This window comes from Orcinus orca, chromosome 12 (assembly GCF_937001465.1).
Source record: "Orcinus orca chromosome 12, mOrcOrc1.1, whole genome shotgun sequence".
Taxonomy (NCBI): domain Eukaryota; kingdom Metazoa; phylum Chordata; class Mammalia; order Artiodactyla; family Delphinidae; genus Orcinus; species Orcinus orca.
Genome location: NC_064570.1, coordinates 41,293,349 through 41,414,493, shown reverse-complemented (window position 1 = coordinate 41,414,493; position 121,145 = coordinate 41,293,349). Strand labels below are relative to the sequence as shown.

Here is a 121,145-nt window from a genome sequence, read left to right as displayed (position 1 = left end):
GCAACTAGAGAGAAGCCTGCACACAGCAACGGAGACACAAAGCAGCCAAAAAAATAAAATAAAATAAAATAATAAGGGGGGAGGATAGATAAATAAACCTAAAATTTTAAAATTAATTAATTAAAAAAAAAAAAGAAGCTACAAGGGGGGACTTATCTGGCAATCCAGCGGTTAAGACTCCGTACTTCCACGGCAGGGGGTGTAGGTTCAATCCCTGGGCTGGGAACTGAGATCCCACGTGCCGGGCAGTGTGGCCAAAAAAAAAAGAAGCTACAAGGGAATTCAAGTTTATTGAAAAAGAAAAGACATGGGAGAAAGCACTGTTTGTACTAGGCAGTCTTCATTCTACATTGAAGGACACATAAATATCCGATATAATTAATATTTCACTCTTTCTGGAAGATTTTTCCAAGTGTCTTAAGAGTAATATTTCTTGCATAGATTTTAAAGTGAAAATTTGCAAAACCTTTTTAGACCTCTGTGCTGAAAGAATTATGCAGAAATGAGTTGTGCCAGAAGGGGACAAAGAAATTCCGAAGTCCCATGTTAGGTAAACCAGAAGGGGTCAGGGGATTTTGGATAAATGAGAACTGATCGATCTGTGACTACCCCGACTGTGAGTTCAGGACGTAGAGGATCAAAGAAAGAAAGTGCTCTTCGCAACCTAGCGGGCAGGAACTGCTGGGCAAGTGACCTTGGCCACCTGCAGAGGTCCCAGAAATGAGTGGCCCTACTCTGCCTCCTCAGGGCGAGTGACTACAAGGTCTAGCAATTCCCTGGCAGACAGGATCCCTTAAGAGTAGTGCTGACTCCAATATAGTGATTGTATTCTGGGTTAAAAGGACCATGAGCCTCCAGAACATGGACCAGAAAAAACCCATCCCTTGAATCCAAAGGTTGGGAGGAGAGTGTTCTAGTTCAGTCCAACTGTGGCACTCCTGTTAGAAGTTTCTGCTGTGAGAGCTGACTGTCCAGGATGAGCCCATAAAGTGACAGTGGGATATCCACAGGCAAGGTCTGGGAGGCTGTTCAAGCCAGAGAATTGGAATGTAGACACCCCAGAACACGGGGTGAACAAGGAAGTGAACAAGGAAGGTGGGGATGCTGAAGGAAGAGAGGATCTACAGAGAAAAAAAGATGAAGTTAGGATGAAGAGAGATGATGAAGATAAAGAAGGCCAAAGGTCAAAGGGGTAGGATGAGACAATAATGAATATAATGTACAGAATCTAAAAGGTAAGTTCTGGTGGGCAGGATTAGGCAGTAGAACTGAACCCCTGTGTCCTGCTCAGCAGGGCTTCCATCATCCTATGAACAAGAGTGATGGACCCAGAGCCTCGGCCTCTACCTCCAAAGCCCTTTGGCCCTACGGGCTAGAGTTATGGGCCTTTTTGTAGGAGTCTCATTTACAGCTCCACTCTGCCTGCATCCCCACCGCACTATGCACAACAGCTGACATAAGACTCCCTCTTGCTCCTAGTTACTCCACTTCGGGCGCTGACTTATCCCAGTGGTCTCCAGTGAGTCTGAGCTCTGTTATTTCCAACTTTCCACTTGTCCTTCCCACTTTCTCAATTCCAACAATCTGAATTCCTGGCCTTGACCTTGACCACACTGACCTCTGGTATTCTGTCTAAAGGCCAACTTTTGGCCCCTTCTCATTTAGGAAGGAGCTTCCTGGCAGATGCTTTGGGGTTCTACCTGCACTGCAGAATAAAACAGTGATCGGCACAGTCAAATAGAGCAGAATGTCAAAGAGAAAGAATGAGATGGAGACAACATCATGGGTGATGCCTGAGTGTGCAGTTTCAAGAGCACAAACACGGATGGACCTGGAGGTAATTATGCTTGTGAAATAAATCAGAGAAAAACACTGTATGTTAGCTCTTATATGTGGAATCTAAAAAAGAAAACAAATGAACGAATATAACAAAACAAACATGCTCACAGGTATAGAGAACAAACGAGTGGTTACCACTGAGGAGAGAGAAGTGAGGAGGAGTAAAATAGAGGTATGGGATTAAGAAGTACAGACTACTACGTCTAAAATAAATAAGCTACAAGGATGTAATGTACAGAATGGGGAATAAAGCCAATATTTTATAATAACTTTAAATGAAGTATAATCTATAAAAATATTGAATCACTATGTTGTACACCTGAAACTAATATAGTATTGTAAATCAACTATAGTTCAATTAAAAATAAACAAATAGCTCAGTGGTTCTCAAAAAAATAAACAAAAAAACCCTCCACAAACTTGAGAGTCTAAAAGAAAGGGAGGGGCAGGAAAAGATGAAGATAAACCAGAAAACAAAAGAATGGCCACACGTAGCAAGTAGGCTGAGGCAGTTTTCTGACCCACTTCTAGGTGTCTTTATTTCCCTCTTACCCCAGAGGGAATGGCTTTCTGAATAAGACCAGCGGAAACTTTCAGGGGAAAGGCAATTGGAAACGCCTGGCTTAGGTGACATGCGTAATGAGAAGGCATTTCCTTACAGCAGTTTCTGATAAGGACATACTTTCACCTGCTGTCTGTTTACTGCTCCTTCAAAGGAAAGCTCTGGTTGCCCTACTGAGTTCTAAGCTTCAGGTATCCTAGCTGTCTTTTCTTGTCCCTGCTAACCAGAGAAAGAGAGAAGCTCTTCATGTCCCTGTTCTGGAATTATTTTTTCTAATCTAGTTTGGGCAGTCAACTTACTCTCTCAACATCCTGTTCTTGGCCTTTAAATCTCAGTCTGAAACAAGAGCTACTGTATTGTGTATTTGAAAGTTGCAAAGAGAGTAATTCTTAAAAGTTCTCATTCAAAGAAAAAAATTTTTGTAACTATGTGTAGTGATGTGGATGTTAAATAGACTTAGTGTGCAGATCATTTCACAGTATATACATATATCAAATCATTATGTTGTACACCTGAAACTAATATAATATTATATGTCAATTATATCTCAATTAAAAAATTAAAGAAAAGAAAAATATTTTTTTTTTTTGGCCGCTCCGCGTGGCTTGCAGGATCTTAGTTCTCCAACCAGGGCAGTGAAAGCACCAAGTCCTAACTACTGGACCGCCAGGGAATTCCCAAGAAAATTAATTTTTAAAAAACAGACAAATAAGCATAAATTGTTCATGTTTGCCAAAGTAGTTGCTCATTTTAAATGGTATCACCATAGACTATCTTTAAAATGTACTGAACATAGGTTTTCCATAATTATTAATTGACTGGCTCCCTGAGAGTAATGTTCATTTCAATGATTATAACCATTCTTTTCTCCTAACAGTCACATAGATAAAAATCAACATCCTGGGATATATATATATATATATATATATATATATATATATATATATATATAAAATATATATATATGTATACATATTTGTAGATTTTTTTCTCAGTCAAAATTCGACATCACAGTTTGGTTTGGAAAGTAAGTTTGCAAGAATTTCATGGAGTGTAAAGAGACCCTCCTGTCCTAAATTACAGTGTAGGTCTTTGGATGGAGTTGCTTTGCCTGAGAGAAATAAACAAGTGCTTAAGGGTAATAGCACTTAAAACATTCCATACAACACTTGTAAATTTATTCTCACATGTCCTCTGTTCTTTCAGGTGGACGGGGAACACCTGTTGGTTGGCGGTTCCTATCAGAGCCAGAAAGCGTGTAAACAAACGTTACAATTTGTATTATTTTCATCCCCTTCAGTAACTGAACCTTGATCACCTAATTTGTGTCAAGTGGCTTCAGGAGGCTGCAGGCAGGCCGGGAATTTGTGCAAAGATCTATCAGACCCTGGAGACTTCCTAGAAGTACAAGGTCAGTGGGAGGGATAAGCTGCCACTCAACTACTCTTGTTGTACATCAGTTCAGTTTCCCTTCTGTTTTTAAAGTGGCCTCGGGGAATGGGACATGCGTCTTTACTGGAAAGAACAAGGGCTTGAAGGCCCAAAACACCAGGCCTGATTCTCTGTTCAATCACATAATAGCAGCAACCTTGGGCCGATCAATTAACTGCTCTAATCTCCAGTTTTCTCACCTGTACAGTATAAGTTAACATCTCCTAGAGATTTTGCATGAGTTGGATCAGTGTCATCGGGGGGCTCCTGGAGTCAGATTAGTTAGGGTTCAAATTCTGGCTCAACCACGGATTTGCTGTGTGAATCTGGTCAAGTTGCTTAAAGTCTTTAAAGCCTCAGTTTCCTCAATATATGCAATATTCATACAAATGATTCCTAACTTATTGGGTAGTTGTGCCGAGCAAATGAGATTATCCTTAGAATGTAGCATAGTGCCTGGCACATAGCAAGTGTTCAAATGAATGTTAGCTGTTATTATAGGAAGCACCACTCACAGTAAATTATTTCTGGTTCTCTTAACCAGGTTGCAGATGAATAGGACAGGAGGCAGTTGTGCTAGATGTGCCCAAAGGCAGACTCTTTTCTACACAAAGCACTTCATTCTCTTTTTCCTTTTTTCTCCTTTCAAGATTGTTCTGGTACACATTAGCAAAATGCCTTGGGGGAAGGGAGCCTAGAAAGGCTTTAAGTGTAAGTATTTCCTTCACAAGGAAATCCATGTGCTTTCAGAAGAAGCTGGGTCTTGGAAAGAGGCCAGTTAGATTAAGTGCCTAAGACTGTAAATAAAGCACAAAAGAGGAGACTATGTGAGTCCAGATTTAAGACAGATCATTAATATCTTCATTAACGTTTTTCTTTATGTGCTTTTTAAAAAGTATGAATTGTGGTTGGTTTAGAGGTTGAATTTTATTTAAGAGGTAATTGTGTAAGTGTTTCAAACTATAGAATAATGTCCCTTTTGGTAGTAATTAAATTTTTAGCTTTGGAAAAAATGTTCAGAGTTCAGATAATTAGCGTGAAGGTTTAGGTTGAGACCATGGCCTTGCCCCGCTGCTGACCCCAGGCAGACGCCCACACCTACCAGCCTTGCCTGAGCCCTCTCTGGGTTCTCAGGAGATTCTGCAACTTCCTTACTTTGTGGGAGCGTCCTCAGTGCTCAGCAACCACATCTAGGACTGGGTGTCATCTTTACTGTCTGTGTGCAGCAGCATTCCCCATCACAGGCCGATTCTGATGTTCATTCTGTGTTAGGAAAAGATGGACAGATTTATGATTTTCACTACAATGACTTCTGCAGAGTTTTGCCATTTTTTAACTCCCCCACTTTTCCTCTTTGTAAAATGACTTTCTCATCCCCAGACATACTAAATGAATATAAAAGTGATATATCGTGGTTACCAGGGACTGGTGGAGAATAGGGAGTTATTGCTTAATGGTGAAGAGTCTGTTTGGGATGACAAAAAAGTCCTGTAAATGGCTAATGGTGATGTTTACACAACCCTGAACGTACTTAATGCCAATGAATCATACACTTAAAAATGGTAAATTTTATGTTGTGTGTGTTTTAGCATGATAAAAAAAAAAGTGCTATTTCAACATCACAGTTTCATCAATTTATATAGACAATATTTTCTAGTCGGAGAGCATCAGGTGGCCCAGGTTTTAACGGGCTGCCATTTGGAGATAGAAACCAATAAAATGCTCCCTTCCTTAGGTAGCAGGGACCCTACTAAGGTGACCAGAATGCTGTGCTCCCTTATTAGCATATTAATTCATTGCATAGAATTAGATGCTTTGAAAGTACTTGAAGGTTTGCCATTTTTTGGAATTCTAAGCACCCTCCTTTCAATGTCATCACTTAAAGGCAGGGTTTTCACAAATGGCTTAGTTGTCAAGAGAAGGATAGGTGTAAAAGACACATCTTCTCACTTGTGAGTCTGTTCTCAACATCTCATTCCAGTTAATGAAGGTTTTGATTGGCTGTGTCCCATACCAGGATTTAATTGGGACATTTATATTTTAAAAGCAAATTAATTCTCCTGGAAAAACATTAAAATGTTTTTGAACTTCTGGTGCTTGAAAAATATTGGTAAAATCATCTCCTAACACAGGAATGGATTATTTTCTATTTTTCAGAGGAGGGTGACTAGACTAAAGCTAGGGAAAGGTGTCTTCATGTGACTGTAGGAAGAGCTGTGCCTATGGAACTGTGGTTTCTTCTCTCCCTCTCCTAGTTTCCTTCTTCTCTCTCTCTGTCCTCGACCTTTGCTTCAGCATCTATTTCTCTTTCTCACACAGGCACAGTGTTATAATAATCATACTTCACATTTGTCCAGCATTCTTTTCTTGCCATTCGTTCCTTGAAACCACCCTGTAAGGTAGAGGGTGATTAAGGCCAATAGTATTGCCATTTTACAGACTTTTTAAAATGAGATACAGAAAGGATAAGTGACACAGCTAGGTATGGGAAGATGCAGTCCTAAAACCTGTCCTGTGGCTCCAGTCTAATCCTGGTTCCATAGCTGTAGCCTGGATTCTGGGGAGCATGCAGTTCATGGTGGGGACAGGGACATAGCACCACCAGACATACGGCTCCAGTGACTTTGACAACAGGCAGGTGTGGTGCTCAGCACAGTCATCATTAAGCGCCCCTGAAGATCCTCCCAGGAGCTCCCATCCTGGCTGTTGATCAGCTCCCATCCATCCATCCATCCATCCTTCTGTCCAGGATGAAGGGGAGTATAGGAGGTATTCAGCTGGGGGAGGCCCAGAGGCACATGTGCCCTCTGGATTCTGGAGACTCCTCTTAGAGGCTAAATTGACAACTGAGTTCAGCCATTTCTGTCCAGATAGCTGGTGATATGTCACAATAAAATTATTTCTCAAAGATAAATTCAATTGTCATATTGAATGATTATCCAGTTAATTCTAGCTACACAGATACTGCATTTATATATTTATTTTATTTTTTTATTTTTTTGGCTGCATTGGGTCTTCATTGCTGCGCGGGCTTTCTCTAGTTGCAGAGAGCAGGGGCTACTATTCACTGCAGTGCGCCGGCTTCTCGTTGCAGTGGCTTCTCTTGTTGTGGAGCACAGGCTCTAGAGCGCACGCTCAGTAGTTGTGGCGCACGGGCTTAGTTGCTCCCTGGCATGTGGGATCTTCCCGGACCAGGGCTCGAACGCGTGTCCCCTGTATTGGCAGGCGGATTCTTAACCACTGTGCCACCAGGAAAGCCCAGGGTAACAATTTAAAAACATGTTTCCAGTTCCCTTCCCTCAAAGAATCAATTTAGTTATGTAAAAATGCAAAAGATTAACAAAATCACCTTAATATTATGATTAACTGATACCTGTCATGCTGGATTGTTATAACTTAAGAACACTTCACCAGCTTCCCAAATCAAATCTGTAGTTTCCCTTTTTATTGTATTTAAAAAAGAAATCTTGGTATGAGAAGCCTGAAAGAAAATTTTCAATGTGCACCAAACACATTTCTAGCTTTTATTCTCCATTGCTATTTGCAGTTACCCAGAGAGGGAAAGTACTGTAAGAAAAATACCACCCAGAAAGATCTCACTCAGGTCACAATTCACATAATTTTTCCTAAGATGCTCAACTGTGACAAGCAAGAGCCAATTCAAAGATAGATCTTTGGGGCACCCTCTGGTGGCTGAGAAGAGTCAGGAGCTGTGTCCAGACTCAGAAGGCCAGTGAGCTTTGAGGCTTTTTAAAGTGGCCATTACTAAATTTTTCCATTCACCATTGAAAGTGTATCCAGATCAGGAAAGCAGGAGGGAGTGGAAAGAATTTGGCATCACAAGACTTGGATCTGAGTCAGAGCTCTGTCACTTACCAGTTTTGTGAACCTATGTCTAGCTGGTCAGTTTCCACAGAGCTGAAGTTCAATCTGGCATTTCTCATTGGAGATAAGAGGCAATGTCAAAACTAGAGGGGTATATGATTCCATTGTCCAGGAAAGGCCACTCTATAGAGACAGAGAGTAGATTAGTGGTTGCCTGGGGTTGGGGATGGGAGTGGGCATTAATTGTAAATGGACAGAAAAGGTCTTAGTGGGGTGATGGAATGTCCTAAAACTGGATTGTGGTGATAGTGGCACACACGGTACATTTACTAAAAACCATTGCAATGTATATTAAAAATGAGTGAATTTTGTGGCCTGTAAATTATACCTCAATAAAGGTGTTTTTAAAAAAACAACAGGAGGGAAAAGCAGAGTGGATAACTCGTAAATGTAGGTACAGAGCTAGGAAGCCTGGGAAACTGGGTAGAAGGAAAGGTGAATGTGGAGCTCGGATGGGGGTGAGCAGGAAAAATGCCTAGGACAGCTGCTGCAGTTTGGAACTTATTTTGTCCACTTTCCGTTGTCCATAGCTCGTGCCTAGGTGGGTGGCCTGAGGTCCGCAGTCTAGAGGCAGAAAGGACACTGCTTCCCGGCTCAGATTCCTATTGCAGGTAGAGGCAGGGCTTCCATGAACTCCAAACGGAAAGTCTGACCATTCAGGGGCATTTCTGATGGAGGGAAGACCATTAAAGCAGACAACTTGATGCAGTTCCGTCAAAACGACCATTTGGAAATATAAAGACTGTGTTTTCTTCCTAGCTTTTCTCCATCACAGGTAATTCAGTACGGTTGGGGAATAAGATGAGATTAAGGAATGGGCTGGGGAGAGAATGTCTAGTTTTTACATTACTTACTAATAGAAAACTTGAAAGTGTAAGGATTTACAAAATTACCAGAAGAAAGTTCAGGAGAATATTTATGTAGAGTTGGGTAGAGAGAAATTTGTTAGGAATAATGCCCAAACCAGAACTCTGAAAGAGGTGATAAATGGATTTGGTTAGTTTAATAAAATAAAATAAGAAGAGAAAGAAAAAGGAAAAGAAAAAATAAGACACAGATGACATACTAGCAAATAACGTTATATTATATGTACCAAACAGGTACATATCCTCAATGTAACAGACACAAACCAGAGAGAAACAGGCAAAGGATGGGTACAGATAATTCACGAGAGGAAAAATAAATGAAGAGATACAATCTGTCAACATCTGAAACAGCATTTAACCTGGCTACTTACTAATAAATGTTATTAAGAAAACAATGAGCTATTTATCACCTATGAGATTAGCAAAGATTAAGAAGATCGATGTTGATTATCTTCAGTGCTCTGGTAAATTGGTACAGCGTTCTGGGGAGTAATTTGGCACTACACTTCAAATGCAAATATGGATACCTTTTGGCCCATTCCATTTTTGGGAATTACTTTATGTTAATTAGACATGTGTGAAAAGATATATACATTAGGATGTTCATGACTGAGGTACTCATAACAGCAAAAAAATAGAAAGGTTCTCAAACGCCCTTCAACAGGGATTTCGTTAGTATTGTACATCTATTCAATGCAATATATGCAGTAATTAAAAATGAATGTGATCTATATTTGGGGTCATGGAGGAAATGTTTACATTGTGTTGCTAAATAAAAAATATCAGGGTCATAATAGCATAGATGATATGATTACATTTTTGTTTAAAATAATAGTGTGTGTGCCTGGGTGATGGATGTGAAGCGGCACCACCCAGATGTCCCTTCAAAAGAGGACTTGTTGCTGTCAGCGCGGTCAGGAACTAAGCCAGCTGCAGGGCTACCTCTCCCAATGTCCTGCCCTCCCGAGCAGGGAGGGTGGGTACTTCCTGATGGAGGTAAGGGTATAAGGCCAGTCATTTTAGCTCAACAGAGAGCAATTCTGCTGGGCCATTTTCACCCCAGAGCTTCCTGTCTGGTGAGCCAAGTTTGCAACACATCTCAAGTTCTCTCTCTACCTGTTTCTGCTTTCATCCCCTTCTTTCCACAGGTGTTGACGCCAAGGACAGTTCTTAAGAAATGTCCTGCACAATAAACTCCATCTCAGAATCTGCTTCCCAGAAAACCCAAACCAGTGATTTTTATACCTAACCAGTGAACAAATTCTGGAAAAAATATTCAAGTATTTTGTGCTGGATGGTTTGTAATGTCATTATTTTGGCATTGTCTGATTCTTTTAAAATGGGTATTTGTTATTTTTGTCATTAGATGAAGATAATACAGCAGTTTTTCATTCTGGAAAATAAAAAGAAATATTAGTAGCTTGGTGTTGTTCTGGTTAAGATGACCAAATCTAAGTATGCATATCGAAATGGCAGCATCTCAGCCACCTGGTGTGCAGCCTTCTGAATGGGGAGGCGAGCTGTTCTGAACACCCTTCTGGCCCACACCCTTCCTACTGCTCTAGGTCTTGGTTCTGGTAGGAGTTTTGGCATGTCTTCCACCAGGTTGTCGGAACATTGTTGAGGTTGCCTATGAAGTATAAGATGCAATTTGGGAGGGACTGTGGGGATCCACTGAAGGTGATGTGCACCCACATGGATAGGAGTAGATGTACACAGAACGCCCCATGCTGATAAACTCTCAAGCCTCCAGGGAGTGTCTCCTTTTTCATCATGAGCAGGTGGAACATGTGTGCTGGGAAGGGAGCCAAATGGTATCTGCCACCCAGATTCCTTAGCTTAGAGCCTTGAACTCTTTGGCAAATACCTCATACTGCCTATACCAGAAGAATCTGTCTCCTAGTTTCCCTCTGAGTGTCTTGTGGCCTTTCCAGATTTTGGCCATATCTTGTGGCCATGTTGAAGAATGTAGGGAAACTACAGGGTTAAAAGCCATTGCTGCTGAGAACAAAGTATTTTGCTTGGCTCACACAGTCTTAGGAAATAGTGAATTAGCTATCAATTGTAGCAGACATCATGAGTTGTTCCCGCAAATCCATTCTCCCCTAAATACAAAACCCAAGTTTTGCTGGCACATGGCTATCCAGCAAAAGACTACATTGCACAGGCTCCCTTGCAGCGAGATGTGATTAAATGAGTAAACTGTTGCCCATAGGATGTGAGCAGAATAAAAGTTCCAGGTCACCTCCTTAAAGGAAGCACTTCCTCGTCTCCCGCTTCCTGCTAGCCAGGATGCAGGTCCAGCAGATACAGTGGTGAACCATATCCCATATGGACCAGGGCAAGACCTGGATGAATAGGCCACAAGAGAGAAACAGCTTTGGTCCCTGCTACAATGAAACTCCAGAACCTCATAGCATCCCTTGACCACTTACTCTTGTACTGATACATAAGAGAGAAATACACTTTTTATTTAGGCCTCTGAATTTTTGGAAGGGGGAAATGCAAAAACCAGTCATTGTTTTTATATTATACTTTTATAACCCCATTATAGTGTTTATTATACTAATGTAATTACTTGTTTACTTCTCTGTCTCCTTCTCTAGATTCTTTCTTTCTGAGCTACTAGCATAGAAGTGGCATTCCCTAAATGTTTTCTAAATGCATGAGCAATTGAATGCTGAGGAAAATCTGTGGAAAAGCAAAGCTGGAGAACTAAGTACAAACTTTAATTTCACAATTTCATGTAACCAAAGTTTCTCCAGGCCTCTCTAGCCTGGGGGGACAACTAGAATCCCATCAACACATGGGGACAAAAATTATGAATGCATAAGTACTCACAGCTGTCCCTTCCTTACCCCTGGAGGAACATTCTAGTGTTTCCTGCTTAGCATTCTACCACATCATCCCGATCCTGATAAAAATTCACACCCGTCTTTCAGATCAGATTAATCCGTGCGAGGAGCACCACTGAGAGGGAAGTTTTATCTCAGAAAAGGCTGAGAAAGGGAAGAGGGGAGCAGGAGGCCTGAGTGAGAGAGTGGGAGCTGGGGAGGAAGGGGAAAGGAGATTCAGTGAGTGAGGCTGCAGACTGTAAACTGCATTTCCATTTTTTTTTTTTTTTTTTTTTGCGGTACGCGGGCCTCTCACTGTTGTGGCCTCTCCCGCTGCGGAGCACAGGCTCCGGACGCGCAGGCTCAGCGGCCATGGCTCACAGGCCCAGCCGCTCCACGGCATGTGGGATCTTCCTGGACCGGGGCACGAACCCGTGTCCCCTGCATCGGCAGGCGGACTCTCAACCACTGCGCCACCAGGGAAGCCCTGCATTTCCTTTTGAATGTCACTTGAGAGATACCAGTAAAGACCAGAATTAATGTGCTTTTGATGGCTGGTCTCTGCTCTCTGACAACAGCACCATAGAAGACAGGGCAGGACACTGGGATTTTTTCCCCAACAACATTAACAGCTCCAGTTTCACTGGCTTTTAGCCCATCTCTTCATGAAGGGCCTCAGCCTGTTCCCTAGTTCACAATTTTTTTCTGAGAGTCCTAGATGTTGTCTCTCTTGTAGCCAAGAATTCCAACTGTCATTGTGATGCTGGCCGCTCATGAAGTCACAGGAAGGCAACCCGTATCCTCCGTGACTGCCACAGCTATCCCCGGGAAAGCCCACGGCATGGTCTTCACATGCTCCAAACACCTTCTGTCCTGGTCCCCTGGTCTTTGAGATTAACCAAGGAACTGGTGTCTGAGTTACAAGTCCTTCTCATCTTAATTTTTCTCCCAGATGCATACGAAAAAATGAAAAGTTCCTGGAATTCCCTTGTGGTCCACTGGTTAGGGCTCCACACTTCCAACTGCAGGGGGCACAGGTTCGATCCTTGGTCCAGGAGCTAAGATCCCATATGCTGTGTGGTGCAGCCAAAAAAAAAAAAATTTTTTTTTAAAGTTCTTCCTTTCTTCTTCAGCCAGAAAAACCATCATGCAATTCAAACTCTTGTGGTCCTAGGCCCCAGTGCAAAACACATGTCAGAATCAAGCTGCCTCAGGCTTGGACCTGGCATTAATCAAACTAACCTGCGGCACAATGCAACGAGTTTGAGGCCCTCGCCAGCTCTTCAGTCATGGACTGAACACCTGGAAGGTAACATACTGGAGCTGTGGTGCAGGGCAGGCGGGCAAACCGCAGCTGCCAATACTGGGACTCCTGGGGTCCACGTGCATCGGGAGGAGGGTTGACATAACTACTAGTGTAATTCCTCAGTCGGCTGGACTCATAGTACAAAGATATAGCTGAAAGTGGTTTCTGAGCTTTATTAAGCAGTATTATGTAAATAAGCCAGAAACCTACCGCCAGATGACTGAATTTCAAATATTCAGGAAACTGAGTTGATTATAAACAAGACTACTGACTTACAAAAATGCACTTTGTTCTTGATGTTTGACAAATATAATTTTGCTCCAGTTGTTTAAGACACAGCTTCTCACGGTTGGTGAGGAAACAAATCTGCTGTGAATGTGCAAAGCAGTGACAATGCATAACATGGGGCCTTCGGGCAGCGAGCACATGGTTCACTTCTGCTGACAAGTGAGATCCCTGCCAGACAAAGGAGTGAAGAGGCGCAGGAGTTATGGGAATTTGTTTTACCAAGGGAGAATTAAGGAATGTTTACCAAACGGGTTTTCTGTGTATCCATATTTACTAGCAAAATCCCAGTGTGAATAAGGCCATAAAATCAGTCATTTATTCAGTAGTCCACGTGAGGCACTGTGCTGAGTCCTGATACTAAACCAGAATATTTAAAATAACTGTCGGGACTTCCCTGGTGGCACAGAGATTAAGAATCCGCCTGCCAGTGCAGCGGACATGGGTTCGAACCTTGGTCCAGGAAGATCCCACATGCCATGGAGCAACTAAGCCTGTGCACCACAACTACTGAGCCTGCGCTCTAGAGCCCATGAGCCACAACTACTGAAGCCCGCGCGCCTAGAGCCCGTGCTCCGCAACAAGAGAAGCCACCGCAATGAGAAGCCCGCGCACTGCAATGAAGAGTAGCCCCGGCTCGCTGCAACTAGAGAAAGCCCATGTGCAGCAACGAAGATCCAACACAGCCAAAAATAAATTAAAAAAAAAAAAAAAAAACCTGTCGTAATGTGTGGCCACCTTATGTAGAGTACAGAAAGCCTGTAGCTATTTGCAGCTCCCAGCATTGCAAAAGTCGTGCAAAAAATACAAAGTAAAAAGAATGTCTAGGGCTTCCCTGGTGGTGCAGTGGTTGGGGGTCCACCTGCCGGTGCAGGGGACACGGGTTCGTGCCCCGGTCCGGGAAGATCCCACATGCCGTGGAGCGGCTGCGCCCGTGAACCATGGCCGCTGGGCCTGCGCGTCCAGAGCCTGTGCTCCGCGACGGCAGAGGCCACAGCAGTGAGAGGCCCGCGTACCGCAAAAAAAAAAAGAATATATGTGCATAACTGAGTCACTTTGCTGTACAGCAGAGAGTGGCACAACACTGTAAATCAACTATACTTCAATTTAAAAGAATTAAAAAAAATGCAAAGGAAAACACACATACAGGCACGCGAGCGTGCACACACACACACACACCAGTGCTTTATGGGGATGGAGAAGGAAGCTAAGTTTCCCTTTAATTAAATGATATATTCTCTAACCTTTTAGATAGTTGAAAGCTAATTTAAGCTCTGAAGAAAAGGTACGTCTCATCTATTGGGTCATCTTTGGGATGCTCCCGGGTGACTGCGGATACCAGATGTAATCATTGAAGTGTCAGCATTTTTGTTCTCCTTTTCTGCAGTGACACAGAGAGCTCCATTGTCTAGTCTCTCAGGCGGCTCTTGCTGGCAGATTCCACGTAAAATCACAGAGGGCAATTCTCCTTCGTTGGGGATAGGGACGCTGGGGGTGGAGCTCCCCTCTGCCGAGAGGGCCCGGCCCCAGGTGCTGGGAGGAGACAGAGCTGGGGGCCCGGCACTGGGGCAGAGCTCAGGCTCGGCACCGGCGGCGGGGCAGGACCGCCAAGCATCCCAGTTTCCCTAGGCCAGCCAAACCTCTGTGTCTGTGCTGAAAATCCAGCCTGCAGAGGCTCCTCTCGGATGACACCTAGAGATGACTGAAGGAAACAGAATTCTGGGCAACTGGAAAGAACTTGAGTAGAATGAAAGTAAGGGTTGTCTCCCCTCTGGGTGCATTTCTGGGGTGTCTTGGGTGTGCTCTAGGTGGAGTGGGCAGGTGTTAGGGATAGGAAGGAAGCACTGACAACTCTTCTTGGGAACCTGAGAAAAATCCAGTTAGATTTCTACCTCACAGGATGAAACAACAAAAACGAAATATTTCAGATGGATTTTTTTGTATGTAAACAAATAAGACCACAAAGGAATAAAATAAGAGAATTTCTCAGTAAAAAAAAAATAAAAAAGACTGTGGGCAGAGCTGCAAAAACATTTAGGAGCCCCAACAATACCTTTTGACTGATTAGAGGTGGAAAGCAAGGGAGAAGGAAGTGTTAGGGCTGAGAACCAGATCTCTGGCCTCGCAGATCTGGGGCTCCTGCATCCTTCTCTCTGAAGTGAAAGAAAGGAGGACATTGCCTGAATCACCCATCTCTCACTCCCCACCTGCCCTGGCTGCTCTGTCATCAAACTCTCAAACAAGGCAGCCCCTGAATTCCTTACTATGACAATTACTTCATTTTGCGGCAATTTTTTTTTTTTTTTTGCCTGTGTTGGGTCTTCGTTTCTGTGCGAGGACTTTCTCCAGTTGCGGCGAGCGGGGGCCACTCTTCATCGCGGTGCGCGGGCCTCTCACTGTCACGGCCTCTCCCGCTGCGGAGTACAGGCTCCAGACGCGCAGGCTCAGTTGTGGCTCGCGGGCTTAGCCGCTCCGCGGCGTGTGGGATCTTCCCGGACCGGGACACGAACCCGCGTCCCCTATATTGGCAGGCGGATTCTTAACCACTGCGCCACCAGGGAAGCCCCGCGGCAAATATTGAAAATACTTTTGAACCAAAACATAGGACACCAGATCCCTGGGTGGTCTAAAAGTGGAGGCAGGGCTGTGCCTCCAAATAAGGGTGTAAGGTCCTCGAGATGGTTCCGTTTTTAGGACTCCAAAGGGTGTGCTCCGAGATAGGACCTGAAATACTGGAAGCTCTTTGGTGGGGTGTGTTCCAGGTCCTCAAGTCATTACGAGAACCATGTCTGACCTCACAAACGCACGCTGATAAGACGATTTATCTTATAAATCTCAGGATTCCACAATCTCCACATGTGGCCTCTGAAGGAATTCTTTTTCCAAAACCATTTTTAATCTCATAAAGTCCAAAGAAACTCAGAAAGGACTACCTTATTTCTTTCCTTTGCATTAACTAGGGGAAAAAAAAGTCCCTAATGCATTTCTTTTCAATAGGCTAAAATCCCATTTCCAACCTAATTGGAAATTGCATCAGTCCAGGCCCTTTAGCCAAGATGGGATCGGTAGGAGCCAAGTCCCCACAGCTGAGGTGCTGTGACTGGTGCAGGCGGCGGCTTCCAAACTAGCATGTAAGGGAGCAGTAATCATCTCTCCCTATATTCTCAGGCAATTGAGAGCTATGTTATTTAAGGTTCCACGGGAAGTTATCAATTGTATTGCTTAAATTAATAAATTTTTAAACACCTCCCATCTAATCACACTGTCTTCTTTTGAGTTCTGCCTCTGGCCGTGTCTTATTTGTTGTGGGATGGAGGGTAATTCTCTGTGTCGTTTCTACGTGCGTTGTAACAACTCTTGTCCCAGACCGTCTTTCCAAGGATATTGTACACAAAAAAGCCTTGGAGGATAGAGATGGAGTCTCTTTCAGGGGCTGGGGGCAGATTTGTTTTCTGGCAAGGATAATAAAGGTAATGTCTGTCTCTGGAACAAAGGTTAGGCAGGTTTGCCAAGAGCCCACTATAAGATCGGAGGTTCTCTAAGCTCACAGTTCCTCAGCTTTGACATAAATCCACTGTGTGCATAGCACCCGCCTGTGCCCACCTCGGCATCACCCCCATGGGACTCGGGGCTCAAGAGGAAGCCATGAGAATGTGAAGCTCACGCTGCCTGCTGTGCTGCGAGTAATAACGCCCTTTGTCTCTGACCAGGGGATGTCAATGCCAGCATCAGTGAAGCTGTGACTGGCTCACTTGTTAGCCTGCAAAGAGGGTAAAAATTTCAGACTCCTCACGATATTGACATTATTTTGTCTTGTCATCTCTTTGGGTCATCATTTGACTTGAGGTTGGGGGAAATGCTGGTGAGGACGTGATAAGGACAACAAAAGCAAATTAAGTAGCTAATGTGAGTTTAACGTTGCTCTCGTCAGGGTCCTGCTAGCCTCCTGGCTGTCTTTCCTCTCTCCTTGCCCCCATCAAAGTGAGCATCAGGCCAGTGCACTGCGGGGCACACCATGAGTTCTACAGTGTAGTGAGTGCCTCTGTATACCAACCACTCGGCAATCCATGATCTGTTTCTTACAACAGTTTTGGAAGTTAGGAAGTATCCCTGACCTGAGGCTGAGAAGGGTTAAGAAACTTGTCCAATACCACAGAACCTAGGGATAGAGGCAGGATTCCTACCTGTATTTATCCGGTAGCAAAGCTCACACTCCTCTCACCACAAGCTCCTGCCGGCCCAGTTATGCAAATGAAGTTTCCAGGGAAAACGGAAAATGTTGCAGTGGTTGTGTTGGCCAGTTTGCTTAACTTCCTCTCCTCAAGCGACTGCCACTACCCCATTTCCTGATTTGCTGCCCTATTTTATTTGACCCCTATTACTGCCAATCCACAGCAGTTCCTCTGCCCCTTTCCCATTAGCATCTCTTCTTGAATGTAGAGATATTAATGGTATTTTTTCACAACTGATTTAGAAATCTGTGTGTGTGGAAATGGGCTGAGAAAGACTGAGTTATGCGTGGTCTAAGACAACAATGACAGGAAGTATAAGTTGAACTGACCCTTGAGACCAATGAGAAAGTAATCCATGACCTCAGCTTCCAGTCTGAGGGGTTCAATACGCATCTGCCGGAAGCCTGAGTTGGGAGCTCACGTCTCCACGTCTTCTCCGTGGGGGCCCGTTTGAGGGATGGCTGCCGTCCAGCTCTGTATCTCCAGGAAATGAGGCTTCGATTCCTTACAGTGTTAACTTTAAAGGAAAGGCACATCAATGTTTCTTGAAAGGGGAAGAATGTTTGAAAAAAAGCTGAATGAAAAGACAGAAAAATCCACAGCCCGCTTTCATTTTCAGTCCCCCTGGCACCAGCCTCCGCAAATGTACTGGCTGCAAAATTCCCTGTGGTCTGGGAGCAGGTGGTGGAACATCCAGGTTTCCAGGTTCCTCTGTTTTCCTCGAATTCACCAAACTTCTCAGCCCTGGGAATGCCTTGGGGCGCAGAAAACTTGAAAACAAACACGTGTTTACAAATTCACCCTCACCACCAGTTGTAATATTACTGTATTTTTCCCAGTAGAATTTTTATTCACTGCTGCCTTCAGAATAGTGCCAAGGGCAAACACACTCTAAAATGTATCGAGGGGACTTCCCTGGTGGCACAGTGGTTGGGAATCTGCCTGTTAATGCAGGGGACACGGGTTCGAGCCCTAGCCTGGGAAGATCCCACATGCTGCAGAGCAACTAAGCCCGTGAGCCACAACTACTGAAGGCGCATGCCACAACTACTGAAGCCCGCTCGCCTAGAGCCTGTGCTCCTCAACAGAAGAAGCCACTGCAATGAGAAGCCCGCGCACCACAACAAAGAGTAGCCCTGGCTTGCCACAACTAGAGAAAGCCCATGCGCAGCAACGTAGACCCAACACAGCCAAAAATAAATAAATAAATAAATTAATTAAAAAAAATAAGCCATTTGGGGGGCTTCCCTCGTGGTGCAGTGGTTGGGAATCCGTCTGCTAATGAAGGGGACACAGGTTCGAGCCCTGGTCCTGGAAGATCCCACATGCCACAGAGCAACTCAGCCCGTGCGCCACAACTACTGAGCCTGTGCTCTAGAGCCCGCAAGCCACAACTACTGAAGCCCGCTCACCTAGAGCCCATGCTCCACAACAAGAGAAGCCACCGCAATGAGAAGTCTGCACACCGCAATGAGAAGTCTGCGCACCGCAATGAAGAGTAGCCTTGCTCATGGCAACTAGAGAAAGCCTGCACGCAGCAACGAAGACCCAACGCAGCCAAAAATAAAGAAAATAAATAAATAAATTTATTTATTTTTTTTAAAAAAGAAGCTATCTGGAGAGACAGAGATGCAAAAGACCAGAGACTATAAGAGGAATACAGAGATGGTTTCTAAATGCTGGGGAATGAAAAATATTGCTACATGGGAATAACTGGATTGATCCCAATTGCTGAGGCTAATCAAGAAGGCCCAGTGTCGGACAAGAAATTTGAAAATTCTTTTCTTTCTACTTGGATGTTTCTTCTTACTCAACAGTTCTCATTCCGTTCAGGCCATATAGCCTGGGTTTTCTGACTGGTGAGGGGGTAAAATAAAGAGAGCAATGATGAGAAGAAAGATGGGGAACAGGCCTAGCCTGGGAGGGGACATCCAAGGCCAGCTCCCAAAACAAAAGAAAAGTCAAGAATGAGGGCAGCTTTGAGTCTGTTTACCAATAGCCTATGGCCACTTCTACACACAGTCAAACCCACCACAGGCCACTGCTCTGGTTGATATAAATCACCATCACTGTATGTCTCCTCACTATGAATGACGCTGCCAAGCCATATGACGGCAGAGCAGTAGCTTCTCTCATCGTCCAAAACTATTAGGGGGGGTGTGTGTGTGTGCGCGCGCACCTGTACATGCTTCCATGTGGCCAAAACGTAGAAGTGAGAAATCCCTAGCCCAGTCAGATTTGGCCTTCAGTGTTATTTTATTTTGGCTTGTGGAACAAAGTTTATTTCTTGTTTATGTTTTAAATTTGGGGTTTTTGCTTTCGTTTTGGTGTGAAGAATGTGACACAGCTTTTAAAGTAATAGTATCTTAAGACGAGATATGAGATGTCATGAAAGTTGGGTACGACGTTAATATGACTCTGTGTATTTCTTTCTAATACATATATTTCTGCCTGTGTCTCTGGGCCTGGGCACATCTTGCTATGCTTTTGTTCCTGCATCACTTCTTTTTTTTTTGCGGTAGGCGGGCCTCTCACTGCTGTGGCCTCTCCCGTTGCAGAGCACAGGCTCCGGATGCGCAGCCCCAGCGGCCATGGCCCACGGGCCCAGCTGCTCCGCAGCATGTGGGATCTTCCTGGACCGGGGCACGAACCCGTGTCCCCTGCATCGGCAGGCGGACTCTCAACCACTGAGCCACCAGGGAAACTCCTGCATCACTTATTTTATACTGTCTCTATTTGTCTATTTCCATCTGTCTCTTCTGTGTTTGCCTCTTTTTCCCACACTTTCCTTTTTTCCCATTCATTTATTCAAAGTTACATTAAATGGCAACCACTGTATATTGTTTCTAAGAATTATCAAATTCCTCTTCCCTCCAACTCTGAATCAAGTAGCTTTTTCATGCAGGTACTTCAGTTGATCTTTGAAAGTTCAGTGCCCTTGAGAAAAAAAATGTTCTTGACTATTTCCCTGACCCGGGATGGAGTTTTCCAGAAACGTCCATCATGTCAACCCTATATTGATATACACAGAATGCTGATGCCTTTCAAGGCTAGTGAGAAATAAGTCGGTAAAAGGAGAACCCAGACTCTCAGGTGCAGAGAGGAACAAGACAATGTAAAAATGAAAATACATGTAAAAATGAGACATTTAATTTTACTCTCTGATTTTAAACTTTGAAACATGAAACGCATAGCTCTATAAAGCATGGAGCAGGAACTGAAAATGTGACAACCTGGTCAAAGTTTGAATTTTTCCAAATCTACAAACAAGGCTTTTTGATTTTAAAACGATTCAGACCTGTGACTGGGACGTTCCCTAATTTATTTCTCAGAAAACAGACCTCCGAAGGGCCTCAGGCTACAAAGCTTCCAGAATCCTGACACCAGCGAGATCTGCAGAGCCAGCCGGCACCACCTCGCAGGCAGTCAGTACTGAATACACGCGGGTTGAAATTCATTAGAGAAAAAATAAGTATGCTGGAAATTAGTTTTACCCTGGAATATACTATTGCACTTTCTAAGAATCTCTCGATTGCCTATAATTGCTGGAAGGCCTCATGTTTCACACCAATGATTCCAGTATTAGTGGGAAACTCAGAAGACATGAGGAAAGACTGAATTCATTATTAATGAAGGACTGCCGCCCTCTGAGGAAACACAGTGCACTTAACGCCCAGCTTACCTCATCTTCCTCAATAAACCCATGCTCTCTAATTGTAAACGGCATCCCTTGGGAGGCTCCCTGGAGAGGATGACAGCCAATTAACAAGCACACTTTGGCCTTAATTAAGCTGCCTTTTCCTGTCTGTGATACTACCTCAATATCAATGGAGACGGTTGATGGTTGATGCTTTATTTTACTCCCATTACAGAACTGAATTCCAAGTTAATTCTTTTAAAACACGATCCAATTAAAGCTTTTATTATCTAATGAAATGCATATATTTTTTATTTTAAATGAGAAGGGGAATTCACTTGCAAGATTAATTTCTTTTTGGCCTCCCCCTTTTCCCTCTCCTTCTTAACTCATGGTCTATGAGGGTATTAGTTTGCTAGGGCTGCTGTAACAAAGTGCCACAGGCTGGGTGGCTGAAACCCCAGAAATTTATTTTCTCAGAGTTCTGGAGGCTAGAAGTTTGAGATCAAAGTGTTGGCAGGATTGGTTTCTTCTGAGACCTCTCTCCTTGGCTTTTTCATGGCCATCTTCTCCCTGTGTCTTCACATCATCTGACCTTTGTCTGTGTCCAAATTTCCCCTTCTTATGAGGACACCAGTCAGATTGGATTAGGGCCCATCCTAATGGACTCATTTTAGCAAAATCACCTCTTTAAAGGCCATTTCTCCAAATATAGTCACATTCTGAGGTACTAGGGGTTAGGACTTCAAAATATAAAATTTGAGGGGACACAATTCAGCCTCTGTGAGGATGTGGTGACATTTCGAGGGAGAGGCAGTAGAGTATATGGTTAGGGGCACTGCTTCCAGAGCCAGACCGTCTGGGTTCAGATCTCAGCTTTCCCACTTCCCCCTGTGTGACTTTGGGCAAGTCACTTAAGTTTTCTGCCCTTTATTTCCTCCATCTGTAAAATGGGTTAATAATGATGCCCCCCTCAGGGGGTTTTTATGAAGAGTAAATAAGTGCTTTATACATAGAAAGCCCTCTATAAATGTTTGCTACAATTATTTCAAGCTTTTTCCTTAAAATGCTTAAAGAGGGCTTGTAGATTTTCCTCATAAGGGAAATGAATGCTGTGTAAATGTACTATAAAAATGTGAAGAACATCTTGATCCCCAGTGTCATGAATTGAGACGATTATTTTAAAATTTTCTTTTACATTCGTAATTTTATACTCAAAATATATAATGACTCTTGTGTTAGGGCATGAAATGGATTTGGGCCATATGTGGCAGATTTTAGTCAAGACTATACCCTCCCACCGTCTTCACCCCAGTCCTATATCTTCTCCTCCATCCAAACTGAAGGCAGGTTTCAAGTGTGTGGCTTGTTCTACCTGAGCAGACCTGGTCCAAGATCAGGCTCTCCAAATTCGGATGCCTTCATTTTTACAGCAAAACCCTAATTCTGGACCAATATCCTTCTTTACTGCTATACACTGGTAGCTAAGTCTTTCTGGAGAAAATCTCTGACCACATGGCTAAGTTCTACTAAAATATCATGATCTCCATCCTCTCCTGGGCCTTCTGCACCACGGCATCTTTTCCTTATCCTTGGTCCTCATCATCTCCCATTCCCCTAGGGAGCTATTCCCCACTCTTACCTCTGCATCTAAGTCTTGTACTCAAAGCACACCTCTCTCTTGGCCCCTGATAACTTTTTTACTCTTCACCAGGAACACAGTGGTTCTAGCAACACCAAACTGCTTAATTCCACACACACCACGTTGACTCTCCTCTGGGCCTTTGCTCTTGCACAGAAAATGCCTTCTTTTCCCAGGCTCCTCTGCCTTTGTCTGACTTGCTTTTACTCTTAAGACTTGCCTCAGAGCTTCCCTGGTGGCGCAGTGGTTGAGAGTCCGCCTGCCGATGCAGGGGACACGGGTTCGTGCCCTGGTACGGGAAGATCCCACATGCCGCAGAGTGGCTGGGCCCGTGAGCCATGGCCGCTGAGCCTGCGCATCCAGAGCCTGTGCTCCGCAACGGGAGAGGCCACAGCAGTGAGAGGCCTGCGTACCGCAAAAAAAAAAAAAAGACTTGCCTCAAACATCGTGTCCTCCTCGCTTAAGCCTTCGTCCGTCAGCAGTCCTGCCTCGCCTGAGCTGGTGCTTCCATCACTCCCTGCATACGTCTCCAGCACTGTTCTTACGACACTGGTATACGATTTATCTGTTGATGGCTCCATCTCTCCCAACAGACTGAGCTCCTTGCCGCCAGAAGTCCTGTGTGTTCATTACTGAATTTCACTGTCCAGCACAGTAGATGTTCCAAACGAGTCCTGTCTTTCCTCCAGGACACAGGCTGTATTGAAATCACTTGTGTGCTAAGCTCTTGAGGGACAGGGGTCAGACTTAACTGTTTTTCTTCTTTTGTCAATCAGGGTTCTTAGCTGTGAAGAACAAAACCCATCTGTGTTGCTTTAAGTATGCAAGGATTTTGCTAAAAGGAATTGGGTAGCTCACTGAACCAGTGGGAAAATCAGAAAGTAGGTATGAAAAAAGGAAACTAAAAGCAACCAGGACCACACTCAGAATCACACCACCAAACCAGGCCACCTGATGTCCAGAATGCACTGTGGTCCCGCTGGCACTGCCGACTGTTCCTGGAAACAACGGGCTGCTGCAGCATCTGCCGCAGGCCTCCCCCTTGCTGGATTACCCACCTCGCCCTACTTCCTGGCCTCTCTGGCTCCCAGGTGCACCAGGGTGCACGCACCTGATTGGCTAAGCCTCAGTCAAAGCGCCCATGCTCAGAATGAAGGTGAGTAGCTGATGTTTCCAGCCTGGTCAGAGATGGTGAGGTAATTCCTCAAATAAGGAGGGTGGCTCAGATAATGGTGGCCAGACAATAACAAATATCTACTACAGATCCCTCAGGCTTAGCACAGTCTGACAAACAGTAAGTGCTAAGTAAAGGCAGATTAAAAAGTAAAGTATGAATGAATCGCCTCTAACTGTGTTTCCAGAAACCCTCTTTTTTTACTGAATAAATTTGACATATAACATTGTGTACATTTAAGGTATACAGTGTTACTTTGATACATTTATATATTGCAATATGATTCCCATTGTAGAGATATTCATCACACTACATAATTACAGTACAACACTGTTGTCTACATTCATTATACCGTGCATTAGATCTCTATGGCTTATTCGCTACTTGTTGCAAGTTTATACCCTTAAACAACATCAAACTTGTCCCTGCCCAGTCCCATCTCCTGGTAACAATTTTACTCTGTTTTTTACAAGGTTACCTTTTTTAGATTCCACATTTTAGTGAGATACAGTATTTGTCTTTCTCTGTCTGACTTGTCTCACTTAGCATAATATGCTTAAGTAAATACAATGAAATATTATTCAGCCATGAGAAAGGAGCCTATCCTGCCATTTGCTCCAGAAACCCACTTTGCCAAAGGGGAGTCTCGACCTGGCCCTACAATCCATATTTTTGAGGAGAAGGAGACGGGAGGGAAAGGATGGGAGAAAAAAACACTAATATGTGTTAAGTGTCTGGGATGTGCCAGGCACTGTGCAGACACTTTAGACACATCCCTACTAGTGATACAGTCCTTGCTAGATTGTGATGTGCAAGAGTGGTACCAACCACGTCTGTCTTACCATTTATCGTATCCCCAGTGCCTAGCACGGTGCTGGCACACAGTAAGTAGGCCCTTGATAAATACTTGTTGGTGTTGAACAGTCCTACAAAGGTGAAACTGTGCCGTTTTGTTGATGTTCAGATCAAGTACCTCTGGCAGTCACAAAGCTAGTGAGTAGCAGCTCTGTCTGGCACCCAACTCCACGCTCTTTCTATTGTCACACCTGCATGGATGCTAAAATCTGGATTGCCAAAATGCAGGCTATTGGGAGGAGTGATGTTAGCATCATGGCAGAATAAGATGTCCCTTATTTTTATCCCCCTTTAACATCTAAGATTTGGCCTCTATCCATGGACAAAAGTGCCTCTGGGAGCTATGGGATCCAGCACCATATGCCAAGGGAGCCAGAGGCATCTCACCCACCCGTGCATTGGGTAACAGGCAGAAGACACTGGTATGGGCTGTGCAGCCAGCAGGAGTCTGTGAACCAGCTCCAACCCCTCTGGGCCACAGTCTGAGAGCACCTGGAAGATGCTGACTGTGGCAGATACCCATGGATGAGACAGCCTTAGTAGAAGTTCAAGTTTCTAGAGGAGAAGTTCCAGCACTCTGTTGGTGCAAAAAAATAAAAAATAAAAAAATACAAGTTTGGATGTGTTGGAGTGGGTAAGAGGAACTTTGCCAAGTTCCTGCCCTCCCAGGCAGCCCAGCTTAGAGAAGGAAGAGCCCAGGGATCCCTCTGGTGGGGGACTGGGGGAGTGGTGAGTGAGCGTCTGGCTGTCCCAGCTGTGCAGGACGCTGCTAAAGAAACCATCTCTCCAGAGCTGCACCCAGAGTACTGAAGCAAGAGTTCCATGATTAGGGGGAGGGAGGAGGTTGGGAAAGAGGCAGATAAGCATATCAGAGGGCATTAAAGGGACACGGTTCCTGCTGACTGTGTTCTAAACTCCAGCAGAAAGCCTGCTTATGAACTGCTGGGGAAACCTCACCAGAGGATCCCCCAACTGGCTTGTGGGTACCCCTAACACCTTGAGGGCCAAACCCACACCTACTGTAAAGCTCCTACAAGAAAACAGTGGTTTCTGTAATGACCTATATGGGAAAAGAATCTAAAAAAAGAGTGGACATATGTATAACTGATTCACTTTGCTGTACAGCAGAAACTAACACAACATTGTAAATCAACTATACTCCAATAAAAAAAATTTTTTTAAATAGGAAAAAAGAAAAGAAAAAACAGTGGGTAAGTTTCTTGACATAGGCCTTTGCAATTTTTTTGGATTTGACACCAAAAGCAAAAGCAACAAAAGCAAAACTAAGCAAGTGGGACCACATCAAACTAAAGAGCTTCTGCATGGCAAAAGGAACCACCAACAAAGTGAAAAGGCAACCTACCAAATGGGTAAAGATATTTGCAAATCATACTCCTGGTAAGGGGTTAATATCCAAAATACATTTAAAAAATCATACAACTCAATAGAAAAAAACTTCAACGATTTAAAAATGGAGAAGCTGAATAAACATTTCTCCAAAGAGATACAAATGGCCAACAGGTACATGAAAAGATGCTCAATGTCACTAATCATCAGGAAAATGCAAATCAAAATCACAATGAGCTATCACTTCACATCTATTAGAATGGCTATCATCAAAAAAAAAAAAAAGAGAGAGAGAGATAACAAGTGTTGATAAGGATTTGGAGAAAAGGGAACCCTTGTGCACTGTTGGTGGGAATGTAAATTGGTGCAGTCACTATGGAAAACGGTATGGCAGTTCCTCAAAAAATTAAAAGTAGAATTACCACATGATCCAGCAATTCCATTACTGGGTATATACACAAAGGAAATGAAAACAGGATCTGCACCACCATGTCTGATGCAGCATTATTCACAGTAGCTAAGATATGGAAACCACTGAAGAGTTTATCAATAGAGGAATAAAGAAGATGTACACATAAACAATGGAATATTATTCATCCATGAGAAAGGACATCCTGCCCTTTGCAACAACATGGATAAACCTCGAGGGCATTATACTAAATGAAATAAGCCAGACCAAGAAAGACAAATATTGTAATGATATCACTTATATGTGGAATCTAAAATAGCTGAACTCATAAAAACAAAGAGTAGAAAGGTAGTTACTAGGGGCTGGGGAGTGGAAGAAATGGGGAGATGTTGGTCAAAGGCTACAAACTTACAGTTATAAGGCAAATAAGTTCTGGAAATCTAATGCACAGCACGGTGATTACAGTTAATAATACTGCATTAGATTCTTGAAAGTTGCTAAGAGATTAGATCTTAATTGTTCTCACCACAAAAAAGAAATGATAATTATGTGATATGATGGAGGTACTGGCTAGCTCCACAGCAGTAATCACACACTATATAAATGTACCAAAACAACTGTTGTACACCTTAAACTTACCCTATGTAATATGTCAATTATACCTCAATGACAAAAAAATAATGCAGGCTATTGCTTGTGGGAGATTCTGGGCACTTTTTTAAAGCTTCTGATTAACAAAAATCTATCTGAGGGCCTTGTGGATTGGAGTCTGACTCTCTGTCCCCATCTCCCAAAGGAATCGCGTGATGGAATGTATATTCTTTCAGAGTACAGCTTCTATGAAACGGACTCTGACCTCATGTCTCAGAGGGTTTCAAAACCCTGCTGCTGCCGGCTCTTCAGGCACACATTATCAAAGTCTTCAGAAGATGGAACCTGTCCCACAACGACCGAATGGGGTGCCCGCTGAGGTGCTCCCACCTGCTCTGGTCCACCCCTCAGGTGGCCTGTGTGTCTGCTGCTGGAAGTGCCCGAGGAGGCTGATTGCGGAAGAAGTGTTTTCATGATGAGAGTTGAATGCAGGCAGGTCTTCAGCTTCTGCTGGTGAGTTTAGGCGTTCCAGCCTTTTCAGTTCCCCTACCAGAGATCCTTCATGCCCCCTAGCGGTGTGAGCAGAACAGGCTGGCCTACATTCCCTTTCAGGGGGACTTGGCTTGTCAGAGCCACGTTTGTTCAAGCAAGTAAGCACAGGAAACGGACAGACAAAAACCCCTTCTGGAGGGTTATCTAGGGTCCCATGCCTGAAAGCTTTTTAATGAGGAAAAGTCCTCCAGGAAAAAAGTATTTGCACACATTTGATGGAAAATAAAAAGGGCCCTTTGGTTGGGCCACACCTCGCCGTCCTCCACGGCAGCCTTCTCAGTGTGTTCTACGTGGACGGTGCCCAGAGCCCAGCACGGGTGATGGCCCTCCTGGCGTGGCGGAGTACAACTGCCCTGGAGTGTTACTGCATCTTCTTAGGTGCTGAACCAGGGCTGAGGTGTGGAGGAGTCCCCTGCTTCGGATATGGAGCAGCTGCCCAAGTCTGCTTGTAGAGGAAAGGGACCTGTGCTCAGCCCAGCACTGTTGCCCTGGCTTAGTGACCCTAGGAGAGGGCTGCCCACACGTTTCCTTCTGAAAGCACATGATGACTAAATGGGAGATGAGCCAACGCCCTTATGACTTTGGCCTTGCCCTGACATAGTCACATTTCCTTTGGGAGCTGTCATGATATAGCTGACGGGGCACTGGTTTTGAAATCAAACAGTGCCTCCTCCAGAAGCCATTTGTTAGCTGTGTGACCTTGAAAAATTAACACAGTCCCTCTGATCATGTTTCCATCTGTAAACAGGGTTAATGATACCTTTCTTACAGAATTGCTGCGAGAACTAAATATCTATCATCTAACCATCTATCTGTATCTCATACATATGGACTCACACACATACATGAAGTGTCTAATAGGATGCCTAGCACATAGCAGGTGTTCAATACCAGTCAGCTCCTTCACCTTCCCATATCGTCACAATCGTCCACTCTCAGATCCCTCTGTGCCTGGGAGAAGAGCGGTCCACACATGTCATGAGGCAGGACGCCATCACCACCCTGGCATCTGCACATATGGCTCTTGCTCCAGAGAGGAGTGAACAACCAGACTCAGTTCATCTGCTTCTGAAACTTCTCAGGTCTAAATTTGTATTTGGCAGGCTTGTTTCTGTTTGTCTGTTTTGGCTTGTTTGGAAATGACACTGGAGATCTGGTGCTTGGGATTTCTTCTGTACTCCAGCCTTAGAAGGACACAAACAATCTCATTTTTCTATAGTGAGTGGGAGTTGCCTTTAACCCCCTGAGATTCTCATCTGACCCAGAGACTACCAAGTTCCCTTCACTGACTAAAAAAGAACTTAGAGTTGGTCGTGGGTGCTAAGAGGGCAGGGTGTGGTGACAACAGGCCCTCCAGTAAGGAGGGGACTCACTAGCGTCAGCGCCCAGCAGCTCTGATCACATCCTCTTCCAGCATCACGTGCAAAAACGCTCTCATCTCAGCCACACCTGGAGGGTGTTCCCTCCACGTGCTAACACCAACCTTAGTGCGGATAATCGTAAGTCTCAAGGAGATAAAAAGCAGGGAAGGAGAGCAGCCTGCTGACCTTTACACTCTCCACTTGGCATCAAGATTTGCTCTTCTGCTTTTGGTCCTGGAATCCTAAATCCCTCTATTCTTGGGGGCAGGGCAACTTTTTAGGAGCAGTTCTGTTTCTCATAATTATCCAAGCCTGACAACAGATTAGCTGTGGTTAGTTAGCACGATGACATGCACTACATCTATCCCTTAAATCCGATGATGAAATCAATGAAGAAAAGGCTTTCAAACACACACATCTCAAAACTGACCTTAATAAGATACGTCCTATTTTTGTCAGGTGCTTTCCCTACATGGCACAAAGCTCCCTTCGAGTCTCCTGGCTCCAAGGAGAAGCAGCCTCTTGTGTCTAGTCAACACTAACCGAGAAACACTGGGAAAAGAAGAGAGAGAAATGGGGAAGTGTAGACAAATGGTCATTCTTCCCTCAAATGTCTTAAATGTCTCATTCAACAAATATTTATCGAGCAACAACTATGTGCCAGGAACTCTTCTAAGAATTGGTCCATCAGTGAGTAAAACAAACAGAAACCCCTGCCCTCAAGGAGCTTACACTCTAATGAGGGTAGACAGACGGTGCCATGCATGCTGTGGCAAAAAGACAGATCAGTAACGTTGATCCCGCCATTATTTAAAAATTTGATATTTTGCTCCTCGTGGATTTTTTTTTTTTTTTTGTGCTTTGACTTTTAAAAGTATTGCATCAGGGCTTCCCTGGTGGCGCAGTGGTTGACAGTCTGCCTGCCGATGCAGGGGACACAGGTTCGTGCCCCGGTCCGGGAAGATCCCACGTGCCGCGGAGCGGCTGGGCCCGTGAGCCATGGCCGCTGAGCCTGCGCGTCCGGAGCCTGAGCTCCGCAGCGGGAGAGGCCACAACAGTGAGAGGCCCGCGTACCGCAATGACAGCTCACAGCTGAGTCCCCGCCCCCGGAGATTACCCTCAGCGCAGAGCCCTAGCCCAAGGACAGGCCCTCTCCCCAGGGGCAGCCTACATCCGATGATTGATCCACGTGGAGAAAGAAGATCCAGAACCCTAGAGGCCAGATGACAATGCTTAACTGTCAGAAGCAAGGTGGGAGTAAACGCCCCACTGAGGAGCAGGGTCAGAACAGCAGGGAGACACTCACACAGAGCTGTGGAAATGGCTGGAGCCCGGAGATGAGTCCCGAGATCAAACTATACACAGTGTTTTCAAAGTGTAGTCTCTGACCAGTAGCATCAGCATTGCCTGGAAAATTGTCAGAAACCAATTCTCAGGCCCCAGCCCAGACCTCCTCAGTTAGAAACTCTGGGGGGTGGGGACCAGCAATCTGTAGTTTAACACGGCCTCCAGGCACTCCAGATGCACTGGTCAAGAGAAAGGTTCTGGAAGAGGCTGAGGGCAGCTGTGCCAATAAAGTCAGAATTCTCTGACCAGCTTCTGGACCTGGATTAAGTTTTGGACTTGGAGCCCATTGACTGAAGCAAAGGTCAGGTCCTTAGGTAGAAGTACCCTGCAACACCTTGGCAAGACTATATGACACTGATTACCCCAGTCCTTCTACAAAGGGACTGGCAGGTATTTACCTGGGTAACTATACCCTGGGGAAAGGAAATAGCCCAATACTTAATACTTTGAGAACCACTGGACACAAGGTCTGAGTTGAAAAATGATACCCAGTATGATACAAACACGTTCCCCCGGTAGAAAAAATGTGTGTGTGGGCCAGGTAATAGATGGACCCAGGTCTACTTCAGAGTAGGCTGACATAGATAATACTGGGAAGTCGCCAGAACACTCACATATCCACACTGGTTCCTTAGCCTGTGAATGAACGTGGGAAAGGACAAGTGGGAGCCTCTGAAGCTCCCCCTCTACTCCCCCTCTGAGCAAGGCTGCAAAGTACACACATCCCAAGGCAAAGAGCAGAGAGTAGCGCCACCCTTAAAGACCTAAAGGAAGCAGAGTGGTGATCCCCATCGATTTCCATTTAATTCATCAGTCTGGCCTCTACAAGAATTAGATCGGGGAAAACGTCAGCAGAGTACCCCAAGCTCCATTAACCTGTAGCGCCAACGGCAGCTGTTGTGCCAGATGTGGTATAAGCCCCGGCCGCGCGCCTACCCCTCAGCCCCCCACCCCCTGCCCACAGCAGCTGATCTGGAGGCAGCAACTGATACTCAGGGTCTCTCTCCTCTACCATCCATTCTAGATTTCCCTCACCCTTGGTTAGCACCTGTGACAGACAATAAACTAAATGAGTAAATGTTATAGTATGTCAGAGCATAAGAATGCTACAGAAAAATTAAGGAAGGGGAAGAACGTTTTGCAATTTTGAAGGTAGGTAGTCTTCATTGAAGTGACATTTGAGCAAAATCCTGAAGGAAGTGAGGAGTGATTACCTTCAGAGAAAAAGCCCTCCACAGACAGAAGAGCAAGTGAAAAAGCCCTGGGGCTGCTTCATGTCTGGAGAATTATAGGAACCAGCATGGTTAGTGTTTGATGTCAAAAAGGTAGCACGTGGCCAGATGTGCAGGGCCTTAGAGATCAATATTATATGGACTTTGGCTTTTACCCAGGATGAGATGAGAGCTGCTGGACGGTTTGAAGTAAGAAGTAGTATTACCTGACAGGTTCACTCTGATTACTGTGCTGAGAATAGCCTGTAGGGAAGCACAGTGAGAGAGTATAGTGGCTTGGACTGGTGTGAGGGCAGCAAATGTGGTGAGAAGTGTACAGATTCTGGATATATATATTTTTTTCTTTTTAAAGATTTTTTTTTGATGTGGACCATTAAAAAAAAATAATTATTATTTATTTATTTTTGGCTGCGTTGGGTCTTTGTTGCCGCACGTGGGCTTTCTCTAGTTGCAGTGAGCGGGGGCTGCTCTTCCTTGCGGTGCGCGGGCTTCTCATTGTGGTGGCTTCTCTTGTTGTGGAGCACCGGCTCTAGGTGTGAGGGCTTCAGCAGTTGTTGCACACAGGCTCAGGAGTTGTGGCTTGTGGGCTCTAGAGCGCAGGCTCAGTAGTTGTGATGCATGGGCTTAGGTGCTCCACGGCATGTGAGATGTTCCCGGACCAGAGCTCGAACCCGTGTCCCCTGTTAACCACTGCGCCACCAGGGAAGTCCCTAGATATATTTTCAATAGAGATTGCACAGGATTTGCTAACAGATGGGGTGTGAGGTACAAGAGAAAGTAAATGGTCAAGGATGACTCAAGTTTTTGGCCTAAGCAATTGGAAGGATGGAGTCTCTAATTTCCCAAGATGGATAAATCTGGGAAATGAACACATTTGATGGGGACAAGATCAGGAGTATTATTTGAAATATGTTGAGGTGGAGGTATATTGACTAGGAGTTGGATAGAGGAGTCTGGAGTTCAGGAAAGGAATCATCAGCTGACCAATAGGTTTGGGGAGTCCTAAGACTCAATGAGAACATTAAAGGTCTGGGAGAGAAGGAGAAACTAGGTAAGGAGAAGAAAAGCTGAGACCAGAAGAGGTTAGTAAAGAAAACCACAGGCATGTGATGTCCTGGAGGCCAAGTGACAAAGGATTCCAGGGAGGGGACAGGAGTCAGCCACACCAAATCAAGTAAGATAACTGCTGCTCAGTGATCATTCAGCCCTGGAACCCAATTCCCCCGATTCCCAATTTTGCTGTGCTACCAGTCTCCTTGATGTATCAGTAGGCACTGAAAAAGTTAGATCTGAAATATTAAGCAGTCTTTCAACACTGGTTTATTACGGAAGCCCTAAATTAAACCAACTTTGTCCCCACATCGAAGTGTGCCCGATGCAAATACTTGCTTTCTGGTGGTTCGATTCAGCCAAGGCTTAAGGTTCCAACGAAACCTAAAGAAGAGCGGCCTAAAAACCATTTACACTCACAAGATAAATAACTTACACCCTACTCCTTAGTGAGATCAGGCCCAGCGTGCATATCCTATTTCCCTTGTTGTTCTATATCTTGCATCAGAGTATTTACGTAGACACAGGAACAGTTTACTTGAGTTTAAGTTAACATTTCTGTCAAGTTCATGTTTACAAGTATTACCTTCAGATGCATTTTTAAGTCTTTAAGAGGGAAGACGGTGGAGCTGATATAAGAACAACAGAAGAGTTACCACAGTTTCCTGTGTGTGTCCTCTGAGTGGCAGTGAAGGGAATGAGTGTGGTTAATGCTCCCCCATATACCTGGGGTGGAGGGCTGCTTCGCCACTTGCAAGATGGGTCATAGACAGCAAAACCTCTACTGGAGAGAGTACTAATGTGAGCCAGGAGCCTTCTTTTACCTTTCCTGAATGTTAACAATATGGAAAGCAGACATGGAAAATGTTATTCTGAACACTGAGGAATACACACTGGCCTCGCCTTCCACATTTTGAGCTTGTCAGATTTGGAACTAGGGTGTCTGATAAGCTGCATCTGAAAGATGGTCCCAGGTAGTCCCTAGACTTAGACATTCATCAGGGTAGGTAGGTTCTGAACACCCAAGTGTTGTGGATTGGCTGAAAGTGAGCTCTAGGGATCTTCCTTGTGGCTGACCTAAGATTTTCTCTAGAACTGTTCTTCCAGTAATTCCACCAGCTAGGCAGATTTAGCACTAGGGGAAGGCATAGAAATCAAATACAATACACACATAAAGAATACGTAGGTTTGCAAGAATTAAAACCTGTCAATCAAGAATAGATCTCTATTATTATAGTTTTGGTATACCTTCAAAAAACAGTTTACAGTTTGGCTGAGTTAAGCCAAAGGGTTAAAGATATCAGAATAACATGCTTGTTTTGTCTGTATTTCTAAGAAACACTAAAAATTAAAATAATAAAATCCCTATTATAAATTTTAGAATACCACATATACACTGAAAAGTATATCTTTAACAATGTCAGAAAACTCAACTCTTTTATGTAGTTATGATAGAATTAAGATCCTGGTTTGGTCCTCTCGAAAAGAAAATTAGGTACAGCTTTTATTGTGTTTATATAATTTTACATTATTAAAATGTTTTCAAGGAGTCCACTGGCCTGAAAAAATTATATCCTGACATGTTGATTCAGAATTAAAGGTTATTTTTATACTTTCCTTTATTGACTAAAAATATGATTTTTGAGACTGTATATATTTCCCCTGAGACATGTGTTTTTCCTTGGTACACACATTAAATACCATATAAGAGAAAGTCTTAGTGGTTGTGAAATCACACAGTATATAAAAAAGTAGGACACAGCAGGATAAAATGTGACCTCAGGACATTAAACATTTTCGGCTCTGAAACTAAGGGACCCCACAGTAGTGGCAGTACTGACTTCCCCATGCATCCCCAAAGCCCTGTGTTCGGCCTTTAATACTGTTTGTCACTAAAGGAATAAAGTGCCTTGGGGTAGTGGATTCTATGACTTGAGTTGGGAAAAAAAATAAAATGAGTCTGGAACATGCTGTTGTTTTCCGATAGCTTGGGTGCTTTTGGGAAAGTCAGAGTCTTAAAAGGACATTGGTGTGAACATAAAGGGACTTCCCATTGACTGAGTTGTAAGAATTTGCACATCAAAAACAAGTACAGAGGTGGTTATAACACGAAACTAAGCTGTGACAGAAGTTTATTTTTTTTAATAAGTAGGGGAGCAGTCATATTGAGTAGTTTATTTCTTCTAATAATTATGTCTGTTTATAATATTTACATATATAGTCATTGCTCTCTGGGTAAGCACTGAAGAATAAACACATGGAACTTGTAACTTGACCAAATGATCCTGGCAGAAGAAGGTACTAAAAAAAGTAGGGTGGATTTATTAGCACAAATAATAGGACATATGGTGAGATAATACCAGGTAGAAGATGGCATAGACGGTCATATACAGTAACTAAGGAAGACAGACAATTCAACACTGTATTTTAAAATGTGAATTACTCAGTGTCCTGAAGAGACAAGTTAACTACATGAAACTAAGTGCTCTACAATCAAGATTGAAATGAAAGCTCTAGAATACAACCATATTAAATGATAAAAAACAGAACAGATCAAAATACCCTAACAGCAAATCAATAGGTTAGGAATTATCAGCCATGCCCAGCTTCATACATCACTACTGCAAAAGATACCAAGTTTCAAAGACAATAATTTATAAGAAAGGAACTTAAAAGTTTACCATAAAAAAAGTCAGCTCGACACTGTGGCTCAAGTTTGAAATACCCTAGTCTTCACAATCAGACCATATCCAGGCCAAGAGTCACCAGTCAACAACCCAGATGCTTTGCTTTTCCTTTAGTTCTCGTAAGAATGCTAAAACTCAGGGAAGTACTAATACTTAAAAATTAGGACTATATCACATTAAGAATCATACTACACTGGGAAGTTAGTAAAGTACAGAAATAATGAAGAAATTACCTAAACCATAGCCTTGATGTTTTAGGATAGGTTTATGTGAATGTGCAATAATAACTTATAATCACTGCTTACGTATGTTGTTCATCAGCTGCTTAAGGTGTTTGAGGATTTCAAGACTCATCCATACTAAATTTGTACTCATAGTTTAAAATTTTTCAGAAAATTTAATTAGTCAATTTTGGAATTAATGTTTAAACGCTCAAGAAAAATTAGGTTCCTAATTTTTTTTCTGTATGAATTTAATGAAGTGATCATTAGACAAAGTACATATAGTTTTCAGTATTCCTCATGTCTAAAGTCCCTCAGACAATGAAAGATTCTATTATCATTTTCCAAGTTCAAACTTCAGAAGAGAACGTCTATAATTATGAAATCCTAACAAGCCTTGCTAGAATCTAAAAGAAAAAGTTACTCTAAAAGCATTTAAGAAAGACAAAGCTTGAGTGGTCTTTTCCTACCAAACACAGTTATTGCTTGGTTTTAAAGACAAATGAATCATAACTTAGTAGGAATCATGTTTCCATGTTAACCACTTGGATGGATGCCATGATATATGACTGAGACTACTGGACACTCTCTTCGTCCAACTGTAGGATTTAAATTGTATTGAAGGTAAGTCCCCAAGACATAAAAAAGAATCTGAAGCACAAACTGTTGGCTCAAGAAAGAAAGGAAGACGCAAAAGGTCAAAGGGACCCCAAGAAAGCTACTATTTGACCAGTGGCCAGATCTCTATGACTATCATGGAACTGTGAGAAGACCTCTCAAAGAAACAAAAGCTTCAGTCATATTTAATCTGACACATGAGAATAAGTACAAAAAATTATTAAAAAATCACATGATTTTGGCAAATCATAATAAATATTTACCACACTCAGCACATCTTGGGTGAAAAAAAAAACAACAAAGGAAAAAAACGAACAAACAGAAAAAGAGTTCATCTGACTTGTCAGCGTTGTGAGTGTTACCTTCCTGGCATTTGCTCCTGAGTGAATGAAGGGATCGCAGGAAAACCTACCCCCTAAAAAAATAAAACCAAACCCAAACAAAACAAACAGAAACATCTTTGGGAATATAAGTACTCTGTTTGCAAAATCAAGCACAATTGTTAATTAATTAGATTCAATTAGATTCAAGCACTGGTATCACACTGACCTTCATTGATTATACAGCTTTTCAAATCATGAAGATAAACCTGAATTTATAAAACCCGATGGGGGGGCTGGTGTTCAGAATGGCGCCCAATATGGTCAATACTTCTATATATCCATAAACACCATGTTGATATCCTGAAGGTGTGGGCTTGAGTGGATGAGGGTGAAACCTGACCAGAAAGCTTTTCATGATTATGGCTTTTTTCTTATTTCTTCATCCCAATCAAAGTCTAATGGTTCATCATCTAGTTCCGGTAAAGTGAAGAGAGATGTTTTGGAAAGACTCAGTCTCTCGGTGGATCCCCCCAGCTGAAAAGTTTTCCTTTTCCTGCCAAGCACTGTAGCTGCGGTCACAAGAAGAGGGCTGGGGCCTCCCTCACCCAGGTTCTTACTTTCAGGAGGAGGAGGGGATTCTGATTTGGATTCAGAGGGGGAAGCAAAGGAGAAGTTTGCCAATCTCGCTAACGTGCAAGCACGAACCTTGCCACTTTTACTATGGCACGAAACCCCTTCCTTTCTGTCTCTTTCAGAAGCAAGATGCAAACGCCCAGTGTTGCTCCCAAGCTCTAAGTCAGGCTGGACAGCTCCCTTTGCAGGGCCACATTCCCTCTTCTCTCTCGGGCCGTCTCTGTCCGGTGGCTGCCGTGACACCTCCTTTGTCTTATCTTGCAGCTGAGCTGGGCTTCTGACTTCTGAGGTAGAGGCCAGCTTGTCTGGACCCTTCCCAGGCAGAGCTGCTTTTCCTCTTGCTCTACGTTGGGGAATTTCAGGACTCTGAACTGCTGTTTCACTTGTGCCAGGAGACACAGGGCTGCAATCTTCAGGAGAGTGGATCAGTTTTGACTTCTTTCTGAAAGTAAACTTTGCTAGTTTGGCCACAGGGGGACCCGGACTCTCAACACTTTCAAGGTGCGGCTCTTGCACCCGAGCAAGGGATTTCTGTCTCTTTCTTTTGGGAGTTCCAAGCACTCTCTCTGGGCTCTGTACAGGAGTGGGCCGAGGATGAGGAGAGCTTGTGGGCTGCGAGGGTGGCCTGGCGGGATTCCTGCACCACTCCTGGGCTCTCTCCTTGCGCAGCTTGTGCAGTTTCCTGGGGACGTGATGAGTCAGTACTGGGTCTGGCTCATCAGCAGATACTGCTGCTTCAGAAACCACTGCTGCCTTTTTTGCCTTTTCACCCTCAAGGCTGTCTGGCCTCAATGGAGCTTCTGTCTCTTCTGGTGTTGGAAGCGGTCCAGTTTCCAATTTGCTCCTTTGGCCTGGCTCCCTTTTTTCCTTACCCTGAGATTTGTTGTTGGAGATTTTCAAAGCCATCTCCCCCCGACTTGTTTTGGGTCTAGGAGACACAGGAACGGTGTTTTTAGGTTCCATCGGATGAGTTGCTATGGAGTCAAACTGGTCCAAACTGTCATCTTGGCTATTTTTGTGCTCAGCTGAATGCCTTCTACTTGTCAGTCTATCGGGCCCCAGATGGGATGGGGGACTGAGAAGTGGGCTTCCCCCAGGCCTGCCTCCGGTAGAGGACAGATGTGTGCTGCAGTTCACTTCCTGCTGAGCTGATGGGCTGAGCTTTGATTCTTCCCCTGGAACATCTCTCAGGGACCCTGAAGTCGTCTCTGCTTCCATTGCCCGTGGCCGGCGTTGACACACACTCTGATTCTGTAACCTGTAGAAGATAAGGAAAACGTGTACTGCTTTAATCTTTTCATTTCTTTATTCTCTGAGATGCCATCTGAGGGTTTAAGTCCAATATAATTCCGGGTTAATACCACATACAGTCCCTTAGAGCAGCAGTAGGAAATTATACTTTCATCAGGACAGAATTCAAGTGTTCTGATAATCATTCTAATTTGACCTAAAACGGTAGTAAAATAAAGAAAATGAGGTAGCAGGTTTGTGTACATATTTTCAGATCTCTCTGAAAGTCCATTTCATTCATTTTAGAATGCTCAGTCTTCTCTCTCGTGTTAAATGTTCTCCTACAAGACAGACTGGTGGCTATGTGCAGAGTCGCTGATTATGGACCAAGAGAAGTGGCTCAAGTTGTTTGGTAGCCAGTCCTCAGATCTGAACCAAAGTGAAAGACTATAGTTTACGAGCTCCTCACATCTCTTGACTTAACTGAGGTACTGAATTTTCGTGCATCTGAAAAATCACCTTCCTCAGGAGTAAACAGACTGTGACTCCTCCACGCTGTGGCCCCCGGCCCTCTGGCAGCCACCTGCATGGTAGACCTCCTCCAGGCAGCTGTGACCTCTTCCCTGCCTAGCCCAGCCACGTTTCAGCATGTGTTCTGGGCAGCCACTCTCCATTAGACTGATACAGAGTTGAAACCTACTGACCTGCCCAGAAGGCGGAGCTCATCTTGTGATATTCGTTTTAAACTGGAATAATGCCAGAGGACCAATTTCTAACAGGGATTGTAGCTTCTCAAAAGCATGTCCCTTAGAAAGCCCCTCCTAACAACCTAGAAATGCCTCCTCAGTATAAGGGGCAATATGACTGCTTCCATGCACTAAATCCAAACAGAAACTACACCAAAAAGCAGATGAGTAAATTATTCTAAAGGTCATGGGTAATCATAGAAAAAGAAACAGAAGAAAATATGTTAAAATTAAATGGATTTTAAACTTAAATATATTTAAATACATTAACATGTTAATAATGATAGCTCTCTCTGGGAAATAAGATTATGTCTGATTTTTTCATTATTAATTTATTATTGATACTTTCAAAATACTCTGTGAAGAATGTGCATTATTGCTTACAATTGGGGAAAAAAATACCCGAAAATTATTTTGGACTATAGTCACTGGTAGAGTTGGGAATATCAATACAGGAAAACCTAGGTTCACTGTAGTCACAGCCAGACAAAGGCAAAACAAAAAAAAACCCAAATAGCTTTCAAAATTACTACTATCTAGTATACTTTCAGTATCAAATTGAGGTCAGGGATACTCGTAATTGTTAACGCTCCATAACTTTAAAAATTTATGGGAATTTTAAGGGTAGAATAATTTAGCCCTACTATCTTAGTCTGATTCTGATGTGTGAAATTAATTTCTCCACTGTTTAAATTCTGCATTTTACTATACCTCCTAAGACATCTTTACACACTTTTTGTTTTTGAAACATCTTTATTGGAGTATAATTGCTTTACAATGGTGTTAGTTTCTGCTTTATAACAAAGTGAATCAGCTATACATATACATATACCCCCATATCCCCTCCCTCTTGCATCTCCCTCCCACCCTCCCTATCCCACCCCTCTAGGTGGTCACAAAGCACCGAGCTGATCTCCCTGTGCTATGCGGCTGCTTCCCACTAGCTATCTATTTTACACTTGGTAGTGTATGTATGTCCATGCCACTCTCTCACTTCTTCCCAGCTTACCCTTCCCCTTCCCCGTGTCCTCAAGCCCATTCTCTACGTCTGTGTCTTTATTCCTGTCCTGGCCCTAGGTTCTTCATAACCATTTTTTTTTTTTAAGATTCCATATATATGTGTTAGCATACTGTATTTGTTTTTCTCTTTCTGACTTAATTCACTCTGTACGACAGACTCTAGGTCCATCCACCTCACTACAGATAACTTAATTTCGTTTCTCTTTATGGCTGAGTAATATTCCATTGTATACATGTGCCACACCTTCTTTATCCATTCATCTGTCGATGGACACTTAGGTTGCTTCCATGTCCTGGCTATTGTAAATAGAGCTTCAATGAACATTGTGGTACATGACTCTTTGAATTATGGTTTTCTCAGGGTATATGCCCAGGAGTGGGATTGCTGGGTCGTTTTGAGATGGGTAGAACAGCCACCATTTGAGGCTGGCTGTCACTAGTAAAGCATTTTCCCAAAGAAAAGTGATAAAAATACAAACAGCTTTATTATTAACATGTGCTCTCCTTAAGAAATAGAAAACTCTTTCCCAAAGGGATAAACCCATGTGCTACTGGGGGTTTTCCCTCTTGCTAAGCTTGGCTTTAGAGTGTGTCTTGGAGGCTCCTTTGCGGAGCACCTGGCTTTGCTGCTGTGAGGATCAGCTCCAGAACATGCCCTTGCATTACAGAGAAATACCAGAAGAAAAAAAACATTTTAAAGGCCACTTTAAGGTCTGTTTTTTAGACCATCACCTACTCTTTTTTTGTTTCCCTTCTTTCCCTCCAGGAGGGTCATCTTGAATTTGGTAAGTCCAATTGCTATTTTTCTATCACACAACACAGGTTCTGAGCCTCACATTCCTTCTTTCCTGAATCCAGCATGTCAGCTTAGGGTAGTCAAAATGACCAGGTTCTGGCCACTCAAAATGAGCAGCCTTTCCAAAAGCAAAGCCAAACCCAGGACAGGCCTGAAAAGGATCAGCTACATCAAACTATAAAAGAACCAGAGGAAGAGCTTTTATCGTGAAAAAGCCAGGAGACCAAAAAAAAAAAAAGAGTCTGATTTTAGACAAAGTGCAAGTTTACTGCAGGCTGGCACCTGGGTATTAGTGGGACAAAACCAGTCCCCACACTTCCCCAAAAGGCTGTGCTGAGGTTTTATAAACAGAACAAGAACACTGCTGGATGAAGAGAGTGAGCAAATAGGAGAGAAATGCCAGGAAAAGAATTCTCAAGGTTTTACTTAAACAGTCAATAATCTCAGTGTGCTCCCCAAATTCTTGCTGTGCAGCTGCTCTGCTCCCACATGCCCTCCATTCACCAGCCCCCAGCTTTGAGATCAACACCCGTAACCAGATTCAGGTCAGTCATTAACCCACTCACACGAACAAGGAAGAGGCCCGATGGACACACTTGCCATTCCTCACTCTTGCTTCACAGGCACAGACTCAAAGTCAGGCTTTTTAGAAGCTCATGTATTTAGGGAGCATGCAAACGTGAAAGTTCAGGCAAAAATTTTTTAGGTAATGTGTGTGACACATTCCTTCCCACATGTCCACATTTTAACAAGTCACTAGAAAGGGGAGTTTTGAAACATTGCTGTTGTCATTCCTGAGTTGTTCCCCTGTAGGATGAAAAACAGTTCCTTCATGGTCTTCCCTGGTGGCAAAATCCCAGTGTGAATAAGGCCATAAAATCAGTCATTTATTCAGTATTCCATGTGAGGCACTATGCTGAGTCCTGATACTAAAACAGAATATTTAAAATAAATGTCGGGACTTCCCTGGTGGCATGGTGGTTAAGAATCCGCCTGCCAGTGCAGGGGACACGGGTTCGAGCCCTGGTCTGGGAACATCTCACATGCCGTGGAGCAACTATGCCCGTGCACCACAACTACTGAGCCTGCGCTCTAGAGCCCGAGAGCCACAACTACTGAGCCCGCGTGCCACAACTACTGAAGCCCATGTGCCTAGAGCCCATGCTCCGCAACCAGAGAAGCCACCGTGATGAGAAGCCTGAGCACCGCAACGAAGAGTAGCCCCTGCGCGCCGCAACCAGAGAAAAGCCTGCACGCAGCAACGAAGACCCAATGCAGCCAAAAAATAAATTTATAAAAAAAAAAGAATAACAGTTCCTTCTTTAACATAAAATACCTCATTCTCACTGGGGAGTTTTTTTTAGTCTGACTGTTAAATTGTAAATTTTTAAAAGTCATGGATTGGGGCATGTAGGGAAGGAAATCGTGATGCTGAAGGGAAAGTCAGTGCTGCTGCTAATGGACCAGGAAGGCCTTTCCTGGGTGAGAGTCAGTACTTCCACTTCTACTTCTGTAACCTTCCCAGTGTGCCAGCACAGGCTGGCCTGAAAGCAGTCTGGGTCTCTACCTGCGATTTTCTTCTACCAGAGATACATAATGACTAATGATCAAATATTTATTATGCTTTGAAGAAAGCTTTACAAACAGTAAGAAAAGAATTAAAATATTAATAAGCACTAAGATTCTTTATGTAAAGGCCATTGCACATGTCCTCTCCCGGTGATGAAAAACGATACAGCCAAGTTATAAAATATTTTGTGTCTGGGTCTGGCCCAGGATGGGATAGGTCACTCCCTTAGAGGCCAACTTCCTCTTCCTCAACAGCAGTCCCAGCCACCTCTCCGAATAGCACTGCTCTACTTCTTATACTGAGCCAAAGAAAGAGAAGAAGACAAAGTGGCAGTAAACAGGATACAGCCCATTCACCAAGGTTTCTTGATGGAAACTGTGTGTCATATCGGGTGTAAACTGTAGGTGGCACCCCTTGGTGCTTCTCATATAATCAGGACCCAGTTTATTACATATAGTAAAGGACCAGTCAGTGTTCTCCACGAGGCTCACCAAACCAGTAAGCCGAGGAAATGCAGCTGTGGAAGGTGGTCTCCAAAGAGGCGGCCATCAATTCCCTCTTTCCTATATGTCTATGCCACTTCTCCCATCGAGAGGTGGTGTCCATTTCCCTTTACCTTGCATGTGGGTTGACCCTGTGACTTGCTCTGAACTACAAAATGTGGTAGAAGTGATGCTGAGTCAGCTCCGGCCCAGCCCATAAGAGGCCTGCAGCTTCCACTTTTGCTAAGCTACTTGAGTCCTAAGCTACCACCTCAGAATTCTTACTACCTTACCGTAGACAGAGCCCAGCTAGCCCCCGGCCATTTAAGCCACCCCTGCGAAGGCACCACACATCATGGAAGATATCTTGGATGTTCCAATTCCAATTGAGCTCCCAGCTAAATAAATGCAGGTGTATGAGTGACCCCAGCTGGCACTATGTGGAATGGAGATAAGCCATCCCCATTGAGCGCTCCTGAATTTCTGACTCCCAGAAAAGTGAGCACTAAAAAGTTGTGGTGTTTTTTTTGTTTTGTTTTGTTTTGTTTTTAAGCTTCTGAGCTTTGAGGTAGTAGATTATACAGTACTAGATAACTGAAATCCCCTACTGAGAGTACAGACAGATTTTCCACTTACTTGATACTTCTTCCATTTCACTAAATGCCAAACAAGCATTTTCCATCACATGCTTTTCTTGGTTTTCTTTTCTCACCTTTCAAGTCTTCTTAGCTCTTCCCTTAAGAGGCTGTGCAGCTCCAGCTTTTCCAGAATAAGTTCACACTGCTTCTGGTACTGCTCCAGAGGGTTATCAGGAAAGGATGTGTGGAGTGCATTCACACCTCCCAGCAGAGCACCTCCCTGAAAGGGTGAGAAAATGGGAAATGCCAGGGAGAGTCACCAGGCTAGCCTGCAGACAGGAAGTACACACTAGAGGCCACTGATCCCAGATGGCTGAGACCAGCCCTCTACACCCCCATCACAGTATCAGAATTACCTGGGAGCCTTTTTCAAATTTCAGTGGTCCTGTCCCTCAATTCCTGGTGGCATGCATTGCTCTGAGAAGCCACACTGTCTCTAGTGGGACCATAAGCATCTCCCAGGCGTGTTGAGGAGAAAAAGGATTGAGACCCACTGCTTTATACCAGTGGGTAAAGCAATGCTACTGATGCAGAGACTGTTTCTATGACCATTTTTACCCCTTCTTTTAAATAGTTTCCTTTGGATATATTTGCAGGAATTACTAGGTCTAGAATATGATCATTTTTATAACTCCTGATAGGCTATAAACTGTCTCTTTTAAACAATGCTTGTAACTAGGGTTCAAACATTAGGTACAGGGCTTCCCTGGTGGCGCAGTGGTTGAGAGTCCACCTGCCGATGCAGGGGACACGGGTTCGTGCCCTGGTCTGGGAAGATCCCACATGCCGCGGAGCGGCTGGGCCTGAGCCATGGCCGCTGAGCCTGCGTGTCCGGAGCCTGTGCTCCGCAACGGGAGAGGCCACAACAGTGAGAGGCCCGGGTACCGGAAAAACAAAACAAAACATTAGGTACAAAATATCCTTACCTGCATGGAGGACTCCATTACCGACACCACTGTAATAGCATCTTCCAGAGTCACTGTGTCACGGAACATCAGGCGAGCATGAGCTAATAAGGTGCATTTGAAATTATGGAGAATTATTTTTATGAATTTTTGAGGTGATAAATGTAATACTCTCCTGGATCCCCCCTATTCCGACACTGTATTTTACAAATGAGCTACTAATAACAAATACATTTTACTAGAGCAAGCACATAAGTCTAACTTCAACTAGCTTTAAGGTTGTTTCTCTAATAATGGGCCTAATCCTTCTGCACAGCCCATGGCAGTTCTGTGTATTTACATGAAAAGGTACTCTGGGCTCCAGCAAAGAAAGGTGCTATGCGGCATATATTTAATATTCAGTGACTTTTAATCCTTACTTTCTAATCTATTATAAATCATACAAAATTAAAATTAATATTCATTTCTCATCTCTGGTACATCTCTTTATCTGTGAGCTTTTCAAAACTGCCAAATTTGCAAGCCTGAATCTTGGGTATTTCTTGCCTTAATATTCGTTATAAATCCTTGAAAAAGTGAGGGAGGCACTTTTGTTTTATAGAACTTTTTGGTAAGCATATATTATATCATCATATGATACAGTCAGCTCATGTGAAAAAAAATTAGGATTGTTTAATAAGGGCTAAATGTAAAAGCCAGTATTAGAAAAAAAAGAAAACATCTGGAGACGCATATTAGCTGCACATATGCATGTAAGTCTCATACCTTAGGGATGGGATAGAGCATGGTACTGTTAATTCAGCATTATTGTGCTAGTGGTGGGCTGTGAGTGGCAACTGTTGAGAAATAACCCAGGGTGCTATATAGGAAATATTTCCCAGTAAGGGAGTATTCCACCCCAAATGCTAATAGAAGCCATTGAGAAACAAAACATCCATAAATGAGACTTTCTAAATGAATGATGTCTTAAGTTATGGGAGGTTCTGAGATGTCACAGAGATTCCTCTTTCTGAACGACGCTTCGTTCCACTCAACATCTATAATCCGCCCCCAGAAGAGTGGTTTCATAGCTCCGAGTTTTTACTTTTTAAGCAACCATGACCAAGCACCTCAGAGGTCATCCTCACTCATCTCTGAATTCACGGTGCCAAGCCCCATGCCTTGCTCACACTGGACACCCAATAAAAGTATTATCTGCTGAAGGAAATAAACCTTCTGCTAATCGTATCAAGCTTTCCAGCAGGCGGATGGTTGTCCGGGCAGCGTTCCGGGAATCGCTCTGCCTCTGCATCTGGTAGTACCGGAGGAGAACTTGATTACCCTCATCAGACAGTGTGGGCTGCAGATTCCTAATGAGGCAGAAATAGGTTTTCATCTTTTCCATGCTCCAGAGCTTCTCTGATTTGCTTGGATAACCTGTATATATCAGGTATTGGATCAGTAATTTCTAACAACAGGCAAACATCTCATATTAAGGGTTTTGCTAAAGTTCTTGTACTCATTTTTAAAAAGATAACCTTCAGGTTTTGTGGCCATTGAAATCTAGATGTGTCTCTGCATATAGTTCTATAATAAACAGTCTTAGGCACTAAGCTTAATAAAGGTAAGCTTCCTACAGAGGTTTAAATTATTCAGAATAATTCTGTTCTGCCATATACAGAAATAAATAGTACTTGGTAAATCTAAGTTTTTGACAGAAGTCCCACATTTAGAATTCTGTTTCATAAACTCAGTCCATTTTTTTTGTGTGCAAGAGGTGAACCACGTGGTAATTATATATCATAAGGTTGCCCCCTTTCACCACAAAGGACACATTTACCAACTTTAATCTCATCAATGGCAAGCAGAGAAAGACCCTTTTCCTTCCGTTTGTTATTCTGGGCTCACTAACTGACTCGTTTCACTGCTTTCTATCTAAGCCTCTCTCTACTGCCCATTAGTTACAGTACCTTGGGTATTTATTTAATTTTCTTCAAGGAAAATTTCATTTGTTACGTCTACTTTTTGTCAATTTGAATGATTTGTTCGTCTCCACGTACCTTTGTTTTCTAAGATAAAGGCAGAAATTATACGATCCCAGTCTTCATTCTTGGTATCAAGCAAAACCAGGATCAGGTCGAATCGACTTAAGAGTGGGCTGCCAAGGGCAATGTTCACTGATACAGACTCATGGGGGTCGTATTGGCCTTTGGGGTTGGTTGCTGCGAGGATGGTGGTCCTTGTGTTCAGCTTGCACACGAGGCTACCAAAAGAGAAGGTACAATTCACTGCCTGTTGGGATTCAAATGAAAAGCAAGATTAAACCTGTTAATAGGAAGGGACTGCTCTTGCACCTTGAAAATCTACACTCATGTGAAAGAGAATGTGAATGATACAAACACCAAGTTCAAATGAAGGACATTTACACTAGCCTATCTTGAAGAGAAGTCAGTATTTAACAAACACTTCTTATGCCCTGAGTATGAGCAGACCCCTCTGCTAAGGGGTGTTAAGAGGTGTACAAAGTTAAACCACACATGCATACTGCTCTTAGGGAGCTTGCAGTCCACTAGCTATAATGGTAAGACAAGGCAGAATATGGTAAGTTCTAGAAACATAAATTTCCCAGGGGAAATAAAGATGATGTGTATTCATCTATGTGGATGGAAGAGACACTCAGAGAAACATTACGAAGTAGTTTTTGAACTGGGCCTTTCCTGACATCTGGACTTGTTCTGTGCGTTTACCTACTTTGTTTCGGTTTTCTAAAAGTGAAAGAAACAGGATGAAGGGAAAGGGAGGGAGGGAGGGAGGGATAAAAGAAGAAGAAATCAGGAAAAAGAAAGGTTGATCAGCATAGTGTTTTTGAGGAGCAACAGTGAAGGGAAGGCTGCGGAGGAGGGCTGGTCAGATGGGGAAGGACCACGGACGGGACACATGGGAGAGACAAGGGCAGTGGCCCAGGAAGAGGCACTCAAGTCTTCAACAGAGCAGTGACAGGATAGACACGGAGGTGACATAACTTAGATGTTGTTTTTAAACTTGTTTATGATGGGCAAGCCCTCAAAATAATACGGCACATTCACTGACAACAACGAGTACAGCATTCTTTCTCTGTAAAGTTGTATGCTCTCTGGTGATGACTGTTTTCAGTTACAGCGGCATGTCTGCCTCTCAGCAGTCAAAACCCTGGGACATCGGCAAACATGTGCTATGTCTGTTAATCCCTGATCTATTTCCAGTTGGCTCTAGCAATTACCTCATGCCTGAAGACTGAAAAAGTTTGAGAATTTTTATTTTTGGTAAATGGCACAAGAAGACACAGAAGAGAAAGACAAACGAGGCACTTTCACTGAAAACTAAATCCTCTTTTTAAAAAAATTATTGATAGGGAAAAATTTTGAACAGAGAGTCCACATCTTAACATTTATGCACCAAAATGACTTTGTAAAGGCAGCTGTTTAGAACTCAGATTCAAGTTTGCCATAAAAACAATGTAATAAATGGTCCTTAACTAATCCCACAAAAAGCACATTTAATCCAATACTGAAGCGAGGCTGTTTGCATTTATCATAAAAAAGGAATATTGCTGCAATACTGGCAATGAAACAAAATACAACTGTATATGAATTAATTTCTCAAAAATTATTTTCTGACAGGTAAAACTGATTGTTCTTCCTTTCTCTGATCAAGAGCTATTTACAAGCCATTTCCTGTGTGCAGAGGACTGTACTGAGAAATGAGAAGGGTGTATAGCTGGTCCCGGCCTTCAGTTAGTTTACAATAGGACTGCTGGAGGATAAGGAGGCTCAACACAGCGCTTGCCAGACAGTACGTGTGCAACGGAAGCTGGCGTCAGCGTCAGTGTCCACAAAGAGAGACTTCTGTGGAGAGGCCTGGATACGTGTAAGACATAGACTCTTAACGATATCCATGACGTGAGAAGGAAAATGAGCAAGCCAAGACAGAAAAAAGGTGGTGAGTTATTCCTGAGGTAACTGGGAAAAAATGAAAGGAGAAGCTTAGGGAAGGGGGCTAAGGAAGATTTATATGTGAAGAAAACAGGTTTCCTGAGGGGCAGCTTGTGGAAATTCAAGCAATGAAGGTAGAGCGGTGGGCAGGAGAAGAGAAGACTGTGTGGGGTAGTAAGTCAGGCAGCTGCCAATAGCAAAGAGGAGGATGGGGACGGCGTCAGAAGGGACAGAGTGGTCTCGATCACTTGAAAGAGGGGAAGAGAGCATATAAACCTGGTGGCTGCAGACCTGTGTACGAACATGACTGCATTACAAACTGAATGGGGCTGTAGCGAACAAAGATACACAGTCTAAGTACTGTGTGCACAGTAAAGCTTCGCTAAATACTACTGAATGAGGAACTCATGAATTAGCGGAAGGTAAGGGTCATTTTTCCAATCCAATACGAGCTCTACCTTCCTCAGTAATAAGAAGATAACTACCATATTTGTAATACCAAGCACTGTGTTAGGCTTTGTGTATACATATTACCCCTAATCTTCACAACAACCTGAAAGGTAGATATTATTATCACCAACTTGGAAATAAGGAAACTAGAAGTCCCAAGTTGTTAATAACTTCCCCAAGGTTACGTGGAGAGCTACAGAGCTGTGATTCAAACCCAGATCTGCTTAACTCCAAAACCAATGCTCTTTCATCTCCAGACTGCCACCCTGGTGGTGTCACATTTTAAACACTTCCTGTGGTCTTGAAGATTCTGCCTCATGTTTTAGGTATTCATTACTTGCCTTATTTTTTTATTTTTTTGCGTTACACGGGCCTCTCACTGTTGTGGCCTCTCCCGTTGCGGAGCACAGGCTCCGGACGCGCAGGCTCAGCAGCCATGGCTCACGGGCCCAGCCGCTCCGCGGCCTGTGAGATCCTCCCGGACCGGGGCACGAACCCGTGTCCCCTGCATCGGCAGGCGGACTCTCAACCACTGTGCCACCAGGGAAGCCCTCCTTGCCATATTTTTTTTCCTACTTAATTTGATCCCCCTTGAGGGCCTGTGACTTACTGTTATAATGCTCACACTGTCTGTCACATATTAGATGCTCAATAAACATGTACTGAATAAGTGATAAACAAAAATTAATCTTTACTTTACTTAGTACAGTATTTCTAAAATTCAGAGTCATTTTATACTCACAGGCTTCATCAGTCATAAAATAATCACGCTAATATATTTTGTTTTCTGCATTAACTTCAAGGAATGAAAACATTCCAGTTTCTGAAAAAGCTATTTTTCCATTTTTAATCCACATGTTTAAAACTTCCTATATACATGGGAGTACTTTTTCTAAACATCGTAAAGTTAAGTTACATAAATTATTTTTACCATGACAGGCCCTCTGGATAGTGCCCTTATTTTTGTGATGGTCCCCATTACTCTCATTACATCTTTACCGGTGATCCCCATCTTTGCTCATGGGTTTAATCACTACCTATAGGCTGGCACCTCCAAATTTAGCTCTAGCCTGTGGCAGTGGCTGCTCTGTGCTCACCAAACCTTGTTTTCCTTTCTCCCTGGGGACAGAGCAAGATTTAATTTCCCATCCTCCTTTCCAGTTAAGGAGAGCTGTAATAACAAGTCTTGCCAATGGAATGGGGGTAGGAGAACATATGCTACTTCCAGGTCAGGCTCCTAAAAGCCTTCCTGTGCAACCCTCCCCGCTTCTCTCTCTCTTTGCTGGTACAGGTGAGGATAAGGCCCTGGAGTCAGACAGCCACCTGAGGGACTATGGAGCACAGCGCCTCACCCACCACCCACATCAGACTGTGACTCAAGCAAGAAAAACTCCCTCTGGCAAAACACTGCAGGAAGAGATGAGCACAGGAGAGAAGTGACCACTTCTCAAGGGGTAACGAAAGAGAATAGACAGCTCAGGAATTTGAGGCTTTGAAGGGCTGGAAAAGACAGTTGCCTCTAGACCCCAGAAAGTAAGGGAAAAGACTGAAACAGGCTTTGAACAACAAAGGCCCAGTCAATTTTCTCAGTAGTATAAAGTGACCGAGATTAAGAGTGAAGCCTTGGGCTTCCCTGGTGGTGCAGTGGTTGAGAGTCCACCTGCCGATGCAGGGGACATGGGTTCGTGCCCCGGTCCAGGAAGATCCCACATGCCGCGGAGCGGCTGGGCCCGTGAGCCATGGCCGCTGAGCCTGCGCGTCCAGAGCTTGTGCTCTGCAACGGGAGAGGCCAAAACAGTGAGAGGCCCAAAAAAAAAAAAAAAAAAAAAAAGAGTGAAGCCTTCAGCTTAGATGGGCTTAGGGTAGCCACCATTAAGTTGAAGAAAAATGGAACGAAGGCCCACCCACGTTCACAGCAGCTATATAATAGCCAAGAGGAGGAAGCAATACAAGTGTCCACGGATGAATAAATGGATAAACAATACACTCACACAATGAAATGTTATTCAGCCTGAAAGAAAGGAAATCCTGCCACAAAATACAACATCGATGAACTTTGGGAACATCATGGTACGTGAATTAAGTCAGTCACAAAAGACAAATACTATATGATACCATTTATACGGGGTTTCTACAGTAGTCACATTCATAGAAACAGAAAGTAAAATGGTGGTTGCCAGGGACTGGGGAGAGGGGAAAATGGGGAGTTGTTGTTTAATGGGTGTAGAGTTTCAGTTTTGCAAGATGAAGAGTTCTGAAGATCGGTTACATAACAATGTGAATGTACTTAACACTACTGAACTGTATACTTAGAAATAATTAGGATGGTAAATTTTACATGTTTTTTGTTTTTAACCACAATTTAAAAAAATGAAATGGAGAGAGTTATGGACTGAATGTTTGTGTCCCCCGAAAATTCCTATTTTGAAGCCCTGACACCCAAAGTGCTGATATTATGAGTTGGGGAGCTTAGGAAGGTAACCAGGTTTAGATGGGGTTATGAGTGTACAGCCCTCATAATGGGATTCACATCCTGAAAGCAGAGGATGAGAGACAAGAGCTCTCTCTTCCGGCTCGCACGTGGAGGGGAGGCCATGCGGGCAACAGCAAGAATGCAGCTGTTTCAGAGCAAGGAAGTGGGTCCTCACTAGGAATCGAATCTGCTAGCACCTTGACCTTGGACTCCCCAGCCTCTGGAACTATGAGATATAAATGTCTGTTGTTTAAGCCAATCAGTCTACAGTATTTTGTTATAGCAGCCCAAGGCAAAGAAGGAAAAACCCCCAAAACCCAACAAACTGAGCTTGAGAAATATGTCAAGAAAGGAATTCTGGATACTGGCATATGCAACTGACTAGAAGCAAAGGGATCAGAGACCTAAATTACTACGGGATCTGCACTGCCAAAGAAACCACAAACTCAGTCTGAAGAAGCCTTTGCTGTGATGGAATAAAATTCATACTTTATGGCAAGACAAGAAAATTTAAACATAAAATTCTTCTCTGCCTATTTGGGCCTCCTCCCTCCCCTTTAGTGTGTATTGTGTATCTGCATTAACCAGACCTCCTTAGGAGATAACCTTCCTTCTTAATCTTGTAAGGGGCCACGATGACCCATGACCCACAGCTCACTTTGTATGTGTAGATCTGGATTGTGTAAACTGTCAATAATACATCCTTTGACATATAACCCATCATGTCAAAAACTTACATAACTGTGCTTTGACCTCAGAACAGTCCTCAGAGCTTCCTGAAAGACTGTCACCCGGGTTATAATCTCAGGTTGGCTCAAATAAAATTTTCCATTTCTTTCTTAGATCAACGATTGATTTTTTTTCATTGACAATTGCTTTCAAGTTGTAAAAACAACCTTTTGCACATATGACACCAAAAGCACAAGTTAAAAAAAAAGACAAAATAGGTAAAATGAACTGCATCAAAATTTGAAACTTTTATGCTTCAAAGGATGCCATCAAGGAGGTGAAAAAACCCACAAACAGAATGGAAGAAATTATTATTTGCACATCATATATCTGATAAAGGACTTATATTCAGAACATACAAAGAACTCTTAGAACTCAACAATAAAATGATAAATAACCCAGTTAAAAATGGGCAAAGGATTGGAATAGACATTTCTCCAAAGAAGATATACAAATGGCTAATAAACATATGAAAAGATGCTCAATGTCTTTAGTCATTAGGAAAATGCAAATCAAAACCTCAGTGAGGAAACCATAAACAAAATAGAAAAGACAACCTGCAGAATCAGAGGAAATATTTGCAAACAATGCTACTGACAAGGGATTAATTTCCAAAACACACTAACAGTTCATATAGCTCAATATCAAAAAAACCAAACAACCCAATCAAAAAATGGGCAGAAGACCTAAACAGACACGTCTCCAAAGAAGACATACAGATGGCCAACAGGCACATGAAAAAATGCTCAACACTGCTAATTATGAGAGAAATGCAAATCAAAACTACAAGGAGGTATCACCTCACTCTGGTCAGACTGGCCATCTTCAAAAAGTCTACAAATAATAAATGCTAGAGAGGTTGTGGAGAAAAAGGAACCCTCCTACACTGTTGGTAGGAATGTAAAATGGTACAGCCACTACAGTGTGGAGGTTTTTTAAAAAACTAAAAATAGAGTTACCATATGATCCAGCAATTCCACTCCTGGGCATATATCCGGAGAAAACTATAATTTGAAAAGATACATGCATCCCAATGTTCATGGCAGCACTATTTACAATAGCCAAGACACAGAAACAACCTAAATGTCCATCAAGAGATGAATGGAAAAAGAAGATGTGGTATATTTATACAATGGAACATTAGTCAGCTGTATAAAGAATGACATAATGCCATCTGCAGCAATATGGATAGACCTAGAGATTATCATACTAAGTGAAGTAAGCCAGACAGAGAAAGACAAACATATAATATTGCTTATATGTGGAACCTGAAAAATAATAAAATACAAATGAACTTATTTAAACAACAGAAATAGACCCACAGACATAGAAAACAAACTTATGGTTACCAAAGGGGAAAGGGGGGTAGGAGGAATAAATTAGGAGTTTGGGATTAACACATCCACACTACTGTATATAAAATAGATAACCAACAAGGACCTACTGTATATAGCACAGGGAACTATACTCAATATTCTATAGTAACCTATAAGGGAAAAGAATCTGAAAAAGAATATATATATATATATAAAACTGTATATATATCTGGATCACTGTTAATCAACTACACTTTAGTTAAAAAAAAAACACAGTGAGATACGACTTTAGATACACTAGTACTGTTATAATCACAAAGACAATAACAAGTGTTAGCAAGAATGTAGAGAAATTGGACCCTTCATACATTGCTCGAGAGATTGTAAAATGGTATAGTGGCTTTGGAAAACAGTTCCTCAAGAAGTTAAATATGGAGTTACCATTTGACCCAGCAATCTGCTCCTATGTATATACTCAAGAGTAATGAAAACATATGTCCCCACAAAAACTTGTACTTGAATCCTCTTAGTAGCATTATTCATAATAGCCCCAAATTGGAAACAGCCTAAATTTTTATAAACTGATGAATGGATAAACAAAATGTGGTATATTCATATAAAGAAAGACTATTCAGCCATATAAAGAAACAAACTATTGATACACGCAACAACCCGGATGAACCTTAAAAACAAGTGAAAGTTGCCAGACACAAAAAGTCACATCTTATATGATTCGATTTATATGAAATGTCCAGAACAGGCAAATCCACAGAGATAGAAAGTAGATTAGTAGTTGCCAAGGACTTGGGAGAGACGGAAAATGGGGAGTGAGAGCTACAGGATATGGGATTTCTCTTTGGGGTGACTAAAATGCTCAGGAACCAGTGGTAATAGCTGCACAACTCTATGAATATACTAAAAACTACAGAATTGTATACTTCAGAAGGGTGGACTTTATGTAGTATGTGAATTATACCTCAAAGCTGTTAAGAGAAAAAGTCAGAGGAAAGAACCAAAATAAAATGGTACGTTTGTAAAAAACAAACAAACAAAAATAACAATCTTGGTCCCCTAAGCTTGCTCTAGGAGGATGCAGGCTGGGAAGCTCAGGTGCCGCCTTCAGATGTGGCCAAAGGAGGATAACGGACAAGAAGAACCCTTTGTGTGCTGAGCTGAGCCAGGGGCCAGAGAACAGTGCAAAAGGAGTTATCTTAGAATTAGAACCAGGGTTTAATCACAAAACCTCCCTTAATAATGCCCGCTCAGCAGGACCCCAGAATTTCTACAGTCCAGTGCCTGCCATGTATTTTCCGTTTTCCCCCTTTCTAAGTAGAGGCTGTTACTGTGATCAACCAGTCTGGTCCACCATGGTATATACTGCGTAGGGTGGGAACATACTTGTCTTTCTCAGCTCGACCGTGCATTGCTGGGTTCCCTCAAAAGCTGACTTCTGAGATAAGGATTTAGGAACAGGGAGTTTATTTGGGAGGCAACCCTAGGAGTGGGGAGAGTCAGACCAGAAAAAGAGAAAAGCCAATAAAGAGGACAATGATGAGCAAGTTACTATGGCAGGAAATTGGGGCTCAGTCCTGCCAGGGAACCTCGAGGAACATACATTAGAATTGTGCCACCCAGGGATGGGAAAGCAAAGATTACTGACTGACGATCCCTCAGTAGTTGAGGATTAATTCTTAGGTTGTGTTAAGCCACGGTTTGCTATAGTGGTTAGCGTAGCCTGACCTGACTAATATACAGCACATCTCTCTACTGAGCTCCAGATCCGCTGGCTATGACGATAACCATCCCAGTGTTTAAGTGATCTCCTCCTAACCTAAAGAATCAGGCCAGAAAACAGCCTGGATGCAGCATTCACATATCAGTTTCCGGATTATCCAACTTTTCTAGATTAATAGGCCCTCGATTTAAAAATAAAAATGTTTAGCACCCCCAAAAATGGGATGAAAACACCCACAAAACTATACAAAGCAAAAACATAATAATGATATTCTCACAATCCATTACATTCTTTTTGGCAATCTTAAACGCTGAGGTACACACACCCTCCCCTGCTTTCTAACAAGGTCGATAAAGTTGACAAGTTACCTTTCGCATCTAGATTGACCCAATGAGTGGTAACAAGAGATGCACAGGCAATGGGAATAGGAAAGAGGAAAGGGGTGAAAGTACTACTCGTACGTATCGTCTAGAAAGAACAGGACACTCTCCGAGTACCTGATTTGCACTTAGATTTTCACATCTTGGTGGCATGCTTGGATGCCTCTAAGGAACACTTCTCAATCTGTTCCCTCCTCTCCCTGTTTCCCCCCTTAACCTGCGGCTAGTCTGTGAAGGATGCTACCAGAGAAGCAGCTTCTCAAGATCCTGGAAGGAGGAGGCAAGCTGGGTGCCAGGGGTGGAGGCATCTTACCCTGGAGCCATGGTTCCCAAGCCTGGCTTGTCGATGAGAACCCAGGTGGGTTTTAACAATACACATTCCCAGGTCCCACCTCCGAGATTCTGACTGGTAGGCCTGGTGTGGGCTAGAAAACTGAAGATCAGCCCAGTGGGGACTGGTGCTGTGGCTCTTCCATGGCTACTGGAATCGAGGTGTACAATAAATGTTTACTTGTCTGTCTCGCTACAAGGTTGTCAGCATCTTGAGAACAAAGGCCTTGTCTTTTCACCTTTGTGGTGTCAGTAGCTAGCAGAGACCATGATGTTGCTGAGTGTTCAAGACATGTTTACTGAGCAAAACAAGAATCTGCCATCTTGCTGTTTTTAAATTTTAGACCGTACTTCCACCTAGGCATATGAGTGTAATTGGGTAGCAGCAAATATATAATTGCAATGTCAGATTTTCTCCTAAAATGTGTCCTCAGCAAATAGTGAGGGTATCCTCTATTATTTAAGAATCTGATACCCTGCCTTTGATGAGAAGCTATCCTATTAGGATTGAAAACAACCTGGAAAATACATGAAACATTATCTTTCCCAAATCATTGTTTAGTTTAGCATTCTACAGCCTTAAAGATCATCACCACGTAAAGCTCTCTCAAATGACTTCACACAGTGGCACTGTGCTGCCATTTGCCAGTTGCAGGGACTGATTTGCACAGCTTAAACAGGTACTTTCAAACACTGATACCCCCTTTTAAGCTTACACTGCATCCTTTCCTTCTTGGTTTCTTCTTCTCTTTCATTAAGCAGCCAGGACAAATGTAAAGTTTTAAACTCCCAAACTTTAAAAATGTTTTCAGATTTAAGTAACATAAGCAGAGAACAATAAAACTACTGGTCTTTTCAAACAAATATGGATTCAATAAGACCTATATTTTGGTACTAACACTGTAAGTTACATTTTAGTAGACCGTAGACATCTGTAGTAGACATCCTGAGTGTTTTAGCATTTTTTTCTATTCTGACTGCCCATAACAAGCTTTTACACCACAGAAATCATATTGACTGATTCTCTCCCAGCCCCTTGTGCATTTGAATGGTGGGTATATGGCTTATGATATGCCCTCACAGGTATACGCTCACCACATGGATAAACTTTAACCTCAACTTAAAAAACAGTTTGTGGAACTGGCACAGTTACATGGAACAATTAAGTGTGTGGGTCTTATTTTTTAAAAGAATTCTCTACTTCTATGTAATGTATATAAAGTCTCACACACACACACACACACACACACACACACACACACACACCTCTCTGCAAGATTCCCTGCAGCCTTGGTGGCCAGCCATTCTGATCCAGCAGTTCACATTGATACCCTTAAGGGAGATTATAAATCAAACAAAAATTCCTTCACAAGTCAATCAGACTTTAGTCACTTGAGACATGAGAGAGAGAGAGAAAACAAAAGCATACGTATCAAAGAGTTCCTAAAAATGATGCTGCAAGGTATCAAACGTCTCAAAGACAATCCTGACATGGTCCTAGAGAATGGGCCCAGAACATCTGGATGATGACGGCTCATTGAAGGACTCCTATTCTAGGGGACAAAAGCCAAAGGAAGAAAAGTCTGAACTGGGGAGTGAGGAGTAGGTAAGGTGTTTCAAGAGGAAAATTCAGAGTATCCTTATTTTATTTTAGTTGAATACATGATTAAGTATTATTCCCTTTTCATACTTAACCCTTCTTACCTGCTTACTAATGAACAACCTGACATGCTTTATGTAACTAGAGACATTTTCTGAAAGAGTTCTGCATTTAGCAATTAACTGTATACTTTCCATCAGGAAGATTAACAGGCTTCTAACTAGGGAGAGTGAACTTAAGATTCTGAACACTGTTGGCCACAAAATTAGATGAGCAACTGCTTGAAGCAGGTCCAACTTTTTCTTAAATTGTAGAGTGGCCCAGAGTAAGTGCTATGAAAAATGAACACATGAGCTAAGTGGAACCTGAAGAGTGTTTTCTTTGGTTCCCACCACCAAGGAGATGACAGATGGACAGTGGTAACTGAGGGCACACTTAACTGCCAGCCCAAGAGCAAAACCAACATGTACCATATTCTTGCACTTTTCTGTAAGTGGTATTACAGCTATTACAGTGACGTCAAAATAGAAGTTAAAAAAGAACCCAAATGTAAAAGGACAACTCGAATGGAGGAATGAAGATCACATAATTGCATAATTGGTGGGAGCTATGATCTGGGGAGAAACTGTAAGAACTTCTACAAACTACACAGCTTGACCAAGAGTTTACAACTCACTAGGTACATGTGACTAAGTACTGTCTTTTAAAACCCTGCCATCCTTTTTGTCCATCTCTTTGAAATCCACTGAGCTCGAGACTTTTCTCATGAAGAGCTACCTCCTATTTAGATTGATTCACCAGGGTACTCTGTGTAAACAAACTGTTTCCAGCACCCACAAATCTACTAATACTTACAACTGACATATGACTTGTTCTTTGGTATATTTCTTAAGTGATCCTTTGTCCTCATTATAGTCCTGGACAGGCCAACCACTGGAATGCCCACCAAGCACATAACTCCACAATCCCTTGTACGTAAACTGCCTTACATGGACGACTGGCTGGGCCTGATATTGGAACCTGACCCAAGAGCAGTCAGCCCATAAACTGGCCAGAGGTCTCTGGGCTGCTCTTGCATAAATCTAGATGACAATATCTAACTGGGCCTCTCTTGAGGGTATCTGAAATGGACACAAGAGGGAGAGCTGAGCTACTAAAGAGAGGTGAACAAGCCTAAAAGACAAACACACAGATAAATCAAAGACAGAGAAAATATCTGAGTCACAACAATGGGAGAGCAGGTCTGAAAATGAATATACTTCTGATGCTAAGGTGGCAATGAGATAATATAGCTGCTATTTTATATCTACAAACTCCCATCCCCCAAGTTATGTTCTAGTCACACCCAAAGGCAGCTTTTACTCTCCCACATACCCTAGCAGGCCTGGCTTAAGGTCTACTTCAGGTAAGTTGAGCTAGTCTCATTATAACTTTAAAAAACCTTTACAGTTATCATCCACCTTGTAGGTTCACTATTTCATCCTGGAGCAGAACCATGTTGCTGACAGCTCAAGGATCCTAGACAAATGCAGGGACCTGATGATGATGGTGACAATGGCCCATATTCACTTATAACAATTTCAAAATCCAAAAAGCTCTTAAAAAAGGCAAGGTTTTCATAGGTAATCTGGCAGCAAACTCTGACCTAAATTGATGTGAGTCTTTATCCCATTTAGTGTGAAGTTTTATAAGTTTCACAAAATAATTAAATAATTAAGGCATTTGAATACAGAGTGCTGTCTCAGACACTGCTAGTGGGTTTCATAATATATGACACATGCATTGTAGTGCTTTCTTAAAATTGAAACAAAAAATCTGAATTAGAACATGCATTTGGGCCCCACGAGTTTCTGAAAGGAATTAGAGACCTATAATAGTTAACACTTAAAAGGCACTTATTATGTGCCAGGTTCTATCCTAAGCACTTCACTGGATTAACTCACTTAATTTTCACAACAGCCGTATGAAACAGATAGAACAATTCTCACCATCGTACCATGAGGAAACCAAGGCACAGAGGAGTCGGGTGATATGCCTGGCTAGCAGGAAGTGGAGATGGAACCTCAACCCAGCCAGACTAGCTCGGGGACTCTTGCTCTTCATCATTATGATAATTCTTTCAATACCCAATACATTCTTGTGGTCATTTTAAAAAGGTAGAGCTCTTGATGCAGTTTCCTGAACTTGTTCCATGTCTAGCACAGATCATGTTCCATATTTCATGATATAATGTGAAACCGTATTGTACATATTCTGCAATAAACCAGCCAGCAGCTGAATTCGTTCATCATGGCTGAGTCTGTGGGCCAGCCCATAATTTGCAGCATCTCATAGGTGGCACCTTAAAGGTTATCCATTTACTCATTAGATGCTTGAATTCCTTATATAACTTTTTTCTAGATGAACTTGAAGACCTCTAAACCCTATAGGCAGCCTACTTATCTCTAGGCAGCTCTAGCCACTGAGAAGTCTTGCTTGTACTGATTCTAAATATGCTTCCCTGAACCTTCAATCCATTGATTCTAAAGAATATGGAACAAGTCTAATTCCATATCTATATTTGAGCCCTTCAAAATGATTGCAGATAACAATCTAATTACTTTTTCTGGAAATGGTTCAAGGAAAACACAGGCAATGTTTTAAAAATATACAGCAAAAAGTTGGTGTTATTTAAACAACAAGAAAGAATAGCTTAAAAGACAAAATGTTGACTTCCAGGCTTCCATAGGATAATGGCAGCTGCTTATATCCAAATCTCTCAACACATGCTCCAGAGACCTTAGGGATAAACAAGAAGAGCAAATAAAGCTGTAAAACAAAACTGAAAGCTAGCTAAGAGAGAGACAGAATACTACAAACTTCAATTTCCATGTAAACAGACATTAGAAACCAGCAAAGCTAATCTAGAGCCCATGTTGGAACAGGAAGATGGGTGGAGACTGAGTGAAAAGGAGGAGAGGGCAATGGGTTCCTCATGATGGAGGAACACAGATAAAACCACCCTTACAAGGAGGGAATCCCACAAGGAGCGGGGAAATATTGAGAACAGCCTTGAGACCTCATCAAAGCAGTGACTACTGGGCAATAGAAAGAGGAACGTGAAAGTTCCTGGGACCAGAGGTGGCAGGCTTGGGAAGGGTCCTGGAGTGGATGGAGATGACTTACAAGGGGCAAGGGTCCCTTGGAGTGTTGGCAATCAGGAGAAGGAGGCAAGCAGTATATTAAAGATCCTACAGCACAAATGAGAAACACAAAATCAGAACACATCACCTGCCCCCCTTAAACCTTAGGAAAAAACTCTATTAAGTAAAATGCACTGAGCTGAGATTACCCTGAACTAAAAACTAGTACACCATCCAAACCTCTGACCACCAACTTAACAGAATAACTACTACTGATTCAGGAAAAGATAAGACATTTCAGAATGAATGGAAATAATATGCATTATTAGTACAAAACTACCACAAGAATCAAAATACCTTAGTTGGTAAAACCCCCACCCCACCTCCCCCTAAAAAAGCCCACAAAGCAGAAGCAATCTGTATTTAATACACTCACTTAAATTAAATATTCTTAAACAAACATTTGTACGTATGAAGAACCATTCCAAATCAGAATTCAAAAACTCAGAACAGAAACATATAAAAAAGAGGAAGATGAACATCCAGAGATGACTCAGGGAAGAAAATGGGGGAAGGGAGGGAGACAAAATAATTTCAGAAATGAACATTTAAATCTGGGCATCCAAAGAGAGGATAGACAGGAATGAAAATATAATAAAGGGTGCTAAGGGGAGGAATAAAAATGCCAAGATAATAAAAACAAAACAGCTAAAAAGTCTCAGAAAAAAATTGGTTGCTATAGAATCTAGGCAAAGAAGACCTAACATACACGTAATTGGAATTTCTGAAAAATAAAAACAAAACAAAGAACAGAATATGTGAAACTATAATTCAAGAAACATTTCCAGAGAGAAATGAAGTCTTCTATTGATACATTTCAAAGAGCTCACTAACATCTAGAAAAAATGACCAAGGATAATCAACTAAGATATAGCCTAGTAAAAGTATTACACTTAAACCACAAAGAGAAAAATCCTTCTGGGCCTTCAGGCAAGAAAATCAAATCACCTACAAAGCAAAGGATATCAGGATGGCATTAGATTTGTCAACAGCAACATGCAAAGCAAGATGACAGGAAAGAAAGTATAAGGCTAGGTCTTTATATACAGTCATGCTGTTCTTCAAGTATCAAAGCTATGAAAAATATTAACAGCTTTAAACCTGCACAAACTCAGTACAGTACTCAGGAACCCCTCCCAAGGAATCTGTTAGAGGAGACCTTCATTCAACCAAGAGATGACAGTGATACTCTGGCAAAAGGATTGATGGTGAGCCCTGAATATATTTAATTTTAGGTCTAAGACCAAAACAAAGGAAGGTATAAAAGTAGAACAGTATATACATATAAGTGTTATTTGTCCTGACAAAGTATAAATAATATAACAATTTTTTAATAGTAAAGAGAAGGGAGAAAAGGGAAAGTAGCATATGCTCATTGGTTACCAAATGGGTAATGAAGTACAGTCAAAGGATATTATTTAAAGCTCCCAAGGGAAGATAAAGGGGGCTGCAGGCATTATAAAAGGTATTTATAGGTAAGCCCTAGAACAGGCGTCGTCAAACTACAGCCAGCAGATCAAATCCAGCTCACTACCTATTTTTTAAGTAAAGCTTCACTGTAAAACAGCTACACCTATTGTTTTACATATTGTCTATGGCTTCTTTATTCTGTCCACATCATAGACATATTGATGCAGTCATATTGCCTACATTAGCAGAGGTGAGTAGTTGCAACAGAGACTATATAGCCCACAAAACCCTAAAATATTTACTATCTGGACCTTTATACAAAAAATTTGCCAACCCCTAATGTATAACAAGAATGCAAACCTTCCTAAATGCCAAAAAAATAGAAAAAGAAACAAAGTTTTTTAAAAAATGAAACACTTGACACCAAGCATATTGGTAATACCAATAAATGTAAATGTGCTTAACTCACATTAAAAGAAAAAGATTTTCAGGTTACTTGTAAGACAAAGCAAAGTAAAATAAAACCAACTTTATGCTGTATACAAGAGAACAAATTGCAATCAAAAGGCTGAACATAAAGGAAGAGGCAGATATATTAGGCAAATGTAAATAATATGAAATCAGGAGTTGTGATCTTGATACCAGGCAAGGTAAAATTCAGGCCACACAGCATTAACACAAACTGCAAATGCTAAAGCCACAGCAACTACCTTGATAAAGCAGAAACTTTATGCAAAGTTTCTGATGTGAGACATGCAAAGAGAAAACAACAGACACACAGTAATAATACTTTAACAAACCACTTTCAGCCTAAGACACATCAAACAGACAAAAGGTAAATAAAGATACAGAAGACCTTATAAGGTATAGTTTATAGGTGTGTGTGTGTGTGTATCTGTGTGTGTGTGTATCACATCTTGATTATAAAGAATATAACTTCTCAAGCAAAGATGGGCCAGTCATGAAATTGTTCTAACATGAGGCCACAAAGAAAAAACACTCATGAAGCTCCTTAAAGTAGAAATAATACAAACAACATTCTCTGACCACAATGCAATAAAACCAGAAATGAATAGCACCATTGAAAAACAAATAATTTTCAAAAGGTCCTTCTACCTGGAGGTTAAAAAACTCTTTAAAACAAACCTTGAGGGACTTCCCTGGTGGCACAGTGGTTGAGAGTCTGCCTGCCAATGCAGGGAACACGGGTTCGTGCCCCGGTCTGGGAAGATCCCATATGCCGCGGAGCGGCTGGGCCCATGAGCCATGGCCTCTGAGCCTGCGCGTCCGGAGCCTGTGCTCCGCAACGGGAGAGGCCACAATAGTGAGAGGCCCACGTACCGCAAAAAAAAAAAAAAAAAAAAAAAAAAAACCTTGAGAGAAAGGGAATGTACAAACCAAAACTGCAGAATTTATAAAAAACATATAAAAAATGATAATGAGAACACTACACATAATAATTACAGGATACCATTAAAACAGTGACAAAGAGCATATATATTATGCTATCTTTTGCATAAGAAAGAGGGGAGGTGCGCATGCGAGTGTGCGCAAATACCCACACGTGTGTTTTTGACTATTTTTGCTAAAACAAGGAATATAGGAAGGATAAATCAGAAACCAAGGTTTATGAAAGGGATAGGAGAAAACAGAATGGAAGGTGAAGGGATATGAGTGTAACTTCTTTGGTATAATAGTTTTGACTTTTGAAATATGTTTTACAAATTCAGAAAACAAAATTAATCAAAAGGCAAACTCTAAAAGTGTACACAAACATAGGTTTAAAGACCTGTTTCCTAACTGTATACCAAATCAGTAATATGACCATACAAAGAAAAGAATTAATTCAAATAACTTTTGAACATGCACTCTGACCATATATAACCTTAGTGGAATATACTCTAAACCCAAAAAGAACTGCAAAGAAGGCTTAAATATTACTTAGTTTCTTTGTGGTGGTTGTTATTGGCAATGGTGTTGGGGTAATAATTCTGAAACTATTTTGGAGAATCAACTGAGTTCATAAACACAAGGAGTCCCTGTGAACACCTTCATATACAAATGAAGTAAGTTTGGAGAGTCATAAGTATCTTCTCACCCTCACTTTCCTATTGGCTAGAAAACTCTTTTGAAAAGTACATAAATGGTTGTACAACAATGTGAATGGGTTATATTTTTTCAAATTTGTAGATTATTTTTTATTATGGTAAAAATGCATATCATAAAATTCACCATCTCAACCATTTCTAAGTGTACATGCAATAGTGTTAAATGTGTTTAAATGGCTGTGTGACCAGTCTCCAGCACTTCATCTTGCAAAACTGAAACTGAACTGCAAAACTGTTTTCCATAGTGGCTGCATCATTTTATATTTTATATTTCCAATAATCCACAAGGATTCCGGGTGCTCCAATTGCTCCCCACCCTCACAAACACTTGTTCTTTCCTTTTTGTTTGTTTGTTTGTTTATGGTAGCCTCCTAACATTTGTGTGGTGATATCGTGTTTGATTTGCATTTTCCTAGTGATTAGTGATGCTGAGCATCTTTTCATGTGCTTGCTGGCCATTTGTGTATCATCTTTGGATGAATGTGTATTCAAGTTCTTTGCCCAGTTTTTAACTTGATTATTTTGTGTTGCTGAGCTGTAGGAGTTCTTTATATATTCTAGCTATTAACTCCTTTTCAGATACATTATTTGCAAATATTTTCTCTGATTCCACATGTTAATTTTTCACTCCATTGCATCCTTTGATGCTCCGAAGTTTTAAATGTTGATGTAGTCCAAATAAATAAATACATAAATAAATAAATCTATCATCTTGCTAATTATATTCTCTTTGTCTCATCTATTCTTTGTTCCCTTTTTCTTCTCTTCCTGCCTTCTTTTGGATTATTTACAATAGCATTTTACCTCCACAACTTACATATTAGTTTTAGTTTTGTCTCTTATTTTCTAGTGGTTGTTCTAGCATTTATATCTTTAATTGGTTACAGTCTACCTTCAAATAATACCATACCACTTCAGGTAGAGTGCAAGACCATCACAGTTAGTCTGGGGATTGGCACTACTGTTGTGATCTTTACCCTTAGTGCAGCACAGACTTCAAATTCTCTCTATGCTGAGCTGTCATTACCCTGTGCTTCGTGTGGCGGTGTGGGGCAGAGTTTGCTCCTCATTGGTCATGTGCAGCCAGAGACTCACATACCTGAACCTCTGAGTCTCCTTGAGTCACAGTAGGTACTTCATCTTATGCTAATATATATTATTTAGGTTTCTATATGCAGTGATAAACCTTCCATTAGGATATATAAGGAGAATGCCATCAAAAGCAGAAATTACATTTTTTTTCTTTTCGAATCTTTCAAAATTCCTAACATAGTACTATGCCCAGAGTAGACACACAATTACTAAATGAGAGGATGAGTTGAATGCTGCATTGAAAGCTCTTCATAAGTTCCCTGCAAGAATTAAGTCAACTTACATTTATACTTTAGCCTTACCTTACTTTTTCTCAACACCTCAATTTACTTCTTCACGTATCTCCACGGGAAGAGTAATGTGTGAACGGTGACAGTTGATAATCTCTTAGAGGACCAAACATACCTTGCAGTTCAATATGGTTCACATTTTCCCATAGTCATATATTAACTAATCTCACTATTCCCATACATTTTAAAGAAAATAAATTCTTACCCAGCCTTAGCAACACTTATGGTTTGTTGCTCCATTGCTTCGTGGATACTGGTTCTGTCATGCTCTTTGAGGCTATTAAACTCATCAATACAGCAAAGGCCTGCATCTGCAAGGACTAACGCCCCAGCCTCCAAATTCCATTCTCCTGAGTCTTTTACAGCAGTTACCGTCAGACCTAAGGAAACAAGCAAGCTATGTTAGTTTTTATTTTCGAAAGCATATCTTATAACTAAGAAGGTAAATAAATTCCTATATTTTAAAGGGAAGGGGATAGAGTCAAGGCTTTAATTTCTACCAACAACAGATGGCATCAGGACAGCTACTTCAGGTATCCATTCACTGGAAGATCTCGGGAGATTCTATGTTCTGAAAATCTAATATGTGTTATTGAGTATTTTGTGGCAGACAGAAGTCCCCAAATTTTCTGTCTCTCCTTGGTAGGTACGCTCACTGGGCAGTCTAAACTTTTAGATGGAGCAAACAGATCTCCAGAGATCTTATGACAATAAGTGCTGAACTATATGCTGTTTACAGAGAAGAGTCCAAAGACCGAGAACAGTAGGTACTACAATCCAGTGATGAAAATGAAACGTTTGCTGCCAGTCACAGTGTGAAGGAGAGGATTCCCTTCATAAGTATTATCGGATTTTGAGTCATCCTTTATACCAGTCAATAAAGCAGAGCTGGTCAAAAGCAAAGGCTCTGGAGCTACCTAGACTTGGATTTGAACCTTGGATCTGTCATTCTGGCTGTCATATTATAGACAAGTTTCCTAATACAGGCATACCTTGTTTTATGGAGCTGTGCTTCACTGCACTTCACAGATACTGTGCTTTTTACAAATTGAAGGTGTGTGGTAACCCTGAGTACAGCAAGTCTACTGGTGCCATTTTTCCAACAGCATTTGCTTACTTCATGTCTCTGTGTCACATTTTGGTAATTCTCGCAATACGTCAAACTTCTTCATGATTATTGCATTTCTTGTGGTGATCTGTGATCGGTGATCTTTCCTGTTACTACTGTAACTGAAGGTGTGGTGGGAATAGTCAGAGAACTAGAATTAGAGGTGGAGCCTGAGGATGTGACTGAATTGCTACAATCTCACGATAAAACTTTTTGAGGAGTTGCTTCTTATGAATGGGCAAAGAAAGTGGTTTCTCGAGATGGAATCTACTGCTACTGAAGATGCTATGCAGATTATTGAAATGATAGCAAAGGATTTAGAATATTACAGAAACTTAGCTGATAAAGCAGCCACAGGATTTGAGAGAATTGACTCCAATTTTGAAAGAAGTTCTACTGTGGGCAAAATGCTACCAAATATTGTCGCACGCTACAGAGAAATCCTGAGAGGAAGAGCCACTGATGTGGCAAACTTCCCTGGTGTCTTATTTTAAGAAACTGCCATGGCCACCCCAACCTTCAGCAACCACCACCCTCATCAGTCAGCAGCATCAGCATCGAGACAAGACCCTCCAACAGCAAAAAGATTATGACTTACTGAAGGCTCAGATGATAGTTTGCATTTTTTAGCAATAAACTATTTTTTAATTAAGGTATGTACTATTTTTTAGATACAATGCTATTGCAGACCTAATGGACTACAGCATAGTGTAAACATAACTTTTATATCATTGGGAAACCAAAAAATTCATGACTTGCTTTACTGCAGTGGTCTGTAACTGAACCTGCAGTATCTCTGAGGTATGCCCGTATATCCAGGCCTCAGTTTATTTATCTATAAAAAAAGGATAACAATAGAAAATACTTAACAGATTCTTAGATTTTCAAATAGAATATAAATAAAGCTCTTTGAAAGGAGCACAACGAGTAATTATAATAACTACTGTTGATAAAAATTGATAAACCTCTGGCTAGACTGATCAAGGAAAAAAAAAAGGAGGAGACACAAGTTATAAATATCAGGAATGAAAGAGGGGACATCACTATAGGCCCTAAGGAAATACAATGAATGACTCTATGTCCTAGCTTAGATGAAATGGTCAAATTCTTCGAAATATATAAACTGCCAAAGTTTACCTAAAAAGGAATAGATAACTTGCAAAATCCTGCATCTACTTTGAAAATTGATTCTATAGTTAAAGACGATGCAAAACAGAAACCTACAGGCTGAGATGACTTCATGGTTAAACCTACCAAACATTTATGGAAGAAATAATACCGATTATACCAAAGATTTCAAAAATATAGAGAAACAAGGAACACTTCCTAACTCATTTAATGAAGTCAGCATTATCATGATACCCAAAACAGATAAAGATATACTAAAACTACACACCAGTACCCCTCATTAATATAGATGCAAAAAACCCTGAAAAAATAAAAATCAAACAATACATAAAATGATAACAGATCATAACTAAATGAAGTTTACCTTGAGAATGCAAGGCTAATTCAACATTCAACTATTAATCACTGTAATTCATCATATCAACAAACTAAGGAAGAAAAAGCAAATCTCAACAGATACAGAAAAAACACTTGATAAAACTCAACAATCATTCACGATTAAAAAGAAAAGAATAAATCTCTCAGAAAGCTAGGGAACAGAGGGAACTTCTTCAATCTGAAAAAGGGTATTTACAAAAATCCTGCAGCTAACATACTTAATGATGAAAGACTGAATGCTTACCCCCAAGATCAGAACATGGCATGGAGATCAGCTCTCATCACTTATTCAAAATCATACTGGAGGTTCTAGCCAGCGAAATAAAACAAGGAAAAGAAATAAACAATGTACAGATTGAAAAGGAAAAATTAAAATTGTTCATATTTGCAGAAAATGATTACGTAGAAAATTCCAGATAATCTACAAAAAAAATACTAAAACTAATAAGTAAGTGTAGTAATGTTGCAGGGTGCAAGTCAATATACAAAAATCAACTATCTTTCTATATATTAGGAAAAAACAATTAGAAATTGCAATTTTAAAATAATATATTTATAATATTACCCCCAAATATGAATACTTGGTTATAAATCTTAAAAAAGATGTGCAAGATCTGTGTGCAAAAACTACAAAACATTGATAAAGGAAATCAAAGATGATGTAATCAAATCAAGAGATTCTCCATGTTCATGGAATGAACTGAAAACTCAATACTTTTAAGATGTTTCCCCAAACTGCTCTATAGATTCAATGCAAGTCCAAACAAAATCCTAGTGGGATTTTTCTTGTTATAGAAATTGACAAGGTGGTTCTAAAATTTAAATGGAGAAGCAAAGGAAATAGAAGAATCAAACCAAAAAAGAAACTAGGAGGTCTCACACGACCCAATTTCCAGATTTACTACAAAGCTGAAGTAATCAATTTTGTGTGGTATTGGAGAAAAGATATAGACAGACAGAATAATGAAATAGAATAAGAGTCCAAAATTAGGCCCACAAATATATGGTCAAGTAATTTTTGATAAAAATGAAAAAGCAATTCGATGGAGGAAGGATAATCTGTTCCACAAATGGTGCTGTAATAATTGGATATCCTTATGCAAACAGAAAAAAATCATTATTTCTCCATACCTCACATTTAATACAAAAATTAACTCATAATGAATTAAAGACCTAAATGAAAAATGTAAAACTTATAGAAGAAAACATAGGAAAAAAGCTATGTGAGCTCCTCTGGTTTCTGGTGCAGCACTTAAAGAGCTTAGAAGTTGCTAATCCATCCTAAAAAGTGAAAACCTAAACAAACTGAAAAATCAACAATTGTTCTAAGATCCATCAAAAAAAATGAGCTCACAGGGCAAACTGCTGCCCCAAAATTGGAAAGACAGAGAATTATAACTTACCAGAACAGAATCCTCTACGGGCACCAGCACTGGGACAGGAAACCCTGAACTGTAACTGACAAATTGCTGGAGCCTCCTTGTGGACAACTCTGAGAATTAAAAATTCCTTAGGAACCCAGTCATGGAGGGGGTGGGTACACACACTTCTGTGAGTTTCACCTCCAACAGCTCTACCAGGTTCTCACATTGAATATCAACAATTTGTCTCTGACATTGTAAACAGAGAGATTAAAAGTCTAAGAAAAATCAAAAAGAAATTCTAGAGATCAAAATCACTAGAGATGAAGAATGCCTTTGATGGGCTCACTTGTAGAGGGGACATGGCTACGGAAAGAATCTCTGAGAATAAGGATACTCAGTAGAAATTTCCAAAACTGAAAAGTAAAGAGAAAAACATGGAAAATAACAGAACAGAATATCCAAGAACTATGGAACAACTACAAAAGGTGTAACATATGTGCAGTGTATGTAATGGGAATACCAGAAGAAGAAAGAGAGAAGGAACAGAAGCAGTATTTGAAGCAATAATGAGAAATTCTCAAAATTAATGTCAGACACCAAACCATGGATCCAGAAAACTCAGAGACTATAAAGCAGGAAAAACACTAAAGAAACCATACCTATGCATATGATTTAAACTTTAGAAAATCAAAGGTAAAGAAAAAAGTCTTGAAAAAAGCCAGAGCGGGGGAAAAAACCACCTTACCTATAGAGGAGCATAAATGAGAATTATATCCAACTTCCCCTCAGAATATTTCAATACAATCTAAAAAATACATTAAGGCAAGACTAGCATTCAGAAGTGAAGATAAAATCACACTAAGTTCTGCACTGGTTAGATAACATCCAGAGCAGGAGTCAGCAAACTATGATCTGTGGGCCAAATCTGGCCCAACCACCTGTTTTTGTAAAAATCGTTTTCTGGAACACAGTCATGCTCATCATTTACATATTGTCTATGGCTGTTTTCACACTACAACGGCAGAGTCAAGTAGTTGTGACAGACATTGAATGGCCCTCAAAAATCTAAAATATTTATATCTGGCCCTTCACAGAAAAAAGTTGCTGACTCCTGATGTACAGTATTAATATCTACATTGAGACATCAAATTTTAAAAGAAATACTAATAAAAAAGAAAGTAAACAAATAATGAAGGACATGGAAATAATGCCACTTAAAAAATAGTTTACTGCATAGGCTATGATTAGCCTGAAACAAAGATTTAGAGAAGAGAAAGTAATAATTATTACATATTTAGAGAACTATCCTATGGAAGAGCAATTAGGCTAATTTGGGGTGGCTTCAAAAGAAATTACTGAGACCAATGTGCAGAATTTTACAGGGAACTACTGGAAACCTTGAGGTGTTTAAAAAGGAATGAGCTACTTTGCAAAGGAATAAACTTTTTGTCAAAGTAACCTTTAAGTAAAAGTGGAAAGTCCAGTTATCAGAGATAGTGTAGAAACGTATTTATGCAGTGAATAGGTGGCTGAACAACGTGAAATTAGAAAACACCAAGATGAAAGAAAATGAAGATACAACATACCACAACTAATGGGATGCAGCTAAAGCAGTGCTCAGAGAGTAACTTATAGCTATAAACGTCTACATTAAAAAAGAAGATAGATCGCAAATCAACAATCTATGCTGCCACCTTAAGATACTGGAAATAAAGCAGAGCAAACTAAACCCAAAGAAAGCGGAAGGAAGGAAATAATATATAACAGAAACTACTGAAACAGAGATATAAAAACAATAGAGAAAATTAATGAATCCAAAAATTGACAAATTTTAGCTAGACTGACCAAACCAAAAAGAGAGAGAAGAATAAAATTACTAAAATCAGGAATTAAAAAGATGGGACATTATTAATGACTTTACAGAAATAAAAAGTATTACAAAGGGACACAACAATAACTGTATATCAACTAATTAGATAATGTAGATGAAATTGACAAAACTCTAAAAAGACACTACCAAAACTGACTCAAGAAAAAAAAGAAAATCTGAACAGACCTATAATGAGTAGGGATTGAATTAGTAATTTAAAAACTACCCACAAAGAGAAAACCATACACAGATGGCCTCACTGGTGAATTCTACCAAACATTAAAAGAATCAAATATGAATCCTTCACAAACTCATCTTTAGAAGTAGAAAAGGAGGAAATACTTCCTAACTCATTCTCTATGAGAACAGTATTACCCATACACCAAAAATCAAAGTAAAGACCAATATCTCTTATGACTACATATACGAAAATCCTCAACAAAATACTAGCAAACCAAATCCAGCAATATATAAAAAGGACTATATAACCATAACCCAGTGAGATTTATCTCAGGAATCCAAGATTGGTGGTATGACATCTGGAAATCAATTAATATAATATCCTCATATTAATAGAATTAGGGACAAAAGGCATATGATCATCTCAATAGAGGCAGGAAAAGCACTTGACAAAATTCAACCACCCTTCATAAAAAAACACTCAAACCAGGAACAGAAGAGAACTTCTTCAACCTGATAAAGGACATCTTCTTCAACCTGATAAACCCAGAACTAACATCATTCTTGATGTAAGACTGAATGCTTCCCTGTTAAGATCAGAAACAAGACAGGGATGTTCACTCTCACTACTCCTATTCAACACTGTACTGGAGGTTCTAGGAAGGGCAATTAGGCAAAAAATGAAATAACAGACATCCAGAAGGGAAAGGGAGAAGGAAAACTATCCCTGTTTGCAGATGACACGATCTTACATATAGAAAATCCTAAGGAAATCACTAAAAACTACAACTAACAAATGAGTTCATCAAGGTTGAAGGATACAAAATCAATTTTAAAAAATCCATTGTATCTCTATATACTTGCAATGAAGAATACGAAAATATAATTAAGAAAGTAATTCCATTTACAAAGCATCAAAAAGAATAAAATACTTAGGAATGAATTTAACAAAAGAAGTATATAAAACTTATACTGTGAAAAGTACAGAACGTTGTTGAAAGAAATTTAAAATGACGTAAATGAAAAACACTCCATATTCAGACTTTTTTTGCTTGTGCTTTTTATCATCTCTCAAAAATACTGCCTAATCAAGGGCCAGAAGATTGATGCCTGTGTTTTCTTCTAAGAGTTTTATACTTTTAGCACCTTACGTTGATGTCTTTGAGCCAATTTGAATTATTTTTTGCATATGGTGTGAAGAGGGATCCAAATTTATATTTTTGCATGTGGATGTCCAATTTCCCAGCAGTAACTTTTGAAAAGACGATTCTTTCCCTAATGAATTGTCTTGGAACCCTTATCAAAAATGAACTGACCATAAATGTATGGGTTTATTTCTGGACAATCAACTCTGTCCTGTTGGTCTATATCGTTATGCCATTACACATTGGACTTCATCAAAATTAAAAGCTTTTGTGATGCAAAAGACACCCCCAAGAAAATGAAAAGATAAGCTACACTACAGGAGAAAAATTTTGCAAACCTGGTAAATACAAGTCTCTTATCAATAGAGACTATATATTCTATATATATTTAGAATATATAAATAACTCACAATCTAACCATAAAAAAGACAAATAACCCAATTTTTTAGATGGCTAAAGGAGCTGAAGAGACATTTCTCTACAGAAGACATACAAATGGCTGATAAGCAAATGGAAAATGCTCAACACCTTTAGCCACCAGGGAAATGTAAATCAAAACCACAGTGAGAACGACTTCTCACAGCACCCAAAGGTATAATCAGAAAGACACAGTAACAAGTGTTGGTGAGGATGTGGAGAAATTGGAAAGCTTATACACTGTTGGTGGGAACGTGAAATGGTGCAGCCACTCTGGAAAACAGTCTAGTAGCTTCTTGTTACCATATGATCCAACAACTTCACTCTTAAGCATATACCCAGAAAAATGAAAACATATGTCCCCCACAAAAATCTGTATACAAATGTTGATAGCAATATATCTGTTATTAAAAAAAAAATCACTGTGTAATCATACCGGGGGTATTTAGAGATAGATTCTTTGCATGCTGGATTCAAGGTCTTAACGGGCACAAATTCTACCAACAAGATCCACCAATTAATTAGCTATCAGTTCATTGTGAAACCTTTCCACTTCCTATCCTTGCTAGTTTTCTACCTTTTCTAAAATACCCTGCATATAAGGCCTCCAATCTCAGGAAGCTGACTTGCCTAGCTTCCGTCAAGCGTGACTCCATCTAACGTCATTTGTCTCTATAGTAACCGACCAAAAAAGCTGCTGTGCTTAGCAGAGGTTTTGTGCAAGCAGTGGTCCAGCCTAGAGATGTTTTAAAGACTTGAGTCCCCTCTCTACTTACCACTGAATTCTTCCTGGTACTAGGGAAAGGACAGAGCCTCTGACAAACAGGAGAGGTGGAGGGTGAAAGAGAAAAGGACAGAATGTAAAACATGAAGGACAGTGGACTACAAGTAGAGACTGATTTCAAAAGGAAACGAGTTTAGAAGGAGCTTCATTTATAAGAGGACTAAGAACACATGGTTAAAAACTAGATACAAGAAACAGAATATAGGGCTTTCCTGGTGGCGCAGTGGTTGAGAGTCCGCCTGCCGATGCAGGGAACGCGGGTTCGTGCCCCGGTCCGGGAAGATCCCACATGCCGCGGAGCGGCTGGGCCCGTGAGCCATGGCCGCTGAGCCTGCGCGTCCGGAGCCTGTGCTCCGCAACGGAAGAGGCCACAACAGTGAGAGGCCCGCGTACCGCAAAAAAAAAAAAAAAAAAAAAGAAAGAAACAATATAATTATCAAGCATGTCCATCCATATTCTTCTGGTCAGAAACAATACCATGATATTGACATCAGCAGACTGTCCACAAGAAACATGATTATGGTGCTTCAGAAAGCTGACTAGTATTGACAGTGATCCAAAAGATGTTTAACAGTATAGTCCATCCAAAAGTTGTTTAACGGTATAGTCCAGCTATGGATAAGGGGCCAAACACAGCTTCTCTTCAACAAATTTGTAACCTAATGGTGGGTAGCAATGAACACAAAACAGTGAAACTGTTACAGAGAATGGAGGAGGGGGACACACTTTATGTAACAAACATAAAAACCTTATTAAGAGTGTAATGATGCATTCCAGGATCTATCCTCCCCACCTCCCAATCACTCCTCCCGCAACAGGAGACTTGGCATCTGCAGCCTCAATGGGGAGGCTCCCACAGCTCTGCCTTGGCTGCAGCCTCCTCTCACTCCCAGTATATACCGGGGCAAACCTCATTCATGGAGCTTTGTTCCTCAAGAGTTCATTCATCAAGTCATTACTACAGTGTCTGCCAGCCTGTGGGTTCTTCCAGGAAATTATACCAATTGCTTTTCTGCACCACGTAAAGTCCACTTTAAATATTATCCGACACAGTGGACAGAAAACAGAGAAGCACTAAGTCAGCACTTAAAGGAGCAGGTTTCTGAGCACCAGTGTCCTCATTTGTTATCTGGAGATGATAATATTTTACCTTCCTACCATACCAGTGTGCTACAAGGCTCAAAAACAGGTTATTTAAAAATTTTTTACAAATAGTAAAGAAAACATCATAGGTATATACATATATGCCATATATCTGTATGTATACCGTATATATATATACACACACACACAGCCTTTATTGTGATACCGTATTTTGCCTCCCATAGAACTTTAACCATTACTGTTAAAGTTGCATCTAACACTTTCTATTCTGTACCATACTGACTTGATTACGTAGTTATCTTTCCTACTGGACCATAAGGTCTTTGAGGATAATGTCCACATACGTTTTTGTCTTTGAATATTCCGCAGAGCCTAGCACAATAATTCACATAATAAATACTCTCTCTCTACATATATAATGAGTTATTATTATTAAAATCATTACTCTAGGAGTTATTCCTTCTAGAAATGTCTGTAAACTGCAGCAAACCTCTACGTTCTACATTCATACAGAAATTTTAATTTAAAACTGTCGTGAAATTTTGACATCCTATAATAAGAATAGGGAGCCCTTTAAACTAACTAAAGATCATATTACAACAAGCCTTACATGAGAATTTTTTTAAGAGATGGGGACGATAACGCAAATGTCTTCTCAAAGAGAATTCAAGACAGTGATAATATAATTACCCCAGGTGAAATTTAGGATTTGAACAAAGGCAAGAGGTCAGCATTTCCATACCTATGATAACTTCTGCAGCAGGTAGGGTCTGAGACTTTGATTTAATTCTTAGTTCTAATACATTTTAATCCAGTATATTTTAATTTATTTATTTTTAATTTTTGGTTGCACTGGGTCTCTGTTGCTGCACCCAGCCTTTTCTCTAGTTGAGGCGAGGGGGGGCTACTCTTTGCTGCGGTGCACTGGCTTCTCATTGCGGTGGCCTGCCTTGTTGCGGAGCGCTGGCTCTAGAGTGCAGGCTCAGCAGTTGTGGCGCACGAACTTAGTTGTTCCGCGGCATGTGGGATCTTCCCGGACCAGGGCTCGAACCCGTGTCCCCTGTATTGGCAGGTGGATTCTTAACTACTGCGCCACGAGGAAAGTCCCTAATCCAGTATATTTTAACTTAATCCAATTTAATTCTAGTACATTTTAACTCACTCCTTCATCTAGTTTTGTGTGTGACTTCAATTTAACTTCAAGTTTAAGATACTTAGGAGCCCTCTGTAGATGAGCTTTGGAACACAGACGCGAGTTGCATCTGGTCTGCTCAGAATTTAAGGTGTGCACACCCTACAGCAGGCACTTCCTCTGAGGAACAGCTACAGCACCCCACCCCACCCCACCCCACGGCCTGCTGGCATGGCTAAATGGCCCCTTGATAGATGGACAGTACGTGGATTAAACACACTTAGAGTACCAAATAAACTTAATTCTGGGAGGAAAAATTACACCTGCATTAGTTGGCTAGGGCTGCCATAACAAAACACCAGACTGGGTGGCTTAAACAACAGTAATCTATTTTCTCACAGTTCTGGAGGTTAGACATAAAAGATCAGGTGTCAGCAAGGTTGGTTTCATTTGACTTACAAATGGCCGCCTTCTTGCTGTGTCCTCACCTGGTCTTTCTCCTGTGCATGAGTGCCCTTGGTGTCTCTTTTTATGTCCAAATTTCCTCCTTGTATATAGATGCCAGTTAGAATGGATTAGGGCCCAACCTAAAGGACTCACTTTAACTTAACCACCTCTTTAAAGGCCCTGTCACCAAATACAGTCACAGTCTGAGGGACTGAGGGCATAGTAGTGCTTCAACATATGAATTTGGGGGTGGAGGGCACAATTCGGCCCATAACGATAGCTAACTAGGTTCATTTATCTCTGTCCTAGGCATTAATTTAGGCTTTGTTCATTTAAGAGCCAAAGCATCCTTTTTCAGCCATCCTTCCCCCAGTCAGTCTGTACAGAGAGAAGTGATTTGGGGATTACATTCCGTGTAGACCTCCAAGCATCATGTGGGTCCCCTTCGGTACCTAAGACATGACAGCATTCATGGTGACCCATCTGTTGCAATATCGTTAACTGTTTGAGGGTCACCAAAAAGTTGTTCAGCAACAGATCTTATAGACTGCCTCTGAAACCAGAATAATGCTTTTACAATCTTTACCCCTATGGCATGCCAGTTAATTTAGAGATATGCGAAGGTACGTCTGAGAATCCCTTTGGCCTTTCCTAGAAAGCACTGTCAGCAGTGAGGAAACTATTGGAGAGCATACCCAAAGGCTCTTTAATACTTCTGAGGGGCAGTAACAAAGAGAGTTAAGATGGCGAAAGGCAATATGAAAGGCCTGGAGCCAATTCTGTGGCTTCCAGTGAACTAATAGGGAGGGTTTTTTTCTCCCTTAAATACTGTTATATACGACATGTTAAACAAAAGATTTCAAAGAAAATAAGCCAAACAAGTAGTATCCAGTAAATCTTCTCATTCTTCATGCTGCATACCACCAGAAGCGAATCTTATGATAAGACGCACCTTATTATGACACACCTATGGTCAGATTCAAAATGCACTTGATTTTACCAAGCTTATAAGGTCATTTTTATAAAGCAAGTGGATTAGAATCTCCTCTTAAGTGTGCCTGCAGTAATCAGGAAACTCCATACACCATTCTCAAGGGAGTCATGTTTTATACTTCAAATGGTTATTTATCTTATATGTCCAGTGTGTCTTACAGCATACAGCAATTTATACTTTATCTGAGGCGGTGTTAGGCCCAGCATTAATAACAGCGAACAGAAAATACAGTTTATCACTCAACGCAATCTGCATCTGTCGCCACAGTATCACTCTTATAGTCTAATGCACACAAGCAACTGGGCTTGAGGCAACCTTTTCTAGTAGGTCATATATGACTGCTAATCCACTGACGATAAAATGGGATCCCCACTCTAAGTACTTTCCCTAAATGCGGGGAGGCCTGGTATTAGCTGTCCCATATTAATTTTCAAAAGACCATCAGATGAAGAAGTCATCAAAAGTCATCAAAAGCAAACTACTTAGGTATGAACAATGACCAAAGAATGATAACTGAAAAATTCTCTGCAAAAATTCTCTAAGAGAAAACTTCCAGCATAGAGGATACTTAAGAAATAATTTTCTCTCAAACTTCCAGCATAGATGATACTTAAATACTTTTCTCTCTGAATTTAATTAGCCAAGTTTAATTGTTTCATTTCAAAATACTTAAGGAAAAAAATGGTTTATGCAGCAGCAGCAAAAAAAAATCCCTTTATACCCCTCTCACTTAGTAAATAGAAGCAGTTCAACAACCTTAAAAATGTGTTACAAGCTCTCCCTTTCCCTACAGAGGTAGTCAAGCAGCATAAATACACTGACACTGAATGGAGAATAATCAAGCAAAGGTTCCTCTGAACTTGTGGTGTCTGCCACAAATTTTTACTTACTAACGGTTTAGGTCATGAATTTTTTGAAAATTGCATGTCTTGGTATGCTTTTGTGGTTTCTCCTCTGCTTTTCCCTTCTCTGTTTTATGTGTTGCCCTTTGGTTTCCTGACACTTCCATTTTCTCCTTTTATGTTCCTGCTGTGCCCACCGCACGGGAGAAACCTGGGCGTAACTGATCCCACCTTTAATCATCTTTTTCTTATTCCAGACTTTCCGGTTGGAATGGGAGGAGGAAGACCCAGGTGCAGCCCAAATATTACCTATTCCACAAAGTGTGGGTGGAAAAGCGTCTCCTCGCCCTTCATTTTGTATCTATTTAACTAACGGCGCTGTCGTGCCCAAACGCATACTGGCCAAGAACTAGATTTCCAAAATGGCTTTGCTCCTTTCGAGCTGGCATCAGTCTATAAAATGCAATTTACTTCCACTGCAACCACCCCTTCCCTGTACCTCAAATACTACCCAATATACAGACAACTGAACCTAACCTAGTGTAGACAGCGAATTCACATCTGCTAAATTCAGTAGAAAGCCGGCACAGCCGTTGGACTTATGTAAAGAAAGCGTTAAAAGAAAAAAAAAACCAAAAAACCACACTAAGCAAACCCGAGGGGCGGGCTTCGCCGGAGATCGCGCTCTCCCGCCGCCGTGCGGACAACGAGCAACCCTCCCCGCCGTGGCCACGCCTCCCTCCGCCTAGCCGTGGCCACGCCTCCTCCTCCGACCCCGCCCCACCGAGGCCACGCCCGACGTGAGGCGCGGGAGCCGCCGGGCCGGAGGCGGGGCTTGAGCCGCCCCTCCCACCGCCGCCGCCGGCGGCCTCCGCGCGGGCCTCACAGCCCGTATTCCACTCACTTTGTTCTCCGCCTTTGTCCTAATCCACACCAGCAGGTGGAGCCGCAGTTAAAGTTTCCGAGTCCATTCCGAGAGCGGGAGCCCATCTTGCTCGCCGCGGAGGCCCTCGCTGGAGGAGGAGGGTCAGAGCTCGGGTGCAGCCAATCGTGGACAACGCTGCTAGTTATCAGAGCAGAATGGGCTGTAGTTTAGTGAAATAGGAAAGCTGCAAAACACTGTGGAGTGTTCCCGTGTAAATAAAAAGAGGAAAAAAAAGTTTCTCAAGTCTCCGCTGCACGACGTCGGGCCGGCGCCGGGGCGGGGGTCTGCGCTCTCCCGAGCGGCCACGCGCTGGACTTTATTGTGCCGCAACAAGCCCCCGTTCCCATTGTTTGTGTTTTTTTCAAAATATGGCAAAGGTTCAGGTGAACAATGTAGTGGTGCTGGATAACCCTTCTCCTTTCTACAACCCATTCCAGTTCGAGATCACCTTCGAGTGCATCGAGGACCTGTCTGAAGGTGAGTCGGGCGCCCGCCCGCCGCCGGGCTGTCAGTTGCGGGCTGCAGACGTTGAAAGTTTCCCGGGCCCGGCCTCGCGCGGGCGGCCGGTGCTTAGCGCCGGGCGGGCTGCGGGCTCGGCTCTGCGGAGGGAAACTTGAAGTTGATGGACGACGGCCGGCGAGGCGCGCGCGGCGTTCGGCCGCAGCCCGGGCGCCTGCCGCGGCTCAACTTGCGAGGAACTTGTTCGAGCGGAGGTAGCCATGTTGTCAGCTTTGTCTGGCGGGCGGACGGTTCGCGAGACCCGCACTCGCGCCCGTGGCGCCGGCCGGGGGTCGCGCTGGGCTGGCCCCCGGCCGCCAACGGCCTCCGCGGCCCCCACGGCCCCAGTGAGGAGGTGGGAAGGAGAGGCATATGTGTGTGGTCGCGCCGGCGAGTTCGCAGCGGAGCCATCTTACCGAGAGTAGAGAACTGGGCCACCGACCCCGGCGTCACGACGCCTCCTCTCCGCGGGTGACGAACGCGGCGCCCCGCCTGCCCACCTTCCTGCCCCCGAGCAAGAGGCAGATCCATTTTTAGGGCTTACGCTGGAGTTGCCGTACTCTCCCGGGTGGCCATGCCCGGCCGCCTCGGGGAGGAGAGCGAGGCTGTCCTTGCGCTGATTTCTGGCTCCCTGGACCAACCAGCAGGGGAGGCGGGCGCAGGCTCGGCCCCTCGGCGCCGCGGGCCGGTGCTCCCGGGGGCCGCCGGTGCTCGCGGGCCGGCGCTCCCCGGCCGGCGCCCGGGATGCTCGGGGCGCCTGGGGATGCTGGCACTCAGGCTCGCCCAGACCAGCGTGGACTCCTCATCCTTAATGACCGAAATCTTCTCTCCTCTCAGGAAGAAAAATATTGCTAAGCTAGGAAGTTACATTTAACCCGAGAACAGAAATAAGTAAAATACTTAAATAATTTCCAGGACTTAATCACTGGCTTCTAAGTAGTCTGAAAGAAGACTTTCTTCAAGAACGTGTTGAAATCTAAATACAGTAACTCCACATCCAAATACCCTGAACATAAAACACTAAAGTGGGCTAGGAAATAAAAGGTAAAGTCCTGATGGCAATGCAGAATTTTTTACTATTTTTTTCTAAGTACGTTTTAAGGTCTTCAAAAAGATAAATATTTAATATATGCAGTAATAAATTTAAAAAGCTAAAATCTGCCAAGGTCTTTGCGATTTTATTAAAACAATCCAGTGCTCCATTTTCAAAATTTGAGGGGGAAAAAGTTTAACTTCATCAATGGTAATTCAACAATTAAATAGGGGACATACTTCTTTGAACTTACAAGTATGTTTAGCAAAATGCACTTTAAATTATATGCTAATCAAGGCATGTAAAGCACTTTCACTTTAAAAATTAGTTCTTAATCTCTGTATAATGTATTTTATGTAGGGTGTTAACTTGTTAACTTTTTAAATTGCAAAAACAATATATGCTCATTGTAATAGACTTTTTAAAAAGTTGTACATACATATATAAAGTTAACAGTCCTCTGTACTCAATACCTTCCCCCATCTCACTCTAAGTAACCATAATTAACACTTTAGTCTGTGCTCTTCCATATAGTTTTACTACATATATATAGCACAAATGCACATATATAAGTAGGGCACATTTTCAAAGACGATTCATTTATTAAACTAATTCCTAAATAGGCCATTGGTAATAACATTAAAGGGGATTTTTCTTATTACGGTACTTTGAAACTATTTGGTTACTTTCCCATAGTACTACCATAAGCACTTCAGCCACCAGGCCCATTTTCATGCCCTTTAAACTAATTTTCCCTTTTTATTACCAATTGCATATAAAAATGGGCAAATGCATGAAAAACTATTGAGTCCTTTCCAACTTATACTACAGTGTTTTAGGCATTAGAACTTCTTGAAATTACGGGTATTTCTAAGTGATACCTTCCATTTTAGGAGCCAGTTCTGAACAAGGAAGTTAGATGATTCAGGATGTTGTTACAGGGCTTTGACATTGGATGGTTGAAACCTGCCATTGATGTGTTCTGTTTGTTAACTAGGATCTGTTCAGAACCCAGCTGAATCACATCAAAGTTTTTACTAATGTCAGGAATATACCTACTTCTGCTTGTATACCTCTCTTCCCAGGGCATCTATACTGGGCGTTTATTTAGTATTGTTTAAGAGTTTAAGCTGAGTCATACCAAAGCTGCAAAGGAATCTTTCAAAAAGGTGCCATGCTTACATACTCCACCTAGAGGCTGTGTGGATTAAGGAAATTGAGTTTACTTAGCAAAGGTTTCTTATAGGTCCCATCTTTTATACTGCAGTTCTTTAAAAAAATTTGTTCTTGAAATTGAACTAAAGAATATTCTGAAGAGAAATTTTCACTTTATAATTTTGTCTCAAGTCCCAAGTCAGAGGTTGGCCGCCATTTTCCATACTTTAAGTTGTCAATAGCCCCCAAATGTTTTCACTTTCCTTTAAAAGCTGCCCTGTAGCTTTGCTTCAGAGAAAGCCTTAAGGAGTACTTACTCTTAAGAGAATATACTTGTTTCTACTGTAAGACCTATACAGGGGTAGGACAGCAATCCACAGATTTAAGCAGAGGCTTTCCTGTAAATCTGGGAGATAGGAGACCTTGGATGTGTTTGATCTGATGGTCACCAAGCCTGTACAAGTTTTGATTGACTTTATTTCTCTCTTTGTTATGCCTTGTGGATTGCTGACTCTCTGCTTCTTTACTGAATGGAGCCTTTTCTTTTTTTTTTAAGTTGATCAATATCAATAATTATAGCTACTGTCAGTTGAATACTTATAATGTACCAGAACTGAATGGTGCTTCCTACTTTAAAACCTCAGGCTTGTACTAATTCACAAAGACTACATACTTCCCCCTAGATCACAGGTCTTCCCAAGTAGTGTAATTAGTTTGAAATTCCCTTGGTGACTTCCCTCACTCCTACCACAAATGGAGATAATTTGCAGGCTGGGATTACCATGATTAAATGAAACAGTTAACTTTTTAAATAAATGAGTAAACTCCTTCAAGTGATAATCTGTGCAAAGCATCTGACCATATCCCTTCTTGTTTCAAATATAGGAGACAAGGGAATGAAAGCTGGGTTCCAAAAAAAAAAAAGGACAAAACAACTGATGCTGATTTATAAATAAGTACTGAGCATTTTAAACTCAGTAGCTACAGCAAGCATCCATAAGCATAAAAATTAAGCTACAGGTGTTCCCTGAGTTACAGCCTATACTCCTTAAGGCTAGATTATCTCCTCATGGCCTCTGCCCTCACCCATTCCTTCCCACCTCCCACAATTAAGTTCCTTTATTTCACTATTCATTTGAGAACTAAAAGGAATAATTTATCTTCCTTAGATTTTTGGAAAGAGCCCAGGCTTTGGAGTTGGGTCCAAGTTGGGTCCAGGCTTTGGAGTTTATGTCCAAGCAGAGACATAGCTTGGATTCTGATTCTTCGATTTACTAGCTGTATGAATTTGGGTATGTTACTTAGCCTCTCTGAGTCTTAACTTTCCTATTTGTATAATAGGTGTAATTAAATCCATATGATACAAAGCTGTTGAGGTTTTAAACAACAGGTGTGAAGTGGCAAGGCCAATGCCCAGCACATAGTAGGTATTTTATGAAAGTAAGTTTTTAAGTCATAACCATGTTCCTATGCCAGACCACAAATGCCAATTTATACCAATTGAGCTAAGAGCACGATACAGAGTGGTACAGATACACATGAAATGAACAAAGCATTATGAAAACCTGTATGTGACAATTCCCAGTCTTATCTCTACTCAGCTAGTTTAGTAGCTTCCACACCCCTTTCTTCTTAAAACCGTTTCTCCAACTGACTTTTGGGTTACCTACCTCACTAGCCACTAGTTTTGTGACTTTATTGATCTTATCTCCCCAACCTCTTAACTTTGGAGAGTGCCCAGGCTCACTCCCTAGGGATCCCACCTATTTTCAACTAAATTTTTACCAGACCTATTCATTATCTCCACTTATTCATTATCTCTAGAACTCCTGATTGTTTCCCTCCCCTGCCCCCTGTAAAAATAAGTGGCTCTTGCTGGCTCTATCTTCGGGATTTATCCAGAATATTACTCCTTCTCGCCCCCAGGGCTACATGTGGTCCAAGCCACCATAATTTCTTGCCTCAGCTGAACTATTCTCCTGTTTTTTCCCTTGCCCTCTTACAGTCTACACTGAACACAGCAGCCAAAATGATCCTCCTAAAATGAAAGTCAGATCATGTCACTCCTCTACCCAAAACCCTCCAGTGGCTTCCCATGCCACTCAGTGTAAAAGCCTAAAATCTTTATGATGGCCTTCAAGATCTTGCATCATCTGGCCACGCCTCTTGCCCCCAATTTCATGGTTGGCTGTTTTCCCCTTTGCTCATTCTGCTCCTGCGCTGGCAACTTTGCTTTTTCTTGAGCATGTCAAGCATGTGCCTACTGCCTGGACTTTGTACTTGCTGTTCCTTCTGACTAGATATTCATACTGCTTGTTCCCTCTCTTAATCTTCATCAACAAACAGATGATCTCATGAGATGTCAGATGTAGGACCCTGCATCTGGAAATGTGCTAGAAACTGGAGATAAGGTGGTCTAGGTCTGGGACAGAACCATGACATAATAAAAGAAATATAAACCTAAGGGATCTTTTAGTTCAATAACTTGCAGTTTGTAATACAGTATGAATAAGTATCACCTATACTACTACTGTTATCTATTTAGGGAACAAAAATATCTACAAAGTTACAGAAAAATGACAATACATGGTGACATTAACTGGATTCTCCACAGGTGGCCCAGAAACACCCTCTGGGATTGCTGGTGTAGACTCTGTGGAGTGAATCCAAGAGGCAGGCCACACAGTGCCAAACACCCTAAGAGGACCAGGAGGTCTCAGAGAATTTGTAGAGTGGTCTTTCTCCCCCTACTAAAGAGGAGGCCTCTTCCAAAGAACAATCATTTGACTCATCTCTGGGTTCTTCTCACAGAGCACACTGTAAAGGGTGCTCAGTAAAGTCTGAATTACACAGAACGTCTTAGGTTGCACTTTATTCTGTCTTGTTACTTGTGCCTGTTCCCACTGTAAATATTCTGATGTATTAAGTGGTATAAGGATTCTTGGTTTTCCTCTTCCCAGTGTAAAGAATGTATGCCATGAAGGGGTGCCATGAGGGAAAAACCCTGCTGTGAACCCTTAACAGTTGATGAGTTGAAGCCCTAAGGGGCTTCTGATCCACAAGAGCAGTTTGCAAGTAATGATTTTTCCACTTTGGAGCTCTTCGATGATTTGGATCTGTGCAACATAGCATGGGGGAGCCCTTCAAAAGTGTGCTTAGCAGGTTGTTAAAAGATGACATACAGAAAAGGGGGGGGAGGGATTCCTTAGCCAAATCAGTTTGGGAAACACTGGATTAATGGTACTGGTGTTCCTTACTGAAGGATTTTTCAGACCCCTTGCTCTGCCAGTGTGCTTTATGAATCCTCAAGAGAAGGTTGTAGTATTTCCCAAGTTTTTGGCCATGTTGTTTTGTTTGTGAGGAGCCCTGCCCAGGGACCAGTATTTCACAAAACAGCATTTTGAGAAACTCCGCTATGAAATGTAAGAATTTCACACTCAAATTTATAAGGAGCACTTCAGTGCCTTTCTGGGTTTTCTGCTATGAAAAGCCAATTTTAGCAGCCAATAAATGGTGTAAGTGGACATTCAAAGGGTCTTTGATGTCATCTCATAATGTAATTAATGAATATGAAATAATGTTTTGGTTTTTAACCCTAGACCTGGAATGGAAAATTATCTATGTGGGCTCTGCAGAAAGTGAAGAATACGATCAAGTTTTAGACTCTGTTTTAGTGGGCCCTGTTCCTGCAGGAAGGCATATGTTTGTATTTCAGGTAAGATTATTCTTGGTAAATATGTATGCCAAATACATTTCTAAATGGTCCTTAACCCTTTCCCTTTGGGTTAAATCACTCTGGTTCTGCTGCATTCACTTTTTGTCTGCTTCTATCATGTTTTAAGAAGTCTCTGTGTCATGAAGGAATGCCACTTCCTGATTTTGTGTGCTGAGAGATGTTACTGTGATGTTTATACTTCAGGGTTTGCACAGCATGCAGTAAACCTTATACTCTGTCAGGGCCACGTGGTGGTTAATTTGGGGCTCTTCCTGTGAATAGTCCCTTAGTATGAGACCTTCAGGGTGGCTGTCCAGCAGCCCCAAACAGGGATTCAAAATGCTTACTACTAACTGGGGATAGTTAGTAATATGCATTTTCAGATTATAGTTTCAGCCACTAGGAATGATGATGATATAACAAAACAACTTTATTTCAGCATAATCAATAACTCAGCTAGGTTATCAGGTATCTTAGAAGATAGAGATCTACGAGATCTTGGGTCACTGGAACTAAATGAAGTCCAGTGGTCTACTAAAGCATCTACTCTACAGTTCTTATAGAGGATTACTGTTACAAATCCACAACTCTATTTATCATTTGTGAGGAGAAATTCTACTAACATAATTATGTTCTCAGATACCACTGACAGTATTTAGGTCTGTGCCAAGTCTTCAGACATTGTCTTCTGCATTCAAAAATATTACTTCTTTTAATCCATGTCAAATTGTTGTATAAAACTATTCAGTCACTTCTCAATTATCCATGTTTATTAGAGGGAGATAGTTATAATAATCCAAAGAGTAACTAGCCATTGCTTTTTAAAAAACTATTATTCTTAATTTTGTTACAAGTATTTCTACCCAACAGTCTCATTAGTTAAGTAGAACCCACTGAAAATCTAACTTTTCTCTCCCTGACCTCTCACTTCGCTCACTTCACAGATGGGACCAATTTAAATAAATACTGTTGGTCAAATAATCCCACCAGATATGAGCTAAGAATCTCTCAAACATATGGTATCTCTAGAGCTGCTACTGCTCCCTCCCCTCTCCTAAATATAGAATTCAGAATTTTGTTCTCCTAGCCCTAGTGCTTTTTATTAAATAAAAAGCAACAAATACTATATTTTAAATAAACAGTTAAGAAAAGCTTAAATATATTGACTAAAGGCTCAAATATATTAAAAGTGCTATGAAGCTGAGTTGTGTGACTGTGTGGGGATACACTGCAGTTGTAGACCTGGTTCAGATCCCACTCTGCTGCTTATTAGCCACGTGTGACTTCAGACAGGCTCCCAGCCTCCCCTAGTCACTCCAGTCATCCCTAAAACGTGGATACTAGCCTACCTCATAAGAACGTTATGAGGATTAAATGAGGAATAAAGCAGTTTAGTATAATCACTGACAGACAGTGCCTATTTCTATAATTGGAACTAAGCTTTTATTCTCTTAGCTTCTTGAAATTGTTATACAAAGAAGCAGTATTTGCTCTGACCCACAAGCCTGGAGAACCTCTACTTCACAGATGATAATTTATGATGCAAGAAACTTGATTTGAGAGGTAGTAATATACCTTTCTATGCTGCTAAAACAAAACAAAAAACAGAACTTGCAAATAAATGCCATGTTTTTGAAACAAACTTTTAAAAATCTTTTCTGTGTGTTTATGTTGGTTAAGAATACTCCTTAGCTTTTGGCTTGAAGTATCATAGGAAAAAAATTACTCAAAACTATTTCCCTCTAGTGATTTTTACCTTGGTATCCTGTGCACATGTTGCCAAAAGTACAAAGCAAGTACAGTGTGATTTAGATCATATGTTCAGCCTATGCATTTTTCAGGATTCACCATTATCAGCAGAAAGGAACTAAAACAGTTTTTATGTTTTAAACAAACTACCATAGCATTCCCCTGGTCTGCCAGGATTTTGCCTCAGAATAAGGCTAGCAGGAAGGTGCCTGGACGTCTGCCTAGTATTGCCTGTTGGAGTCAAAGATCTCTGCTGATCCCTTCTCCATCCTAAATGATCTGAGAGGCCTGCAGGCTTCTCTCCTTGAATTTGCTCAAGCTGAATCCTTTGGCAAACAACTTTTAAAACACAAACATGCCTAGAACCAATTTGCTGAGGGGATGGGAAGCAATAGAGGGGAAAGTTCCCATATTACTGAACTACCTCTATTTCCCATCTCCACCCAAAGGCAAACGGCATATTCTGAGGACAGGCCCTCTGTCCCCATTCTGGTATCTCTCCAAGAGAGATCATAAACCACGTCAGGGCAGGAACTGAGTTATGAATGAATTTCAAAATACTAAGTATATACTGTGTGCCTAGAGCTATGCTGGACTCGAGATCACAAAGATGAGCTGGATGGGATGCCTGCCCGAGATAAAGCATAGAATCGCAGAGAAGACTGAAGGGGAAGCATATTTAGATCATTGGACATACATTAATAGAGAATTTTTGGGCTTCCCTGGTGGCGCAGTGGTTGAGTCCGCCTGCCGATGCAGGGGACGCGGGTTCGTGCCCCGGTCCGGGAAGATCCCACATGCTGCGGAGCGGCTGGGCCCGTGAGCCATGGCCGCTGAGCCTGCGCATCCAGAGCCTGTGCTCCACAACGGGAGAGGCCACAACAGTGAGAGGCCCGTGTACCGCAAAAAAAAAAAAAAAAAAAGAATTTGTGTTGAATAATATGAGTGCATAAAGAGTGCTATTAATTACACCTTTGAGTTAGGAAGGGTTTCACTAAAAAGGATACATTTGATAGGGAAGGAGTATATGCAAGGCACAGAGGCATGAAAGCTTATTATTACATTTTAAAGAACCTACATTTCTAGACCAAGAGATGTGGAGTTAAAGGGGTTGTGATGTTGGGTGGAGACCAGTTGTGAAGGGCCTTATAAATGAAGTTAAAAACTGAGATCTTTATCTCAGAAATGAGGGTAATCATCTGAGGTTTTAAAACCTGGTAAAGGGATGGGAATGGATCTGTGCTTAGATAGCAAATGCTGGCCTCAGTGCAAATAGGCTACTGCTGGGGCAGACCAGTAGGGAAGTTTTAGCAATATTCCAGATAAGAGATAAAGACTTGAATTCTGCTGTCAGAGATGGGAAACATTGAAACTGCCTAGATGGAGGAGGTAGGGAAGCTGAGGGTGACAGTTTTTAGTCTGGGTAACTAGGTGAGTGTTTTATGCCTTTTTGTGTCCCCTACACATGCTAGGTATACTGTAATCATGAGTCTTCTATGATAATGGCCTGATTGAGAACACTAGTCAGAAGAGTTCCCAAGCTAAGACATTGGCTGAAGTGTTCACCGAGGCCCAGGGATGGTCCTTAGTGTCGTAGCAAGAGTAAGCCAATCTGCTGGGACTTCATGTACTTACCACTCAGAATAGCTGCTTCAGGTCATGCTCAATGCCTCACCATCACTGCCTGTCCCCAGTCTGTGATTCCTTCCAACCAGTGTCCTTACTGTCTTCCACACGGCTGTGGACAGGGCGCTAGCCTTCACTTATGTTCTCAGCCACCTCTAGCTCACTTGCCCCACCTTCTGCGTTCCTCAAGGTTCAGCTTACAGCACTTTGATTCAAAACAAGATCATTGATTACATCTGCCTCAAACAATCTTTACCTTCATTGAATTTCCATATGTGGGACTATTTGTATATTTTGAAAATCTATATAACTATTTCCATTCCATTTTCAGTTTTATATTAATTTACTATTAGAATATCTGTGAAGGGTGGATGAGTGGATATGAGAATATGTGTCCTGGGAAACTGGATAACAAACATTTGCTGCCAAAAGGCTATATGGAGATAACTGAATATTTACTAATTTAGGTCTGAAAATTATGACTGGGAAAGGTTGGAATTAATAAGACTATTGATTTGCTTACTATATTTTATAAAAGGTTCTATTATTGAATATTGCATAATCCCTCATGAACAACCACACACTGTAGCCAGAATTATTTTTCTCTAGATGTAGTGATGCTTTCAGGTGCCCAGGGTTCTTAGGTATACTGTGGAGAGACACGTGAATTATATTTTCTAGCTATACGTCAGTTTCAAAAAAAAAAGTGAGCATTTGCCTTCCCAGTATGATTTCCACATTTTGGTTGCTGCACCCTTAACCAAAGGTGCTCAGTGTCACCAAAACTCCAGTTTTGCTTATGGTTAACAACCTTTTGTGACGTGTGTTTCTTTTCTTTTTAAATTATTCTAGGCTGATGCACCTAATCCGGGACTCATTCCAGATGCAGATGCAGTAGGTGTAACAGTTGTGCTAATTACATGCACCTATCGAGGTCAAGAATTTATTAGAGTTGGTTATTATGTAAATAATGAATATACTGAGACAGAATTAAGGGAAAATCCGCCAGTAAAACCAGACTTTTCTAAGGTAATGCTCTGATTTTTCCTTTTTCATTAATTTTACTATACAACTTTTTTAAGCAATTGCCATTTCATGGTACACTATGAAAATGGCTTTGAGACAAAATAAATTTGAGGTCCTTGTGCCAACTGAGCAAACTAATCTTTGTTCCATTACCAGGGATGACCTCAAACCCTACCTCCAGATTAGTCATTAGTAATTACTGTTGGTTCGGCACCTTGAGAGTCTCTGATGATTTAGAAAATTGGAAGTGCCTCCTGTAAGAAACAGGTCTCTAGTAATGGCTCCCTGTGTGGCGTTCCCCATACGTCATGATTCTATCCATTTCAGTCTTTAGACATTCAAATTCATGTTTTACTGATTATTCAATAATATTTTTGTCTGTAACTCTTCCCAAAATTGTGGGGGGAAGTTTTGTGTTTGTTTTTCATAGGAACGTTGTTATCTCAAAACTCCTGTACGCCTTGCTTTATGTGCTGTTCTCAGAGGTTAAACTAAAGGTCTTAAATATTATCTGGTGGTGAAAACAGCGTAGCTTCTGAGTGAGAAGCTGAAAATCTGTGATTCGGTATTCTCAAAAATACTAAGTACTTTATGATTTTCCATTGGGAGCCATAATAGTTTAGTAACTGGTGATTTTTGTGAGATTGAACATAACACTCTATCTGCCAGACCATGCAAGAAAAATTACATGGGAGTAGAATGGAATGTTCTCCTTTCTGATAATAAGGCTGGAAGGTTTTTTATTCTGATGTGGAACATTCCATTTCTAATTTATTAGTTACCTGTATGGTTCCTTGTATAGCAAAAAGAGAAGAAACTAGAATATTGTTTCTAAGAATGAGCCATAATAATTAAAAGATAGGAAACTATTAATAATGAGAGGTCATATGTGGGAATATTTTTCATTTTCCTTGAAAATATTAGTGAAGAAACACCACATTAATCTGGAAAGCATGTTAATTTGTTAAATAAAGCATCCTCTGAAGCATTTAAGAGATTCTCTCCCCTTTAGGAAACAAGTACAGAGTTAGAATATTTTGTTGGATAGTAAAAGAGCTGGATAATTCCCTCAGGTTCTCCACATCTTGCTTCCATTAGACTAAAATAATTTCTTTGCTTCGGCCCTATTTCTTGTTTATGTTATGTTTAATGTGCTTTACTTGACTTACACTTTTGTATATGAATTAGCCCTTAAGGAGTACTAATATAAAGAACCATTCTATTAAGGTCTATTTGTGTATGGTAATCTAACTTTCTTAGTGTTTACCATTTATATATTTCCTTCTTCCTCTAGCTTCAAAGGAACATTTTGGCATCCAATCCCAGAGTCACAAGATTCCACATTAATTGGGAAGATAACACAGAAAAACTGGAAGATGCAGAGAGCAGTAATCCAAATCTACAATCACTTCTTTCAACAGATGCATTACCTTCAGCATCAAAGGGATGGTCCACATCAGAAAACTCACTAAATGTCATGTTAGAATCCCACATGGACTGCATGTGACCACCTGCCATCCCTATAGTACAAATTAAGCTATAAAAACACACAGAACTATTTCCCTGAAATTCCGTAAGTCCATAGTCAAGATACAATGTGAAGAATTTGTTTAAAAAACATCCTGTAGAAAGTTTATAAGAAAACCAGTATTTGAGCAAATTGTGGAATATAAATACAACTATTTTTAAGTAATTTTTTTCTCTAATGTGTTATTTTATTTGTTCTGAAACTAATCTGATTAAAACATATATATTATTTTCTTTTCCTCTATATGTAATTAAAGCACTTATAAAGAAAAGTGAATCATTAGACCAGGTTGTAAAGATGTCTTAGCCTCTTGGACAATAATCTTTGGACCACTATTTTACTAATCTTTGAAAGAACAAAGTTAACTTCAACTAAAATGTGTCTTCCTGTGATAACACATAATTTGGTTTGATTTAAGGAGCAAGTTTTCATTCTTTTTACGGCATGCCCTTAAAGAAGGGATTTGAAGTCAACTGTATGCTACCAAGAACTGTAGGATCTGATTTTCCAGGCCACCTTGAAGCCTCTTATGGCTACTGTTCAGTTCATATAATGTTAGCCAGCATTCAGTTTGGTTTCTAAGACAACAAATGTGGTTAATTGTTATAAGGTCCTCTGGCTATGATTTTTGTTTTTATAACAGTTCAGGACATCAGAACACTCCTTGAATCATACATCATTACTACCCAGTGAATTCAGCAGGTCAAGAGCAGATACAAACTCCCTAAGTTTAAGAGCAGGAGAGTATAATGACTTCGTTCCGTTCGTTAGATTTATACTACTATGAACTTAACTCTTTAAAACTGTTTTGCTAGGTCATCTGTTGTTGGCAGCATTTATATAAAAGCAGTGGATTTGGAAAGATATATTTAGCTTTATCACAATAGATAAGTTACTATTTTGGAACTATATATATTTTCACATGTAGTACTCTTCTCCATATCCCCTGACACTCATGCACAATAAGATTAGGCATATTTGTGGTGGACACATTTTAGATAGCTTTTCCAGGTAAGTTTTTTAAAAGCAGTCTTGGAAAGGAATGCATTAACTAAATGGGCCAAAAAGTTCTTTTTCACTGATGAGAGCTAGGTCCTTCCTCAAAAAGTTTCTTATGCTCCAGTAAATTAAATGTAGAATATTCTCATTACTCTTGCTGCTAAGCAAGACATTAGCCATATAATGCAGAGTTATGCAGTGCCTTCATATCTCAAACTTTTATACTGCACTTTTTAAAGCTTATTTTGAGGAAGGGAAAGGGGCATTTGTCTGCATATGGATTCTCAGTTGTATATATTTCCTGTCATTCTAAAAAGTGACTTTGTGAAGCAAAATTTTGCTAAATGTTAAACTTCGAAATTTAATATGCCAGATAATTAAAATACTGTCCACTAACTAGTTCATAGACTTTAAAAGTAAAATACATCCGGCTGTTAAAACCATATGAAGAAAATTTCATTTTTGTCTAATTGCAATTAAAAGAAAATGTTAAAATATTAAAATGAAAATAAAAGTAATACTTTCCAACCAAGAGCTCAGTGATTAATATAACAAGAACACAATATGTGCTTGTCAGGAATAAAGCATATATAAGCCAAATTTCCAAATCAATTCACTGCTGAGTTTTTATTCTGATTAATTATGATTGGTTTGTACTGACATCAAAGGGTTAGGTTTTTATATCAATTTGTAAACCAACAGCCAATTTTCACAAAAGTTTGAGACTTAAAAACTATTATCTCTTATTTAAAATTTTTATGGTTCTATAAGATAATTTTAAAAATTAAAATATTTAGTATTCAGACATTAGGAACTAAGAAACTGTAATGCACAGGTGGTTTTTTATTTTTCCTGTTTAGCTAGATGCTGCCTGAATTATAGCTAGAAAGTTTAGAACTGTTTTTTCCCTTTCTGATCACAGTAAATAGCTGTGTCCTGAGAAGATAAACATGAACAAATTAGTTATTGCCACAAAAGAGATAGGCGCGTAGGCTGGAGGGAATGAGGATATCATTTGAGCTGAGAAAACAAGCAGAAGTCTGAGAAACGTGCATGCATTCGTTCATTTATAACCTTATACAACCGTAGGCTTCCATGTGGTCTTACCCTCAGGTTTGGGGGTTCTAGTTTTACCAAGAAAGCCTGTGGCAGCAGTTTTCAAAACTTTTTATGTAATCCATGGTAAAAAAAAAAAAATTTAAGTATGACCTGATAACACAAATATGTATTTATATTAACAATTTTCATGAAAATGTGCCCTTAATAGTGCATCTTTACTGTGTGCACTAGTATATTCTAGTATCTTTTATTTTGAAAGTGCTGGTTTTGACCCGCTGAAATAACTTTATGACCCTCTAATGGGTTGTGATACAGTTTAAAGAAAGGCTAGTCTCGCCCTTTGGGTAGACAAGAAGTAGCAATAACTTTTCTACAGTTCTAAAATTTATATTCCCTCTACCTGTCATTTCTTTCATATTCGGATTATGAATTTGGCAATAAGAAAAAGAAGGAAAAGGGCTAATACAGTGAATTCATCAGCCATTCACTTTAAAACTGTCCAAATACTCTAAAGTTACTAATAGTCCACAAATTGGACTCATTTCTTGACACTCCATATAATTAACTTAGGAAACATTCCACATTGTAACTCGGGAAACACCTTTATTTGTTTGCTGTTAATATCATTTAATACAGAACTCTAGAACACTGGGTCATAACAATTTTAAAATGCACATGAAGTGTTCTTCATATATGCTTGCCTCTAGTATCCTAAAGCTTGTCTACGCCTCTCAATCCATAAATCCCTTCTTATCAGTGCTTAATGTACTGTTTAGTTATATTTCAAAACCTAAGAGTCCATTAAAATGGGGCTCTTGTTACATAGGACCATTAATGGAGCATTTGCTGTTTTATGGTAAGTTTTCGACTATAAGCTTCTCATAAGAAATCTGAGCACAAGCCACGGACAGTAGGCATCCCTAACAAGTAACAAATAACATTTTTAAAATGTGTGAAACCAAAGGCCTATTGTAGGAGAATAGGAGAAATATTTCCCCAATCAAAACAGTGTAAAAATTCAAAAAGGCATCAAAACATGTTTTTTAAAATAATTTTTTCCTGAAGTCACTTTATAATCAAATCTTGACATATCAGCAAAGGCTTTAAATATACTTGTTGAAGAATCATTACAATGTATGAATGAAGCTACACGTTGCAATGATGAAAGTACGCTTTCCACATACTAAGACAAATTTTCTACCTAAGAATTTTCAGTAGGAATTACTGTTGCCCGTGAGATCCATGAACATGAAAATGTCTTAAGCTTTACGCCAGCTATGTACTTTTATGAAGTGAGATTTTTCCCCCTATTAATTTCAGCACTGTTTGCTGGGTCTTCACAGAGTAACAGATGCTGCATAAACATGTTTGAAAGTAATCAGAGAATGAGAAAATTGAATAGGATCATTCAAAACTAAGATGCAAAAAGATATATGGAATAAGCTTTTGGAAAATAACTTTAAGTGAAGGTGGAGGTTTTAAAATATTTTCTTGGAGCTACAAAAGTAATGCTACATATTTACTTAGGTTTTTGGCAGTAACTCAAAAATCTTGAAATGTATCCTGTTATAGGTACTTTTTCACAAGAAAGCAACCATTGTGTTAGCTTCTGCAGTAACATTAAATTAATTGAAATTGTCACATAAAATACCTGCACTAGTAGATCCAATTCCTGTGGTGAGCACAGACCTTGGTGTAATTTTTGCTGCATATTTGAGGAATTGAGATTTCCCTGTGCCAGGATCCCCAACCAATAAAAGATGAGATTCACCTAGAAAAATATAAATAATGTAGTTTTAAATGTCTATGAAAAGACTCGTAAGTGTAATTAATCAAAAAGAAAATGGTCCACTTGGGATGCCCACACAATTTATATTTTATATGGTCCTTTTGCTTAAGGTCATTCAAGGAGGGATTTAACCAGAATATCTTAGAAAAGTTGACTTTCAAAGTAAATAACAATCTTTTAATTGATTTCTGAATACCATTTAAAATCTAAATTTTTTAACAGATTTTTGTGCTATTTCCAGATGTTTAAGACTGTTTAACATTTAAAAAATTTTTGGCTTATAAAGTTTCTGATTTTATTTAATCTATTTTAAGTATCAAAATACTGTGATTAAATCTTTCCATCCCACCATATAAGTATTTTATTCTATTTTTATTTAAGTATTTTTAAGTGTCTGGGACTTCATAAGTGCTTTATAAATACCAAATCACTTATGATTCTAACAGTTAAGTGAAAACCTTTTCGTTCTATGAAAATTTTAGTAGTTTAATGAAATATCTATCTTAAAGTACTCTTATTTTTCAAACATAACATAGATGAACATATGAGCATCCTGCAGCATATGTTATCTCACTGATCAAGCAAATTTATTCAGTAATATTCAAGTATTTTCTGAATACATTAATAGGGAAATACTATATAAGCTCAACATTTAGCAGAAGGCCTTGCAAACAGTAGGTAATCAAAACATACAATACACATAAACCTTATTATACTTACTATTCTATACTGTACAGTATGGTTTTTAAGTCCCTACTAACAGTCTGATTTACAATAATGTCCTTTTAGTCTTTCGGTTAAGCCTTTGGTTATGACCCTCATATTGCTTATATGAGGGCCATAATAAACCTAGTTTATGCCAGAGTCAGGTCAGTTAAGTGTGTTAACCACAAGAGAGCTTTCTGCCATTTGGATGTAATTACACACTTAGAGTAATTTTTGCTGGAATGCATGACCTATGGCAGCACCTCTTGGCAGATGGCACGTTTGCTACCCACCAGCAGAAGGGGAACCAGCAGGCAGATGACTGAGAGCAGCAGTCTGAGACAAACACACTGACAGAAACAGATGGAGAGACACTGACTTAGAGACATTAAAAAGCACTATTTCTTATCTTTTCCTCTTGGAGAGAGACTGGGGATCCAATGAAAAACACAGACAGTAAAAGAAATGTAAAGATTTTATTTTGTGGCACCCTGATAGGCTGGAACAAAAATATATACTCATTGAAAGTCTTTGGAAAGACTGTTATTCTACACAGTAGTTCCTGATGCTGGACTGAGTATTACATAGTGAACAACTGTCAGTTTTAAAAGATTACATTTGGAAAATAAAGCTCAACAAGCAATTTTTATTCAGGAAAGAAAAATTCTAGCTTCTCTTCTTACTCTGTGTGTTAATATTTCTCAAAAATTTTAAATGGGTACTAACCTCTGACCCGTGTTCCTGTAGCATCGGTCCTTTGAATCCCACCAGCCAGCACCAGGGCCACAGCAAGCTTTACTAGGTACATTCCAAAAACTTGAGGGCACAAGCTAGCCAATATTTCATTCCTTCCTGGGAAAGGCAGAAAGATGAGTTACCAATAATTTTCAAGAAATCCTAGCTGAAATTTCCCTTTCTATCCTATCTTCTTAGAAACACTCTATGCTCTAAAATGATCAAGGGTACCATTTCCAAATGACTAAAAGGAGTGAATAACTTTGTTTTGGTCCTAAAAGTCCTCTTCTTACAATGCCATGAGATGAAAATTCTTTTTATTCCTGGGTGCTCCCTGTTTGTTTCTATAAATTTAGCGTACTTTACAAGGGACAGAAAGAAATCTCTTTTCTCCCTCATTGGACCAACATTATCCCTTAAAAATAATACCAGCTGCACTTCTTGTGCAATAATTTCAGTAAAATTACTCCACTGCCTAAATAAAAGGAAGGTGTTCCATCTCAGAAACAATGAGACAGATTGTAGACGCCTGTAATCTTTAAATACAAAAGGTAACTTGGAGCTCATGGAGCTTCTCCAGAGGTATAAGAGAGGTAAAATCAACCCATCCTGCAAGTCAATTCAGCATTTGCTCTGAGCAGTTTGGTAAATTGTCTTATCTAGACTAAGCATCAACGTATCAGGATATTTAGAAGATCATTATAAACGACAACTCTAGCAATCCAAGCTGGAGGTCTCAGGATTCTTCTGATAAAATGCTTTACATAAGCGATTACCACGGTTTTAGGTTCTGTTTTCAGAAATATCAAACACCAAATCTGAGATCTGCCTATGCCATCAATGAATAAAGTAGGTATTTCATTCTGTCATTGGCCAATCAACCAATGAGGCCCACAGAATTTACGAGACTCTAACAAGCCCCTACGGAGTCTGTCTTACACGGAATTCACTACTGTGATGGTACTCTGTATGTCTGCATTCAAGTTACCAGAAATTAATGTCCACATGCTGGTAACTAATCTGCACGTTTGAGGGCTTTTATATTTAACTCTGAGCTTGTACTCATGTTTCAATGATAGCTCTTTTGAGGAGGAAAATAATCATAGAAGTACTACTTTAGCTGATGATTCCAGTTCCAGAAGCTTTTCCGTCAAGATAAAGGAAAGGGCCTTCCTCCATAATTTGTGTCCCTATGCACAAAGGCTACTTTTCCTACCGAATCAAAATTGACTCAGCGGCAATTAAGCTATGGTGATGTGACCTGGGATGGCAGAAATGAAAAAGAAAGAAAACATTTTAGTAAAAAGGGAACCAAAAAGAAGCATTAGTAAATCCTGGAAGGAAGTTCATTAACTGCTGGAGGGAATCCCTCCTTTCCTGAGGTAGAAAGTCTAGAGAAAAAAGATGAAAGGTCTGAGATCTACATAGTTAAGACCCGACAGCAGGTATGTAAATTCTGACCAGAATCTGGAGATTACACATACAAAGAAAGAAAGAATAGCCTCAGCAAGCAGGGAACAAGTAGGCAAACTGGCCTGGAAGACACTCAAGCCGGAGCTGTTAGAGCCAGCTTTTTCAGTAAAGGTGGATTCAGTGACTAATGTGCTGACAGGAAGCACATCCCACAGGCTCTGGTGGCAGAGCCCAGTGCTACTGTTCACTAGCTGTCTGACCTTGGGCAGGTTTCTTACTCTCTCCACCTCCATTTCCTTATCTGTGAAATGGAGATAATGATGGTATCTCGTAGGGTTGTTAAGGAGCTAATAGGTGCACAGCACACAGAATAGTATCTGGCACATAGTAGGAGCTACTTACTTGTTAACTATTATATTACCTGTACTACTTGTGCTTGTTTCTCATCTCAAGGTTTCCTCACACTGTGGTCAACACAAAAGATACACTCTGAAGTCAGGTCTGAGGTACCAGAGAAAAGCAAAGGGGAAGGTCCATTCCCTAAATTTGTTATCTAAAGTTGAAAAACTTGATTCCTTGGGCCATGGCAATAGAAGCTCCCATGACTATATCATGGAAGAGAATGCATTAGGTTGAATACTACCCCATTCCTTCCCTCCCTCCCTCTCAAATTTCTGGTTCTAGACCATGTTAATAGTGTGCCCATGTAATCCACTCTTGTGGCATGGCCTTCAGTTACCCCAAGGAAGAGAACTTCTAGGATTTAAGATAAATGAGTCACCCTGGAGTGGGTTGAGATGGCCCAGAAGACCCCAACCCCTATATTTGGGTTTCTAACCAGCCTCTATGCATCAGGGCCAGGGGATCCCTGAGATCAGTGTAGATCAGAAGAAAATCTTTAGCTCCTCGTCAATACTCACAACACCAGAGCTTAATGAAGCAGGCCAACCTCCCAGAGCTGAGCAGTGAAGTCATCTCTGGCTTTAGACCAGCAAAATGAAGACACGCTTTTGGATGCAGCTCCCCACCTCCACCCTCCTCCCCACACCCCCCAACACACACACATACACTTTGAAATGGTAAAATATAGTGGGCTGATAATTGGTACTTAGGAAATGAAGAAAGCAGAATCTGTTCATGCTAAAAAGAAAATAGTTACCTCGTTTTCTCCCTGTCTTCTCACAGAATATTATATTTATTTCTTCTTTTCATCCAGTAAATGAGATGTATAGCTATAGCCTTCTAATTAAAACAAAATAGACTAATCACCAGCACAGAGAACTTCTAACAGCCTAGTTGGAACACTGTGTGATGCCCTTCCTTCACTGTTACTAGGTGGATTGTAGCTGTGGCACTGGAATTAATAAGGAATGACTATGATCCAAGGAAGAGTTACAGATTTTTTGTGAGGATTTGAGCCTAAGAAACAATTTTAAGTAAAAAAAACTTATTTAAAAATACATATGATTCTTAAAAGGTTTGCTTAATAAAGCTACAACATAGAGACCTTTGCTTCTTTCTGTGTGGATCAAATAAAAGAATAATCTGTAACTACCATACTTGTGTTACACACATAAGCAAAAAAAAAAAAAAAAAAATCATCCCACAAAATAAAAGCAAACTGCCTATATTTAGGCAAGTGAAAGCCTTTTCTTAAGTTAATTAATTAATTAATTTTTATTTCATTGAGCCACGTAGCATGTGGGATCTTAGTTCCCCGACCAGGGGTCGAACCCACGTCCCCTGCATTGGAAGCACGGAGTCTTAACCGCTGGACCACCAGGAAAGTCCCTGAAAGTCTTTTTTTGTGAAATAATATCTGTCCAGTTCAGCATGTGATTTAAGAATAAAGTAATCACTGTGTATTAGATTTGAGGTGAGGTTTATCAGAAATAGTCTTTTACTGGCTTCCATTTATTTTTCTCAGAAGATACCTCCAAGGAAGAATGAAAATAGACATTTGAAGATTTAATTGGTGTTTTATACATTTGGGATTTTTAAATAAAAAATACTCTACAAACCCAATGGCTATAATGTTTTAATCTGTGTAATGACATCTTAGTGTCAGTCAAAATTTTTTGCTGTGGTGACAAAGCTTATTTTTTGCATCTCTTTCCTACTTCATATATTTAAATCTTCAGCTAAAACCGTGTGAAGCTGTCTTAACTGTATCAGATACATCAGAAAAGAAATGGTTTTAATAGGATGAAGTTTCATAATAGGATGAGTTTTGCCTGTTTAAGGCAGAACTATGTATTTAATTGGTAAAGAAGGTAGAAAGCTCTGAAACTATTTTGGCAATATAAGAGATGTTAAAATAATAGTTGAAATGGAAAATCTCTTGGAATTTCCAGTAAGATCTCTAAATAGAAAAGATTATACCAGAAAAGGGCTGTAAAGGGAGACTACAGCTAGAGGTACTGACTAATGCTACTCCCTTTGAACACAGTCACTGATACATAGCATGTAAATCATAAACATTATATTTAACTAATGAATAAAATGCCGTTAATAATTATCAGCTCTATACCCTTAACACAAACCTGCAAAAGGATCGCTCTTATAGTATTCCCAAAAATCTTCAAATTCTTTTCGGACCTCCTCATCCATGTTGATCCCTGCAGACTGCTCATTATTTACTTGGACGTAATTGGCTTTCAGGACTATCTCCACTTCACAGCGCACATCTTGCCGAAAGGGCTTCCACCGTTGCATTACAACCCCATAAATAGTGAGGTCATCACCTGGGACAAAGCACCGAGTGAGTCCAGCAGTAGCATCCTGCCTGCTTGGGCACAAACTCGACAAAGGACCAGAACCAAGAAATAAACCACTACCCCACCATGGTTTAGAGTAGTACACATTCTTCCAGAAACCATTTGGGGCAAAAGAACACCACAGAGTCCCGATTTTTTTTTTTTAAACAGGCACTTGTATTTGCACGGCTAGAAGCTAAAGCCAGCATTTTAATTTTTCTTAATCTGCCACATGATAATCACACCAAATTCTAAACTTTCCCTAGGAAAATAGTTTACTGGATGATTTATTCATCATGATTATATTGGGTGAAATGTTCATCCTCTCAGAATCTCTAACCATATAGTTCTCACTTAAAGAAGAGGTGGGAATTGCAGCCAAAAGGTTAAAGTGCAGTCTGCTCTCAGTATCTGCAGGGGATTGGTTCCAGAACCCACCTCAGATGCCAAAATCCACGGATGCTCAAGTCCACAGTCAGCCCTCTGAATTTGAGGTTCCGCATCTGCAGATTCAAGCAACCATGGATCGTGTAGTACTGTAGTATTTACTATTGAAAAAAATCCGTGTATAAGCGGACCCACAAAGTTCAAACCCATGCTGTTCAAGGGTCAACTGCATAATCAATTTGGTGTCAGGAAAGGAGACAATCTCGTGATAATGGATACTATACTAGTTTTAGTTTCTTGTATATTTCATTTTTACTTAACTGCATTTGTTAACATTCACTCGCTGCCTTTTTTTTTTTAATGAACAAAAGAATGAGTGCACTAAGAAATGAATGAATACTTGTTCTACTTCAAAGCTCCTTTCCATAAGCTATGAAAGCAGAAGATACAACTCTGCTTGTTCTTTCTTGGCTGGTTCCTTCCCATCTAAGGAAACTCTCCCATTCCTAATTGATGGGTAGAATATTAAACTTTTACAGATTTTCCTAAGAGGCCTTGGGTAACTTACAGGCACAATGACAACTGTTTTTATTATTACATACAATTCAATTAACGAGTATAGGTGAGTGCTTGGCATTCGATATTTTGGTACTGGAGAAAAGGGGGCAAAAAAGGAAAGATAATCCTAGTCCCCCAGATTTCAATCTTGTTGAACATAGGATGTTGGACATACCTTAAATCCAATCCTAGTATTTACACTCTGAACTAACAGGCAAGTCTTCATTTCCAAGCCTATGTCAAATATATGATATCTGCTGATACAAAATGCCTTTCACTCTCTAAATGTCAATGTATAATGTGTAATCTGCAGGGCTTTTGATTTCCTGAAGAAAAGTGTTCTGTGAATGCTAAATGCATGGAACTGGTGGTAGCAATTCACCGAATAGAAGGCATATTTCTAGCCAAAGGCAACTTCACAGTAAATGGTGATGAACACATTAAATCTTCACACATTTTCAAGATACTTCCTCAACCACTGCTGGATGGTTTTCAAATCCAATCAGGAATAGTGATCATTTACTATATTGTCTGCCCCCAATTTTTTAGATGAAAATGGCCAGGGCAACTTTATATGAGCACTTCAAAGAATTCTCTACTACGGTCATTTTAATGGGTTATACATAGGTTGTTTCTACATTAAGTCAAATGAGAAATTTAACTTTCAGGTATTGCACCCAATAGTAATAACCTGACTTTACTAAGCAGCAGTAATGTGGAAAATGTGAAGTGCTCAAGAATGGACAAGAGCACTGACTCATCAGATGTGGATTCAAATCCCAGCTCCACCACTCACTGGCTGTGTGGCAAGCTACCTAATAAACTGAGCTTATTTCTTGACCTACAAAATGGGAATAATTATACTTACATCACAGAACTATAGTGAGAATTGGGTCAGATAATATATATAAAGTACTTCATGCAATATCTAGAATACATGCTCAATAAATATTAGCTATTATTATAGTAAACCTACTTTACATTTGTAAAGCAACTAATACCATTAAACACCCTTTAATATATACATGTTTTCATTTATTCAGATATTTGAGAGACAGATTCATATGATCATCAGAACAATTGTGAGGTATACATGATAGTCCAAGGCAATAGATACTAATTTGAAACTTGCATGTTTTTCCATAGTAAATGTTACTGGAAAAAATGTTATTTTCAGAAAGCTAAAATTCTTACTTTTACAATCCAATCTCTTTGTCCCCTCTATCTTCTGCAGCATATTTACCACTGCAGCCACCCTGGTCAGACCCGTCTTTGATCTCCTGCAGCACTTAACAGTTATCAGTACACAACCTCCAACTTTATTACTCTGCAACGTCAGACTGGGGTTCCTAACTAGACTGTAAATTCCTGAAGGGCAAGGATTATGCCATTTATGTCTTCTGATTCTCACAGAGGTTTGTAGCAATGGATAAATGAAAGACAGCTGATGACAGACTGCTTCCATCCATTCTCTATTGTTAGTGACATGTGAAAGAAAAATAGCTTAAGATTTTTTTTTTTTTCTTTTTTGCGGTACACGGGCCTCTCACTGTTGTGGCCTCTCCCGTTGTGGAGCACAGGCTCCAGACACGCAGGCTCAGCAGCCATGGCTCACGGGCCCAGGCGCTCCACGGCATGTGGGATCTTCCCGGACTGGGGCACGAACCCGTGTCCCCTGCATCGGCAGGTGGACTCTCAACCACTGCGCCACCAGGGAAGCCCAGATTTTTTTTTTTTAAGTGCAGAAAGAATTTAGTTTAGATGAACTGCATGAAAACATCTTAATCTCTATCAAAGGACATTTTCATGTTCTGGCTAAGTTCATACAAGCACTGCTTTGCTGATCCAGACATTACAGATTCTGGTTAAAATCTAGAGTCTTATATGAACAAGGTACTTTGACACAGCCTTGTCCATTTAGCAGGCAAACCATGATCGAAGCTGTTATTTACTTAGAATACTGTTTAGACAAGTATGAACTATTAATATATTTGACATAAATTTCAAACTATGGGTTGGTGATTCTTGGTGGAAGGGAGAATATTTTGACAAGGAATTATTCTTGACTCTAGATACTGAACTCTGTTTCCATAGAGCCTTTGCCTCATCATTTTAATGAAACGGCAGCTCAGTAAAAATGAGGCATTTGGAGAAGGTTAGGGTTAAGAAAAGGAAATGATGGAATTTAGAGACATAAAGCATTTTCGACTTGTCCAGTAGGGGAGCACTGGGATATGAAATAAGAGGTCAGACATACCTGTTACTGCCCAGGGGACACATTGGTGCTAGTTTTTTTTTTTTTTAATAGAGGGTGGGAAATACTTAAAGCCGGAAATGTTGAAGTTAGTTGAAAGGCAATCGTTGACAACAATCATTTGCATTTTCTGACCCACCTTCAATTTAAATTAAATGTTAAACAGCCAGTGGAAATTGCTAGGCAAACAGTAAAAGCAACAGTTTTTAAGCTGTTTGGAATAAGAGGAGGAAACACAAAGGATAAGCTCTCATGGGCAAATCAGGTGCTTCATCTGTAAAACAAGCAGCTAGACTAGATCGCTGAACTCCAGCCCAGCTTCTTTCCTGCTATTACCTACCTCCTCATGCCAGTCTCTGTTCTCAAGTTCCCCACACTCACTTGCCAGTGATCTTGGGAAAATTAAAAGTGGCTTTTCCTAGTCAATACTTTAGGACCTACTATATAAGCTAACATTCTCACCAGATTTGCAACTGTCTACTAAGTCATCTTCCAGGGTAACCTTCATTGTTCGTGGGATACTTCCAACAGATAGCCTTTGAACCTAGCAGGGAAAAGAAAGCAGACACTGAGTGTGCTCAGATACATACTAAGTATTCAGAAGCCTAGCAGTTCTTGCAGTTACTGTTTCTATTTCTCTGGTATTATCACACAATTTAATTACGATGGGGATTTATGGAATTTTCTTGAAACTTGTGCCTACTATCAGTTTAAGAATTCACTAAAACTACAATAAAATAAAAACATCCATATGGAAAATATCTCAAAATATAATCTACCTTGTGGATGGGCAAAATACACACATGCTCCAACTACTAAACACAGTAACATTTACTTAACTAGAAAAGAAAGGCAGTTCTTTCCTGCATCTAGTCGTAAGACAAATCACTCGGTTCCTCTGATTATTTCTTAGTAACAGATTACAAATGTGTTCCCTAGTCCTGGCAATTTGCCCATAGATGAAAAACACTTCTTCTAATTTGTTATTTTTCGCATTTATTTGATCACTTACCTGTTCCTGAATTTTGATTTCCTGATAATCTCTACACCTACTTGGAGATGAAGACAAGTCTGAGAGGCAAGTGAATTTTGCAGAATCACAGCTCTCCAAGCTGGGACATGAGGATGGCCGACAGAAGGTGTAATACTGCTCAAAGTCGGCCCTGACCACAAATACATGCTTGCATTTGTTGCACATGTAATCCCGCTCAAACTCCAGGATCTTCACCAGACTCGTTCGAATCACTGTCCCAGTGACAGATAAAAAGTGTCCCACATCCTTGGTTCTAGGGATGTGCTCCCTCACCAGCTCAGGACAAACAGGCAATCCTGATGGAGAAACAAAACAAAAACACATCAACTTCTACTTGGGATGTGACTCCATGCAATACATTTTTCTCATATTTCCTGAGGGAGAAAGTATAATTTCAGGAAAAAGAAATCTTTGTGTTTTACTTAAGAAAAAAGATCAACTCAAGAAAATATAAAAGAATTATTTCAAATAACAATTATCAATGGACTCTCTTTAAAAGTATGTATCTAGATGATATATTGATAATAACCTGGATTAAAAAAAGAACTGATTCTCTTAAGAGGGCTATCTCAGTAGGATGTAAACGCAGTATATAATTTTAACCTCATTCAATGAAGAATATACTGCCACATGCCACACATAAAATCAAAGCTGAGTGATAAAGAGATGGTAGTGGAATGAACAAAGGCTAGTGCTTTTTCTAGTTAGGTTCAGGATTTATTAATACATAAATCGGATAGTGTTTTCAAGTTTTGAATTACCTAGAGGTTTACCTACAGCACCACTTCATCCTTTAAAAACCTTGTGTTTTTCACCATTAATAAACAGGCAACTTAAAAGGTGCAAAATGCCAAAGAAAATTCTTATGTGGAAATGCCCTCTTTCTCGTATTTGGCTACAAGGCACCACTGGAGTAGAGAGATGCTGTCTGTGATGGTCAAAGGCTGCCTCCTAACAGGTTTATCAACCTCCTAACAGGTTTACACTGGTTCATGTCCCGTGGTCTACGGTCTTGTCCTTGAACTTAGCTCTGAAACCTGATAAATATGAACACTGAAGACAGATCTATTGGATTTGCCAAGCTCATAAGAAATAACCATAATAGGCATGATTACACTTTAAGTTTCTATGGTCAGAACATTTTCTCCCTGTTTATAGATCCATTCTGAAAGCCAAATCATTATCATCACTATCATCATCACTGTCATCAGAAGGCAGTTTGGGATGCAAGGAATTTAAGGAAAAAAAAAAAGCAGCAGACTGGTTAGATGAACTGAATGCTTAAGGCGCCAGCCTACATTAATCTGGTGATACAGCTTAGATGTCTACAGACAGACCTGAATTTTCTCTGCTGCTGGCTGAGACTCTCTCTCCATATATCCTATACTGTATAAACAGGGTGGGCACTGCAACATTTGCCACTATGACTCTTTTTTCTATGCTTCCAAGGCTGACTTGCCTGTTTTCTAATGGAAATACTCTTTATTTATATTAACTTGGATTGTATCACACTTTGCCAGTAAGGGAGCCATACTTTTGCTTACGATGATTTTGTGTATCTCTGCTCTGTTCTGTGTCAACTTTACAGTTTAACTATCAGAAAACAAACTTATTTTCCTATTTCCAAATTCCTAGGGAACGCTTCATTAAAACACCCTGGGGCTCACCAGTGCTACATCATACATGCAGGAATAGACAGAGAGGTTGGGGCAGGAATAAAGCAGGTTTTAGCCATTAAAATACCCACTGTATTCATTTCTCAGTGCTCATCTCAGGCATCTGTTAATTCAGCTGCATGTAGCTAAATGTTGAGAACACATCAATATTTCTAGTTACAACCAAGTAAAAGCCAAACTAACAACCAAAAGCTTTTCATTAAGAACAGGTCTAGGGCTTCCCTGGTGGCGCAGTGGTCGAGAGTCTGCCTGCCGATGCAGGGGACATAGGTTCGTGCCCCGGTCCAGGAGGATCCCGCATGCCGCGGAGAGGCTGGGCCCGTGAGCCATGGCTGCTGAGCCTGCACGTCCGGAGCCTGTGCTCTGCAACAGGAGAGGCCACAGCAGTGAGAGGCCCATGTACCGCAAAAAAAAAAAAAAAAAAAAAAAAAAAAAGAACAGGTCTAGTCCTCATATCCTCACTGCTTATGTTTCAGGGGTACAATGTCCTCTTTTAGTTCCCATCCTAGAATGTTAAGAAACAAAAATCCACCAAGTGGAGATGTCTCTTCTTACTTGGCCTTAATTCGATGTACATTATGGCAACACATCTTCACAACGCTTGCAGATTCTCAATTACCTTTTTCTTGCTCCCCACATGAATGCTTTTTAAAAATTAGGATATAATTTAGGTACCATAAATTTGCCTTTTTAAAGTATATAATTCAGTGGTTATTAGTACATTCACAAGGTTATACAATCATCACCACTATCTAATTCCAGAATATTTTCACTGCTTCAAAAAGAAACCCTGGGGGCTTCCCTGGTGGCGCAGTGGTTGAGAGTCCGCCTGCCGATGCAGGGGACACGGGTTCGTGCCCCGGTCCGGGAAGATCCCACCTGCCGCGGAGCGGCTGGGCCCATGAGCCATGGCTGCTGAGCCTGCGCGTCCGGAGCCTGTGATCCGCAACCGGAGAGGCCACAGCAGTGAGAGGCCCGCGTACCGCAAAGGAAAAAAAAAAAAAAAAGAAACCCTGTTCGCAGTAGCAGACAGTCTCTATACCCCCTCCCCTGCGCCTCTGGCAACCACTAAGCTACTTTATGTCTCTACGGATTTATCTATTCTGGACATTTCATGTAAATGGAATCTTAAAATATGCACCCTTTTGTGTCTGGCTTCTTTCACTTAGCATACATTTTCAAGATTCACCCATATTGTAACATGTATCAGTTCTTCGTTCCTTTTTATGGCTGAATATTCCACTGTATGGATATACCACATTTTGTTTATACATTCATCGGCTGATGGACATTTGGGTTGTTTACATTTTTCTCCTATTATGAATAATGTTATTACAAACATTTATGTGCAAGTTTTTGTTTGAATACCTGTTTTCAATTATCTTGGGCATACACCTAGGAGTAGGATTGCTGGGTTGAATATACTTTTTATAATAATTTTACTTTTTAAGTTTTCAAAGAATCACTAAGTGTTCTCTATTGTAAGTATGTAAAAGGATACTCAAGTGGGAAACAGGATTATTAACCCAATTTGCTTCTTAAAGTATAAACAAAATCTATCAAAATTACTTCTGAGAAAGATGAGTAAAGTGAGGAGGAGAATAGGAAAAAAAAGTGATGGGTTAGAGAACTTAACAACAATTATATTTTTGAAAACACTTAGATGTTTGAAACATCCATTCTCTCTTTCTTGGCTCCTAAAGAAATAACACTTTGCATCCCATTTCTACTCCTCTCATTCCTAGCTCTGCTTCAGATGCAAATTGATTGTTCAGTTTAAATTCTACTGTCAGTATATTAAAACTTAAGAAAAACTAAGATCACAAGAAGTGGGTTAGGGAGAGTGCTATGTTACTCCGATGCCATGCACAGAGCAGAATGCCCAGTGAAACCACAGACTGCCCAGTGTAATTCAGCAGACTCTGGATGTTCAATATAATGAAGTCATACATATAACGAATGAGGTCTTAACATAATCATTTAGTTAGATGGTTGCTATTTTTGTCCTAAAAACAAACTTCAGTTTAAAAATGAAGCTATGTATAATTTTATTGTAGTTTTTTCCTAAAAAGCTACTTTTAAATTGATTCTGTGTCTTACTCTGAAGAGCATCTTCAAGTGGAAGAGTGAAACACCATATTCCCTGGTGCTTCTATAGTAATCCAGGCAAGAAATAACAAAGGCCTAACTTTTAATCTCCTCCACTTAAACCCTTCCATGCTGCTCCCAGATCTAAGAATAAGGAACCAAATGTGGGATTGGACCACAGGACGTTTTGTGACGGGCTTCTTCTCACACCAAGCCCTCTGGGCACTCAAATGCTCTCATACAGTGTTCCCTTTGCCTGACACTCTCCTCCCTACTCTGTCCCTCAAAAATGCCCACACTAAGAAGCAACATAAGGGTTCAGAATACATACTGTGGAGCCCGAATGAGTGAGTTGAGTCACAGCTCTATCACGCACTAGCTGTGTGACCTTGGCCAAATTGTAACCTCTCAGATTTCCCACCTGTAATATGGCAATAACAACAAAACCTACCTCATAGGATCACAAGAAGATTAAAAGAATTCATATAAAGTTTCTTGGAAAAGTAACTTGCACATAGCAAGCACCATTTAAAGAGTTCTTATATGTAATCTTATCATTTTCCCCCTTAAAAGGTTGGCTTAAACATAATTTTCTTAATGAAATCTTTCTTTAACCCATTTCAGGTTAAATTCCCTCTTTTATGTGCCTTAACACAATGTTCTTCTCCTTCATACCACTTACCACAATTTAAATAAAAAGGATACATAATTATTATGTTTCCACTCTAGAATATAAACTCCATGGGGGCACGGCAGAGGTAAATTTTATTCACTACTATATTATCATCGCTTTATAAATAGTAAGCATTAAAAAAGAAAAAACTCGAAAGAAAGATGAAAGGAAGGCAAGGAAGAGGGGAGGAATAGATATTAAAGATACTACATGAGCTTTGAAACCAATTAGAGATAAGGTATAAGGAAGAGGGTGAAATTTAGAGTGACTCCTAGTTCTCTGGTTCCATTAACCAAGTCAGGGAATTCTGGAAGGCACATGGTAGTCAATCAGTAAATATCTATTGAAAGAATAAATAAGGAAATACGATTTTCAGATGGAGGGGGGCACAGAGAGGGGAGGGAAATCATGACTACCCTTTTTGATACACTGAGTTTGCAAGAAGATATCTCTAGTTTGAAACATCTGACGGACAAGAGGATATCTGAATACAGAGCTTAAGAGACAGATTCTGGCAATCAAGCAATCAATCCATCAAGTTGGCGCTTGTTGCTCTATAAGTGGCAGCTGAAGCCTAGGTTCAGAATGGAGGCCACCCCATCAGGAAGAGAACGCAGGATTCAGGAGCAGATGGCCACATCTGCACCCTGAGGACCTCACACCTACAGGACCAGTAAAGGAAGAGGCTCCCAGAGCAGGGAGAAAAGCCACAGCTAGAGAGGGAGGAAAGGGCAAGACAGTGCTGTCAGTGGAGCCAAGGCTGGAGTTTCATAAGGGGGGAGGAGGCAACAGTATCAAATCCAGCAGGGAAATAAAGGAAGAGAAATCCCGACACTCGTCCCTCAGTCTGGCCATGAGGCAGCCACTGGGAAGGTGGGGGAGGGTGCGTTCAGTGTGGTGGAGGTGAAAGGGTGAATGGGAGAAGGTTATGCTAAAGAAGGCATGAACTCTGTCAAAACACTGTTATGAAAGGAGAGTAGATGGAGGGTAGAGGGGACACAGAGTTGAAAGAGGGGCCTCTCTCCTGAAAGGGAGACAGAAAGGATTCCTGGTCATCCTGGCCACCGCCCACCACACCCCCATAGGCTCCATGCTTCCCCCCGGGGTGCTGGTATGAGTGGTGACTGACTTCTAGCACCTGGCTTACCCATCTCCCTAAGATGGTAACTTACCAGGATGCATGTCTCATCTAAATCCAGATTCTTGAGTAGAGGCCATGGCTGGGCTTTAGGAAAGCCCTGAACCTCTTGAAATTCAGGCAGACATTTAAATATATATACACCTGCATTTTCTGAAGAGGATCTGTAACTTTCTCAACATAATAACCCTGAAGAACCTCTTATTTAAATCCTCAGTCCCATAGTTCTATTGACTATCAATACCTCTAAGAATAGAAAAAGGGGCTTACATTGTGGGAACAGTCGCTAAACCTCCCTCCCCTCCTTTCATTTAATAGTAATGCCCTAACGTCTCCTATTGCCTACTCAGCTCCTGTTTAGATCACATCCTACACGACCTGCCCCAAATGCTAGGACAACATGATAGGGACATTCATAATCACTTACTGCCTGAACCAGTCATTTAGGACCTTAGTCACGTATTGCTTTGCGCCTGCTCCTTAACCGTTTTGTATCTGGAGGGTAGCGTCACTTCTTGAGATCCTTTCCATGCTCCTCTGTGCCCAGCCCAGTGCTTTATTAAGTACTTTTAGATAAGGAGAAAATTAGAGAATAAGAGAAGGGGAAATGGGCTTTCCCTCTCTCTCTAGCCTTCCCTTTATCACATCTGGCCTCCGATCTCCTAGTCCAGACAAAGTGCATGAATTTTTCTGTGCATTTCGTGGTACCTCTGTAGCTTTCCTTAGGCATGCTACTTTGTCTGGAGAACTCTCCCCAGTTCACTCAGCCAGGAAGAGTACACTCATGTTTACCCTTTTGCAAGAAAACTTCCCTAAGTCCAGGCTAGCACCCTCACACAGACACAAATGGAACAGCTAAGCAAAATGGTCAAATGAATGCATCATTGCATAAAAGATGCTTCTTATATCTGGAGGAAACTTCTGCCAGGAAGAGTGCAAAAGAAGATACTCCTTAGGTCCAGAGACACCTTCCTTTCCTTGCACATGATAACTTAGGCCTGTGCATGCTGGGTCATGACAAGTCTATGCAATACTGATTTTATTTCAATCAGCATAAGGAGATGTGCTGGAGAGATATTACACACTCAGGAAGAAGGCAGGTGAGAGGTGGAGGGCGTCAGGCTCAGCCACAAGTGTCCCTCATATGCTCACCAACCTTCTCTGTGTCCCTCCTGAAGTGTGGCCAGCAAGAGTGAATTCCCTGCCACCCACCTCCAACAAGGGGCCTGTGTCTAAACCCAATTACAGCACCTCTAAAGAAAAAACTATGTAAACATTTACAACCAATTTTTCTAAGATTAGCTTTTCATTATCTTCTATACTTTTATAATATGGGGCAATATGCCATCCTTAATGTTCTTATCTTACTGAATGGAATCATGTATATGGTACCTGTTAGGATAAACATTTTTTTTTTTTTTAGAATCAAGCAAATTAGTCTAAAACATGATATCATTACCATTAAGTGGTTTATTTTGTATAATAAAGTAACTATATTAAGAAAAGGGTAGCAGAGGTGAGTACATTTTTGGATCTTCAGAGTCTTTACTTTCATATCACAAGTTTTAAAGTAAATTTATAATATAAAGACAGAGATAAAAGTAACATAATGTTAAGCAAAACTGACCACGAAAATCAAAACCTTAGAACTAAAAAAGGGTAAGGGACAGTGTTTTGATAGAAATGTCAATTCATTTTAATCTTTCTGTCTTACTATATGCTACTAAGTGTGTTCTTCAACTAAGCAGGGTACATCAGGCACTAAGCCACCATTAGTGATAAACAACAAAAACCTTTGTCATTCTCTGACTCATTCACGGATCAAAATAAGTAAATAAATTTTTATTTAAAACAGAGACATGTCCACATCTGTGTTAGAGATATGTCCAGATCAATTACTTCAGGTCCATGGTTTCCAGCGTGCAGTCCCTAGAAATCGGCATCAGCCTCAGAGCTTTGAGAAGGGCAAATTCTTGGACCCCAGGCCAGACCTCTTCAGTGAGAAACTCTGGGGGTGGGGCCCAGCAATCGGCGCTTTAATAAGCCCTACAGGTGATTCTGATGCCCATTAATGTTTGAGAAACACTACTTTAAATAACACGTGAAGGCTATTTTTTTCTTCCTCATTTATTCAATACTTTGATGCTAACTGCGTATTTGAATACCTTTCATCAAAACCACTGGGAATAGCAAGTAAACTTTCGACCAATAAAAATCCCAGAAGACAAAGAGCAATGCAATGTTCCTAAGGAGACTGAACCACATAGGCATCCTGGGTTTTACTAATTCACTTGTCTGGAGTCCAAGATGGAGGCGCAATATACCTAAAACCAGACTTTTCCCATCCCTGGTTCACTGCCTGGGACACCTGCATCCCTCCCTAATCTCACCATCTAGTCTTGAATCTTTGGGTGAAACCCCTAGGACAATTCACTCCCTGCCCAGTGAGCTAATATATCTCACACGTATCTTGAGTGATGCATGCATCACATAAGTAAAAGCTGCCAGTAAGCTCCTTTACAATTATGTTTAATATGTACATATGCATGTACCTGTGGGCATACATACACGATATGGAAATATTTGAATATATAGCTGTCTCCCCTACAGCCTTGAACTCCTTTAGATGAGGGACTATACCATATTCGTTTTGGTTTCCCAAGTGTCTAGCAAATGCCTACACGGGATATGCTTGTAGAATGAATGTTACTATGGTAGTAACATAATTTGCAACTCACTTTCTCGGAGAATAATGAAGAACTAGGCTCAATTCACCTGAAACCAATAGAGTCACTCAGGCAGACAGAACTTTAGTATTTAAACTGAGCATGGAAAAGTTTCTAAATGTAAGGACAGCCTAAAACCATTTGCTAAATACCATTTCAATAACATTAACTAAAGCCTCTTTTAATAATCCTTCTGCAACATTATCAGAAGAGGACATTTCTTCTTGATCCTAGCAAGAGATTACCTAGTGTCTGATGCATGAATATTAATAATCTTCATAATTTTATTCCAGTAAGTGCAATCGCAGATACTATTTTTTCACTCAGATACTAATTTTTCACTTAAATCAAATGTCTGGAAGTTTTTTGAATCTTAATTTATCTCCAAGAAATTCTATAGTGACTCCTAACCTTTTTTGGAATCACAGTAATCATTTTTGTTGATTATAAATCCCCACCTTTCTAAAATGTACTATAAAGTAAATATTTATTTTTAAACAAAATGGTACATGTGTTCTCCAACTTAATCAAAGAGTGCAGGAATTCAAAGACACAGCTTTGACACCACAAGTTGCTGATTGCTCCACTGTGATTTCTTTAAAGTTAAGAGGCTTTATCTGTCGTTCATTCAAAAAAAGTTATTGAGTGCCTAATAGGTGGCCAGCACAATGTTAAACTTGATATATAAAAATAATGAATTTCCTAAAATAGTTTTGAAGATCACTAGGTAGCATCTACCACTTTGCTAATTCTTTGAATTATCAATTCTTTCATTGTCAGGAGTCATAAAAGCTCAGAAAGCTGAACTAGTTTTGTACACACATACATATATGTATATATGCACACAAATATACTGCCTCCACACATTCTCCCTCCTCTCAGTTGGCATGGCTAGTACCCCAGCCTCCCAAATGTCCAGAGAAAACAGTATAAAATCATGATTCTTTTCCAAAAGTGACCATCAACTACATAATGGATATATTTTAAAGTATAAATGTCAATTAATTCTTAGTGCTTAAATTCAATATATGTTGGGATTTCTCAAAATCTTTCTAAACAATAACATGGCAGTAAAATCCTTAAGTGATTCACCTGATATCCTGGCGTGAAGATTCTGCTTCATGGAGACACCTTCAAGCTGAGAAAGGGACTGGAGAATTGTCAAGGCTGATCTTTGAAGTGCACTATCAAAAATAGTTAGCACTTCATTAGGGAACACGTTGAAATATTCCCCGATTTCCATGTTGGTCTCAAAAAGGGTCATGGCATTAACTACAACTGGGTAATGAGCATCTTCATCTCTTTCCTTCAAGATGAGAAGAATATCGTTCTTATGGTATTCCGAAACATAAGACTCAAACACTTGACCAACCAGTGTAACTTGATCGCTATTCATCTTGGATCTAGGTAACAAAAGAAAGACAAAGGACTGTATTATACCTTTGATTTTCTAGACTTATACACTAGTTTACAAAAAGATTGGTTATAAATCATTCTGACTTTGGGCCACACTCTAATCTCAAAATACTATCTGAATTCAAATCTTAATTAGATCTGACAGAGTCACAGTCACTTATCAAATTTTTTTTTTCAGTGAGTGAAGTTAATTTTAAGTCAAAGAATTATGTTGGTACTGATAACCGAAATCCAAAATGGTCCAATGCCTTGCCCATATCTTTTCCCCAAACTTCCTCCTCTTAACCCTATAATACGTCATGTAAAAGTCCTTTGCTTTTTCTTTAATCAGATTCCATATATGCGTTTGCTCTCAAGTATAAAATCTTAAATGCCAGTCTTTTGGTTTAAGTTACTCCTAGTAGAGTTCTTTGCAAGCATCCTGGTTCTACATTTTAGTCACATAAAAAACGTATCTTTCTGTCTCCCCACAACCTAGTTACATACACGCACGCACGCGCACATTCATTTGTATTCTGCTACTTAAACAGAACACACACTACTATTCAGATTGGTCAGCAATTCTGACTTAAATAGTTAACAAATTGGCTTTAGAAATTTACATTTGGAGGTGAACTTGTTCCTATTTTCTTTTTCTAACCTAGGAAAACTATTAGCTTCAGCAAAAACAGCTGTCAAGAGTCTAAAAAAACTAGATCATTAAACTGAGGAAAGGAAATTGGTCTCTAATAAATCACTATGATTGAAAGTAAATACAGTATATTAAATTCCTGGCTATATGTATATATTTTTAAATTTGTACCTACAGATTAAAAGGGCCTACCCCCATTCTATTTTCATGTATACACGTAGATATCTACCATGTACAAGGCACTATTCTGGGAAATGAAAAAAGCATAATAAAAGGTCCTCTATGCCCTCAAAGAACCAAGGTACAGATCAAATGAAACGGTGCTCTAACAGTGGCAAAAATGCAATACAAATAGGAGCACAAAGAAGAGAAGGATTAAATTTAAATGCAGTGATAATCCCAGATGTGACAATGGACAGTTACAAATAAACTGTCCAAACGGATCATTTAAGAAATTCTTATTAGTCAAAGGATAAGTGTCCTCTGACTAATTTCGTTCAACCAACGTTTATTGTACTAGGCTTTAGAAACAGAAAGATTAAAGAAGATTATGACATTCACAGTTTAGCATCCTAAATATGTATTACACGTGCTATTAGCAATATTTGCCTTCTACTAGAAGGTGTGTGGGGAGGGGCATGGTATACCACAGTTAGGTCAAGAATCCTGACACCTAGAGGATGCCAATGTGAGATTAAGAGATGTGTAGGCCACTATATTGGTAAGTATTTAGTTTGGGTTAGGTAATATAAATTCACCTAAGCATAAAGCAGAAAAAGCACTTGGGAAGGAACAGCTAATCATACAATATATTCACGATGTGGCCGTTGCTAAAAAAAAAAAAAAAAATCTGGAATCCCAAGAGTGGCTATAAAATAATCTCTAAGATTCTATAAATGCATATTAAATTTGGAGCCACAAATTTAGCAATTTAAAAGGCAGTTCCACATAGGGCAGGAAGGAGACAGCCGCAGAATTCATGGTTCAGATTAAGATCAGATTAAATTTCGCCTAGTCTTTCTGAAATAGCATCACTAAAAAAAATAGCACTCACTTTCAATACCTGGACACAACTGACTAATCAAATATTTCTTAGCAGTTTGCAAACGCTAGAAACATGCTCACCCAGATTGACTGGTGGCAGTGTTTTACAACTTTCAAGTTCCGTTTCCTTTTCCTTATGGAACATTTGAAGACAAAATCAATAAAGACAAGTTGTGCTACCTTATCCTCTTGAGTAAACTGCCAACAAGAAAAATCCGGGAGAATGCATCAGCGGCTATCTAGCTGGCTCCCAGGCGCCAGCCCGCCCCGCGCCGCACCGCCCCTCCGGGAGCCACGCCCCTCCGCGTCCCAAGACCCTCCCCGCTGGCACCGCCCCTTCCCCGCCCGCCCGCTTCAGGTCGGCGCCTCCTTCATGCCTGGCTCGCCGCGGGCGCTCGGCAAACGTGGAGGCGATTTGTGCCCAGAGAACTGCTTTCCACACTTCCGTCTCTGGACGTAGCCCGTACCCTACAAGAATTCGGCAGGTCTCTGACACTTCCCAGGCTCGGCTGCGGGCAGCTCCATCGCCGGCCTGGTCCCAGAGTTGAATAGTTTTGGAACTAACCAGGGTGTGGGCGAGACTTGGGACGCACTATGGGAAAAATAATAATGGTGCAACAAGGCAGCGGCTGTCACTTACTGGCGGATACGCGGTGTAAGAAGTCACCGAGGGCGCAGTGCTCCCGAGGCCGAGGGGCGCGGAGAGTTCAAGCCGATCGGCGGGGTCCAAAGAGGCGGGAGGAGGCCCGGGTGGGGGCGGGGCGGGGCGCGCGCGTGGGGCCGCGCGGGGCGCCGTCGGCCGCGGGGGCGCGCAGGCTCCAGCGCGCCCACCTTGCGCCCGGACGAGATAGGCGCCACGCGGGCGGCTCTGCCGGCCCCGCGCTCCCGAGGGGCGCCGGGACGTGCACTGCCTCAACTTGGCGGCTCAGGTGGCTCTTCCGGGTGGAGAAGCGGGCGGGCGCGCGCCCCACCAGCCGCCGCGGGACGAGAGGGGCGGGGCAGGGCTGGCTGGGAGGGGCGAGTAGGGTCCCGGGCGGGACTGGGCGGAGCCGCCGCTCGGTAGTGGGGAGGAGTGCCGGGCTGTGCTTTGGCTATGAGGGAGTGTACGGCCCGGGCTTTCCGGCTCAGAACTCCGCCAAAGCCAAGGCCACAACGATTATCTGTCTGCTTCTAGAAGTTTTAGAATGAAGGTTTTATGTCTAGGTCTATGATTCATTTTGAGCTAATTTTTGGAAATGATGCGAAGTGTGGATCTTAGGTAACTTTTTATCATATGGATATCTACCACTATTTGTTGAAAGAGCTGTATGTTTTCCACGGAATAGCCTTTGCACCTGTGTCAAAAATCAGTTGTCCTTATATGTGGGCCTAACACTTAATATTTCTGTTCCCCAATCTATTTGTCTAACTATAAGAACACGACGTTGTCTTAATTACTCTAACTATAATGAGTCTTGAAAGCGGGTAGTGTTTGGCCTCCAATTTTGTTCTTTCAAAGTTGTTTGGGCTCTTCTCTTTCAATATGAATTTTAAAGCCGGCTTGTCATTTTCTATTAAAAAGCTGGGATTTCTGTTGGAGTTGCATGGAATCTGTAGGTCAATGTGGGAAGAATTTATGTGTTAATAATATTGAATCATATGACCCTTGAACAAAGTAAACCTCACCATTTATTTAGGTGTTATATAATTTCAAAAATGTTTGATCTTTTGTCAGATTTATGTCTCAAATTTATCCCTAAAATCATGGGGAAGGAGGAACCATACTTTTTAAAAAATTTTTATTTACTTTTGGCTGCGTTGGGTGTTTCTTTGCTGCACGCAGGCTTTCTCTAGTTGCGGCGAGCGGGGGCTACTCTTGCTTGTGGTGCGCGGGCTCCTCATTGCGGTGGCTTCTCTTGTTGCGGAGCACGGGCTCTAGGCGCGCTGGCTTCAGTAGTTGCAGCACATGGGCTTAGTAGTTATGGCACGTGGGCTCTAGGCGCGTGGGCTTCAGTAGATGTGGTGCACGGACTTAGTTGCTCCACGGCACGTGGGATCTTTGTGGACCAGGGCTTGAAGCCGTGTCCCCTGCATTGGCAGGTGGATTCTCAACCACTGAGCCACCAGGGAAGTCCAAGGAACCATACTTTTTGATGCTATGTAAATGATATTTTCAATTTCAATTTCTGGTTCTTTTCTAGCATGTAGAAATACAATTGATTTTTTAAATTTTATTATTAAAATTTTTAAATTAATTTTTTTTTTTTAGAGCAGTGTCAGGTTCATAGCAAAATTGAGCAGGAAGTACAAAGATTTCCTTTATGATCCTTGCCCCCACACACCCACAGCTTCCCTATCAATATCCCTTTACCAGAGTGGTGGGTTTATTACAACTGATGAACCTGCATTAACACATCATCATCACTCAAAGTCCACGGCTTATAGTAGGGTTCACTCTATGTGTTGTACATTCTGTCCGTTTTGACAGATGTATAATAACATGCATCCACCCCTGTAGTATCATACAGAATAGTTTCACTGCCCTAAATAAAAATCTTCTGAATTCTGGCTGTTCATCCTTCCCTCCCACCTAACCCCTAGCAACAACTGATCTTTTTACTCTCTCTATAGTTTTCCAGGATATCATATAGTTGAAATACAGTATGTTGCCTTTTCAGACTGGCTTTTTCACTTAGTAATATATATTTAAGGTTCCTTCATGTCTTTTCAAGGCTTGGCAGCTCATTTCTTTTTGGTGCTGAATAATAGTCCATTATCTGGACGTATCACACTTTATCCACTCACCTACAGAAGGACATTTTGGTTGCTTCCAAGTTTTGCCAATTATGGCTAAAGCTGCTATAAACATCCACGTGCAGGTTTTGCCGTAAGTTTTCAGCTCCTTTCGGTAAATACCAAGGAGCATGATTGCTGTATCATATGATAAGAGTAGTTTTGTAAGAAACCATTAAAATGTCTTCCAAAGTAGCTGTACCATGTTGCATTCCCATCAGCCATGAATGAGAGTTCCTATTGCTCCATATCCTCTCCAGCATTTGGTATTTTCAGTGTTTTGGATTTTAGTCATTCTAATACATGTGTAGTCTCTCATTATTATTTTGCTTTGCATTTCCCTGATGACATATGATGTTGAATATCTTTTCATCTGCTTAATTTTCATCTATATATCTTCTTTGGTGAGGCATCTTCAGGTCTTTTGCCCATTTTTAAATAACATTGCTTACTTTCTTATTGTTGAGTTTTAAGGATCCTTTATCAAATGTGTTGCAAGTATTTCATCCCAGTCTGTGGCTTGTCTTCTCATTTTCTTGACATTTTCATTCACAGAGCAGATTTTTAATTTTAATTAAGTCCAGCTTATCGATTGTTTCTCTCATGGACTGTGCTTTTGGTGTTATATTTAATAAGTCATCACCCCAGAGTATCTAGATTTTCTCCTCTGTTCTAGGACTCTTACAGTTTTGTGTTGTACACTTAGGTCTATGATCCATCTTGAGTTAATTTTTGTGAAGAATGTAACGTCTGTGTCTAGATGTGTGTGTGTGTGTGTGTGTGTGCACGTGCCTGTGGACATCCAGTTGTTCCAGTACTATAACAGAGAAGAACAAACTTGACTCCATGTTGAATCTATTCCTTTAGCTCTAACCCTTGTGCTCTGTTGCCTGTGCTTAGTCATGCTGGCTCTGAACCTTTTATAAAAGAATGTTGCCTATAGCCTGAAATATACGGGATAGCCCATTCTCAAGGCTCTGACCTTTAAAGCTGTAACACTTTTCCATTCATATAGAGATAAAAAGTTGCGGAACAGAGAATAACATCTGTCTTGTTGGAGGTTTATAGGAATATTGTGACCAGACCTACCTGGACAGCTGCAAGAACAAAGGATTCCAGCACCAAGAAGTTTACAACAACCAGCCACACCCCTCTCCCCTTTTAGCACAAAAGAAGCCTGAGTTCTAACTGAGGAAAGATGGTTCTTTGGGACACCATCTTCTCAGTCTGCTGGCTTTCTGAACAAAGTTGCTATTCTTTGCCCTAACCACTCGTCTGTCGATTTATTGGCCTGTTGTGTGGCAAGCGGTAAGAGCTTGGACTCGGTAATAGTATCATTTGTTGAAAAGACTATCTTTGCTCCATCTGTCAACGATTTGTATTGCCTTTGCTCCTTTGTCAAAGATCAGTTGGCTATATTCATGTGGGTCTATTTCTGGGCTCTCTATTCTGTTCCACAGATCTATTTGTCTATTCTTTCACAAATACCACACTGTCTTAATTACTGTGGTTTTATAGTGAGTCTTGAACTCAGGTATTGTTAGTAGTCCTCCAACTTTTTTCTTCTCCTTCAATATTGAGTTTACTATTCTGGGTCTTTTGCCCTTTCACATAAACTTTAGAATCAGTTTGTCAACATTCACAAAATAACTTGCTGGGATTTTGATTGTGATGAGATGACTCTATAGATCAAGTTGGAAAGAGCTGACATTTTGACAATATTGAATCTTCTATCCATGAACATGGAATATCTATCTCTTCCCTTATCTAGTTCTTCTTTGATATACTTTATCA

At 40.9% G+C, this 121,145-nt stretch overlaps 2 protein-coding genes across 5 annotated transcripts; one reads left to right on the top strand and one right to left on the bottom strand.

Annotated features, from left to right (window-relative positions):
- Positions 1-34,540: 34,540 nt before the first annotated feature.
- Positions 34,541-117,344, bottom strand: MCM9 (minichromosome maintenance 9 homologous recombination repair factor). 3 transcript variants are annotated; one of them, XM_033418589.2, is made up of 14 exons: positions 117,220-117,324; positions 116,661-116,777; positions 114,581-114,891; positions 105,167-105,483; positions 104,617-104,698; positions 100,743-100,943; positions 96,778-96,903; positions 95,209-95,328; positions 65,557-65,731; positions 46,346-46,548; positions 45,519-45,722; positions 44,328-44,410; positions 43,476-43,621; positions 34,541-38,177 (listed from the first exon to the last, which is right to left on the bottom strand). In XM_033418589.2, the coding sequence occupies exons 3-14, from the start codon at positions 114,882-114,884 to the stop codon at positions 36,704-36,706; spliced, it is 3,435 nt and encodes a 1,144-aa protein (XP_033274480.2). In that variant the 5' UTR covers positions 114,885-114,891; positions 116,661-116,777; positions 117,220-117,324; the 3' UTR covers positions 34,541-36,703. The 3 variants fall into 3 exon arrangements, with proteins under 3 accessions (XP_033274480.2, XP_004264895.2, XP_033274481.2); XM_004264847.4 differs by lacking the exon at positions 116,661-116,777 and having other exon boundaries at positions 117,220-117,344; XM_033418590.2 differs by lacking the exon at positions 116,661-116,777 and having other exon boundaries at positions 45,627-45,722; positions 117,220-117,344.
- Positions 79,137-92,246, top strand: ASF1A (anti-silencing function 1A histone chaperone). 2 transcript variants are annotated; one of them, XM_004264673.4, is made up of 4 exons: positions 79,137-79,646; positions 85,455-85,570; positions 89,798-89,974; positions 91,266-92,246. In XM_004264673.4, the coding sequence occupies exons 1-4, from the start codon at positions 79,538-79,540 to the stop codon at positions 91,476-91,478; spliced, it is 615 nt and encodes a 204-aa protein (XP_004264721.1). In that variant the 5' UTR covers positions 79,137-79,537; the 3' UTR covers positions 91,479-92,246. The 2 variants fall into 2 exon arrangements, with proteins under 2 accessions (XP_004264721.1, XP_033274485.1); XM_033418594.2 differs by lacking the exon at positions 79,137-79,646 and adding an exon at positions 80,535-83,147.
- Positions 117,345-121,145: the final 3,801 nt, after the last annotated feature.

Coding starts and splice junctions, on each gene's coding strand:
- MCM9 (XM_004264847.4), bottom strand. CDS start 114,884: ATGAATAGCGATCAAGTTACACTGGTTGGTCAAGTGTTTGAGTCTTAT. Junction 100,944..104,616: donor AGTAGACAGTTGCAAATCTG/GTGAGAATGTTA, acceptor GCTTTGTCCCAG/GTGATGACCTCACTATTTAT. Junction 44,411..45,518: donor CTTGATACGATTAGCAGAAG/GTTTATTTCCTT, acceptor GCACCTTATTAG/CTCATGCTCGCCTGATGTTC.
- ASF1A (XM_033418594.2), top strand. CDS start 82,925: ATGGCCTCTGCCCTCACCCATTCCTTCCCACCTCCCACAATTAAGTTC. Junction 83,148..85,454: donor TACTAGCTGTATGAATTTGG/GTATGTTACTTA, acceptor TTTTAACCCTAG/ACCTGGAATGGAAAATTATC. Junction 89,975..91,265: donor TAAAACCAGACTTTTCTAAG/GTAATGCTCTGA, acceptor TTCTTCCTCTAG/CTTCAAAGGAACATTTTGGC.